At 40.1% G+C, this 114,019-nt stretch overlaps 1 protein-coding gene across 2 annotated transcripts; it reads right to left on the bottom strand.

Annotated features, from left to right (window-relative positions):
• Positions 1-36,972: 36,972 nt before the first annotated feature.
• KDM3A (lysine demethylase 3A) lies at positions 36,973-104,010 on the bottom strand. 2 transcript variants are annotated; one of them, XM_058279048.2, is made up of 26 exons: positions 103,885-104,010; positions 103,306-103,513; positions 99,261-99,416; positions 96,173-96,283; positions 86,743-86,845; positions 85,887-86,011; positions 85,614-85,686; positions 85,429-85,517; positions 73,265-73,428; positions 71,046-71,566; positions 67,349-67,553; positions 63,034-63,248; positions 60,004-60,156; positions 59,788-59,883; positions 59,325-59,452; positions 57,477-57,669; positions 55,994-56,166; positions 55,412-55,648; positions 53,926-54,097; positions 47,084-47,171; positions 46,265-46,395; positions 40,438-40,557; positions 40,221-40,360; positions 38,542-38,718; positions 38,316-38,450; positions 36,973-37,657 (listed from the first exon to the last, which is right to left on the bottom strand). In XM_058279048.2, the coding sequence occupies exons 2-26, from the start codon at positions 103,480-103,482 to the stop codon at positions 37,577-37,579; spliced, it is 3,963 nt and encodes a 1,320-aa protein (XP_058135031.1). In that variant the 5' UTR covers positions 103,483-103,513; positions 103,885-104,010; the 3' UTR covers positions 36,973-37,576. The 2 variants fall into 2 exon arrangements, with proteins under 2 accessions (XP_058135031.1, XP_058135032.1); XM_058279049.1 differs by having other exon boundaries at positions 103,908-103,993.
• Between the last annotated feature and the right edge of the window lie 10,009 nt (positions 104,011-114,019).

The raw sequence follows: 114,019 nt of genomic DNA, 5'->3' as shown, positions 1-114,019 counted from the left end.
TTAACAACTTCAATACCGTAAATAAACCATACTCCTCTGTCCCTCTACCCACCTCCTTACATAGTTTGAGACAAAGTATGTATTTATACATTACGGGACAAATTATGTGTTTATCTGGCTTTTTATGCATTTGCCTTTTCGACCCAGGAGGAATAAAAAGTGGAGTTACAAATCAAAAATCCAACAGTGCTGGCATTTCTCTTTACCCACGTCATTACCCTGAGCAGAGACCGTTATTTCTTCGTGTGGCTTCAACCGTTGTGTCACGTCCTTTCCCCTCCACTTGCAGAGCTGCCTTTAACGTTTCTTCTCGGGCCTGGTGGTGGCAGAGCACCTCAGCTTTGCTTCTCCAGGAAGATCCTAGTCCTTGAAAGACAGTTTTGCTAGATACCGAATTCTTGGTTGGCAGTTTTTGGCCGTGAGCACCTGACATCTGTCTTCCCACTGGCGCCTGGCCTCGGTGGTTTCCAGGGAGCATTGGGCACTCCATCTTGAGGCCCCTTGCCTGCGACACATGGCTTCCCTCTGGCGGCTGCAGGAGTCTCTCCCTCCGGCGCTGGGCACTGGATTATAACCAGGGGGAGTGTGGGTCTGTTCGTGGGTGTATCCTGTTGGGAGTTCGTTGAGCGTCTTGGATGTGTATAATAAGCATGTTTTTCATTAAGTTCATTATTTCTCTGAATATCCTCTCTGCCCCTTTCTCTCCTCCTCCTGGAACCCCAGTGTGTTTGTGCATGGGTACGCTTGTTCCTCAGGCCTTGTTCACTTTTCTTCTTTCTGCTCTTCAGACTGGACGTTTTTTAGTCTTATTCCTCTGTGACTGTGATTTTATCACTGTACCTTGTGTTTTGTTGGCTTTGCTTAGCTAGGCTATGTTAGGAATGCACATATTTATGATTATTAATTTCTTGTCCCATGTTTTGCTCTTCAGTGGCTCTCTGTATCACCATGATAACATTCATCTTAATTTTGTTTGCTGTAAAATTTCTACTACCAGTTTCCTTCGTTGGTATTTTTCCCCTTTATTAATTAATTAATTAGCATGAATTTGAAGGTGGTTTTCTTTTTTTTTTTTTTCCTCATCCAATCTGACTTTCTCAGTCATTTATTAGGTGAATTTAGCCCAAGTGTGATTATCATTCTTTTTCTCCTGTCCACCTTTTCACCTTCTGTTAGGATGATAATTTCTTTCTCCACCGCCCCCACTTTGTTCTGTTTGGTTGTATTGGTTTGGATGTTGTATATTCTATTTCTGTTACTTTAGTGGTTAATTTTGAGGGGGGCTAAAAGCAATTTGTTGTTTAAAAGTGCTTTTGAAAAAGAGCAACATATGATCATATTATAAGAGGCATGTGTTCCAAGCAAGTAATTTCTTGTGTAAAATGGGTGAAATTTGCAAAGCAAATTATCTAAAAATGAAAGAAATATTAGTTTTACATTTAATATAGATTTTTTGAGAAATGAAAGTGATTATAAATCTGCAATGTCTTTGCGCCCACAATATCCTAAACTGCTCATTTTCTTCCAGGAACTGAATGGGCTCAGGGTGTGACCAGGTCATGAGAGCCCAGCTTAATGCAGGTGAAGGAAACCCACCTTTTTCTAGAGATCACTGTAACATTTACAGAACAGGTACATTTTCGTAAAATTGGAGGGTAGGAAATGGCCTACAAAGTTCATCAAATTTCTGCTAATGATGTTAGAATGACAGTGAAAACTCTCCAGGGTTACCTTAATAAGAGTCAAAATACCCTTATTTTTAACATAAAATATAATTTTATGTTTTCTTAACAAGGAATTTGAATTCTAAATATTTCTTTCTTCCAAAAAAGACAAGAGCTTTAGCATACTTAACTCCTTTTCAATTCCTTGGAATTACACATTATTGTAATCTACAATTCTTGCTCCACCTTGCTTTTTTAATGAAGTTTTCCCCTTCTTTCTCCTTTTTAAAAGTGGTTTTATTGAGATACAGTTCACATACGTTCGCCCATTTACCTTGTACAATTCATAGAGCTGAGCAACCATCACCACAATCAATTTTAGAACTTTTTCATCACCCCAAAAAGAAACCCCATGAGCAGTCACTCCCTGTATGTCCCCCAGCCCGAGGCAACGAATCCACTTTCTGTCTCTCTGGATTTGCCGCCTCCGGGCATTTCATATAATGGAGTCCTGTGCTATGTAGTCTTCTGTGGTTGGCTTCTTTTGCTTGGTGTAATGTTTGTTATACGTATAAAAGAATAGATGACTCATTGTAATAAAAACAAACACCCATGAGCCCAACAATAGAGGAAATAGACTAGTACGTCCAAGATCCCCCTGTAACACCACCGCCTCTACCACCTCTTTGCTTTCCCCTATAACCCATACGAATAAAATTCTTTAGTGCAGTTTTTACTTAGTTACATGGACTAAAATGTTTAATGCTTTCTTTACTCATAAGTGCTTCTTGCTTCTCTTTCTGGGTGAGGATTTTTAAGAATTTATCCTCTCTGGCCTGTGATGTACTTCTTAAAACTGAACTCAACCCAGAGATTGCTCTTAGCTGCAAGGCTCTGTGTATTGCTGCATTATTCTTTCTAGAATTCATATTAGAAAGATGCTGAAGCATGACATCCTCACTAAGCATTTAATTTTTTGCCTCCTGTATTATTTTTTTCTCCCCCCCCCCCCCCGACCCTGCTGGGGTTTTTTTGCTCTCTGTGTCCATTTGCTGTGTGATCTTCTGTATCTATTTCCCTTTTGTCTTCTCTCTTTTGTCTTGTATTTTTTGTCTCTCTTTTTGTTTTCTCTTCCTGTCTTTCTCTAGGATTCACTGGGATTCGATCCTGGGGACCTCTTACGTGGAGAGAGGTTCCCTGTCACCTGCGCCGCCTCAGTTCCTGGCCTCTGCTGCGCTTCACCTTGTCTCTCCCCTTCGTCTCTCTTTTGTTGCATCATCGTCTTGCATCATCTGCGAGACTCTCTTGCACGGGCACTGGCTCACCACGCGGGCACTCAGCTCACTGCACAGGCACTGGCTCACCACGCGGGCACTCACGTGGGCACTCAGCTCACCACGTGGGCACTCAGCTCACCACGCGGGCACTCAGCTCACCACGTGGGCACTCAGCTCACTGCACAGGCACTGGCTCACCACGCGGGCACTCACGTGGGCACTCAGCTCACCACGTGGGCACTCAGCTCACCACGTGGGCACTCAGCTCACCACGCGGGCACTCACGTGGGCACTCAGCTCACCACATGGGCACTGGCTCACCACGCGGGCACTCATGTGGGCACTCAGCTCACCATGCGGGCACTCAGCTCACTGCACGGGCACTGGCTCACCACTTGGGCACTCATGTGGGCACTCAGCTCACCACGTGGGCACTCAGCTCACTGCACGGGCACTGGCTCACCACTTGGGCACTCATGTGGGCACTCAGCTCACCACGTGGGCACTGGCTCACCACGCGGGCACTGGCTCACCACGCGGCCACTCATGTGGGCACTCAGCTCACCACGCGGGCACTCAGCTCACCACGCGGGCACTCAGCTCACTGCACAGGCACTGGCTCACCACGCGGGCACTCACGTGGGCACTCAGCTCACCACGTGGGCACTCAGCTCACCACGTGGGCACTCAGCTCACCACGCGGGCACTCACGTGGGCACTCAGCTCACCACATGGGCACTGGCTCACCACGCGGGCACTCATGTGGGCACTCAGCTCACCATGCGGGCACTCAGCTCACTGCACGGGCACTGGCTCACCACTTGGGCACTCATGTGGGCACTCAGCTCACCACGTGGGCACTCAGCTCACTGCACGGGCACTGGCTCACCACTTGGGCACTCATGTGGGCACTCAGCTCACCACGTGGGCACTGGCTCACCACGCGGGCACTGGCTCACCACGCGGGCACTCATGTGGGCACTCAGCTCACCACGCGGGCACTCACGTGGGCACTCACATGGGCACTCATGTGGGCACTCAGCTCACCACATGGGCACTGGCTCACCACGTGGGCACTCATGTGGGCACTCAGCTCACCACGTGGGCACTCAGCTCACTGCACGGGCACTGGCTCACCACGCGGGCACTCATGCGGGCGCTCAGCTCTCTGTGCGGGCACTGGCTCACCTCTCAGGCACGCTTTCTCTTCTTTTTCACCAGGAGGTCCCAGGGATTGAACCCGGGTCCTCCCATATGGTAGGCGGAGCCCTTATCACTTAAGCTGCATCTGCTTCCCTAATATCTTATTTTTTTTAATTCATTTTTTAAATCTTACATTAAAAAAAATATGAGGTCCCCATATACCCCCCCACCCCCCTCATCCCCATCCTCCCCCCAGAGCAACATTCTCCTCCATCATCATGACGCACTCATTGCACTTGGTGAGTACATCTCTGGGCACCGCTGCACCTCATGGTCAATGGTCCACACCATAGCCCACACTCTACCACGTTCCAGCCAGTGGGCCACGGGAGGACATACAATGTCCGGTCATTGTCCACATCTCATCTCTTCCATTCCCCGCACCCAGCAGCCACCATGGCCACTTTCTTCACACCAATGCCACATTTTCTTCGATTACTAATCACCTAATATCTTTTTAGTTGTATGAAGTTTCATTATTATTTAGGAATTTAAAAATTTTTACTTTTAAGTAAAATTAATATTCCGTTTCTTTTTTAAAATGTGTGCATTTTATATTAATAGCCACAGTTTTGTTTCCATGGTTCTTTGGCCTTGATTTTTTTTTTTTAAGGAGTTACTGGAATTGAACCTGGACCTTATACATGGGAAGCAGGTGCTCAAACCACTGAGCTACACCCGCTCCCTGCCCTTGACTTTTGACTGTTGTTCTCCTCTTTAAAATGCTTAAAATCCTGAAAACAGTTAATGGACTAATGTGGAGAGGACCTTTTTCCTATTTCCTCTGGTGTGAGTTCTATAGTTTGTTAGGGCTGTTATTTTTCATGACTCTGGATTGCAGTGGGGTTCATAATTCCAGTTGACAGCTTACCTGGGGTGGGAGTTGTGTTTTCCTTTTCCCGTACCACGTCCCCTTCATCTGCTGGTTTCATGGAACTGCAGGGCGAGCGTGGAGAGAAGTCCCCATTACCGGGCCTGGCCGGGCCCACGGGACGCTTCACTGTTACTGTGGCGTTTTCTCTCCCACTCTATCTTTTACGTTTTACATTTACATTGCTACCACAAAGCCCGCTGGGATATTGCCTGGATGGTGCTGAGTCTCTGCTGAGCTTGAGACTTTATTTGTAAGCTAAGTCGTCAGCCTGCTGGTTCCAGGGCTGCTGATGGATGATTCGAGCCTCCTGGGCAGGGGCAGAGACGGTTGGTTTTTCTCTGCAGTAGCATTAGCCAGAGGCTCAGCATTCCCCCCAAGCCCCCGCTCCCGCAGGAGACGTGAAGACGGCGTGACGCCCCCTGTGACGGGGCTGTGTTACAGCAGGGGAAACGGCTGTCATGTGCCTGCCGTTTGCTCTGGAGGGAACCGCTCGGTCCTCCAGGCTGTGCACTGCCAAACATCCGGGAAAAGAGAGCCCAGAACAGAGCAAGTCAGTGCGCGACCCCAGCACATGCAGAAACGGGAAAGACCCCTGGAGAGTTGCCTCCTAGCACCCGCCGACCCACCCGGGAGAGGGGACACCCGAACAGTAGGGAGTGCCCCAGCCCTGGAGTGTGGGAAAGTGCCCCATCTGTTTCCACCTGTCGTTTCTCCCCATCTGTTTTCACCTGTCTGGTGATTCTCAAAGCAGCCGTCTTGCCTGTCTGCTGTTAAATTTCTTCTCAGGAATTTTATGGGTTTTTGCTGCTATGGTAAATGGTCTTTTTTTGTGTCTGTTTTCAAATTTTTGTTCTATTTTTTCTTGCCAAATTAATTTATTCTAATAGGTTGTAGATTCTTTTGGACTTCCTGCATTTATAATCATGCCATCTGTAAATAAAGGCAGTTTTACATATTACTTTCAAATCTTGCTTTTACTTATTTTCTTTCTCTCATCATACTGGCTGGGACTCCAGTACAATACCCTACTTGATTTTCAAACCAATCTTGCATAGCTGGAATAAACTCCACATGGTCATGTCATATTATCCTGTGATTTGATTTGTTAATATTTTGTTGAAGATTTTAGCATCTTTTTTTTATCACAATTTTTTTATAATTATTTTTAAAGAAGTTTTAGATTACATGAACATTACATTGAAAATATACCTCATTCCCTCCCGCCTCCCCCACTTTTCCCCATTAACAACATCTTTCACTAGTTTGGTACTTTTTTTTTTGTCTTTATTTTTTTAATGTTACATTAAAAAAATATGAGGTCCCCATATAGCCCCCATCCCCCTCCCCCCACTCCTCCCCCCATAACAACCTCCTCCATCATCATGAGACATTCACTGCATTTGGTGAATACATCTCTGAGCACCGCTGCGCCTCATGGTCAATGGTCCACACCATAGCCCACACTCTCCCACAGTCCACCCTGTGGGCCATGGGAGGACATACAATGTCCGGTAACTGTCCCTGCAGCACCACCCAGGACAACTCCAAGTCCTGAAAATGTCCCATCACATCTCATCTCTTCCTCCCACTCTCTACCCCCAGCAGCCACCATGGCCACTTTCTCCACACCAATGCCACATTTTCTTCGATTACTAATCACAGTAGTTCATGAACAGAATATCAGTAAGTCCACTCTATTCCTCCATCCCGTGGACCTTGGAATGGTTGTGTCCACTTAGTTTGGTACATTTGTTACAATTGATGAACACATATTGAAGCATTGCTGCTAACCATGGACTATAATTTACATTATAGTTTACATTTCTGCCCTGCATGATTTTATAGGTTTTGACAAAATGTGTAATGGCCTGTATCCATCATTGCGATGTCATGCAAGACAATTCCAATGTCCCAAAAACGCCCCGTGTTCCACCTGTTCTTCCCTCTCCCTCTCTCAGGACCGCTGGTGGCCACTGCCTTTATGTGAGTGTTGCAAGTTCGTCCACTACTAGAATAATAACGCCTACTTTAGCCCATAGTTGCATTCCTCCCTGTGTTTGTTCATGCCTCTATCTTGAGGATTCAGGGGAGGCGATGCCCGCTCTCCTTCTGATTGGGAGGGGGTTTCCATAGTTTTTAATGAAGGATATTGGTCTATAATTTTTTTTGCAATGTCCTTGTAATGTCAGGTTTTGATATCAGGATTATTTGATCTCCTAAAATAAGTTAAGGAGTATTCCCCTTTCATCTATTCTCTGAGAGAGAAAAAAAGTGTAATAATGGTAATATTTCTTTCTTAAATGTTTGGTAGTAAAGTACTTCATTGAAAACTTGTGGTTCAGGAAGATTTTAAATTATGGATCCAATTTCTTAGCAGATCTAGGACTATTCACATTTTCTATTTCTCCTTATAGTAGCTTCAGAAAGTTGTATTCTTAAAGGAATTTGCCCATATTTCTAATTTATTGTTGTTCTGCTAAATAAAATGCTTTGCTAATGCTTTGCTATATGTGTATGTAGAAAGATTGATATGATCACTTAACTCAAGCATAAGAAAGCAATACACAGACATTTATTGTATTAAGCTTCTGTTGGTAATTGGGAGAATATAAAATAAGCAAAGGCTTGTCTACACACAAGGGTCCAGCTGCTGCACCATAATCCCTTACGATGTATGTACCCCCCAATATAATAAGCTCACCAAACCTGGGGACACACCCACATACCTGGCCCACCTCTGGCCAGAGTCCCGACTGGAGGCAATAAAAATATAGATATGCATATCTAGTTTAATAAGTCTATGCTGACAATTGGAGTGAGAAACAGGAATAACAATCAAAAGATTAAATCAATGTTGGTCAGAGTCACAAGATAACAGAGGGATAGAACAGTCCTACGTACAAACTCACCAACATCTAGCTCAGGGCTGGGAAGCCCCAAATCAGCACCCGATACCAGAGCCTTGATTGAAAGCAACACCTGCGCAGAGGCCCCTGTCCCGGGGTGGGACTTCGACTGGCCTGACCAGGGACTGTCCCTTTTATTGAGCTCATAATGAATGAACTCGGAACTGTAGGTGCCAACTCGCAAGCCCTGCGTCATTTCCCAAGGACGTGGCCAGCCTCCCCAGGGAGGACACGGCACTCCCCGGAATGCACCCTGTCTGTTCTTGTTTGTTACAAAACATGCCCAGTGCGCCCCCTGTGCTAGCTCTCCTCTCTCCTCCTGAAACATGAGAAGTGCTGGCCAGCGAGGCCTTGGCGAGCTGATTAACACAGCCTCCTGCATCATGTTGCACCGGTAGGCTTGAACAACACTCATTACATTTTTTCCAATGCAATTGTCCATGTTATCATATTTATTGGCAAAAGATTGTTCACAATATTTCCATACAAATTGGAGTTGTATAATTTTTTTCTTTTTTCTTACCTCACCCTTACTAGGAATTAAACAATTTTAAGCTTTTCAAAGAAGCAACTTTTGGCCTTCTGATTTTTATATATTTTGTTTTCTATATATTTGATTTCTGTTCTTTCTTTTTACCCCTTCCTTCTGTTATTGTTGAGTTTGCTTTTCTCCCTAGCTTTTTTTCTCCATTAAAAAAATGAAAATATACCTTCATACATGAGGATATATATAAACAATAAAATATAGTAAAAATATAGTAAAAGTTGTAAATTTAGTAAAAGTTGTAAGTTTACAAAACAAACATGCATAACATCCTACAGGACCCCCATACACCACCCCACAAATACCTTGCATCGTTGTGAAACATTTGTAACAAATTATGAAAGAACATCTTCAAAGTATTACCACTAACAATAGTCCATACCTTACATTTGGTGTATTTTTCCCCAAACCCACCCTATTTGTGTGTGTGTCCATAAGCCATACAGTTTATCTAAAGTGTCTAATCCATGGCATTCGGCATGATCACAGAGTTATGCATTCAGCACTTCAACTTCAATCAATGCTAGAGAGCATTTTCATTACTCCAAAAAATAAACAAACCGCTCTCATTTCCACGTTAGTGCCACTAATTACAAATCCCGTGATGTGCTTTCTTCATTTCTACTCATTTCCAAACATTTCCAAACAACTTTTACCAAATCACAGATTAAACCTCAGCTTTCCATTCTCTAACCACATTATATTCTCTGGGAATTTATATTGTAGCCATTAACTCCATGATGTTGCTCGTTCTGTTCAGTAAGAGCGAAGTCATACAGTGCTTGTCCTTTTGTGTCTGGCTTGCTTCACTCAGTGTCCTCCAGGTTCATCCATGCTGTCATATGCTTCACAAACTCATTTCTTCTTAGAGCTGAGTGATATTCTAACGTGTGTATGTGCCACAGTTTGTCAATCCATTCATCTGTTGATGCACACTGGGTTGTTTCCATCTTTTGGCCATTTGTGAATAATGTCACTATGAACGTGAGTGTGCAGATGTCTGTTCGTGTCTCTGCTCACTTCTTTTGGGTATATACCCAGTAGTGATATTGCTGGGTCACATGGTAGATCTATATCTAACTTCCTTAGGAACCGCCAAAGAGTCCTCCACTGTGGCTGTACCCTTCTGCATCCCACCAACAGTGAATAAGCATTCCTATCTCTCCACACCCCTCCAACACTTGTAGTTGTTTTTTTTAATAGTGGTCATTCTAGTAGGTGAGAAAAAAGATCTCATATAGCCTTGATTTGCATTCCCTTAATAGCCAGTGATGTTGGACATTTTTTAATGTGCTTTTTTTGCCATCTCTATTTTTTCTTTAGAAAAGTGTCTATTCAGGTCTTTTGCCTATTTTTTTTAACAAATCAACTTTATTGATACTTATTAATAAAGCATAAAGCCACTCAAAGTGGATCAATGGTATTCAGTATAATCACATACATGTGCATTGATCACTTCAATCACTTTTAGAGCATTTTCATTATTACAATAATAACAAAACTCATTTTTTAATTGTGTCATTTTTTTGTGTGTGTAATTGTAGGATCTGTTTATATATCATATTTATTAGCCCTTTGTCAGATGTGTGATTTCCAAATATATTGTCCCATTGCATAGACTGCCTTTTTACCTTCTTCAAAAAGTTGTTTGAGGGGGATGTGGTTGTGGCTCAACTGATAGAGCATCCGCCTACCATACTGAGGGTCCAGGGTTCGATACCCAGGGCCTCCTGACCCATGTGGTGAGCTGGCCCACACGCAGTGCTGCCGCGTGCAAGAGTGCCGTACCATGCAGGGATGTCCCCTGCGTAGGGGAGCCCCACACACAAGGAGTGTGCCCCATAAGGAGAGCCACCCCATGTGAAAAAAGCACAGCCTGCCCAGGAGTGATGCCGCACACACAGAGAGCTGATGCAGCAAGGTGATGCAACAACAAAAGTGATACAGTTTCCCGGTGCCGCATGACAAGAATGCAAGTAGATGCAGAAGAACACACAGCTAATGGCCCCAGAGAGCAGACAACAGGGGGGAAGGGGAAAGAAATAAATAAAATAAAAAAATAAAAATTTATTTGAGGGAAGTGGATGTGGCTCAAGTAATTGAGTGCCTACTTCCCCATTGGAGGTCCCAGGTTCAGTTCCTGGTGCCTCCTGAAAAACAAGCAAAACAAATGAAAAAACCAATCCAGGGAAGAGTGATGTGGCTCAGTGGTTGAGTGCTGTTTTCCCACATATGAGGTTCCTGGTACCCCTGGTATCTCAAAAAAAAAAAAGTCCTTTGAGGTGCAGAAGTGTTTAATTTCAAGGAGGTCTCATTTATCTGTTTTTTTCTTTTGTTGTTCATGCTTTGGGTGTAAGATTTAAGAGACCCGCACATACTACAAGATCTTGAAGATGTTTCCCTACATTATCTTCTAGAAGTTTTATGTCCTCGTTTTTATTTTTAGGTTTTTGATCCATTTTGAGTTGATTTTCTTATAGGGAGTGAGATAGGGGTCCTTTTTCATTCTTTTGGTTATGGATATCCAGTTCTCCAAAGACCATTTGTTGAAGAGATGGTGCTAACCCAGAAAATTGGACTTGGTAGTCTTATCGAAAATCAGATGAGGGGAGCAGATGTGGCCCAAGCAGTTGAGCACCCACTTCCCACATGGGAGGTCCCAGGTTCAGTTCCCGGTGCCTCCTAAAGAAGACAAACAAGCGAATAACAAGCAAACAACAACAAGCAAACATCAAGCAGACAATGAGCAAACTGATCAGACAACAATGAGCAAAAACAGTGAGCAAACAATGAGCAAAACACACAAACTACAACAAGCGAATGAGCACCAATGAGCAAAAATGAGCAGATAACAAGCAAACAGCAATGGGCAAACAATGAACAAACAGGCCAACTCAGGGGAGCCAACTCAGGGGAGCCAACTCAGGGGAGCCAACTCAGGGGAGCCAACTCAGGGGAGCCAGTGTGGCTCAGTGGTTGAGCACTGGCCTCCTGCATATGAGGTCCTGGGTTCAATCTCTGGTCATGGTATCTCCAAAAAAAAAATCAGTTGACCATAGAGGTGAGTGTTTATTTCTGAACATTCAATTCAATTCCATTGATCAATGTGTCTATCTTTATGCCAATACTGTGCTTTTAAAAAAAGATTTATTTATTTCTCCCTCCCCTCCCCCCACCATTGTCTGCTCTCTGTGTCCATTCACTGTGTGCTCCTCTGTGTCCACCTGCACTCTCATCAGGTGGCACAAGGGATCTGTGTCTCCTCTTGCTGTGTCAGCACCACTCCTAGGCTGGCTGAGGTTTCACGCAGGGCAGCTCTCCTTGTGCAGGAGCATTCCTGTGCGGGCTGGCACTCCTTGCACGCAGCAGCACCCTGTGTGGGCCAGCCCATCACCTGAGCCAGGAGGCCCTGGGTATCGAACCCTTGGAGCTCCTATATGATAGGCGGACGCCCTATCTGTTGAGCCACATCCTCTTCTCACCATGCTTTTTGATCACTATAACTTTATTTTTTTTAAGATTTATTTTATTTATTTCTCTCCCCTTCCACCCCCCACCCCAGTTTTCTGTTCTCTGTGTCTATTTGCTGCGTCTTCTTTGTCCACTTCTGTTGTTGTCAGCGGCACGGGAATCTGTGTTTTCTTTTTGCTGGGTCATCTTGTTGTGTCAGCTCTCTGTGTGGGTGGCGCCATTCCTGGGCAGGCTGCACTTTGTTTCACGCTGGGCGGCTCTCCTTACGGGGCGCACTCCTTGCGCGTGGGGCTCCCCTATGCGGGGGACACCCCTGCGTGGCATGCTCCTTGCGCGCATCAGCACTGCACGTGGGCCAGCTCCACACAGGTCAGGGAGGCCCGGGGTTTGAACTGCAGACCTCCCATGTGGTAGACGGACACCCTAACCACTGGGCCAAGTCCGCTGCCACTATAACTTTATAATTTCAAGGTCAGGAAGCATGAGTCCTCCAGCTTTGCTCCAACTGTTTTAGGATGTTTTTGGCTATTTGGGACCCCTCTCCTTTCCAAATAAATTTGGTAATTAACTTTTCTATTTCTGTAAAGTAGACTGTTGAAATTTTGATTGGAATTGCATTGAATCTATAATATAAACCAGTTTGGGTAGAATTGACATCTTCACATGTTTAGTCTTCCAAATGCATGGACACAGAATGTTCTTCCAGTTCTTTAGGTCTTCTTTGATTTCTTTTAGCAGAGTTTTATAGTTTTCTGAATACGGATGCTTTGCATTCCTGGTTAAATTAATTCCTAGATATTTGTCTTTTTGTTGCTATTGTAAATGGAATTTTTTTCTTAATTTCCTCCTCAGCTTGCTCATTACTGGTGTATAGAAATGCTACTGATTTTTGCATGTTGATCTTGTACCCTGCCACTTTGCTGAACTAATTTATTAGCTTTAATAGCTTTGTTGTAGCTATTTCAGGATTTTCTATATATAGGATCTTGTCATCTGTGAATAGTGAGAGTTTTATATTCTTTTTTCCAATTTGGATACATTTTGTTTCTTTTTCTTACCTAATTGTTCTAGCTAGAACTTGTAGCACAATGTTGAATAACAGTGGTATCAATGGGCATCCATCATTTTCTTGTTTCTGATCTTAGAGGGAAAGCTTTCCATCTCTCTCCTTTAAGTATAATGTTGGCTATGGGATTTTCATATATGCCTTTTATTATGTTGAGGAATTTTCCTTGAATTCCTATCTTTTGCAGTGTTTTTATCAAGAAAGGATGCTGGTTTGTCATATGCCTTTTCTGCATCAATGGAGATGATCGTGTGGTTTTATTTCCTTTGATTTGGTAATGTGATGTATTATGTTAATTGATTTTCTTATGTTGAACCTATCTTGCATACCAGGAATAAAACCCATTTGATCATGGTGTATAAGTCTTTTGATACACTGTTGGAATCAATTTGCAAGTATTTTTTGGAGAATTTTTACATCTATGTTCATTGGAGAGATTAGTCTGTAATTTTACTTTAAGTATTTTTATCTGGCTTTGGTCTTAGAGTGATGTGGTTTCATAAAATGTGTTGGGTAATTTTCCCACCTTTTCAGTTTTTTGGGAGACTTTAAAGAGGATTTGTATTAATTCTCAAAATGTTTGGTAGAATTCACCTGTGAAGCCATCTGGTCCTGGACTGTTCTTTGTTGGAAGATTTTTGGTCTGATTCAATCTCTTTACTTATGATTGGTTTGTTGAGTTCTTGTATTTTTGGTAGAGTCAATGTAGTTTGTACATTTCAAGGAATTTGTCCATTTCGTCTAAGTTGTCTAATTTGTTGGCATACAGTTTCTCATAATATCCTCTTGTGGTCTTTTTTATTTCTTTAGGGCCAGTCATAATGTCCCCTTTCCCATTTTTTATTTTATTTATTTGCATTTTCTCTTTTTTTCTTTGTTAGTCTAGCTAAGGTTTTGTTGATTTTATTGATCTTTTCAAAGAACCAAGTTTTGATTTTGTTAATTTTCTCTATTGATTTTTGTCGTTGTTGTTCTCAATTTCATTTATTTCTTCTCTAATCTTTGTTATTTCTTTCTTTCTGCTCGCTTTGGGATTGGTTTGTTCTTTTTCTAGTTCCTCTGGGGTTCAGTAGGTCTTTGATTTTAGCTTTTTCTTCTTTAATATAGGTATTTACAGCTATAAATGTCTCTCTCAGCACTGCCGTCACTGTATACTATAAGTCATATTCTCATTATCATTTATCTCTCAGTCTCTTTAATTTCTCTTGCAATTTCTGCTTTGACCCACAGATTGCTTAGAAAGGTGTTGTTTATCCTCCATATATTTCAGAATTTCCCCTTTCCCACCTGCTATTGATTTCCAGCTTTATTCCATTATAATCAGAGAAGGTGCTTTTATAATTTCAATCTGCTTAAATTTATTGAGCTGTTTTGTGGCCCAACATGTGTTCTATCCTGGAGAAAGATCCATGAGCACTTGAGAAGAATGTATAAACTACTGATTTGGGGTTCAATGTTCTGTATATGTCTATAAGTTCTAGCTCATTTATCATATTCTTCAAGTTTTGTTTCCTTGCTGATATTCTGTCAAGTTGTTCTACTGATGTGAATTGTTGTTCAAGTCTCCAACTATTATTGTAAAGACATCTATTTCTCCTTTCAGTTTTGCCAGAGTTTGCCTCATGCTCCTCGTTAGATGCATAAATATTTATGACTGTTACTCCTTCTTGGTGGATTGTCCCTTTTATTAATATATAATGGCCATATGCATCTCTTAACACTTTTTGCATTTAAGTCTGTTTTGTCCAACACCAATATAGCTACTCCTGCTCTCTTTTGGTTACTATTTGCATGTAGTATCTTTTTCCAGCCTTTCACTTTCAGTCTATTTGTATCCTTGAGTCTAAGGTGAGTACCGTACAGACAGCATATGGAATCCTCATGTTTTCTTATCCATTCCACAAGCCCATGTCTTTTGATTGGGGAGTTTAAGCTATTAACGTTCAATGTTATTACTATAAAGGCATTACCTCAACCATTTTTATCATTTGGCTTTCATATGTCATATCTTATTTTTGTCTGTCTTTTTACCCTTTTGGTTACCAAAAGTCTTCACTTCTACATGCTCCTCCAAGCCTCTTTCTCTTGTCTTTTCTTTTCTGGTTGCAGAACTCTCTTTAGTGTTTCCTGCAGAGCTGAATTCTTGCTTACAAATGCCCTTAGTCTCTGTTTATCTGTGAATATTTAAAACTCACCGTCATATCTGAAGGACAGTTTTGCCAGATAAAGAATTATTAGCTGGCAGTTTTTTGTTCTTTTTTTTTTTTTTTAAAGGCTGGCAGTTTTTGTCTTCAGTACCTTAATTATATACCACTGCCTTCTCACCCACCTGATTTCTGAAGAGAAATCTAACCTGTCTTACTGGAATGTTCCCTGTATGTGATGCTTCCCTCCTTTCTTGCTGCTTGCAAAATTTTCTCTTTATCTTTGGAATTATGAATATTGTGTGTCTTGAGATAAGTCTATTTGGCTTTATTCTAATTGGAGTATGCTGTGCTTCATGAGAATTCAGAAATTTTCAGCAATTATTTCCTCAAATAGTTTTTCTACCCTGTTTCCTTTCTTTCCTCCTTCTGGAATTCCCATAACATGTATGTTGGTGTGCTTCAACTCTCTGAGCTCCTGCTCAAGTTTTTCTGTTCTTTTCTCTCTGTTCTCTTTACAATTTTAACTGTTCTGTCCTCTATGTCATAGATTTTCTTCCGTGATTTCAAATCTGCTGTTGTGTCCTTGTATTGTATATTTAATCTCACTTATTGTGTCTCTCATTCCTACAAGCTATTATTTTCTATTCAATACATTTTTCTTTGTGTTCACCCAGTTTCTTCTTAATGTATTTTATTTCTTTAGTCATGTTTTCCTTCAACCCCATGATTTGATTTAGGAGATTGGTATGAATATTAGTGGTTAGTTGTTTCAAGTCCTGTGTTTCATGTGGAGCTTTGATTTGTTCCTTTGCCTGAGTCATATCTTCCTTTACTTAGTAGGGTTTGCAATTTTTTTTTAAAGATTTATTTCTTTCCCCCATCCCCATCTTTTGCACTCACTGTCTGCTCTCTGTGTCTGTTCATTATGTGTTATCTGTGTCTGCTTGTCTTCTTTCAGGAGGCGCCAGTAACCAAACCCAGGACCTCCTATATGGGAGTGAGGCACCCGATCATTTGAGCCACATCTGTTCCCTGCTTGTTGTGTCTCTCATTGTGTCTCCTCATTGTGTCAGGTCATTGCGTCAGCTCACTGCACCAGCCTGTTGCATCAGCTCGCTGTCTTGCTTGTCTTCTTTAGGAGGCACCAGAATCCAAATCCGGGACCTCCCATGTGGGAGGCAGGCATCCAACTGCTTGAGCCACATCTGCTTCCTGGCTCGTAATTTTTTGCTGATATCTAGGCATCTGATTATAATGCTGAGTTTACTCTAATGGTTACTTTCTTCTTCCTAGGAATTTATGAAGTAGCTGTGTGCTACCACTGTTCTTTCTTAGTTCAACTTCTTCTAGATGTTTAGAATTGCCCATTGAACTGCTGAAACCAGGGCTAAGGACCTAATGATAGTGTCCAAGCCAGTTTCCAAGGGCCTTGGAGAGGGGGGCATTAACAGCACCAGATTGCCTCTTTTATTTATTTCTTAGTATTTTTCCCTTCTTTGCATGCACTTTCCTGGTCTGCTAGCAGACGGCACTCTTCAGCAGACATCTCAGCTCCCTGCTGGCTCTAGGGGCAAACAGTGTCACAGCCCACCTGGCCTGGAAGTGTGCGACCCCTCCAAGGCAGCAGACCAAGGCGCTGGCCCAAATCTGAATTTGCCATAGGCTGTGGTCCTTCCTCTCCCCTTTCTTGGTGAAGACCCTTGCAGCCCCCTCAGATATTTGCACACCAATGTTCATGGTGGTACCGTTCACAGTTGCTAAACAATGGAAACAACCCAAGTGTTCATCAGCCAATGAGTGGATAGACAAAATGTATACACACACACAATGGAATGCTATTCAGCTATCAGAAGGAATCAAGTCCTGACACATGTGACAACACAGATGAACCTTAAGGACATTATGTTGGGTGAGATAAGCCAACACAAAAGGACAAATACTGTGTGATCTGAACTAATGATAATGAGCAAACCTATGGAGTTAAAACCTAGAATACAGGTTACCGGGAGCCAGGGGCTAGAATGACAGTAGAGAATGGGGAGCTAATGCTTAATTTGTGCAGAATTTTTAATAAGGTTGATTGGAAATGTTTGGAAATGGAGCGAGGTGATATTTGCAATTATCATGAGTGTAATTAACAGCAATGAATCGTGGATGTGATTGGTTAAAGGGGGACTTTTTGGGTAGTGTCTATTACTAGAAGGAAAGCTAGAGGTGGAAATATGTATAACACAGTGAGCCCAGCTGTGGAGGATGAATGTGGTTAATAGTACAAATATCAGAAGTTTCTTTCATGAACTAGAACAAACAGATGTCACTATTACAAATGTTAATAATAAGATGGTAAATATGAAAAATATTCCTAACGCAAACTATGGGTTATATCTAACACTGATATTTTAATATTCTTTCATCAGTTGTAACAAAGGTACCACACTAATGCTAAGTAGCAACAATAGGGGGATAATAAGGGGCATAGGGCTTTTCTTCTTGAACAATGAAAATATTCTAAAATTGATTGTAGTGAAGAACGTACAGCTCTGTGATTATACTAAGAGCCATTGATTATACACTTTTGTGTATGAATAAAATTTCTTTTGAAAAATAAAAATCATTTGGCCTGTGGGGAAACTTGCAGGGATGATCAGAGGATAGATAAATGAAATAGAAAACAAACAAATGACAACAAAAAACAACAGAATCAACAAAACCAAAAATTGTTTTTTTAAAAGATCAACAAAATCAGCAAGTCTTTAGCTAGAATGACAGAGAAAAAGAAGACACAAATAACAAAAATCAGAAATGAAAAGGACATTTCTACCAGCCCCAATGCAAAAAAAAAAGAATAAATGAGTACTATGAAGAACTGTATGTAATAAATGAGATAACTTGGATGAAATGGGCAAATTCTTAGAAACACATATACCACCTACATTGACTCAAGGAGAAATAGAAGATCTCAACAAACCAATTACTAGTGAAGAGATTGAATTAGTCATGAAAAACTTCTCAACAAAGAAAAGCCCAGGACCAGATGATGTCAGAGAAGAATTATAAAAACATTCCAAGAAGACTTAACTCCAATTCTGCTCAACTCTTTCAAAAAATTGAAGAGGAAGGAACACCCCATGACATTCTATGAAGCCAACATAATCCTCACACCAAAGCTGGATAAAGATACCACAAGAAAAGAAAACTGTAGACCAGTATCTCTTATGAATGTAGATGCAAAAATCCTCAACAAAATAGTAGCAAACTAAATCCAACAGCATATTAAAAATGTATGCACTATGATCAAGTTGGATTTATCCCTGGTATGCAAGGTTTGTTCAACAAAAGAAAATTAATGTAATATACCACATTAACAGAATGAAGGGGGAAAAAAACACATGATCACCTCAATTGATGAAGAAAAGGCAAGTGACAAAATATAGCACCTTCTTGACAAAGACACTTAGAACATTAGAAATAGAAGGAAACTTCCTCAGTATGATAAAAAAGCATGTATTAAAAGCCCCCAGCTAGCATCGTACTTAATGCTGAAAGAGTGAAAGTATTCTCTCTGAGAACAGGAGCAAGAAAAAGATTCCCACCATCACCTCTGTTATTCAATATTGTATTTGAAGTTCTTGCCAGAGCAATTAGGCTAAATAAATAAATAAATAAATAAATAAATAAAAGTCATCCGTGTTGGAAGGGAAGAAGTAAAACTTTCCTACTTGGAGAAGATGTGATCCTCTAAAATCCTGGAAAATACATAACAAAGCTCCTAGAGCTGATAAATGAATTCAGCAAAGTGGTGGGCTCAAGATCAACGCTCGAGAATCGGTAGTGTTTCTATACACAAGCAATAAACAATTGGAAGAGGAAATCAAGAAAAAAAAATCCATTCACAATGCAAATAAAATAATTCATATATCTAGGAATAAATCTAAGGAAATAAAGGACTTGTACAAAGAAGACTACAAAATACTGCTAAAAGAAATCAAAGAAGACCTAAATATGATTCCATGTTCATGGACTGGAAGACTAACTATTGTTAAGATGTCAAATATTACCCAGTGCAATTTATAGTTTCAGTGCAATCCCAATAAAAATTCCAACAATCTTCTTTGCAGAAATGGAAATGCCCATCCTCAAATTCATATAGAAGGGTAAGGAGCCCAAATTAGCTAATGGCATCTGGAAAAAGAAGAATGAAGCTAGCAGACTCACACTTCCTGACTTATTACAGAGCCACAGTGATTAAATGTGATTAAAGCAGCATGGTACTGGCAGAGGAACAGTCATATAGATCAGTGGAATTGAACTGAGAGCTCAGAAATCATCCTTCACATTTATGGCCACCTTTTAAAAAATTTAACATATAGTTTTTATATTAGAGAAATTGTGAGCTTACAAAACAATCAGGCAAGCCCTACAGGAGTCCCATACATCACCCCTCCAACACCTTACGTTGTTGTGGAACATTTGTTACAGATTATGAAAGAGTATCATCAAACTCTTGCCACTAACTGTGGCCCATACTTTACATTGGTATATTTTTCCATATACCCTCTATTTTTAACGCCGTGTACTAGTATTGTACATTTGTTACAGTTCATGAGGAGAACACTCTCGTGTTTGTACTGTTACTCACAGTCCATTGTCCACCACATGACTCACTGTTATACAGTTCCAAGACTTGTACGATCCATCCAACTTGTGTACACAGTGGCTCTCACTTTTATCACAAAATTGTGCAGTCAAAGCCTCAGTAAATAAATTTTTGAATGCTTTCCTTAGTCCAAAAGAAAAATATCCCATACCTCTCTAGTATTGACCTTCAGTGTTGATATAGGACCTTCTTTGACATTGGTGCAAGAATAATACAGTACTGCTTTTGACTGTAATCCATAAATTACATTAATTGTATTTTCCCCATGCATCGCCACCTTGTAATAGTGTCATACATTTGCTCTAGTTCAAAGAAGAGCGTTTTTGTGTTTGTACTGTAACCACGATCCTCACCCACCTCCAGGTTCGCTGGGCTATTCAGTCCCTAGATTATTCTCTAGCTTTCTTACAATTGACATTTACATCCTAAACTTCCACTTTCAGTCACAATCCCGTTTATAAACCAGCTGTGTTAGTTTTTCTCACTATAATGTATTACCATCAGCTCTATCCATTTCCGCACTTTTTTAGTCAAGCTAATTAAAAATTCTACATACATTAAGCATTAGTACCCCTTCTCAACCCTCCTTCTAGTTCTTACTAACCTATACTCTAGGTTTTAACTCCATGTGTTTGTTCTTCATATTTATTTGTTATTGGTGAGACCATACAGTATTTGTCCCTTTGTGTCTGGCTTATTTCACTCAGCATAACGTCCTCGGGGTTCACCCATGTTATCACATGTGCCCCAAATTCATTTCTTCTTACAAGTGGCATCGTATTTCATTGTATGTATATACCACAGTTTGTTTATCCATTCATTGGGTGATGGACACTTGGGTTGTTTCCATGTTTTGGCAATTGTGAATATTGCCACTATGAACATTAGTGTGCAAAATGCCTGTTCGTGTCACTGTTTTCAGTTCTTCTGGATATATTCCTTGTAGCAGGATTGCCGGATCATCTGGCAGTTCTGTATTTAGCTTCCTGAAGAACTGTCAAACTGTCTTCCACAGAGGCTGTACCGTTCTACATTCCCAACAACAGTGAAAGAATTTTCCTATTTCTACACAACCTCTCTAGCACTTTTTCTGTTTGTTTTTTTAAAAATAATGGCTATTCTATGAGGTGTGAAATGATCCCTCATTGTTATTTTGATCTGCATGTCCATAAAAGCTAGTGATATTGAAACATTTTTTCATGTGCTTTTTGGCCATTTTTCCTCTTTGGAGAAATATCTATTTAAATATTTGCCTGCTTTTTATTTTTTAAACATTTATTTTATTTATTTCCCCCCCCCCCAGCTCCCCCCACCCCTCCCTTTGTCTGCTCTCTGTGTCATCTCACTGTATGTTCTTCTGTGCCTGCTTGCACCCTCGGTGGCACCAGGAAACTGCGTCTCTTTTTTGTTATGTCATCTTTCTGCATCATCTCTCCGTGTGTGTGGTGCCACTCCTGGGCAGGCTCTACTTTTTACTTGTGGGGCGGCTCTCCTTGCAGGGCGCACTCCTTGTGTGTGGGGTACCCCCACGTGGGGACACCCCTGCATGGCATGGCACTCCTTGCACGCGGCAGCTCTGCGCATAGGCCAGCTCCACACAGGTCAGTTCAGGAGGGCCTGGGGATTGAACCCTGGACCCTCCCATATGGTAGGCGGACGCGCTATCAGCTGAGCCACATCCACGTCCCTTGCCTGTGTTTCAATTGGACTGCTTGCTCTTTCATTGTTGAGTTGTATTATCTCTTTATATGCATGGAAATCAAATTTTTATCGGATATGTGGTTTCCAAATATTTTCTCCTATTAAGTGGTCTGCCCTTTTAGTCTTGACAAAGTCCTTTGAAGGACAAAAGTGTTTAAGTTTGAAGAGGTCCCATTTATCCATTTTTTCTTTTGTTGCTCATGCTTTTTTGGTGTAAGGTTTAAGAAACTATTAACTACCATAAGGTCTTTTCTTTCTTTCTTTCAATAATAACTTTATCATTGTTGCACTTTGTAAAAGCTTTCTCAATAAAGTAAACAGCACTTGCTTGCCTCTCTCAGGCTTCTATTAGGTAATGTCTTAGCTTTACTTCATATTGTTTTTTCTTTTTTATTACTTTATATTACAGTACATGTTTATAGCCACAAATTGAATAGCATAATTTTTTTTCCTGAAACAAAAATGTGCTTTTTATTCAAAGAGGTAATAATTCTAGACAAAACTCACTCCTTTTATGGGAAAAAGTCCTACAGAAAACCCTGTTCCCACATTAACGTCCCTCTTTTGATCTAGAACTTGGGGGGGAGGGTTGTTGGTGGAATCCATTTGAAAAGTAACTAAACAGCTCTTTGTTGGGATTAGTCAAACCTACATTTGCTTTGCTTCACATTTTACATAAAACACTTCCTCAAAGTTTTTATATTATTCACAGCCGTGCACCCCAGCGTGGGTTCCATGGAGGCATGGCCCCTCCCGAGCGTCTGCCTTAGCTTTCACCCGCGCTCGGGTGGATGGGTGCTTCTCCGGGCTCAGGCCGTGCACTGTGGAGCTGCTGTTTTCACCTCCTGCCCGTCATGGGAGACAGGTGCAACCCTACTGGAGGTGGGAAGTGGGGCGGGGGAGTCGCTTTAATCCCACCTCATGTACCGCCTGGTCTTGAAGATGTTTTCCTACATTTTCTTGCAGGAGTTTTATAGTTCTAATATATTTAGGTCTTTGATCCATTTTGAGTTAATTTTTGCATAAGGTGTGAGAGGAGGTCCTCTACTTTTGGACATGGATATCCACTTCTCCCAGAACCATTTGTTGAATAGACTGTTCTGCCCCAGCTGGGTGGGCTTGACAGCTTTCTCAAAAAGCACCTGACCTTAGATGCGAGGGTCCATTTCTGAACCATCAATATGATTCCGTTGATCTACGTGTCTATCTTTATGCCAATACCAGGCTGTTTAAAATGACTTACATTCTAAAAGTGAGAGTCCTCCAACTTTGTTCTTCCTTTTTAAGATGATTCTGGCTCTTTGGGGCCCCTTACCCTTCCAAATAAATTTGATAATTGGGTTTTCCATTTCTTTTTTTAAAAAAGGCTATTAGAAATTTTATTGAGATTGCATTGAATCTCTATATCAATTTGGGTAGAACTGACATCGTAACGATATTTAGCCTTCTAATCCATGAACGAACACGGAATGTTCTTCCATTTATTTAGGTCATCCTTGACTTCTTTCAGCAATGCATTGTAGTTTTCTGAATATGAGTGCTTTGTGTCCTTGGTTAGGTTTACTCCTAAATATTTGATTCTTTCAGTCACTACTGTAAATAGAAAAGTTTTCAACTTCCTCCTCATATTGCTCATTACCACACTAGTGTTTTTTTTTTAGGAGGTACTGGGGATTGAACCCAGAACTTTGTACATGGGAAGAAGGTGTTCAACCACTGAGTTACATCTGCTCCCCACACTACACATTTTTGCGTATTAATCTTGTATCCTAAACTCTGCTGAACTCTTGAAGATTTTGGGGGGCTTTCTAGGTATGGGATCATATCATCTGTGAATAGCAAAAAATTTACTACTTCCTTTCCAATTTGCACACATTTTATTTCTTTTTCATGCCTGATTGCTCTAGCTAGAACCTCTAGCACTTTACTGAGCAACTGTTATGACAGTGGGCATCCTTGTCTTTTTCCCAATCCCAAAGGGAAGGTTTTCAATCTTTCACCATTGAGTACAATGTTAGCTGTGGGTTTTACATATATGCCCCTTATCATGTTGAGAAAGTTTCCTTCAAGTTCTGTCTTTTGGAGTATTTCTATAAAGAAAGAATGCTGAATTTGTCAGATGTCTTTTCTGCATCAATCAATAGGATCATATGATTTTTCTTCTTTGATTTATAAATGTGGTATATTATGCTGACTGTTTTTCTTGTGTTGAACCACCCTTGTATGCCTGGTATATAACCCACTTGGTCATGATGAATTTAATATATTGATGGCCAACTGATTTTTAAAATTTTTTTTAAAAGATTTATTTATTTATTTAACTCCCCCTCCTCCCCTCTCCCGGGAGTCTGTTTTCTGTGTCTTTTTGCTGCGTCTTGTTTCTTTGTCCGCTTCTGTTGTCGTTCAGCGGCACGGGAAGTATGGGCGGCGCCGGAAGTATGGGCGGCGCCATTCCTGGGCAGGCTGCACTTTATTTTGCGCTGGGCGGCTCTCCTTACGGGGTGCACTCCTTGCGCGTGGGGCTCCCCTACGTGGGGGACACCTGCGTGGCAGGGCCCTCCTTGCCCGCATCAGCACTGCACGTGGGCCAGCTCCACACGGGTCAAGGAGGCCCAGGGTTTGAACCGCGGACCTCCCATGTGGTAGACGGACGCCCTAACCACTGGGCCAAAGTCCGTTTCCCCCCAGCTGATTTTTGACAAGGTGGCAAGGACCACTCAACTGGGGAAAAATAGTCAACAAATAGTGCTGTGAAAATTGGATCTACATTTGAAAAAAAGTGGGGGAGGGATGACCTCTACCTCACACTATACAAAAATCAAATCAAAATTGACCAAAGACCTAAAGATAAGAACTATAACAACTCCTCAAAGAAAATGTAGAGGCATCTTTTTTTAGCAATGTTTTGTAGTTTTCTGTGTACAAGTTCTGTTTATCCTTGGTTAAGTTTATACTTAGATATATGATTCTTTTACTTGCTAGTGTAAGTGGGACTTTTTCCTAGATTTCCTCCTCAGATTGCTCATTAATAGTGTATATAAACACTATTGTTTTTGTGTGTTGATTTTGTACCTTGTGACTTTGCTGAATTCATTTATTAGCTCTAGGAGCTTTGCTGTTGATTTTTCAGGATTTTCTATATATAGGATCATATCTGCAAATAGGGAAAGTTTTACTTCTTCTCTTCCAACATGGATGACTTTTCTTTTTCTTGCCTAATTGCTTTGGCAAGAATTTCCAGTACAATGCTGAATAACACTAGTGGCAGTGGGCATCTTTGACTTGTTCCAGATTTTAGAAGGAAAGCTTTCAGTCTTTCACTATTGAGAATGATGTTAGCTATGGACTTTTTGTATATTTCCTTTATCATGTTGAGGGAGTTTCCTTCTATTCCTAGTGCTCTAAGTGTTTTTTATCAAGAAAGGATGCTGAATTTTGTCAAGTACTTTTCTGCATCAATTAAGACGATCATCCCCCCCCCCCTTTTTTTATAATATGGGAATTTATTGATTTTCTTACATTGAACCATCTTGTATATCTAGGATAAAACCCACTTGATTATGGTGTATAATTCTTTCTTTCAATGTGCTGTTGGATTCAATTGGCAAGTATTTTATTGAGGATTTTTGCACCTACATTTATAGGAGAAAGTGGTAATTTTCTTTTCTTGTAGTATCTTTTTTCTGGCTTTGTTATTAGGATTATTTGCATTGCAGAATGAGTTAGGGAGTTTTTCCCCTTCTTAAATTTTTTTTGGAGGAGTATGAACAGGCTTGATATTAATTTTTCTTGGTGTGATTGGTAGGATTCCCCTGGGTAGTAATCTGGTTCTGGGCTTTTCTTTGTGGGGAAGGTTTGTTTTTTTTGTTTTTTTTTTAATGACTGATACAATTTGTTTACTTGCATATCATCTGTTGTGATCTTCTATTTCTTCTAGAGTTAGTGTAGGTTGTACCTTTGTTTCTAGGAATTTGTCCATTTCATCCAGGTTGTCTAAATTGTTGGCATGCAGTTATTCATAGTATCCTCATATAGTCCCTTTTATTTTTGTGGGGTCCCCCTCTCACTTTTTATTTTATTTACATTTTCTCTTTGTCAGTCTAGCTGAAGGTTTACCAATTTTATTCCTTTTTTCCCCAAAGAACCAACTTTGGTTAATTCTTTTTTTTTTTTTTTTTTAATTCTTAATTTCATTTATTTCTGCTCTAATCTTTGTTATTTCTTTCCTTCTGTTTGTTTCTGTTTGCTGTTCATTTCCTAGTTCCTCCAGGGATGCAGTTAGGTCTTTGAGTTTAACTTTTTTTTTTTTTTAATACAGGCATTTAAGGTTATAAATTTGATTCTCAGCATAGCCTTTGCTGTATCTCATAAGTTTTGATATGTTGTGGTCTCATTTTTGTTTGTTTCAAGATATTTACTGATTTCCCTTGCAATTTCTTCTTTGACCCCCTGATTAAGAAGAGTGTTATTTAACTTCCATATATTTGTGGATTTTCCAGTTCCCTACATGCCATTGATTTCCAGCATCATCCCATTATGGTCTGAGAAAATGCTCAGTATAATTTCAATTTCTCTACATTTATTGAGACTTCTTTTATAATCCAACATGTTAGTCTGTCCTGGAGAATGACCCATGTGTACTGGAGAACAATGTATATCTGTTGTTTTGGGGGTGCAGTGTTTTGTATATACCTGTTAAGTCTAGTTCATTTATCATATTATCCAAATTCTGTTTCCTTATTGATCCTCCGACTAGATGTTCCATCTATTGATGAGAATGGTATATTGAAGTCTCTATTATTGTACAGGTGTCTATTTCTCCTTTCAGTTTTGCCAGTGTCTGCCTCATGTATTTTGGGACCCCATTGCTAGATGCATAAATATTTATGATTATTTCTTCTTAGTGGATTACCCCTTTGTAGCAGTTTGATATGGCTATGAATTCCAAAAATAAGATATTGGATTGTTTGTAGTCTGGTCTGTACCTGGGCATGTTTAAATTATGGTTAGGGCTTTCATTGGGCCATGTCATTAGGGTGTTGGCACAGCAAAGGACAGAGTTGGAGGTTTTTTTTTAAAACTTTTCTGTTTTTTATTCCCCCCCGCCCCCATTGTCTGCTCTCTGTGTCCATTCACTGTGTGTTCTGTGTCCGCATGTTTTCTCATCAGGTGGCACTGGGGATCTGTGTCCCTTTTGTTGTGTCATTTTGCTGCATCAGCTCTCCCTGTGTGTGGCACCACTCCTGGGCGGGCTGCAGTTTTACATGGGGTGGCTCTCCTTGTGCAGGGACCACTCCTTGTTTTGGGGGGAAACCCTTACGCAGGGGCATCCCTGCATGGGCCAGCACTCCTTGTGTGCATGGGCACTGTGCATGGGCCAGCTCACCACACGAGCCAGGAGGCCCTGGGTATCGAACCCTTGGACCTCCTATATGGTAGGTGGATGCTCTATCTGTTGAGTCACATCTGCTTCCCACTGATGTCGGAGTTTTGATGTTGGAATTTGATGCCAAAGTCTTAAGCTGGAGCCCTGGGAAGTAAGCTCACAGAGGAAAGAGAAACAGGAAGCCTGAAGCCTGAAAGATGCCGGCAGCCGTCTTGCTCCAACACATGAAAACAGACTTTGGTGAGGGAAGTAACTCAGGCTTTATGGCCTGGTATCTGTAAGCTCCTACCCCAAATAAATACCCTTCAAAAAAATCAGCCAATTTCTGGTATTTTGCATCAGCACCCCTTCGGCTGACTAATGCACCCTTTTATTAATATTTATTGTCTTTCTTTGTCTCTTATAACAGCTTTTACCTTTTTTTTTTTAAAGATTTTTTACTTCTCTCCCCTCCCCCGCCCCCTTACAGGGTGCACTCCTTGCGCATGGGGGTCCCTTATGCGGCGGACACCCCTGCATGGCAGGGCACTCCTTGCGCGCATCAACACTGCATGTGGGCCAGTTCCACGTGGGTCAAGGAGGCCCGGGGTTTGAACCGCGGACCTTCCATGTGGTAGGCGGATGCCCTATCCATTGCAGTTTTTGATGTAAAGTCTATTTTGTCCTATATTAGTATAGCTCCCACAGCTCTTTTTTGGTTACTATTTGCATGGAATATCTTCTTCCATCCTTTCAGTTGCAGTGTATTTTTGACTTTGGGTTTAAGATGAGTCTCTTGTAAACAACATATAGTTGGATCATCATGCTTTTCTTAATCCATTCTTTCAATCTGTGTCTTTTGATTGGGATGTCTAATACATTAACATTCAGTATTATTACTGTAAAGGCAGGATTTACTTCAGCCATTTGTTCTTTGATTGTTCTTTTGTTTTTTTGCTTTGTGGGTTTTAAAAATTTTTTTTCTTTTGTTCTTTGGTTTTCATATATCTTTTTTTTTGCCTCTTTTTCTTTATTGCAGCTCCTTTTCTGTATAATCTTTAATGATATAACCGATCCATTTCTCATTTATTTTTCTGTTCATAAATACTTTCTTTTGGGGTTATCCTGTGGTTTTATATTACATAACCTACAAAAGTGTGAGGCTTTTATGGACCACAGAAAATATCATGTCTAATAGCTAGTCCATTCCTGTAGGCATGAACCTATTGACGGTGTGAACTTTTGATTAGATTACTTCATTATCTCATGACTCAGGGTGGGTTACTCCCCTTACTAGAGTCTCTTATAAATGAGAGGGATATGGAGCCAAAGAAACAGAAAAAAGCCACAGGAGCAGAGAGAAGCAAGAAGTTAACATCAATGGAACCTAGGAGACAGGAAGCCCATCGAAGGTAAAAGCTGAAGGCAACTAGGCCCAGAGGGGCAAGACCAGCAGATGGTGCCACGTACCTTGCCGTTCCAGAGAGGGATCCAGGACCACCAGCACCCAGTTTTCAGAGAAAAATCACTGCATGATTAAGCATTGATTTGGACTTTTTTGTGAGCTCAGAATTGTAAGCTTTTAAGTTAAAAAATACCCATTGTGAAAGCCAATCCATTTCTGGTTTATTGTTTCTGACAGTTTTTAGCAGACTAAAACACCTACTAATTTGAAAAGATACAACTCAACTTCAATAGCAAACATGTTCTGTGCACTTATATCTGCTTCCTTTCTTCATGTTATTTTTGTGCCACTTTACCACTTTCTATTTTGCATGTTCATTATCAGGAAATATGCCTTTTTATTGTTCAGTTGTATTCTGATTCTTACAGAACAGGAATTAAAGAGTAGAATTGTATATTGAGGATACATTGTTATTGGGTTTTGCAATTACCATTTTAGGTAGCCTCACTATCTTATTCTTTACATGACTATGAGCCAGTCTCCCCGGTCCTTTCCTTTCAACCTGCAGAACCCCTTTAGTAATTCTTGTAGGGCAGGTCTTTTGCTGATGAACTCTATTTATCTGTGAATATTGTAAAGCCTCCCTCATTTCTGAAAAACCTCATTTTGACAGTTTTTCTGGATGAAGAATTTTTGGCTGGCAGTTTCAGTACCTTAATTACACAATGGCCTTCTCGCCTCCATGGTTTCTGATGAGAAATCAGCGCTTAGTCTTACTGAGGATCCTTGTATGTGATGAACTGCTTTTCTTTTTTGCATTCAGAATTCTCTTTCTTTGGTATTTGACATTCTGACTAGTATATATCTCAGAGTAGATATATTTATTTTGCTTTGAGTATGTTGTGTTCCTTGGATGAGTATATTTATGTCTTTTTAAGAGTTGGAAACTTGTCAGCCATCATTTCTTCACATATTCTTTGTGCCCTTTTCCCCTTCTCCTCTTCTGGGACACCCATGATGCATGTCTGTGTGCTTTGTTCTGTCACTCAAATTCTTAAGACACTACTCAATTTTTTCTATTCTTTTCTCTATCCATTCTTCTGAAGTGTGATTTCGATTGTCCTTTTAGTTCACTGATTTTTTCTTCTGTATGTTCACATCTGTTGTTGTAGGCCTCTAGTATATTTTCACTCTTTACTATTGTGGTTTTCATCCCCATAAATTCTTATGTTCCTTTTTATACTTTCAAATTCTTCTTTATGCTCATACATTGTCTTAATGTCATTTAGCTCTGTATGCATATTTTCCTTCATCTCCTTGAATTGATTTCAGATTTGTTTGGACATCTTTGATTAGTTGTTCCAACCGAGTCTTCGCTGAAGTTTTAATTTGTTCCCCTGACTGAGCCATAACTTCTTGTTTCTTAGTATGGTTTGTAATTTTTTGCTGATGTCTAGGCATCTCATTATCTTTGAAGGTCCATTTCTTTTCCTCATCTAGTGTTTTATAGTTGATTGGCTTTGTATTAATATTCTTCTTTGATGCTTGGTTCAACTTATACTAGGCCTTTCGAATAGTCTGTTTTACTGTTCAGATTTTCTTAGCTCCTCTTCATCTGATTCTTGGCCTGGATATGCAGTACACTTTTTAAGACTGTAGTTTTTGGGTAACTGTTTCACCTCCAGGGGGAAGGTTCCCTCTATTCCTTCTCCAGGAATCTTCATCTGTTCTGTTTGTTTTGTGCAGAACTTTCTCCCCAGCTCATAGAATTTAAATTCTCTCCCTCACTCATTGCTGTTTTCTTACACTTTTCTGTTCTGGGACCAATTCTGGAACTACCTTACAGCAGTTTGGTTTAATCCCACCTCCACCCCCCTTTTTTTTTCCCTGAGATTTTTCTGCTTCCAGTTTCATCCCAGTAGGTTATCTCACCCTAGGATTTCATCCCAGTAGGTTATCTCACCCTAGGACGCCAGGTGGGGTCAATCCAGAAAGGTGGGTGTTTTCACTTGCCTGAGGTCTGCCAATTCAATGTACCAGAAATGGGTTGACTTTTATAATGGGGACTTACTTAGGGGAAAACTGTATAGTTCTGAAGCTGCAAAATGTCCAAATCATAGCACCATGAGAGATGCTTCCTCACCAACGTCAGCTACTGGTGGTCCTGGTGTCCTGCCCGCATGGGGACAACGGCGGCCAATCCCTGCCAAGGTCCCCGCCTTCCCCTCCAGAATCGACCATCTCCCAGAGCTCAGCTGTGGGAGACCAGGCACGGGGCTTGTCTTCCTGGGCCTCCTTTCTCAGGCTCAGCAGTTCCACTTCCTTCCCGAGTTCAGCTGTTGGCTGGAAGGCATATGTACGGCGCATCTCTTCAGCCTTAGGCTGCTCCATGGATCCAGCCTCCTGGGGGCTTCCAGCTTCAGCTTCCACAGCTGGTGATCCTTCAGTCCTCTCTCTCACAGAGCTGGGTCAAGATGGCAGCTCCCTTTCTCTGTGCCCCTATGTACATAGAGCTCAGCAAGAGGGCGGAGACCCAACCTGAGAGCCTCCCATAGAAGGCCTCACACCCACAGGGATGGGGTAGTTCAAGATCATCATCTTTCACTTTTGGGAATTCATAAAAGAACTTGTAGGTGACTCCAGAAAAGTCTGTTTTCTGATGAAGTGGTCCAACAGAAACTAGATTGTGTGAGGGCTCTCTTCTTTAAAATGTTTTCCACCCTGGGGGCTATTTTTTTTTAAATGCTTAATTTTTATTCTTTTTTTAAAAAAGATACATAGATCACACAAAATGTTACATTAAAAACTAAAGAGGTTCCCATATACCCTCCTCTCCACATCCCCACTCCTCCCACACCGACCACCTCTTTCATTAGCATGGTACACTCATTGCATTTGACTAGTACATTTTGGAGCATTGTTACACAGCATGGATTATAGTTTATGTTGTAGTTTATACTCTCTCCAAGTCGATTCAGTGGGTTATGGCGGGATATATAATGTCCTGCATCTGTCCCTGCAATATCATTGAGGACAACTCCAACTCCTGAAAATGCCCGAACATCACACCTATTTTTCCCTCTACTTGCCTTCACAGCAACTCCTGTGGCCAATGATACAATTTCTTCCATTGCTAGAGTCACAATAATTCTATAGAATACAAGTCTACTGTGATCCATATTCCATTCCTCCATCCTGAGGACCCTGGGATGGTGACGTCCACTCCACCTCTAAATTGAGAGGGGGCTTAGACCCCGTATGGCTAATGGAGGGGACCCAGGGCCCTTTCGTATGCAGCATTCCTTCGCTGCTGATGTTCTGGTCTAGGTCTCTGCAGACTTGGGTCCTCAGGCCTGGATATGCCGGGCTCTGACTCATTGCTGCGTGTTGACAGCCTGCCCATGGTGGGGACCTGGGCCACTGCCTGAGTGACTCCCAAGCTGTGCAGGACCAAGTGAGGGGGAGGGTTATCAGAACGAACTGGTGGGTATGGGCTAGGACTTTCCTGATGCTTTTTTCTTCAGTTCAGCATTTGTGGAGTTGTGGGCATGTGGAGCTCTGGGGAGGCTCTTCCAGGGGATGTCCTACAGAGCCGTTGATGGCATCACTCCTCTCAGGTTCTATGACCGCCCGAACTGTATTTTTTGTCTGCTTGTATCAATTTCCGATTGAGTTAACAATCTGAGATTCTAAATAAGTCTGACTTCAATTGTCATATTTTTGTCCACGTATTTTTAAACTCTTTGCCACTAGATGCATAGCTATTTAGGAATTGTCTTCCTGAAGAACTGATCTGTTTAGGACTGAATATCTTTCTCTCTGGTAATACTCTCTGGACTTGAAATCAACTTTGATATTGCTGTTACCATACTTGCTTTAGAAAGATTACTGTGCATGGTATCTCTCTCTCCACACTTTTATCCTACAAACTAAGATCAAACCATCTCTCTTGTAAACAGCACAGTTGAGTTTTATTTAAAGCAGCCCATCTTTTTTTTTTTTTTTTTTAAGATTTATTAATTTCTCTCCCCTTCCCCCCATAGTCTGCTTTCTGTGTCCATTTGCTGTGTGTTCTTCTGCGTCTGCTTGCATTATCCGCACTGGGAAACTGGGTCTCTTCTGTTGCATCATATTGCTGAGTCAGCTCTCCGTGTGTGCGACACCACTCCAGGGCAGGTTGCTCTTTTTTTCACACGGGGTGGCTCTCCTTGCATGTGGGGCACCCCTACATGGCACAGCACTCATGTGCGGCAGCACTGCGCTTGGGCCACCTCACACACCAGTCAAGAGGCAGTGGGGATTGAATTCTGGACTGTCCATATGGTAGACAGATGTTCTATCAGTTGAGTCATGTCTGCTTTCCACCAACTTTACCTTGCAATTGGGTTATTTAGAAAAGCAGTTTCATCTGTTTTTTCCTTTTTAATCAATTACTTTTCAGTATTACATTTGGTCTCTATTGGGCTTTTATCTGTATGTACTTTGTATGTACACAACTTTACAAGTTGTCTCTCTTTTGGACTTCTCTCTATATTAAATATTTTAAAGTCGCTAGAGATTACAGTATGCATCCTTCTATCACAAACTACCTTTAATAAACATTATACTACTTTACTAATGGTGTAAGAACTTTACAACAGTATAATTCGCTAACTCCTTCCTGGTCTTTGACTTTCTATTATCATATAGTTTTCTTCTCCATGTTATAAACCCAATGTGTTTTATTCATTTTTTAAAAAAGATTATTTCTCTCCCCTTCCCCCCCCACCCCAGTTGTCTGTTCTCTGTGTCCATTTGCTGTGTGTTCTTTTTGTCCCCTTCTGTTGTCAGTGGCACGGGAATCTATGTTTCTTTATGTTGCATCATCTTGCTGCGTCAGCTCTGTGTGTGCGGTGCCATTCTTGGGCAGGCTGTACTTTCTTTCTCACTGGGCGGCTCTCCTTACGGGACATACTCTTTGTGGGGCGCACTCCTTGCACATGGGGCTCCCCTACGCGGGGGACACCCCTGCGTGGCACAGCACTCCTTGCGCACATCAGCACTGCACATGGGCCAGCTCCACACAGGTCAAGGAGGCCCGGGTTTGAACCATGGACCTCCCACGTGGTAGACGGACACCCTAACCACTGGGCCAAGTCCGCTTCCCTGTTTTATTCTTTTTTTCTCTCTTTATTTTTTTAATACTACGTTCAAAAAATGAGGTCCCACATACTCCCACCCCCCTCGCTCCACTCCTCCCCCCATAACAACCTCCTCCATTATCATGGGATGACATTCACTGCACTTGGTGAATACATCGCTGAGCACCGATGCACCTCATGGTCAATGGTCCACATCATAGACCACACTCTCCCACAGTCCACCCAGAGGGCCACAGGAGGACATACAATGTCTGGTAACTGTCCCTGTTTTATTCATTTTTAAGTCAATAGTCTCTAAAGAGTTTTTAAAGGATCTTATTCCACTTTCTTGCTTCCACTGTTTCTAAGACAGCTTTCAGTATTTTTTTTGTTCCCCTTACTTTATTGTTTACCCCCCACTGTGGCTGCTTCAGTTTCCAGCATTTTCACTTTGATATGCCTAAGTCTACTTTCCTATTTATCCTGCTGGGGTTTGACCAGTTTCCAGGATCCCCTGGGTAGTATCTTAAATCAATTTTGGAAACTATTTCTGCTCTCCCTTCTAGAAATCCAGTTACACATTAGATTGTTTGATATTGTCCACAAGTCTCTAATGCCACGTTCCATTTGTTGTTTTCTGTTTTCATTTGAATTAATTCTTGTTGGCCTGACTTTGCGCTCTGTGAGTCTTTCTTCTCATTGCCTCTCTGCTAAGTCCATCCAGTGAACACCTTCAATGTTTTCCAGTTTAGAATTTCCATTTAGTTGTTTCCATTTCTTGGCTGAAATGTTCCATTATTTTCTCCATTATAACCATCTTTCTTTCTTTAACATATTTCTAATAGTTGCTTTAAAGTCCTTGTCTGTGTTCTCCCATTTAAGTCTTGTTCTTCTATTGCTTCTTTCTCCCCCCTTGATTATGAGTCACATTTTCTTGCTTCTTCACACCTTCCCCCCACCCACCTCCCCCGTATGGTAACTTTATGTATAAAAGAACAATAGTGAAAAGATAATCCTCTCTCATTCAAAAACATCTTGAAGGTGGGATTAGGCTCCTTTCTCCATCAGGGGTCCTAACACTGAAAGATTTCAAGGTTGCTTTCTTTGCTTTCTAGCCCATCATTGATCCAGATTTGCATCTTCAGCTCCTCAATGTCTTGAATTAAAAGTATTATTTTAAAAATTATCCAGTTAAAAAAATTTTTTATTATAGTGGGTCTTCCACAACCTTTTACATCCATAAGCTGTCCACATTTTAATTAGCTAAACTAGCTTCCTAGTTTCAGATAGCTTGGTGAGAGTCTGTTGTACAGAACACCCCTCTGGAACACAGGGCTTTTCTTGCACTGGCCCTGGAGGACCCACGTCTGTTACTAGGAGCACTGCCCACAAGGCCTGACTTTCCGTCTTCACACCCAGCACACTGACACTTCTTGGTCTGCCTCTCCGTTTTCTTTGCCTCACTTCAGTGCTTATACCATGTCATGTCAACTATAAATATGATCCTAACGGCCTCATCTTCTCCACTCTTTTATTTTACTAATCTAGCAAACCTTCACCTATACATATACATAGTATTAAATCACTTGAAAAGGCTAGGGCCCACACACCTCAAAATTGAAACTTAGTAATGTGTATCATTTTAAAAACATTCTAATATTCAGCCAGTATTTGGAACCATGTCCTAAATTATTCCCAATGTCTATAAACAAAGGAAAATAATTTTGTAGCATTTAAATTTTTGTTTCACATTATCTGGCATCTACTTTCTTCTGATTGTTGCTGTTGAGAAGTCAACTGTCAGTTTGTCACTTCTTTGAAGGTTATCTTTTTTCAATGGCTGCTTTTAAGAACCTGTTTGTTCTTGGAGTTTTTCAAATTCATTGCTATGTACTGCATAGCTGTGGATTTCTTTACCCTGCTTAGTTTATTGGGCTTCCTCAATCTGAAGGTTGGCATATATAACCAGTACTGGAAAGTTCTCAATCCTGTAGGAGTAGATCCCTTCTCCTCCCCGTCCCACCGTTGGCTTAGCTTTCTGTCACTGAGGAAACCAGTCTCCTCACTCTTTCCTCCTTGGGTGTTATCTCTTCATAGCTTTCTTGCTGTTTTTCAATGCTAGATTTATGTGTAATTTTCCAGACCTTTCTTCCAGCACACATTTTTCCAACTATTTCTGCTATTTAACTCAGTTGCTAAATTTCTAATTTCAATCATGTGCTTCATTTTTGTAAGTTTATCCTTTTACCAAATCTGATTATTTCTGATAATTTCTCTGTCCTATTTCCAATACTCTCATTTTTAAGACATACGAAAGAAACATTTTGGAATTTATATCAGATCATTCCAGAATTTGAAAACCTTACAGGTCTAATACAGCAATATGAAGGTTCTTGCTGACTCCTGCTTCTGGTGTTTTTTTTTTTGTTACAATTTTGATTGTGAGTAATATCCATGAGACTTCTTCGAGGCCTGGCTTGAAGGTAGCTTACTCTAGAGAAGAGTAAGCTCAGGAGATTTCTGAGACAATGGTACAAATTTTAGACCCAAACTTGCAAAAAGGAGCCTGAGATAAGCCATTCCCAGAGAAGACTTCTCCCCACTGAGATAGATATTTCTACTTTTTCTTTCCAGGAATTTTTGTCTTTGAGGGTTTATCCATTGAATGTTTTGGCTTTAAGGGGGCTGTAAGTAGGCAGGGATCTTTGACTTTCTATTCTGACCCCACAGGTTAAAACTCAGGCTCTAAGCCTTATCTATACTACTTGCTTTCAATTTTAGTTTAATTCCTTTTTTTTTTTTTTAAGATTTTATTTTTTATTTATTTAATTCCCCTCCCCTCCCCCGGTTGTCTGTTTTCTGTGTCTTTTTGCTGCGTCTTGTTTCTTTGTCCGCTTCTGTTGTCGTCAGCGGCACAGGAAGTGTGGGCGGCGCCATTCCTCGGCAGGCTGCTCCCTCCTTCGCGCTGGGCGGCTCTCCTTATGGGTGCACTCCTTGCGCGGGGGGCTCCCCTACGCGGGGACACCCCTGCGTGGCAGGGCACTCCTTGCGCGCATCAGCACTGCGCATGGGCCAGCTCCACACGGGTCAAGGAGACCTGGGGCTTGAACAGCGGGCCTCCCATGTGGTAGACGGACGCCCTAACCACTGGGCCAAAGTCCGTTTCCCTAGTTTAATTCCTTGTAGGACACCTTTAACAGCCTAGGAGAATCAGTGGGCTACGAAAATTTTAGGTGCTATTTTTATAAAACTTTTAATCATTTAATTTTCCTTTGTTAATTCTTATATATGAAGAGCCAGAAAAGAGAAAAAGTATTTCAATCTTCAGTATTTTTGGACCATTTAACCAGTCACTGTTTTGGTTAATTCCCATTTTTAAATTTAATTGATGGTGTGTATATGTAAAAGTGTGACAGTATTTCCATTTGGCTAGGGAGAAAGTTATTTCCATATTGTGTTGTAATAAGCACTAAGATATCACTTTGCCTCTAATTCTTTTGCTTCTACAAGAGTTCCCTAAGCAAGCTCTTCCTCCTCCACATCAAGGCTGATGCCAATAAACAGAGCCAAAATATTATATGAATATTTTAATGTAAAATGCTTAACACTTAAAATTAGCAAAGCTTCATTTAAATTAAAACTCCATTTAACTAAAGATGGTTAGCCCCAAGAATTGTACAGTAGTTGATTTCTGCTATATAATGCCAGTTCTATGCAATATAGTAAGAACTGCACCATAGCTGTCATTTCCTCCATTGCTCTTTTGAACCCTAAGGGGAGGACGGCACTGAGACCCAAAACAACTGTGCAGAGTGATTCCTAATAGTTACAAATCCATTCTGACTAAGCTGTCCAACCAAACAGGGGGAGTAACTGGAGGTATTGTTCCAGAGCTAAGAGGTTTTGTTTTTACAGCTTGGTGAAAGTTCTGCACTAGGTGAGAAGTCACAGTTTAAAGATGAATGTTCTGTAAATAATTACTACATATACACATTTAGTGTCTGCAAACACTAGAAATATACATTAGACAGAGTACCTTACAAGTCAGGTACAGTTTAAAAAAGGTGATGAGGTAACATGAATCTCAAAGTCCACAGGAATCCTGCCTGAAGAGTTTGAACAGCTGCCAATAATTCACTTTCATTGTGCAGAGGGATTAAGGCGTCTCTGGGACCCTTAGAGTTTGCCAAAGCTGGATTCACTGGCTTTCAGCATAGCAACCGCATCTTTCACTGCATGGTAGATAACATTCTTCACCTAACATTAATGGAAGAAAATAGGGTCATTTTACCTTTAAATCTAAAATCTATCAGCAAGGATAAACTTCTCCCATACCCATTTTATTGCCAATTCTCTCCATTAGAATTTAAAAGTTAATATTCCATATGGAATTGTCAATCCTGGAAAGGCCCCTGAACTCCTTCAAGCTGGTGTTTCACACACACACTTCCCTTGAAGGATTCAGAAGCTCACTTCCCCTCTCCACAGGCTTAGATGCCAGACACCTTACCCCTGCTGAGTGCAGGGAGGAGCAAAGCTTTGCAGTACGGCTTCAACGTTTTTCCAGTTATATATTTCACTAATTTTCCAAACACATAATTATTATATAATTTACTACTGAAAGCATTTTCAAAATACTACCCTTCAGATTGCTGCCAATCCCCGAGCTTCTCTTCTGCTTCCCCTAAGGCTGATAAGAACACTGAAGCACAAAGGTCAAGCACTTTGTTCGAGATCCCCGACTGGTGGGTGAGATCTGTTCATTTTCAATCCTAAAGCCTTTCTATTCAGGCGTAGTCCCTCACAGTCTAAACAGTATCAAATCAAGGTGAGATTTTATCAAGCTGTGTTCTTCCTTTACGTAAGAAGACAGTGGAAGTAGACAGAGAATGCCAGCAATCTGCGCTACTTTTACCTGCAATTTATCTTCATGATTTGTATGAGTCTGTGACAGATAACGGAATTCCTGAGTAAGCCAGAAGCAGTGTTTGACATGCTCTGGAGAAACAAAATCTTCAGCCACTTTGATACAACTATATAAATTATGAACCTGGAAAACACCAACACACATCAGTAACACATCAGTAACACATTCAAAATTCATAGTACAAAGAGAATAAAGAATAAAGGACGGTTCTTGCCTGATGTGGCGCTCCTGCCGGGATAAACACCACATCCCCGAGAAACTGTACAATAGCCCAGCCTTGAACTCCATACTCCTGATGCAGACGCTTTCTCAGGGATCGGTCCAAATACCAGCTCTGATCATGAATAGGGTCGTGGTCGGCGGGGTTCTCCTGGCCTTGCTCTTCTGATACCTAGAATCCAGTCAAAATACCATGCACCTGAGCAACAGGATACGGCCAAACATTTCTTCCCCCTGAGCAGTGCTGGTTGTCAGCGAATGTTAGGCATCTTCAACTTAAGTGACCCCGTTGGCAGGAAAAGACAAAAACATTTACTGAAAAAGCCAACAGAAGGAAGACTGGAAGAATACGTGGCCTCCCACAAACTGGGTGGCAGTCCACATGTATTTTTAGAAATACTGTATTTGGAGAATGTTTTAGACTAGACTTTTGAACATAAGTAGACTCAAGTTTCTTAGAATTTGTTGTTTTGTAGTTTTTTAAAGCTCATATTTACTTACCAATCTAAACTACAGAACAGTCTCCAAAATAATTGTAGAATGATTTCAAAGAAGAGCCTATTATTCTGGCAAAGGATAAACTCAGGGTGACACTATCAAAGGAACAATATAGTGACCTGCAGGTTTTCTGAAAGAGTCAAGTAGAGTCAAATAAGTCTTACCCAGAAGCACCTTGATTCCAAAAAACACTCATTAAGGACCTATGTGGTACCAGGGAAAGGAATGTACAGACCCATTCCTCATCAATGAATGAAGAGCAGCAGACACCTACTACACTGCAGCCTGGACTGCAGACTTGGTGGTGAAGAAGTTAAAAAGTGAGCATGCCCCATCGCTCCTGCTGACTGGGGCCTCCATGCAGTATCCTTGCTGAACGACCTGCCTGCTGCCGGGGAAGATAAACTCCCTGATGATTCCCAAGCTGAGGGCCACAGAAGGGCCTGGAGTTTTCCACTGACCTACCATTAAGTGAGAAGGGTCTAAATCAACAGGGACCTTGGTCACTCCCTCAGAGGACAGCCACCTAGAGCCAAGGATATGCAAACTTCTGATGTTTGGATTTTCAAGGCAACAAAAGCAAACTGATGCTATAAGATGATCAGAGGAACTAACTGGAAGGCAGAGCACAAAAACCTTCTAGTACATATGTGCAGCACAGACATAAAAGGCAGGCCCCTGCTATGAGCCTAGTCATTTAGAAACCTTGCTCCTTAGCAGCCACCTTCAGCCTGTACAAACTGATGTGTAGGGAGGCTCTAACAATTCCCAGCAACCCAGTCAGTTCATGTATTCTCTAAACTATTCTTTCAAAACATTAGTGGCATCCAAATCTACATATCCATCATGAATATTGGGAATATACAGAACTTTCTCCTTTAAAACTAACTCTTTAAAGGAACAGCAAAACTGTCCAAACAGGAATGGAAAAGGAAATGGCAATGATGTTACTGCATGTGACAATGTTTTCACTTGTGGTTCTTCACTGGTAGCTCTAGGATGCAAGCTTTTATACAGACTGTTGTTACTAGCAGAGGAAGTGGTTTTTCATGCAAGTAAAGCAAACAAACAACGCCAGGTTGCAATACAAAGTCATTCAGCAGGGTTTTAAAAACATACAAGCAGACCCCCAAATCAGAGGCCTCTCCTCACATGCTCTAAGGATAAGGAACATACCTTTTTAAGGAATTCTCGAATCTTTTCTGTGTCTTTAGCAGCATATATGTGCCAGAGGGCCCCTGGCTTCTCCTTTCCTTCAATAAATCGCTTTATTGTGAGTTCATCAGAATCTCCATCTTGGATAGTTTTAAGGACTTCTAAGCAAGAGAAAGTAAACATCAGACTGTGGGCCCTTGCTCAGATATAAGTCCCAGTTTCACTTCAGCCACCCTACCTTCTTCCTCATCACACTGTCCTTTGGGAATTCCCACATAAACCATGACATTAGCTGCATCAGATACATCTAAGTGAAGATTTGTTGTTCCATATTTCCGATCATCTGGAGTAATTAATCCTGCAAAAAGAAAATGCCTCAAGTTATACAAGACAACAAGGGCTGCTCATTAGGAGGTACTTGGTTGCAAAATTTAAAAACTACTTCTAATCATGTAAAAGAAAAGAATATTTAATATTTTAATTCTTTTATCCTTTTAATGCTACAGAAAATAATCTCATCAAATATTTAATTATGAAAACAAAAGACAAAAACAGTAGAAAATTTTAGGACTTCCCTTTCTGGTGATATGGCAGAATAGGTACCTGAAAGACCCTGATAGAACTAAAAATTCTGGATAAAATTACTGAGAATTATTTTTGTAATGAATCAAAGTGTGGGCACAAAAAGAAAGAATAGTCAGAAGCCAAAAACAGAGAGCAAGAGAGGTACTGCCGACTACTAAAGCTGGACTTGCTCAGCCAGGCGATGGACACTTTGGTACCACAGCCTGGGAGGGATTCGGAGTGAGGCAAAGCCCAGCATCCGCTCAAGACGGGGAGTCGGGGCCTGACCAAGATGGCAGAGCAGACATCTTCTGGGCTCTGTCTCCCCATAGAAGCTTTCAACAATCAGAAGACCTGGCAGAAACATCTTTCTCAAACTCCAGAAAACAGCTAAAGCACTGCAGTAACAGAGTGAGCGCTGAATTGAGAAACAGCTACTTAAAAGCGGTAGACTTTGTGGCTCCTTCCCCAACCCACCCAGTGTAGATCTCTGGTCTCAGTTCCGGAGGGAGCAGAATAACACTTGTACATATAAATGGAAGCATGCTCAACCTTTCTGCTGGTGGCATAAGAGACTCATTGTCCTCGAACTGCACATAGAAGGCAGCTCAAGGAGCTCTCCTACAGAACGCCATGGGAGAGCAGTCAAATTGTGCTGCCTGGGGCAAGGGACTGCTGGCTGTAGGGCATACACTGCAGTGCCCAGGACCACGAGAAAATTGTTTCCTAAGGAAGAGGTGACGTTCAAAACTGTGTAAACATGTTAATTCCTAGGGCGACACATGCATGTCCCAGACAAGATACACGTGCAGAAAGGACCAGGGAGGCCCCTATGCTTTGCTCTGGAGTTATTCTCTAACCTCACTGTTTGGATAAGCTCTGAATGAGCACTCCTACAGATCAATCTGCAAAGACCAGAAAAGACATTTTCTTTTTTCATTAGCTTCTGGCATTTAAGGAAAGCTCTATCATAATACTAGCTGTTACGAGCTTAAGTAACAGACAACTGAGTACACACTAAAATATAAAAATACCCAGGTTTCAATAGGAGATTATAAAACATACAGAAAAACAGGAAGCAATGGACGAGGCAAAGAAGATTACAGCATTAGAAACCATCAATGAGCAGGATCAGAATTGGGACATTCCAGAAAGGCTTTTACAAAATAATCCTAAATATGCTGAAAGAGCTAAAGGAAAACATGGACAAAGAACTAAAGGAAACCAGGAAAATGATACATGAAAACAAAGAGGATACCCATAGAGAGATGGAAATTATGAAAAGGATCCAAATAGCTGAAGACCACAGTAACCAAAATGAAAAATTCCCTGGAGGGGTTCAACAGCAGACTGGAGCTGGAAGAAGAAATAATCAGTGAACTTCAAGATAAGGCAATTGAAATAATCCAGTCTTTCTGAGGACCAGAAAGAAGAATGAAGAAAAATGAATGGAGCCTGAGGAATCCGTGGGATACCATTAGGCATGCCAGTATCTGCATTGTGGGAATCCCAGAAGTAGAAAAACAAGAGAAAGGGACAGAGAAGAGAAATAACAGCTGGAAACGTCCCAAATTTAATCAAAGACATGAATACACACATCCAAGATGCTCAATGAACTCCAAACAGGATGAATCCAAATAGACTCATTTTGTGTCATGTTGTAAGTCAAACTGCTGAATGCCCAACATATACACAGAATACTGAAAGCCATAAAAGAGATACAATATATCACATATAAGGGAGCCTCAATTAGATTAAGTGATTTCTCATTGGAAACTATAGGAGGCAAGAGGCTAGTGGGAAGACACATTTAAAGTATTGGAAGCAAAAAATCGCCAACCATGAATTCTGTATCTGGCAAAACTGTCTTTCAAAAATAACGGAAAGATTAAGACATTCCCAGAAAAACAAACGCTGAAGGAGGTCATCACCACTAGACTGGTCCTACAAAAATGCTAAAGGGAGCTCTGCAGGTTGAAAGGAAAGGACATTAAATAATAGGTCAAGGCTGCATGAAGAAATAAAGATCTCTGGTAAGGGTAATGACATAGTAAATATAAAACCCAGTACACTAGGGTGTTTTTTGGTTTTAAGTCCACTTTTTACTCCCTAGAAGATCTAAAGGTACACACACAAAATGGAATGATAAATAAGTGGTTTTGGACTCAATGTATAAACATGTAATTTGTGACAGCACTACATAAAAGTGGAAGGGCAGAAAAACTGTGTGTGTTCTATTGAAGGTAAACTGGTATGAAATAAATGTAGGGTTTCTGTCTGAGGTGAAGGGAAAGTTCTAGTAATGGAGAGGGTACTTCAACATTGTAAATGTGATTAATTCCACTGAATGCATTATGCTTGGGAGGGTCTGGGATGGGAAGGTTTGTGTTGTATATATGCTTCCACAATTAAAAACTAAATGAAGGAGAAACTAAAGAGACAATGACAATAAATGTATTATGTGATCCTGGACAGAATCAACAATGGAGGACACAAGACTCAAAAGGGCATTACTGGGACACAAGATGAAGAGTCTAGGTGAACAGATGTAGCTGAGTGGTTCCCATATATGAAGGTCCCGGGTTCAATCTCTGGTACCTCCCTAAAAAAAGTCTAATAGAAACCAAGAAATCACTCATGCACACAGCCACAGAGTTGGGACCTAACATGGCTGTACCTCAGTGTAAAGAAAGCACTGTCCACTTCGGTCCTTGGTTCCTTCAACTGTAAAGAAAAGCCTCTGTTCTTTACAGACAGAACACAAGGTTCCCCTCTGGTGTTCGTGGTCTGTGACCTTCATCTCTTGTCCACAGGAGAAGCTGGGTTTCACCAAGCTCCCTGGTCCCCTTGGATGGCCCATCCCAGACACCTCAGGGTGCAGCCTTACACAAGACTCTAGTGGAGCAAGGTGTTTTCCATACCAGGTAAGAAGCAACTCTCAGGTCATAATACAAAGCCATTCAGCAGGATTAATCCTCCAAATCAAAGACCTCTCTAAATTCTCATATTTGCTTCTCGAATGAGCAGTAGAGGAAAGCATGGCTTGTAATGTGCAAACTCTGAAACTTCCCTGACATTTGGAGGAGGTTGAGGGAGTATGTCTGGCTTACTGAACCTGCAGGTTTAGGAGGGGGGAACCCATAATTCCAACCTAGGACCAAGGCCCTGGAGTCCTGTTGTGCTTTCTTTCCTCTCCAACTTGCTGAAATGTCCACACAAAGAAGTAGATAAAGGATTAGGTATTAGCAGCTGGGTGGTAACTATACAGGGAGTCACTGTAATACACTCTCCAGCTTTAAGTGTGTTTGGAAAGTATTTCCATAAGTAAAAAAGTAAAACTTAAGAAGAAAAAGGTGTGAACACAAACTTGAGGATGGCAGTTAATACAGAAGGTAGGAGGAGGAAACAGATCCAGGAAGAAGAGCTATGAATGGAGAAGAGGTCTCATGGTCTCACCAGCAGCTGCTAATGCCAAAGGAAGGAAATGGCACCTACCCTGCCATCAGCCCAAAGTCCATCCAATCCCAGCCACAGATTACTCCATTTTTTATGAAACCAGTCTCTGAACTGAATGAGCTTGAACTCAGATGGAACCAAGATTATAAAAACCTATTGATCACAAGGAAAAGGATCCCAAGAAAAGAGAATATCCTGAAACAAAACACCATGGAGTTACATGATAAGAACATAAGCTCAAATAGCAAGAGTTGCTGGGTGATGGGTTGTTGGGGTAGGAGGAGGATAGGGGCATGGGCTCTAGGTTAGAAATCATGAACTGTAAGTTCTAGTCCCAGACCTGTCACTAGCTGTCCCTTGGAGGTCCTGAGCAGGCCAATGTCCCTTCTACTCTTCCAAAGTCCTGGTTCCCCTCTGTAAAACAGGGTGGTGATGAAGCTGGAGAAAAGATGGACTAAATGATCTCTCTCTTATAGAGCCTGTTTACCCTCTACTTTGAGAAGTAGCTCTAACAACCAATCTTTGAAGAAACGCAGCTCTTTACCAACGTTTATGATAAGGTAGAAAGCATTGAAAATGAAAATATTTTATTTTCAACTCCTAAATGCTTATTTCTGAATATGAACAATTTTGTCATAGAAAAAGCTTTCACAGAGTAACACCGCCATCTATTAGTGCCTAGGGAGGAAAGACAAGCTGCTAAGTGATTTAAAACAAGCAGGCAATTTATTCTGGTAGCTTCTCAGCTATCCATTTCCCTCTAAAATTCATGAGTTCTGTAAAGTATGGATAATCATTATGCAATATTATACCATTTTACCTTCATGCAAAAATGCCTTCACTTATATAATTTCATTGTGAATATCCTCTGTAAAGAGACTTTGCCCTGAGATCAAACCTGCTCTGAACAAGCTTTGAATGGCTCAAGGGCAGGGAACTTGAGCCAGAACTGTAGCAGGACCTGTGGCACAGGCAGGGTTCTCTCAACTGAGATCTGAGAAGCAAAGGGAATAAGGAAGGGGACTTCTCCCACTGTATCTTCAACCTTATGGGCCATTTCTTACTACACCCTAGCAGAACCATTGAGAGCACACATCTCTCAGAACGTTCCCCAGCCCCACTCCCTGGGCTGATACTGCAAGAGAACTGTGGCACTGTGGGCCAAGTCTTTGCACTATCCCTCCCCCAGCTGTGTGGGGAACACTGCAAACACACCAACAAACTTCTTCCTTCATAGGGTTGCCACCCTCAGGTCTAAAGACAATGGAACTAGAGAAATAATAGGGGAAACTGAGTTTGGGAAAGGGGAGAGGGATAAAATGGGAAATCTGTATTATTTTCACAATTTTTTGTAAACCTATAACTGTCCTAAAAATACATTTTACTAAAATACATTGTAAGAGCCAAACAACTGGAAACTTCATCCAACATTAAAATGGTAAATAATTACTTTTTATGGCATTTTAATGGCTAACCTTAAACCAGACCCTATATAAAACTGGTCAAGGTCATAGTAGTAAGAATGAAAAAGTCTCCTGATAAATGAAAAAACCAATCCCTATCCTGAGCAATCCTCCTTGTTGGACAATTGATTAGGTCATGTCCAAACAATAAATTCTAATTGAAAGTGTTTTTTAAAAGACTAACTTAAGTAACTTAACTTCTACCCACCGACTAGAACATTGCATTTAAGCTGTAGCAGATGTTAAAACAATGCAAGCAGATTGTTCTGAACATCCATCTATACTGAAATGATTAAAATTACACACATTCAATGTTACATGATACAACCATAAGAATTTTTACTAAAGACTATTCAGCAACATGTATAGATTTCATGATAAATGTAGAAAATATAAAATTGCACATGCCCTACAACTATAAAAAGGAAATATATATACATGTGGCCAAGAAAGGAAACAGGCAACAATGAAAATTGTTGCTGTGCTGTTAGGTTTATGGATGTCTTCTATCTTCCCCTCCCCAAAATTTATGACTTATTTTATTTCCATTATAACTTTTTAAATTAGCTATATTCTCCTTACCATAAGCATTATACATCTTGGGACCCAGATCTGGCCGAACAAAGTAGTTTGGCAGCCTTGAGGCTAAGTTCAGTTTTCCATCTCGCCTTGTGTACTCAGGCAGAGGAATGTTGGCCATCAGGTCATCAAACCTAGGATGAGAGACACAGGAATTTCAAAATCAGCTTGCCTTTCTAATTCATCAAGCGATTTTTGTTCCTTCTATACCAAAGGGAACAAATAAATCATGAAGATGGAAAAAGCGATCATTAACAGTATTTAACAATGAAATGACAGTAATTAGGAACACCTTTCTTTCCTACACCATAACCGTGCTGAAACGATCTGGAATATTTCACACAAAAGATCTGAGCAATAACATTCTGAGCATCAGAACTGACACACAAGGGTAAATTATTAATTGGTCTTAATGCTCCTTCTCAAGGTTTTAAGTTCAAATAAGGAAAACAGACCTATCAATCTAAAAGTTTCATTGTTAAACTCATTAGCCTACGTTAACCTAAACCCTGACAAATCTGATCCAACTTCTGCCTCCAAGTCAAATCAGTGCTTGTCAGTCTGCCTCTTCTCTGGCAGAAAACTATAGCAGAAAACACATGTGGAGATTTCATTATTCAGCCAAACCCAAAGGTCAATAACCTACTGACCTCATTTAAAAATATACATGTCTCCAAATATTATAGACTAGAAATGAAAAATAAGCACCAGTAAAACTATGGGAACTCTCATATTTCCCCTGAAAACTATTTCTTCCCCACCTCAAGAAAGAATTTATCCTCCCAAGAACAGAATCACCTTTTCCCACCTCCATCATCGTACCTAGAAGGCATCATGTCTCTAAAATCTTCTCCTGGTGGCCAGTCCTTAAGTTTTAACACCATTGGTTCTTTTTCATTTTTCAAGCGATCTGAAACACAACCAGAATAACTGAATCATTACTATTATTAATACAGACATACGTCAACATAAACAATAAAATGGCATTTTATGCTTCAACAATGCAAATAAAATATATTCATCTCTACAAAATGTTCATAACCTGAAACGTTTAGCATATAAATATTATTTTTCTTTAATAACCCCCAACTGCCAACCATTTTATTTCCACAGTGCCAAAAATTCCATTTGCACTCAGGAGGCAGCAAAATAAAGATTACCAACTCATTTGTATTAGGGCCCTGCCTTTTCTATAAACATTTATTTAATGGCTTCTTATCCTTTGAGATTACAGCCACTCCTCCTTTTTGCTTATCACAAGCAAGTGATGTTTCAACAATTGTCCCTCTCAGATCCAGTGTGTTCTTCTTAGCTGCCAGCAGTTCCTGACAGAGCAACGGCAAGCCCCCCCCCCCCCGCCCCGATGCTAAAGGAACAACCAGTCTTCCAAAGCCAGCATGAAAGAGAGATGACTCCTTACGTGCAGAGACTGAGGGGAGTTGGTATTTTATTCAGGGACAGCGAAGGCCAACAGGGTCCACTCTTTTTCCCCTGCTATCTTCTAGATGACACGAAAAGGTTTAGTTAAAACTATTTTCTGAGTTCCTGTTTGTGGGTAATGACAAGAAACCAAGAACCCAGAAGAAGCTCACATTGGAAAGGTGATGCTGATAACTATTATTTAGCAGCCACAACACTCATTCCTTGCTGTGTTCCAGTCTCTGCTTAGGGTTTTAAGCCTTCAAGTCTCACAACTAAACCAAAATCCCAATGAGATTAGATACTATTTAGTATTCCCATTTTTGGATAAGGAAATTGATACTCTATAGATGCCCGAGGCCTTCTCACTGTTAAGTGACAGGCTCTGAATTGGAGTCCAGATTTGACTTTACAGTTTGTGCTCTCAAGGACTAACATGTTTGTAAGTTTTTACAGTCAATCAAGCATTGCCCCATAACCTCGTTTAAATAGGTACATACTCCTGGAGGGATCAAAGGCAGAAAAACACAGGCTTTCACATATATTCAGAACACCAGGGGATTTCAGGGGAGGATGGCATGCTATGTGTGTGGCAGCATTATCATAATTCTGGAAAAGGCCAACTGCAGATGATATTGGGCTGCTTTAAATCTATAGGGCAAGAGGAAGTTTGAGTCCTAGAGGAGTTAAATTTCCAAGTGCACATACTCATTCAGAACTACCAGGAGTCAGGATTTGAACTGGACAGCAGTGCGGTACAAATGGAGATATGCCACCCAACTTCCCTTCAAGGAAGGACCTGCTGCCCCGTAAGGAGAGCTGCCCAGCCTGAAATAAAGTGCAGCCTGCCCAGGAATAGCACTGCACACACGGAGAGCTGACAAAACAAGATGACACAAAGAAAAGCAGCACAGATTCCCGTGCCGCTGACGACAACAGAAGAGGACAAAGAAGATGCAGCAAGTAAGACACAGAAAACAGACAACTGGGGTGGGGGGGAGGGGAGAGAAACAAACAAACAAATCTTTGGGGGGGAAGAAAAAAAAGAAGGACCTGCTGCCCAGCCACAACTTTAGGGTCTGTCTCAGCTGCGAGAGCTGCCTTGCCAGGTCATGCCCTTCCGGGGTGACTGTATCCAAGGCCTGAGGGGGCTGGGGTAAGAAAGGCCCTGATGCTTCCCACTTCAGCCCCGTACAAGACAATGAGGGGCAACACTTGCCCCCGAACTCCCTGCCAGGCTGGCGGAGGCTTTGTTGGCTCTGCACTGCAGCTGATTTCTGCCCATTCCTGTTGCCTCCCCATTCATTTCAAAGATGTTCACATCATCTGTGAGATGATGCTGAGCCCTACTAACCATCCTGTACTCCAAATTCCACCTCAGCATCTACTTCTGGAAAATCCAATTGTGCCTTATGGAAGAATTAACTATAATTTTGTTACAAAAATCAAAAAGGCTATAAATGTGGGTAAAAGGGATTAAGAGAGCAAGAGAAAGGTGAAGAAGTAGGTTATAAAGAAGAGTAAGACTGACTGATGAATGAGTAAACTTTATTACCAAGAGTCTACACTATTCACTGGCCAGACCTTCTGGCTGGGATGGGGCACAGTAGCCTGTGTGACTCAGGAGGGCCCGACCTGGACGGGATGTTCTTGGAGACAGTCAGTGGCTGGGCTATCACTAGAAAGGACTGAGCCTTGGCATCCAGATGCAAGGCCTTCTCCACTGTCCTGCCTGGTACTCTGCCCCCACCTAGAAGTAGGAGTGACCACTGTGTTAACTCAGTTCACATTCTGTGCCACCCTCAGCCCTATTAACCATGCCAAGCAATAATTTTTAAAGAAAAAAGACATCTGGAGGCGAGACACAGCACTGCTTTGTGCGCCCCTCCCTTTGTGGGCCACAGGTGGAAGCACAGCCTTCCTATGATAGAACAGACATGAGCCATGTGAACGTGGCTAGAATTTGAAGCTTCTACTTCCTAAAAACAGCGGAGGAGGAGACTGGTGGGCACCAACTTCAGCTGATTAGTAAATTCGGCGGGCTAAAGTATAAATTCTAAGAATAGCTAAAGTTTGAACCTCTCCAAGCCAGACAGAGGCTGGTAGCCGCCATCCTAGCACTGTCCCTGGCATAAGGGGAAGCAGGGAGGACTGAAAATCAGTGCTGGTAGGGAACCACTTCTTTCCATCCAGATCAGACTGTAGCTCTAGAATAAGCGCTCTCTGGGAAATTACAGGTCATGCCATGGAGGCCAGTGATCATCCTACTTTGGGGTCACAAGCCGCCTTAGGAGCTATTCTGTGGCTGCAATTGGAAGCTCCGTTTCCCAAAAACAGGAGGATGAGGAAGTTGACCACCGATTTCAGCTACTGATTAGTAAATTCAGCTGGCTAAAGTATAACCCTAAGAAAAGCTAAAGTTTAAACTTGTCCAAGTTGGAAAAAGGCCAGAAGCTGCTATTTCGACTCCACCCCCAGCACAAGGGGAAGCTGGACTGACTGAAGATCACAGTGACTATAGAGACGAGTTTCGTTCTCCCAGATTGGCCTGCAGCCCTAGCCTGGTCTTCAGCCCCACCTTTAGCAGGGAGGAAGCTGGCGGACCCCCGCCAGCCTCTCCGGGTGCCTGAGGGTACATTCAGCTGTCACAAACTGAATAGCTGGAAGTCTACCGGGACCACTGCAGTGATTTTGGACCTGCACAGCAGCATTGGCTGCAGCTCCATCCCCGCCCCAGGTAGGAGAAGGGGCATGAAGCTTTGTCACTCTCTCTGAACAACTACCGTCTAGGCCTGCACAACTTGGATTATTCATACAGCTGTGACTCTGTCCTACCCCTGGAAAGGGAGAAAGTTGGGAGAAGCTTCAATGGTCCCTGGTACAATGAGGGCAGCTTGAGCCTCCACAGCTGAGAGTACCAACTACATCCTTGGCCCCTACTACACAACCAGCAAGGGAGAAAGGAAAAGAAAGCCCTAACTTGCAGTTGTCCTGCGTGGTGCTTCAGGGCAATTACCGGACATTATAGATCCTCCCAGGGCCCGCTGGATGGAACGTGGGAGAGTATGGGCTATGATGTGGATCACTGACCATGAGGTGCAGCGATGCCCAGAGATATACTTACCAAATGCAATGGATGTGTCATGATGATGGGAAGAGTGTTGCTGTGGGGGGAGTGGTGGGGTGGGGGCGGTGGGGTTGAATGGGACCTCATATTTTTTGAATGTAATATTTTTAAAAAATGAATTAAAAAAAAAAAAGAAAGCCCTAAATGAAAAACTGAACAAGGTCTCAGGGATCTAAACGACAGCAATAGACGTGCAAACATACATGTGAAGAGAAGAGAAAAGAGGCAGAAGGAATATTTGAAGCAATAATTGTAGAAAATTTCTCAACCCTATTGAAGAACACAGATATCCATCTCTACAATGTACTCCCACCCATCCGAAAAAATCCGAATAAACCAACTCCAAGACATGTGCTTATCAGAATATCAAATACCAAAGATAAGAGAAGACTCTGAGAGCAGCAGGAGAAAAACAATGCATCACATATAAGGGATACCCAATAAGCTTAAATGCCAATTTCTCATCAGAAACCATGGAGGCAAGGAGACAGTGGTATGATATATTTAAGATACTGCAAGAGGAAAACTTCTAGCCAAGAATCTTATATCTGAAGACTGTCTTTTAAAAATGAGGGCAAGTTTAGAATATTCACAGATAAACAGAAACAGAATTTGTGCCAAAAGACCCACTTTGCAGGAAATACTAAAGAGTGTGTTAGAGCCTGAAAAGACAAGACAGGAGAGGAAGGCCTGGAAGAGTCTAGAAATAAAGATTATATCAATAGAAGTAACTAAAGTGTCGAAAGAGAGTGGTGAAAATAAAATAACAAATAAAATCCAAATATTCAGGAATAAACCTTAACCAATGATGTAAAGCACTTGTATTCAGAAAACAACAACTTGCTGTTAAAAGAAATTATAAAAAGACCTAAATAATTGGAAGAACATTCCAAGCTCACAGACTGGAAAACTAAATATCCTTAAGATGTCAATTCTACTCAAATTGATACACAGATTCAATGCAATCCCGATAAAAATTCCACCAGAATTTTTTAAATAAATGGAAAACAAGATTATCAAATTTATTTGGAAGGGTAAGGGGTACTGAATAGCAAAAAATATCTTAAAAAGAAAAGCACAGTTGGAGGACTCTCAATTCTAGACTTTAAATCATATTACCGGGAAGTGGACTTGGCCCAAATGGATTGGGCATCTGCCTAACACATGGGAGGTCCGCGGTTCAAACCCTGGGCCTCCTTGACCGGTGTGGAGCTGCCCATGCGCAGTGCTGATGTGCGTAAGGAGTGCACTGTCACGAAGGGGTGCCCCCCATGTAGGGGAGCCCCATGCGCAAGGAGTGTGCCCTGTAGGGAGAGCCACCCAGCACAAAAGAAAGTGCAGCCTGCCCAGGAGTGGCACTGCACACACGGAGAGCTGACACAACAAGATGATGCAACAAAAAGAAACAGATTCCCAGTGCCACTAATAAGGATGGAAGTGGTCACAGAGGAACATACAGCAAATGGACACAGAGAGCAGACAAGTAGCGGGGGGGTGGAGGGGAGAGGAATCCATAAAAAAATAAATCTTGAAGAAAAAATATTACCTAGCTACTACAGTGGTAAAAAGAGCATGGTACTGACATAAAGACAGACACAATCAGAAAGACCCTCACATCTATGATCAAGTTATTTTTGACTAGGCTATCAAACCCACCCAGCTTGGGCAGAACAGTCCATTCAACAAATGGTGCTGAAAGAACTGGATATCCATAGCCAAAAGAAGGATAGAGGACCCATCTTTCATACCTTATACAAAAAGTAACTCAAAATGGATCAAAAATCTAAATATAAAACAAGAACCATAAAGCTTCTAGAAGAAAATGTGGGAAAATATCTTTAAGACTTGGTGGTAGCTGGTGGATTCTTAAAGAAAATAAGAGGAGGACTGAGATGGACTACTGATGTTTAACATATGTAGAAGTTTTAATTAACTTTAATGTAAAAGTGTGGAAATGTACAGACTTGATGGTAACACATTATAGTGAGTAACAGCCGGTTTATAAATGGGAATGTGGCTGAAAATGGTAGTCTAGGGATGTAAATGCCAATTGACAGAAAGCTAGAGAATAATCTAGGGACTGAATAGCACAGTAAACCCAGAAATGGATGAAAATTATGGTTGATGGTAAAGATGCAAGAGTGTCTTCTGTGAGACAGAGCAGATGTTATGTCACTACTGCACATTGGTGGAAATGTGGAGAAGTATGGGAAAAACACAACTGGAGTGACCTATGGACTGTGGTTAATAGTAATAATGTAATATTCATGCATCTATGCCAAAGATGAATTGTGTTGATAATCGGGGAGTATGGAAAAAGTGTGCCAAATACACACTATGGACCTGGTAATAATCTGATGACATTATCTCATAACCTCTAACAAATGTTACACCTCGGTGTGATGTGTTGATAGATGGGTGTTGTATGGGAATTCTGCACATGTGCATGATTGTTTTGTAAATTCACAACTTCTGTAATAAAAATATATTGGAAAAAAAAAATAGAGTGAGTTGGGGGAAAAAATACACCAAATACAAGGTATACTTAATAGTACGATTTTGACAATATTCTCTCATAATTTGTAAAAATGTTATCACAACAATTCAAGTGTTGGTGTGAGGTTGCTGTATGGGATCCCTGTATGACGTCACACACGCTTGCTTTTCAAGTTCACAACTTTACCATACCCTTAGTGTTTACCTATGTTTATGTATAAATGATACAGAAAATAAGAATAGGGTGGGTTTGGGGGAAAATACTTTGGCTAGTAGTAATGTTTTGAGGATGCTCTTTAATCATTACGTAAAGTGTTCCACAACAATGCAAGGTATGGATGGTAGGGTGAGGTATGAGAGCCCTGTATGATGTTATGTAGGTTTGTTTTAAGTTCGCAACTACTACTATACACTTATTATTCATGTATGTTTATATATGAATGATACACCTCAATAAATTAAAAAGAACAAAAAACACCAAGGAGAGGAAGAGACAAGGCACAAGTTTAAAATACAAAATCATCAAGAAAGCTGCTATTGTTATTCAAGAGCTGCACATTCCTGTTCTTCCCGGGCCCACACCGTCCCCACCTCAGCTCTCTTAAAGGCCTTCCTTACATACTCGGAACATCTTCAAACCCGTCCCAGAAGTCTCCGACTGTGGCTCCTGTGATGATTTCATTGGTCCTACAATTAACAAGGTCGACTTCCTGATCACCAAACTCCTTCCGGAAAGATTCAGGTTTCCAAAGTTCTGTGTTCAATTTATGATGCACTCCAGACACCATCACTGGCTAAAACAACAGAATGAAAGACTTTAGCTTAAACCCCTCCACGTCTCTCCCCCATGCCCCCAGTCAGCCTTCACACAGCTGCCAGTTCATCTCTGAGGGGCTGGACTCCATCTAATATGCTGACATGATGGCTTAGTCATCTAAATGCCCACAGCATCTCATCTTTCCCCCTCATCTGCTCCCCACACACCTCGCTCTCACACTGGAGTCATGAGCATGTGCAATCAAGGAATGCACCTTCCAACGCAGACCCCATTCCTCAAGAAATACCAACTAGGCAAGGGATGTGAAAGGGAGACATAAGCCTGGTGGGAGTATCCTGCACAAAGAAGGAGTTACCACTGGTCCTCTAGCCTGTTGTTGCCAGGCAGGAATATAGACCTGAGGTTGCAAAGTCTTTTGGTTGTCCAAGTCAAGGCAGAAATCCTGATCTTCATGTGAAACAGCCTGAATTTTAAAATACTGGCAACAAGGTCAGTATTTTTAAACATTATGTACTCCAAACAAAACGTGCTAATGGACCGTATTCAGTCTGTTGTTCTGCTTTCTCTGTATATATGATTAAATGAGCAAATTCCATTAGTGAGTATATAGCCTGTGCTTGGTTAAATATATTTTTCTACTTGGCAATTTCTCAAGTCCTGGCCTTTTCCAAAAGCAAAGTGTTCCTTTAGAGAGGACCCCATCTGGCCAAGAAGAGAAGGCAAAGATGCAGAAAACAGAAACCAAAATGAGAAAGCACAGAAACTGGCTTTCTGTTACAAAGCCATGCATCTCCTGAACATATCAACCATAACATTGATTGAGTAATGCTGTCCTTTGAAAGGCGGCACCTTGTGAAAACCACACATTGATCCCAAGATGACAGACACCAAATGGTTCTGGCCCATCTAGAGTTGCCTTCAGCACACGGGCTTAATTCACGAAGAGGAATGCATGATTTTTACCATGTTTTATTTAATCCCCCAAACTCCATCAGCCTCTTAATCATACTCCCAACTTCCCCTGTTGAGGTTTACCATGGAAGAATCACTAAGCCTGGAATACTCTCATCAAAATCCAATGATTTGTCAGAAGCAATAAAACTTGATTGGACAAAAAAAGCTCAAATGTCTACTATGAAAAATAAGACTTACAGCCATACTCCACTCTAATTATAGTCACCCTAAACAATAAAGTACAAAAACAGGAGGTAAAGGAAATACCATTTATAATGGAGGGGGGAGGCTGAGGGTGAGATTACCAGGGAAGTCTGCCAAAGGAATTGAGAAGGCGGATCTGAATTGGGATGGCGAAGTAAGAGGCCCACATTACCTGCCCTTGTTTCCAGCATTCCCTGAACACATTCCAGTTGCTTTTGTTGTTGGGATCTTGCAAGCACAGCAATCGATTATCACATAGCCAATAGTGAGGAGTGTCAAAGCCTAGAATACTGGGCTTTATCGTTAGTCCTTGAGGCCTCTTAGATACATCAGAGGAAGCCTTATTTTGTACCAAAGAAGCAAAGATGTCATCAAGGATTTTTGGTGTATTCTTGAGTCCATTTTCTGTCTGAATTTGAGAAGGAAGACAAATTTTAAATATGCTGCTCTCTACTATCAAAAAAAACCCATTCCTGTAACTACAGGATGAGTACATTTTACACAAAAGGGTCTAAGGTAGGACCCCAGGCAAAGAGGCAAATCTGCTTTCCTCATTAACTCTACTCACAGAAGTGGCTACAAGAAAAAGTCTCACAGAATATGCAGGACACTAGTACAGTCCTGTGAAGCCCACCCCAAGGGCAAGTAGGCAATTCATATCCTACTTTGTTTCAATTCTGTCTAGTCTATTCCTGTTTTGTTTCCTCTCTTCAACTTTACAAGAGGGAGTACCAAAAATAAAAAGAATGCATACCTTTCCTGTAGAGGAATTCAAGAGATTTCGGAGGAAACCAGAATTGTTGTTGCTTACAGGTGTCAAAATCGTGCTGTTAAAGGTATGCAGAACTGTACTGGATTTACTCAAAGGGGGAAGGGGTGGAAGGCATTTGATTTCATTCTTTAAAACCGGCATTGTTGGTTGTTTTTCTAAAAAAAAAAAAAAAAAAACCAAAAACATCCAAATGGAAAACAGATTCTCAAAGGCAAATCCCTTATTAGTCTTCTATTAAAATTACTTTGGAACTTGGTTTTCATTTACTGGAAACAAAAATGAGAAAAAAATATATACTACTACTGATTTAGACAAGGATTACCAACTGGCATCAAAACGATAAACATCCACTATCCAAGGAGATAACACGGTAAATGGTATTTTTAAAATGTTCACTTTCTATTTGTTGTTCCTAGTATACAGAAATACAAGTGAATTTCGAAAACTAACTTAGAAACTAGTAACCTTGGTGGTTCTGTTAAATGTAAACTCTTTTTGGATTGTTCACATGTGTAATCAGATTTTTTACAAATATCAACAGCTTTCCTGTTCTCTTCTTGTTTCTTCTTCCCTCCCTTCCACCTTACTGCACGCACTGGCTAGGGCTCTCACTAGTGCTCAAGAGCAGTAGCGATAGGAGAAGTCTTATCTTGTTCCTGAATGCAGAGGGAAGCGTTCCAAAGTATTCGACCACTACTTATGATGTTTGGTGTCCGTTTTCTCTAGAAACTGTTTAGATTTATGAAGTTCCCTTCTATTCCTAATTTGCTGGGAGTTTTAAAAAATTTTTTATCATGAATAGGTGTTTGATCTTACTAAATGCTTTTCTGCATCTCTTCAAATGATCCCATTTTTCTCCTAAATCTGCCATGTTAACCTGTACCTGCATTCCTGGAAAAACCCCTCCTGGTCATGCTGTGTAATTCCTTTATTTATAGTGTTAAATTCAATTCACTAAAATTTTGCTTATCATCTTTGTATGAGAAATTGGCTTACAATTTTTTCTTTCTTGTAATACAGCCAGAAAGCAGAACCACCTAAATTCTCATCTACCACTACCCGATTCCAAAGCCCATGCTCTTTATGTTATTACCCAGTATCCTGAGATGCCAGCACAGATGAGAAAAATCAAACTTGAAGCCAGCATATTCCAATTTAGACAGAATAGGAACTATATTCAGGGTAACGGTAGGAAGGCAAAAAAATCATAGATGAGAACAAATAAGTCTCACCCACACTCCATTCTCAACCTTACAGTGAGGACGAGTTCTATCATCAGTGAAAGTTCTCTCTGGTGTTGCATTTGGAAAACCCTCTCACTCATGTCAGGTTCCAGGATGACCACAGAAATCTGTTCCCATTCTACCTGACTTCTAACTACCTGACCTCACAGCAACTAAGGTTACCAAGTCCCTCCATGAATGGATTAAAACACTAAGGATCACAAGGAAGGAGGAACACTCACCTTTGTTTTCCTTGTTGACGTTCCCACTGGTGAGGTCTGCCAGCCAGTTTAAAGGAGATGTGCTGGCTGAACAGGCAGGCTTCATGCTGCTAGCAGGCTTGGTGGCTGCATCCACAGCTACAGCTACAGCTACTGGTTCCAACACTGAGGGATTCTGTTGGAGCATGGCGCCAAGGGCAGATTTTTCTCCAGTCTGTAAAGTATCAAAGGAGAATTTTACATTAATTGAAGAATAACATTTTCTTTTTATCTTCCCCCATAACAACCCACCAATAAGAAATAAACATCCAAAACAAAACTACCTAATAAATAGTACTGGGTATCATCACAGTTGCAGTATTCCTGCAATAACATAGCAGAATTACAAAAGTAGGAGAGATTTAAATTTTTAGTTTCTAAATAGTACTTGTCAAAGTAAAAGACATGTTAAGAATTTAGGAAGTGGATGAGGCTCAAGAAAGCTGGCCTGCACAGCAAGATGGCGCAACAAAAGAGAGACAGAGGAGAGACAGTGAGAGACACAACAAAGGAACTAAGGTGGCTCAAGCGACTGAGTGCCTCTCTCCCACATTGGAAGGTCCTGGGATGGGTTCCCTGTGCCTCTTAAAAGAGAAGAGAAGACAAGCTGACACAGAAGAACACACAGTGAATGAACAGAGAGCAGACAGCAAACACAAGCGGCAGGGGTGGGGTGTGGGAAATAATAAATCTTAAAAAAAAAAAAAAAAGAATTTAAATACAGCAAAACATTCCTCTCCAGCCTAATGTTACCCATCTCATACTTGTATACAGCCTGATCACTCCAAGTACCATTTGCTTTAAAATGACCAGTTTATACCTGACACCGCAAGTGAACTTGCTCCAGTATTCTGAACAGGCACCAAAAACATCATTTGCTGAATGAATGACTAAATCAGGCAGGGTAAGTTAGGTAAAGCTGTGATTTCAGAAGGACACAGGATATAGAAAAAGGGAAAGCACTCTCCTGACTTAGCACAGCATAGAAGACCTAAAAATGTGATGAACAGCTCTTAACAGAACTCAAACATAATTTGGGAAAAAAAAAAAATCTGGAAAGAGCACAAGACTTATTCTTTTGTGCCTTGGCAACTCAGATGGTAAGTCCATGAGGAGAAGGAACAGGACAGGCAGACTCCTGCTGTGGCCCATGCCCCGCCTTTAAACGTGATGCCCAATTATCAGTATTATCCTGGATTACTGATATGGAAGCTGAAAAACATGTACATCAGGTGATACGAGCCAAAATTATGCCACTAGAAAGTGATAGAAAAGGAATTAAAATCCATTTCGGACTCCAAAGATTTCTGACTACTAAACAAAATGCAGGGTACTGATCACAGGGGAAAGGGGAAGGATGGGGAATGGGTTCGGCAGAGGTGATGGTGGGGAGGTGAGGGATGTCACCAGAGAGAGGCACACGGGACCAAGGAAACGGTCATTTTTAACACTGAGTGGTGGACACATAAAGGTAGATTTCATCATTATTCTGTCAATTCTTCACAAATACTATAAGCATACTATATTATATAATTTAATGCTGTTGCTTTTTAAAATGCTGAACAAATCTGACAGTAACTTATTAGGTAAAATATAATAAAATGGGTTTGTTTTTTAATTTTCTAAGGGATGAAATCTTAAAGCCTACTAAAAAAGAGCACAGATAAAGACCACAAAAGTGAAGTAAAATTGAGTCTGGGTCTATGAATAATCATAAGAAACATATAAATTGTCTCTTTCTACTGACAACTGTTCCCATGTTCCAATTCTCGGGTTATTGAAAACAGACGAGAATCACAAGAATGGTGACTCTAGCACCAGCTGCCATACCTGTTTTATGTCTTCCTTTGAGGATGGCTTTGAAAAGAGTTTGAACTGCCTGTTTGAACAGGGACAATTTGCCTTTATTCCCCATTTTGCTCTTACAGAATGAACAATGTCTCCAACATCATATAGTGCTAAAAAAAAAAAAAAAAGTAGAGGCAAAAACCTGAACAAGGTTGTTAGGTACTTTTAACCTTAACATTACAAAGCAGAAACAGATGTTTCCAATAGGATCACTTTTCTCAGAAGTATGGTGTTTTCATTCTGCTAAACATGCCTATCCCAAATGCACCATTTTCTTCCTTTTTACAAAACTACTTATAAGACCTTAATCAAGAAGTTTTGGAGGCATTATTATAATACACTTCTGGACAATTTATGGTACTTACTATAATAAAGTTACTAATTACACTATACAAGTAAAACAAACCAAAACAAGAGGGAAAAATCATTAAACCACACGAAGTACCTTTTCCAGGAATGATCTGTGTAGGCATCAAGTTCTCTGGTTCATGTACCTGACTCTTCACACACCTGAGCCAAGAGAAAGTCTTGTAGGCAGCACCTGCAAATAACTGGTTTGTAGTATCGGTTCTTCATGGACACTTGCCCAACTACTTCAGAAACCCATGATAGGCTTAATTTAAGTATAAAAGGGATGCAGGAGAACCATGCCAGTTCTCACCCTGTTGGCAATTTTTCCTCTTCATCCGGTAGCAATCCACACACACTCCAAACCCACATCGAGGGCACACCCAATGCAAGTTAAAGATGGTGGTGTCGCACACGTCACACATTTCTCGAACACCTTTGACAGCTCGTTTCCAAGCAACCTGTCCTGCAGAAATAAATAAATCATTTAGCCTTGGAAGGACATGAAAGGACAAGAAGGGGAAGGGAGCTGATGCCATTCCCCACTCTGTTCAGCCTTCAGAGCCCACCTCAAATGCTGCCTCTCCTGTGATGCTCTCTTGGATTCTCTCAGCACTGCCATAAAATTGTTATTTGTACTTCAGACTCATGCGTCTTCACACTGTATGATGGCTGGGTGCAATTTTACCCCCACTAGGAGACTAAGCTCTGTAAAAGGAGAATCTGTTTGGGTTGGTGCCTCTTCCACAAGGAGTGCTGCACACCACTGGTGCTAAGTAAACATCAATTAATAGATCAGTGAAAAGAGCAGCAGTGGGTACACAAATTGGAGCTCTGACACACATCACACAGCAGGGGTTCTTAACCTTCTGGGTCATGAACCCTTTTGAGAATCTTAAGGCAGCAGGCTCCAAAACATGCTCAAAGAAAAAACATGTAGTTATATGCAGCAACCCAACCAGCCAGTATACAGCACCAGGCTCTTCACAGATGCCCTGAATCTACTCACAGACTGTCAACTGGAAACTCGAGGTGTTAGGGGGCTTGGATGGAGCAGCACATTAACTTAGTGTTAGCCCAACAGACCAAGGTCATTCGTCAGTGCCAAGAGTGATTCAGGCACTCAGGATGGACCCATGCTAACCAAATATCCAAAAGATTGGGGCACAATCCAGGATTCTACAAAGCAGCATTTTCCATTCCAGTGGTCAAGATCTGATACCTGAGGGAGATGCCTTCCAGAACTGGGCAGGACACTGTGCCCCCACCCCAGCATGGAGAATACACAAATAGGTGACCAAACTAGTTATCAGAAAACTTCAAGGAATCTAAGTGGGGTGGTGGTGGGCATTTTCTTCTAGGTCACAGAAAAGCCCAGTGTCTGTTGACCAAGTGACTCCTTTCAGCCAGCCTGTCTGTTTCTCTCTCCCCTTAATACTGGACCAGACTGCCCCATTCTTGTTCTTTTTCCTAATCCAGTCTATTAATTGAGTCTTCCTTCAGACTGCAAATAACTCAAATGACCCAGCCTCTGTTTCCACCAAAGTATTTCAATTGTTGAGTTGACACCTACCATTTCATTATAATTTAACAGATAGCTTGGTGCACAATACATAGAGCTTCATACATTTTACAGATGATGAGATTTTATAAACTCTAACTTGGTCATACAAAATAGATTGTTTTACTAGGGAGTATCCTTAGTCCTCTTAGCCACATATTTAATGATTACTTGTCATTGAAAAGTCAGAATAAAAAAGTAATGATTAAGGTCTATTAATCTCAGAGAGAAACCGGCAGGAAACGTCTTATGGTGGCATCTTTCAGTACTGCTCAAATGAGTTCCCCTCTTTAATCCAACCAGCTTGCCACGGAGGAAAGAGGAACAGGACAATCAAAAAGGCAAGGACAAGGGAAGGTTAATCGCATTTATATCTTCAAGGTGAGTTTCCTATTTATGGTAAGACAACTGCCAGTGCCTTTTTCTGTATGAAAATATACATCTTTCAGATGACTCATCTTTAACAAAACATTCTTTGCTTTAAAAACTTCTGCAGGTTCTAGAGTAAAGCTACTGACATTCCAAAAAAGTGTTTCTACATTCTAGCCATTTTTATGTACTACCTCTACACCAATTACTAAAGAATTTTCCTTTAAAGCCACTATTTTTACTTCAAAATGTATTTAATAAGGAAACTTTGTGTTTCTACTGAAAATGAAAAACCAGTATCACCTTGTTCTAAATAGAAAATTACAGGAGGAAAAAAAAAGGTTTAATAAGATTCTTGACTTATGTCTTTACTATCCTACTAGAGCAGTGTGTTTCTAAAGGTGCCCTTCAATATGCCTCTGGTTGTGCCAGGAGCACACAGCCACCATTCCTCCACTTAGCTCTGAATTCCTGCTGCCAGGAATGCCTTGGTTCTTGTTCCTTGGACTCCTGAGATAAAACAGTATCTATTCCTACCGTTTTGTGCCTGAGCTAGCTTCAGTTAGTTTCTAGTACCTACAACCAAAATTCTACATTAAGATTGGTACATGTGGATGTCTGTATTCGAACGTATTTGATGAGGGAAAGTCTAAAAAGATATTCACCAGAAGTATGGAAGGCTTCAACTGTTACTTTAAACCATTTGGAAAAGATAAAATGATGGAGAGAGAAAAGATGAGACTTAAAGACAGATGCCCCTGGGTGTTTCTGGCTAGACAGCTCCTCTCTACAGAGGAACATGGATAGAGAAAGGTGTGCAGTCCCCCGGACACCACACTTGAGATGTCATGAGGATATCTGGCTCTGCTGTTCTGCCCACACTGGTCTTTGTGGACTACTTAGCTGCCTGCTAGAAACTCCAATATTCCCTTAAAACTCTAACACTATCATTTCCATCTAAGCTCATTCCCATTCTCATGCTTGAGACCCAACCCTATAGACTCCAGTTTGTTGGGTCTATGGTAGAGCCTGTCTATTCTTATTTTCTTTGAAATGTATTCCTGATTAAGAACTTCTCTAAAATTAACCAATTTGAGGCATCATCCCCTTCTGGGGAGCCTGCTCGACTGGAAAATCTGTGCAAATTACACCACCACCTCAACTTTACCTTTGCTAACAAAAATGGAGTTCCACTTCCTTTGATAAATGCCCCCAATAAGACCTAACATAAAAGCAGCCAATTCATGAAACCAAGAGAATAACCTGTTACAAAGGGGAAATGCAACCTTATTATACCTAAGACATCTAACCTTCTGGATGCAAATGAAACCCATGCAATTAGGATTTGGGTGTCATTTAGGAACAGAAATCAATTTGGACTAAAAAATCCTACCCCCTAAGAGATGTTCTTACTGTGTGGCTCAATAGTTGACATAGCTTCTTTTTCAGAAATCACCATTTGACAGAAGTGGTCTCCAATGTTGGCCAGGATATACTTGGCTGTGTCCAAATCAGTCCCCACCACGTTTCTGGTTAAGGGCAACCATAAGCCAATTGCTTCATTGTCATACTTGTTTGGTGTTAAGAAGCCTTCAACCCGCAACACACCATGTTTGTTGAATTGTAACCTGGAGGGAAGTGGAAAAAACAAGTATCTATGTACATGCTTACACACACCTACTTCCCATTCCCACAAATTGATGTGCACCTTGTAATTACTGTTTAAATCAACAAAGTCCTTCCCAGCCTTCTGTAATTTCCTTGGCTAATGATAACCAATTGTTATTTGGCAACATCAGTAGAAAGATAAACTTCAAATATTTCCCTCAAAAGACAAGCAAGCCAGAGAGTGAGAAGTAGGTATGTTCCACATTGAAATCAAGAAGATATTATTGCTTCCAGTGACAGCTGATCAAACCCCTGGAATTGAGACAACCAAAAGTCACAAGTCACCAAAGAAGTAGATAATAGAAGAGAGAATGATAAACTGATCGGATGTGAATACAACTACTGCTCCTGGACAGTCACTGAAACCACAATTGCACTGGAGCACTTAACACCCATGTAAATCCTATCCGCAATTTACTGTGCAAGTCCCTGGAATGAGTGAAGTGTTAAGATGGGACTCGGCACCAAAAAAGGGACAGTGAAAAGCAGGGTACGTCTCCAATATTCTATTTCAACACTCTGAGACAGGAAACTTTATGAACTACATATTGCTTTGAAATTAAACAACAAAACAAAAAAACAACAACACAGCATTATGTTTTAATCTAGCTGGAGAAATAGCAAGTAGATGTAAAACATAGAGAAAAAGAATATCAGAGAGTCAATGCATGACAGTCATTATGTCTGACAGGAACTCTTGGGTTTTGCTGGGGTGATTTGAAGAAGGCTTTGTGGTAGAGATAGCAATTAAACTTGGCCTTGTGAGAAAAGGTAGCCAGGTAGGAGAAGGCATGTCAAGGAGAGAGTATTTCATTCAAAAGCAAGAAAATGCAGGTGAGCTGGGTGATAAGAAATTGACTAATTAGTTAAACTGAGAAAAAGGGTTAAATAGTAAAAATCAGAAAAAAGTTGGAGAGGTAAGTTTGTATCAATTGCTGAAAGCCTTTAACGTTTTGCTGGGGAACTTGATTTCTTCACTAGGCACTGGGCAGCTATGACCCTTGGGCCTGTGAGACGCATGCAAAGTTGTGTTTTAAAACATTTGTCCAGAAGAGTTGAAGGATGAACTGGAGGGTTGAAGACACTGGGAGTTGCATGACAGATGAAAATTTATTTCAAGTCCAAAGGAGAAATACAAGTTTTAAATTAAGAGTCAAATTAGAAAGTCTTAATACTGGAAAATAGATTTCAAAAAACTTTAAATGGGGAAGGACATGGCAACAGGACCTGGCAACCAAGCTTTACCATTAAGACTACCCCCACTCATATTTTATCTGCAGGAGAGTTTAAGAAGAAACAAACTTGATGAGGAGAGGCTTATGACAGCCTCAGTCCTAACTCTAAACTTAAGAAAAACAGTTCTGTTTTTAAAATTATGCTATTTTATCACCAAAAAGTAAGTTTGTTAGTTTCTGCTCGGCTGATTTATACCATGCAACATTAAGCAAAGGTACTCTTCCTTTCAAAGAAGTTCAAAGTAGAAAAAGAACTAATCATAAAATCCATAATTTCTAGGTGGTTACAAAAGAAGAGTGGTTTTTTTTTTAAAAAAAAAGCTCTGACACTATTCAAAAGAAAGAATTACCCTCTCCCTAAAATACCTCGACAATTTAAACCAATTTCTCCTTCAGTCCAGCCACACCTTTCCAGCAGAGGAGCTAAGACATGAAAACACATCATAACAGGAATACCTAGATCTGTACAAAAGTATAACCATTTCGCTCATTCTCCAAAGTATATTTAAGTTAAGTATGTACAAACACATATACATCTTAATGCTTACCTGTGTAATAAAGAATTCTCCCAAGAGGAACAGAATAGAGAGCTAGCCTTTGTTGAGATCTTAATTGGGGCCAGACATTATTCAGAACACATATTAATACATGTATATATCAACATATATTAACAGTTACCACAGTTTTAAATGTTGCACACACTTCATCATGGTACTTTTGCAATTTACATGGGAATGAAAAGGACAATCTGGTATTTAAAAAACTCACCTTCACTAAATAATACTGACTCTAGTAGTTACCAGCACAGACATAGTTAGTGGTCTGAAATATCTGTGCATTTAATTCAGTTTACAAACAACCTTGGTTTATTAAACCAAAAGGGAGAATAGGAAGAAATTAAACTCAACACTTCTTATTTCTGATTAGAACTAGTTGAACTTGAAAGTTTCTAGTTTTCTGAGAAAGCGAATCATATCAGAAGTTCATCTATACCCAGAACAACACTGCTCATTTAAACAGAAGATATATAAGCAAGGCTGCCTTTTCTGTACTCAAGAGGGAGATTTTTAAAGAAAATGAATTTGACTTAAAAAACAAAAAATAAAAAAACATAAGTGAAATTTTTTTGCCTATAAAATTGGAAAAGATTAAAAAAAAAAAGATATGCCTCTCATTGCTGGCAAAACTACAGAGACAGGCATGCTCAAACCCTGCTGGTGGCTGTGCACCAGGTATGGCCTTCCAGGAAGGCAGCCTGGCAGAACGTATGTACCAAAGCCTGAAAACCATGCACACTCCTGACTTAGTAAAGTCACTTCCAGTACATAATCAGAGATATGGGCAAAGAGACAATCATTTCTACATCATTTCTAATAGCAAAAAATAAGTAATAGCCAATTATGAAATTGGTTAAATTATCAAATACTATTATGATGAGCTCTTACACAATAATTCAAAAGTATGTACAGAAAAAGGTTAAGATTAGTCGTCCTTTGTACTAAGAAAGTAAGGTTCAAAACTGTATATGTAAGACAACAAAATTAGATAGGCCTGAAGACATTGTATGACTATAAAAACACTTAATGTACTAAAAAGTTAACAGTGGGTATTTATAGGGTTTTCTCCCCAAATATTTTGCATTTTTCTAGTGTTTGTGTATTTTTTTTAATGCTTCTTTGCTTTAAAATAAGAGTTGCAAAGGCAGATGAGAAGGAAACAATATATAATAAGATCTAGATTCCCAAACCCATAAATTAAAATGTAACGGTGCAAACAAACAAACAAAAAAGAATGGTGGGAAGTGGATGTGGCTTAATCTGCTAGGCACCTGCCTACCACATGGGAGGTCCTGGGCTCAGGTCCCGATGCTTCATAAAGCAGATGAGCAGAAGCTATACCTGTTGCAATGAGCTAGACGTTGCACCTGCTGCAACAAGTTAGCTACCACACTGCCATGAGGGCAGATGCTTAAACGAGAACATGCCACAAGCCAGCAGATGCCACAGCTTGCAGGGAGTGGATGTAGCTCAGGCCGTTCGGCACTTGCCTCCCATGAGGGAGGTCCCAGGTTTGGTTCCTGGTGCTTCCTGGAGAAGGTAAGCAAACTATGAGCACAGATGAGAGAACCTTTGTCTGGAAAATGGGGAGGATAAGTTTTTTAAAAAGTAAGAGCTTTGGATGATTTATGCTTTTTTAATATGTATCAATAAAACTGATTTACTTATGTCAATTTATAAAGATGAAATGAGATTAGTGGTTGTACAGGGCTGAGGAAAGAATGCTAAGGGGTGTGGAGCCTTTCTTTTTGGAGAAATGAAATTATCCTAAAATTTTTGAGATGATGAATATACAACCTTGTGATTATACTAAAGGCCACTGATTATATACTTTGGATAGATCATATGGTATGCGAATACATCTCAATAAAACTGTTGAATAAACAAATAAATAATTGTGCAAGAACAGCCAGAAATAGCACTATGTGCAGCAGGGTAAACAGAAAGGGAGGCGAGGAATTTCCTTGTTTGTTGTTCTTTTTTGTTTATTATTACTGATATGATGAAAATGCTCTAATGACGACTGAAGTGATAAACAAAACAACTACGTACATGAGTATACCAAATACCATTAATTGTACATTTTAGATGAACTGGATGTTTATTAATATATATCAATAAAATTGATATACTTTTAAAAAATTGTGTTTAAAAAAAAAAAAGTAAAGGCAACCTGATTTTCAGTTCCAGGTTTACTGTTTACAGACCAGAAGGAAAATAAGTGTGCTGTTATACTGCCCAGATTATCTGAATTCCAAAATGCCTCACCTTCTGAAGTGAAAGAAGCGACAAAACACAGGGGAGTCTTTCTGTTGCTCCTTATCCTTGCGGAGACTGTCCAGGCGACACTCCCGGCACTTGGGGAGCTGGGCAACGATGTTCACACAGGAGTCATCCTGAACAAAAGCATCGCCAGTCTGCTGTAGCTTCTTGAGTTTGGCTGGGTCTGTCAAAACCGACTTTCGGGATGGGGCTAGGAAAATTAAAAAATTAAGGAAACAGGACCTCAAACTTTTGAAACTCTTTGCATCACTTCAATATGTGACTGAATTCTATTCGAAAGGCCCATTTTCACAAACGGAGACTTCCCCTTCTCAATTCTTGGTACAACTATAATTTCTAAAAATGGCTTAACAGAAGACAACTATCAGAACAACTGGAAAAATTTTGCTTATTTTATGAGATACAACTGTCATTTGGTGAATCCATGTGGTAACTTAAAACCCCTAATTCAAAAGTCAATCCCACAACTCCAAGTTACTATACATTTCTATTCACAACTCCAAATAAATGTTTTAGTGACACTTTCCAAACCAACCACTTTATTCAACCTCCCTGCAACACTAGCAATGCACAGACGGCAGTTCACTTCAACTGTGGAACTTGGTTCTGTCACTTTCCAAACCCTGCAAAGACTGGTTTAAACTGTGTACTCTGCAAAATCTAACCATTATAAATACCGTAAAAACTAAATACCTTTCCTGCATAGGCCCCTTAGTCTATACAATATATGCCCCCAAGAGACGTCACTTGGCCCATGACATTTCTTAATTTCCTCCACACACAGGTTCCCTTCAAAATTAAGAGCATTGGCTAACGACAGGAAAATCATTCTAAGTATGCTTTAAGTTTTAACCTGCAATAGTCAGGAGAATTTAGGATGACACATTAACATTTCTGAAGAAAAAGAGAACAGAAGGGATGCAACAGAAAAGAACAGTCACTGCATCAGCCCAAGTACCACGGAGAGGAATCCATTTATAAATCAAGAGTCACAAGGATTATTAAAAAAAAAAAAGGCAAGACAAAAAAAAGACCTTTCCTTAGTGTCCAAGGGCAGTGGAAAAGAGGTAAGTAGGGTCTTAAGACAAATCCAACAACAAACTTCTGGGCTGAAAGAGAGAGGTGGGAAAGACTAGTCTTTAAGGTAACTGGAAGAATGATTCCAAACCAAACGAAGCTTTAAATAAACAACTTCAATAATTACCTAACAGATCGTTATCTAATCTTACCTCTCTCTTAATGCAGGACTAGTACATACTGTAAAATGCTAAATGCTGCTGCGAGGACTTGATCTCTTGAAACATTCTTATTCAATTAGAAAGAAAGAGTAAAGTAAGAAAGAGGAGAAAATAAAGAGATTTTTGGTTCAAAGTTGGATTTTAATTACTCAGATACTGAAAAGAGTTGTACCAGGTTTCCACAAAATCTTGGGCAGAGTCCAAAGATTATTTTACCTCTTCTGCCATGGCTTAAAAGAGAAAAAATGTAGAAATAAGCCATCTGAATTACCTAAAACTTGCTTTGTAGTAAGGAGACCAAGCACTAGTGGATTACGTTACTGATTTTCTCAATTCAGAGAGTCAAGGGAAAAGTGTAATACCCTGCTTCTGGGGAGTCACACATCTATCTGAACAGATGCCAAAAGAGCAGCTGCTGGATTCCAGTTGGCTTTTGTTTTCTAACCCCCCAGTGAAGCGAGGGAGCAAGCGAGAAGAAACGGTTTTCCAGGCAAGTCTTCCTGTACCCTCTAAGCAGGACTAGTGGTAACAGTGCACAGATTCTGGTAGGCTTTTGATCATACTCTCCTACTCCTCTGGCAAAAGTCTCAGTAGAAAGCTCAGATAAGATGAGGTCTATAATTTCCCTTAAAATTATCTTAGATGGAGAACAGTTAGTCAACACATTGAGGAGACAGAGCTAATCCCAAATATAGGCTCACTTATATGCCTATAATGTGCTTACCGATCTAGAACTTTTAACATTTCTTTGTATAACACAAACCTAGGATGGCTTCAAACAATTAGGTGAGTGTGAGGGCTGATGACTCAAAAAGAATTAAGGTATAGAACAGGAGTATAGCTATGAATATTCACTTTCTTCTGGGAGTTACATAACTTCTAAAGAATACTATAATTTCATGCAATTGCTTTCATGTAAATTAACTGCTATTATCAAATTGGCCTCAAGAATGAAGAGCTTGGTTAGAAGTATAACTAGGGAAAAAAAAAACTTCCTTTCCTATTCCTCCAAACCTGTATCAAAAAAAAAAAAAAAAACCTGCAGTCAAAGGCCCTCTAGTTTTAGAGGCCTGCAGTAAAAGGTAGAGTAATGACATATTTTTTTACTTATCTAAATGGATAATAATTTTTAAAAAGTTGTCAATACCCACATTAATTTTCCAACATAGCTGACAATATCAAATGCTATTTTTAAATTGTAACAACTCTGAATCTTTTGACATGCTGGAGCCATTTATTTCTTCTAATTCCAGTAATGGAGCTTCTGATAACTAGTATCATTGAAATGTGCCCTCAAACTTAACATAAAAAGTATGAAATACAGTGAGCCATTTTCCCTATAAGAATGAGTTTGAAACTGTGAATGCAGCAGGACCTCTCCATAAGCCAGCAAACCATCCAATGTTTCAGTATGTCCTTAACATTTTTAACCAAAAGTCCCTTTTCCAGAGGTGGTGATGTAACTTTAACTTTTTTAAAAATATCAGATCTGAACTACCTTGGTAAGCATGAAGTGTCACCTCTTCCACTTCAACTGGGAAGTTACAGAAAGGTCAGAGATATAGGCTGAAAATAAACTGGCAGATCACTTTAGATTTTATTTCAAAACTATTTTCTTGCAACCAAAAATTAGGAATCACTCATTACCCAAGTAACATGACAAGTCAAGTCACATGGTAAATGCACAGAAAAGAATCCTTTGAAATATGGATAGGAGGGCGGCGGACTTGGCCCAGTGGTTAGGGCCTCCGTCTACCATATGAGAGGTCCACAGTTCAAACCCCGGGCCCTTGACACGTGTGGAGCTGGCCCATGATGCGCGCAAGGAGTGCCCTGCCATGCAGGGGTGTCCCCCGCGTAGGGAGCCCCACGCCCAAGGAGTGCGCCCTGTAGGGAGAGCCGCCCAGCGTGAAAGAAAGTGTAGCCTGCCCAGGAATGGCGCCACACACAGGGAGAGCTGACAAAACAAGATGACGAAACCAAAAGAAACACAGATTCCTGTGCCCCTGACGGCAACAGAAACAAAGAAGATGCAGCAAATAGGCACAGAGAACAGACAGCCAGCGGGGCGGGGCGGGGCGGGGGTGATAAATAAATCTTAAAAAAAAAAAAAAAAAAAAGTACTAGAGAGGAAATTGAGAATGCTAAAAAAAAAAAAAAGGAAATATGGATATGAGACCTACTTTAATTCAAAGGGTACAATTGTTGAGCATGAACCCATTTCTGTAATACTTATCTGCATTTCTATATAGAGAAATGTCTGAAAAAGCTCACCAAAATATGAACAGTAATACTTTCCGGGAGGAATTTGGGATTTCACTTTCTTCTTTAAATTTTATATGAATTTTTCTAGAGTCATTTTCATATATTTTCTCATAAGAAACAAATATACGCACACACTATCATTTCTTACCTTTTCCTGATAAAATATGGGTAACACTCACCATTCTGGATTTTATTGTTGCTTCTTGTACAACAGCTTTCATTATCTTTTACTGATGATTCCTTTAAATTCCGTGACCGGCAACCTGCAGTTGAAGGTTCTACCTTCTTTCCGGCCCAGCTATTAGGGCTGTCACTATTGACGCCTGCTTTCACTTCTGGTTTCTTTGAAAGGGCGACATAGATGTCGGCTGTAGGAGGTGTATGTTCCAGATGCCTCTGTAGTTCAGGAGTACTGGCAACTCCCAATTCTGCCTTAGAAGCCTTTGGAGGTAAACACTCCTTCAGAAGGCCAGTGGATGGCTGAGGAGCAGATTCCAATCTGCCTTCCTGATCAGTGCTTGTCTTCAGCTGGGCACAGCTACCTTTTGGCTCATTCAGGGTTTTCAAGTCTCCAGTTCCAATCTGAGAGGATTCTGAAGACAGCAACCCCGCTTTGCAGACATCTGCTTTTGTTCTCAGTATTTCAGGATTTGTATTTAGACAAGAAGAAACTTCTTCTGGTAAACTCTGTTTATGACATCTGAAAAAGATAACAGAACATTAGCATTTCTTTCTCTCTCCCCTAAAAAAACCAATCATATGATTCTGTAAAGCAAGCAATTTGGAAGATAAAGGAAAATTGCTTATATTAAAGATTTCAGAATAGGTTTCTCTGAGCTGGAGTTAAAGTAACCTATCATTGGCTCTGCAAAAACATCTTATCCAGTCTTAGAAAAACATAATCACAAATGTTCTCATAAATCCTTAACTACTTTCAAATTAGTTCTACTTCTTACAGCACAATGAACCATAGCTTTCCTCCCAAACAGAGTATCTATGAAACCAAAAAATATATCCAGTAGATAAGAATAATAATAAAAGTCTACAACAGGGCCAGTTCTGAAAATTTGTTTTATTAATTTCAGAGGAACCTCAGCTGAACTCTCCCTTTTTATTTAATAAAGATTATGTTTGAAATTTGAAAGGTTAAACTAGCATTCTTGTTGATTGCCAAGACTTGGAAATACAATCTCACATCAGATCAATGTGCCAAGATAAAATTAAAACAAACCAGCCACAGTAGTACAAAAAATCCTGTCCTGCTATGAACAACATATAACCAACCCTAACAGTGGGTAATTTTATTCTTGTTTGGATTGGTCAGTGATCAAGACCCAAAGCAAAGAGAGTAGACCATAGATTACCTGCTCAGTCCCAGAAGAATGATTAGGTCCTATTCCCCTATCCACCTTCCCCCAACAACCCAAACACAAATATCTTACTAGGGACTATTTTTAAAAAAAACTCTGCTTCTCTGAAATTCATCCTAAAAGTCCTTTTTGCTTGTTATACTTTTTTTGGTATTTTTTTTTCCCTGCCTCTTACCAAAGATTTTATACCTGAGAAGACTTTCCATTCAAGCATCCAAATTAGAAATCTTTGCCTGCATATCTCTGAACTTCTTAATGTTTCCTTTTTCTATTTCTCCTCTGATGGCTGTGTCGCCATCCCTCACTCCAAATCTACCCTCTCTGCCACTCTCCCACCTTTCTGCAGTGGTGTCCCAACTTACTTTTCCACACTATAGTTTCTCTGCCCCATATGTTAAGTCTTTATCGAATGCCTATACGGGCCACCACTCCCTTTCCTTAAAACCCCTGTCAGGGGAGTGGATGTGGCTCAATCTATTGGGCTTCCATCTACTATATGGGAGCATGGAGAGCTGGTGCAGCAAGATTACACAACAAAGGGAGATAAGCAGACATAGATGAACGTGCAGCGAATGGACACGGAGAGCAGATAGCAAGCAAGCGGCGGTGGGGATAAAAAAATAAATCTTAAAAAAAACAAACCCTGTCGACATTATACTCCCCAGTCCCATTAACTTTAGTCTTCAACATACAACCAATCTTTTCCCTTTGCCTATTCCATAACTGTTTGCACATTTCAACTGGCCATTTCTCTTGAACCAAGTCAAGAAAACTACTTTCTTACATCTTTTTCACATCTGCACCACTTTTAAGTAGGTCTGTATACCTACTGTACTTTTCACCCCTCAAGTCACCTGATCAATCTTTCCTTTGGGAAACACTAATGAAAAATCTCCCTGAACAACCTGAGACAGAATGAATGACAATTCATTATGCCAAATGTTGGTATATTAGTACTCTCTCCCTGAAACAACAAAGCATGACTAAAATAATTTATTATGGTTAGACATCTAGACAAAACTACTCACCCTTGAGGAATTTTTGCTCCAAGGTTAGGTGGAGAGTTGGCAGTTTGGGGAGTACTTTGCTGTCTGAGGTCTTTACTAGGCGGAGTTGCTGCAGTACAGCCAAGCAGAATCTCCTTAAACACTGTTGTGGGAACAGACTGTACAGGACACATATTGGGGGAGGCCTAAAAAACATCAAATCACAGATATTAAATGGAAATCCCCAGTTTGGAAATTAGGAAGTGCTAGCAAAATCCAAAATTATTTGCCTAGTTTAATACCAAACAAGTATAATACCATTACCAAAGAAAAAGAAAAGTGATAAATCACAAAATTAAGGACTCATATTCTACAGGTTGTAAATGAATCACTTTAGCTTTTCACAAAATTTTAAATCTATGAAAGAACACAAGCTGATTTTTTTCAGATCTTGGAATAATTATGCCAGGAAGATGCAGACATGTGGCAATTACTTTCATAACACAATTCATAAAAGTAAGCTCTAAACTGACAGTCTCAAATGGTGGTGCCACCACATGCATTCATTTTGCCATTAATTTGAGTGCCAACCACACGTTTACTGTGTAGAATGGCAGGAGACCACACCACATAGGACTATTTTAGAATGAAGTCCCTACTGGGTACAACAAATAAGCCTTTGCAATACAATTAATGCTGAGGATTTTCCAGGATTTTCTACATATAGGATCATGGGAAAGTTTTACCTCTACCTTTTGAATTGGATGCCTTTTCTTTCTTTTTCATACCTGATTTCTCTGGCTACAATTTCTAGTACAGTGTGGTAAAAGTGGGCATCCTTGTCTTGATCCTGATCTTATAGGGGGATGGCTTTCATATTTAACCACTGGGTATGATGTTAGCTGTGGGTTTTTCATATATACGCTTTATCATCATACTGGGGAAGGTTCTTTCTTATCCTAGTTTTCAGAGTGATTTTAACAAGAAACGTTGTTGAATTTAATCAAAACCCATTTATATGTCCAAGGAGAAGATCATGTGGTTTTGTCCCCTTAATTCTGTTAACACAATGTATTACATTGACTAATTTCCTTGTGTTGAAGCACATGTTCCTGGGATACATCCCACTTGAAATGCAGTTAAGATTCAGGTTGCTAGTATTTAGTTGAAGATTTTTGGAATAGAATCAAATTCCAAGTTCATAAAGAAGCCCTCCCATCTATGGCTAAATGACTTTTGACAAGGGTGCCAAGTTCACTCAAAGAGGAAAGAACAATCTCTTCTTGAAGTGCTAAGAAAGCTGGATATCCATATGCAAAAGAATAATGGTGGACCTCTACCTCACACCATACATAAAAATTAACTTGAAATGGATCAAAGACCTAAATATAAGAACCAAAACTAAAACTCCTAGAAGAAATGTAGGGAAGTATCCTCAGGACCATGGACCTAATGTTATGCAATTGGTTACTTAGATTTACACCAAAGCATGAACAACAAAAAAGAAAAAACAGGTACGTAGGACTTCATCCAAATTTAAAATGTTTGTGCATCAAAGGACTTCACTGAAGTTAAAAAAACCAAACCTTTAAAATAAGAAAAAATATTTGGAAACCCCATAATCAATAAGGGTTTAATATCCAGAATATATAAAGAAATTCTACACTCAACAACAAAAAAGACAACCCAATTAAAACACAGCGAAAGAACTTGAATAGACATTTCTCCAGAGATATATACAAGTGGCCAATAAACACATGAAAAATGTTCAATACCCTCTAAAAACGGCTACTAAGAAAAAATTTAAAAAGGAAAATTACAAGTGTCAGAGAGAATGTGAAAAACCGGGACACTCATTCATTGTTATAGGAATGGGAAACGGTGCAGCCACTGTGGAAAACAGTTTGGCGGCTCCTGAGAATGTTATGCATGGAATTATCATATGACCTGGCAATCCCACTGCTAAATATATAACAAAAAGAACTGGAAAAGGGAGTCAAAAATATTTACACACTAAATGTTCATAGATGAATTTTTCTCAACTGCCAAAGACTGAAGCAACCGAAACGTCTATCAACAGATTAATGGATAAACAAAATGTGTCATATACATAACAAATGGAATATTTTTCAGTCATAAAAAGGAATGACAATTAAAAGAATTAAACAAAAAAAATAATAAAAAAGGAATGAAGTTCCAATACATGCGACAATATGAATGAACCTTGAAGACATAGCGTTGAGTGAAATAACCCAGACACAAAAGGACAAATATTGTATGATCTCACTGATTAATGAAATAATTAAAATAAGCAAATTCATACAGTGATAAACTGTAAATCAGGGTATGAGGTGCCAGGGTGGGAGGTAGGGATTGGGGAGTTAATTCTTAATGGGTACAGTGTCTGGGGTAATAGAACAGTTCTTTAATAGCTGGTGATGGTAGCATAACATTGTGAATATAATTAAAACCACTGTATTATATATTGGAACATGATTAAAAGGAATAACTTTAGGCTATATACATATCACTAGAATAAAAACTTTAAAAAAAACCGCATAGGACTAAACATCACAGGAGCCCTAATATAAACCATGGACTATAGATAATAGTACAATTATAATAATGTTTCAACAATAGTAACAAAGGTTCTGCACTAATGCAAAATGTTAACAAAGGGGGAGGTATATGGGAACTCTGTATTTCCTGTATAATTTTTATGTAAACTTACAACTTCTCTAAAAAAAAGTAAAAAATGTTTACTGTTTTATTTCTGGAATTCTGGAATTCTACCTCTCTGATTTCTAGCTTTATTCCATTGTGCTGAATATCCTCTGTATGATTTCACACTTCTTAAACTTCTTGAGGCTTGTTTTGTGACCTAACTTGTTTTGTAACATATGGTCTCCCTAGAGAATGATTCAAATGTACTTGAGAAGAACACGTAGCATGCTGTAGATGGATTAGGTGTCGATGTCTTCTAGGTCTAGTATGTGTTCAAGTCCTCTATTTCCTTACTGATCTGTCTAGATCTAGATGTTGTATCCATTTTAAAAAGTGGTACATTGAAGTCTCCTATTATTAATGTAGAACTGTGTATGTCTTCCTTCAAATTTGTCAATATTTACTTCATGTGCTTTGAGGCTCTGCTGCTAGGTGCACGTATTAGTCAGCCAAAGGGGTGCTGATGTAAAATACCAGCAATTGGTTGGTTTTTATAAGGGTTTTTATTTGGGGTAGGAGCTTACAGCTACCAGGCCATAAGCATAAGTGACTTCCCTCACCAAAGTCTATTTTCACGTGTTGGAGCAAGATGGCTGCCAAAGTCTGTGAGGGTGCAGATCTCCTGGGTTCCTCCCTTCCTCAGGCTTCTGAGTTCATGGTTCCTCTCTTCCCAAGGTTTGCTTCTTCCTGGGCTCAGGGTTCCTCTCTTACTGGGGCTCCAGCTTAAGGCTTCAGCATCAAACTCCAACATCAAAAACCCTCAACTCTGTCCTCTGCCACGACTTTATGAGTCCCCAGGGGTGGGGGACTCAACACTCTAATGATGTGGCCCAATCAAAGCCCTAATCATAACTTCATCATGCCCAGGTACAGACCAGATTATAAACATAATCCAATATCTATTTTTGGAATTCATAACCATATCAAACTGCTACAGTCCATATATGTATATAATAATTTCTTCTTGATGAATTAGCCCTTTTATTAGCACATAATGCCCTTCTTTGTCCATTTTAAACTTTTGACTTAAAAGTCCATTTTGTCTGTAATTAGTATAACCACCCCTGCTTTCTTCTGATTGTTGTCTGCATGATTATTTTTTTCTAGCCTTTCACAATACTTGTGTCTTTTTATTTAAAGTGAGTCTCTCGTAAACAGCATTAAGAGTTGTGTCATACTTTATCCATTCTGTCCATGACTGCCTTTTGACTGAAAAGTTTAATGTATTTACATATAAAGTAACTACTGATAGGGCAGGACTTTCTTTTGGCAATTTAAGCTTTGGTTTAAGTCTTACACCTTTTAAATCTTTCAATTCTTCCATTATTGCCTACTTTTGTATCTAGTTGATTATTTTGTAGCAAACCCTTTAGAATCCCTTCTCATTTCCTCATGAGCATATTTTTCTATTTTTGTGGTTAGCATGTGGCTTAAATTTAAGGTTTAATTTTAACACCCCAATTCTATAATTTTATTTTATATCAAATTTACTTCCATAGCATCTGCAAACCATGTTCCTTTACTCCTCCTTCCCCCTACCTTTATGTAGTTCTTGTCATAAATTATATATACATTTTGAGTCCTAAACCATTAATTTATTACTTTGTATATATGTACCTTTTAGAATCTATAGGAAATAAAAAGTGGACTTACAAACCAAAAATGACATTTATGACCATGTCTTTTACCTTTACTAGAGTTCTTTATTTCTTTCATGTAGCTTTAACCTATTATCTACTGCCCTTTCCATTCAACCTGAAGAATTCCATTTGGCATCTCTTAAGGTTCATCTAGTGGTGACACACTCCCTCAGCTTTTGTTTATCTGGGAATGTCTTAATCCCTCCCCTCATTTCTGAAACTCAGTTCTGCCAAATAAGATTTTGGTTAGCAGTGTTTTGCTTTCAGTGCTTTTAAGTATGTCTTCTCTCTGCTTTCTTGCCTCCATGGTTTCCAATGAGAATGTGGCACATAATCTTATTGGTGCTCCCCTGTATGTGACATCCTGCTTCTCTCTTTTGGGTTTTAGAATTTTCTACCTTTGGCATTTGATAGTTTGATAATAACATAGCATGGCATGGATCTATTTGGATTTACCTTGTTTGGAGTTCATTGAGCATCTTGCATATGTATATTCATATTTTTTCATTAAATTTGGCAAGTTTTCAACTATTATTTCTTTGTTTCTTCTTCTGGGACTCTCGCAATGTATTTATTGGTATGCCTGATGGTGTTCCACAGAGTCCTCAGGCTCTGTTCACTTTTCTACCTTCTGCTCCTCAGAATGGATGACTTCAATAGTCTTATCTGGAAGTTCACTAATTCTTTTCTGCCAGCACCATTTTTTTCCCTAGGGTCTTCAGCTGTTTGGTTCCTTTCCATAATTTCCATCTCTCTATTGATATTCTCTTTGTGTTCATGCCTCATTTTCCTGATTTCCTTTAGTTTTGTATGTCTATGGTTTCCTTTAGCTCTTTGAGTATATTTAAGACCATTTTTAAAAAAATCTTTGGTTGTCCCAGGCCTGGTCCTCTTCACTGATGTTTTCTAATGATGTTTTCTTCTCCTTTGTATGGGCCAAAGTTTTCCATTTTTTTTGGATGTTTTTAAATTTTTTTGTTGCAACCTGGACATTATGATATTTTAATGTGTTACCTCTGGGATTTAGACTTAGGGCATTTCTTTCTGAAGCTTGTAATTCAGCTAGTGTTATGACAGAACTTTCCTTGAATACTAAGAGTTACTAAAAAAAAGGAAAAAAGAAAATACCTTCACCAGTGTTTGCAGACTGACCTGTGTAGGTGCACTCCTTCAGAGTTTAGCAGTCACCTAATAATGAGTTCAGAGAGCAGTCAGAGACAAAACGCGTAAGAGTTCTTCCAGTCTTTTTGGTTCATGAATCTTGTACTGGGCATGCATGGCCCTAGGAATTCCCCAGTATACATGGATACAAATACCTTCATTCCCCTAGGGAACAGTGCTTGCTCATGCCCTTGGGTGCTACACTTATGTCCCACAGCTGGCACTGCAATGCCCCCAGACAGCTACAATTTGACTGTTCTACAGTTTTCTGGAGAGCTCTGTGAACCGCCTCCAGGTGCAGGGAAAGGTCTGTGCTGGTGAGCATGCAATGCATTTCTTGGTTCAGTCCTTCGGGCTGACCACAGAGAGTCTGGCACAGACATACATGTACCCTAGTATGTGCTAAGGTTACAGGACCAAAGGCCCACACTGGGAGCATATGCTGGTTCTGCATCAAGCATGGTGAAGGAATGAGGTTTCCATAATGTTTTTATTTAGCCTTTTTAAAAATTTTGCTTTCACCATGTTACTGCAATACTTTTATTTTCCAGAGGTTTGGGAAAGATGTTTGTACCAGCTCTTGCTGGTTGTTCAAAACTTCTGTGGGAGTATAGAGCTCTGAATGTCTTACTCCATCACCTTGATCAGGGCAGGGCTTGTCCCATTTCCTTATCATGCAGTCCTTATCATGCAGTTTTATCTTCAGAAGAATATAAATTGAACCAGCTTCTTAGGAATTTACAATATCCACAAAGTAAATTTCTAACCATGGAAAGAGAAGGAAGAGCTAAATGCATCTCTAGACAACTATGTATTCTATAGGTAAACACGGTAACACCATTCACCATCATCACCAATTTCATCTTATGTGCTTTATGCCATGATGGTCTTTAGATTTACCCGACCACCAAATCTAAACTTGAAGAATCTTCAAAGTTCCTTCATGTTCTTGTTCTCAACTTTCTAAAATTTGATGTAGAATTTCCCTTTGTAAACTGTTAAAACCACACAATTCTGAAATTACATATAGTCTGCTCATGAATCTTTTTCTCAGACACTCTGGTAGCCTTGAAATGACGTCTAGTATTTGTTAAATAAAAATATCTGAGGTATAGCAAGAATTTACTTATGTAGTTGCTATCAAAGCAATTGTATAACCTTAAACTATTTTTAAATACTAAATTATCTGATCGTATTGTATATCATTTAAGACAGCTCAATTTTGGTTTAAGTATCAGCTTAGTGTTCCTCAGAAGTAGAGAGAAACCAGGTCTCAGAAGGATTCTGATGGGATTTGGCTATTTTAAGCATAGGTTTGGGATAGTAAACTTTTACACCTCTCTGTGTTTGGTTCCCTAATTCTTAAAATGAGGACATTAAATAAGTTTATTCCTAAAATCCCCATCAAGTCTAATACTTTACAATTCTCTGGTAATCACGTATTAGAAGATTAGCCTCCCAAAGTTTAATTGCTAAGTCATTTAAAAACATTTATTCAAAGACCACTTTTACCAAGCATCCTCCCTCATATCACACTTTCCTCACTCTGAGTATGTTTAAAGTTAATGTACTAATACAGTAGCTTTTCTTAAACTGAGAATAACATATTTAAGAAATTTAGATGGCAAACCTATGCATACATTTTTATTGTGTAAAACATCCACCTAGCTACATTAAGTGAAAACCTTCCATGTCTTTCATTTTTTATCCTATCTATGAACCAGCAAATCCTGCCTCTATTTCCAAAATATTAAATCTATCCATTTCTTTCCATGCTATCACAACCAGCATCCCTCCCCTTAACGACTATGTGCCCTACTTTGCCTGACCTTCCATTCTTGCCTATAGCTTTTGCCTCCTCCTGGAAATTTATTTTACCACAGAGCAATCTTGCTACAAAATATCAAATCAGATTATGGACTCCCTCTGCCTGTAAGAATCATATGTGGGGAGTGGATATAGTTCAGTGACTAAGCGCCCACTTTCTGTGTACAAGGGCCTGGAATCAATCCCCGGTACCTCCTGAAAAGTAAACAAACAAAAAACCAAACTCTCACTGGGGAGTGGATGTAACTCAGTGGTTGAGTGCCTGCTACCCAACTATGAGATCCTGGGTTCTATCCCTGGTACCTCCTAAAAAACAGCAACAAAAGAACTCTGTGTGTTCCAGTTTCCTCTAGGCCCCACACTCACCTAATTCCCCTTGCTCACCATGCAGCAGCCACACTGGCTTCCTTTCTGGTCTTCAAACATCCTAAGTTCGAAGTTTTCAGGTGGCTGGCTGGTTCCATCTTTTCACCCTCAAGTCTGCTCAACTATCACCTCCTCAGAGAGTCTCTAATCACTTGTTCCAAAATAGTGCTCCACAAGCCACCCCCTTACTCTTTATTATATTCCCATGTATACATTTTTCACTCCAAAATCACATTCTGAAAGTATCTTTATTTTACATTACTTTTTTATTGTCAGTCTTCCCACAATGGAAAATATACTTCTTATGGGCAGAAACCCTGTTCTTGTAGCTACTGTTGATCTCATAATGCCAAACATCTAGCAGAGGCTCAGTAAGACGGGTAGAATGAATGCATGCTAGCAGCACATGATAGTTTTAAATAGCAAGTAAACAGCTAGATCTGAAGGGCCAGGGAATAAGGCTCATAAATGCATATCCTGTGCCTAGAACATACGAGATGTTCCGTAAATATCTGTTAGAAGTAGGGCTAGGGAGAAGAAGGGGAAGAGGAAGGAGGTGATTCAGGACACTGAGAGATGCGGAGGTGCAGCAACAAGGGTGTAGGGGTTTGCAATAGTGGATACTGGCATTAGACCTTGGTTTGAATCTGGTCTCTGACACTTTCCAACACATTCTTTAACCTCTCTAAGTTTCAGTTTCTTTATCTGTAAAATGAGAAAAATGAGGCATACAAAACAGAGCTATGCTTTACCACAGTACCTGTTACATAGTAAAAGAAATTTTAGAGATAAACTATCTTGAAGCAGAAAAAAATTGTGGAAACATTGTGAAAATGTCCTCAGTTCTGTCAGCATGCATGAGAATGAGCATCATTTAGGGTGCTTTTCCTCTAAAAAACTGAAGTACATCACTATACAACTTTCCTAAGGTTTAGCTCAACATGGATATGTCTCCAATTCCCATATTCATCTTCATGTGCAAACCTATACACTTGTCTCTGACTCGACAAAGGGTCAAAGTTTCCTCTTACCTGAAGAGTTTTCCCTGAAGGTCTTCTATACCAGTCATGGCAATAGTTCCTCCCTGCCAGCAGATGAAGATAATATAATTGAGTGTACAATGGTGTTCTATGGTGTGCTAATGAGGACACTGCTGGCTCGCCCTCTTCAGCAAACGCTTTCCCAATTAACCAAGTAACAACATGACTCTGAGTGCTGTGCTAGGCAAGGAAGACCTTCAAAGAGTCAGATGACCCTTGCACACAGGCTTCTCTTAAGCAAATTATTTATCCAGTCAGTAAAGAGTCTTGCCTACCTAACCCCAAACCACTGCATTCTGAAGACCACCCTAAAAGTGAACTCTGTGCCAGTCCAACACATTTGGAAAATGTAATGCAAATACAGAGAGATGTATGCCGAATGTGTTACAGTACACTCACCTTTGGCTCACACATATTAAACTATTTCTTTCCCCACATCCTCCTTTACCTCCCAAGGCATCTCAAAATCTAGGCCAGGTCAGTGTTTCCAAAACTTGCCTATTAAAAGAATCACCCAGGATGAAGACTATTTTATTGACGTGAAAATATTCATAATATACTGTAAGTTAATCAAAGTAAGCTCTAGAAGAGTATAGCCTCCATGAATACATGAAAGGAAAAAAAGACAAGGGGAAAGTATTTCAAAATTTGTATAGTGAGGACCTCTGAAAAGTGTGATTTTAAGTGATGTTTCTTTTGTTTACTATGCTTTTCTGGGTTAACCAAAATTTCTAATACAGGAAGAACTAAACAAACAAACAAACTTCTAAGAACTGTAATGCCCGGGTAAAAATCTATCATCTCCACCTTCCTTTACTGCTAGACCTGCCACTATTTTGAAACATCAAATTTAGATTCTCACTTTAGATACAGAAGCTAAGATTCAAATGGGTAAAAAGGGGCTCATCTCAAGGCCAAAGTTAAGGCTTATTTTTAAATAGCTTCCACTGTCAAAAATCAGTTCAGTAGCACTTAAACATACTGAGTAGAAAGTGTGTGCTGGACAATACACTGAGAACGAGAAATAAGATACCCTGCCCTTGAAGAGCTTTAGTCAGGCAGATAAGATCAACTCACATATGCTCATACTACCACATTTTACAAGCACCTCCGTGAAGGTTAGCGATTCACTTCAAGTACTTCTGCCACCCCTGATAAACCTGGCACCTTTCCCCGTAAGAGGACCACAGCGACCCCAGTCCTGGGGACGTCCTGGGGACACCCTGGGTGATTCCTCCAATATCCATCATGATGCCATTCTTATTCCCTGACTCCCTCCCCAGCACGGCACCAAGGCATGTTTCTTTTTATCACACTCCTGACTTACGGTGATGTATTTTCCATGACAGGTAAAACCCAAACAACTTCCCAAATTGGCCTTTATTCCTTCTCCTGGATCACTACTGACTTCACCAATGTAAAAACCTGACAGGTGGTTATCCTACCGTTTCTCTCTAAACTTCTGATAACAATAGATTAATTGACAATATCCTCTTTGAGCTTATTCTAAAATGGAATACTAATTGCTTGTTCAACACACACACTTTACAGTCCTTACTACGTCATAAGGCTTACTATTCATTCCCTTCTAGAAAGGGACCCCTAATCCTCCTAACCCAGTCCCTTTCTATCCTGGAGCCTACATATAATATCACAAACGACAGTCTTACCATGTCGCTTCAGCTTCTGAGGCTAGAACTGTGATTTATGAAGTGGACACTACACTTGTTCTACCCACTTCATTAGGAACCTCTCCTCAGTCCTAACACATAGTTTTTCACCACTGATGCTATGTCCTAAATAGCTCTTCATCCCCTTAGCTACTGCCTCATTTCAGGCCCATTTATGGTGGACACCTAACCAGGGCCCTGGTTTCTATTCTCACCTCTTCTCATCCACCATCTACAAAGTTCGTGTCAATCTCCTGAACTTAAAAATCTTGAATATTCCAACCACCCTTGCCCCTCCATTGCCAACCCACCTACAGGACAAATTTCAAACTTTTTCCCCCCTATGACCCTGCCTCTTCCCTTGCCTCCTCTGTTCCAGCTGCAATGAAACACCTGCCCTCCTGTGAATGGGACATGTTCTCACTCTGACAGCATCTACCCAGGCTCCTTCCCTGAGACAACACAGCTCCTGCTCACAGCACTCCCCTGGAGCATTTAGGAGCCCTTTGGGGATCTGTCTCCCTCACTAAACTAAGGACTCCTGAAGACAGAAACTGCAGATATCTTCCTATCCCCAGGACTGAGTATCCATGACACAGTGAGTGCTCAATATTTCTGGTTTCTTGCTTGAAGATATTTGAAATTGCCTTGTAAAATGAAAGGTAGTAATATTAATTTTCACTATTATCTCTTCATTCTTTGCCTAACAACTTGAGCTTCCATCCAAGTGCTGAGGAATTGGATACCTTGGTTCTCAAAGCTCTCGAAGGTCAAGTATCAAATTTTCTGTTGCCAACATACAGGCATACAACTCACAAAAGCATTCAAGACTAGGTCCCCAGGCTACTTGCGTGAATTCTAGTCCATATTGTAAATCTAGTCTGCCCTTGATCCAGAATTCTAGGTTAATTACTTGACCTTCATCTGGCTCATTCTCTTGCAGTTTCTCCTTGCCTTATTATCCAGGCCTAGGCTCCACATCAAATGCTGCCAAAAATCTTAACAATAATATAACTTCGTCAATTCAAAAATTCTAAGCTCCAGCGTGGAGCAAAGTTTCGTAAAGTGTTTTTTGAAAATTGTGATACAGAAAACAACGCATGGAACACAAGTGCATTTAGGAACTTTAGCAATGATAAAGTTATTTGTAGTATAATAGGGCCTAAAGATTGAACTTAATTAACTAAAAGATAAATGGTCTAGAACCAAAGAGTTTCTTGATCCAAATTCTAACTATTTCAGAATGGAGTTTTAGATACGGTACTTGAATTCACAGTGCTATTCATAAGAGCCTATATACTTTTCTGGGAAGAAATTAGTAATGGAAGCCTAGCAACTTCTTTTGAAAAACCAGAACATGATTTCTCAACCATAACTAAACAAACTTCCTTATTATTGGAGGGGGTTCTACTTCAGCAATTAATACACTCAAAATTCTAAGGTTCCTTCCCTCTTCTCATGCCAGGAATTTTTACAATTTAACATACACAACTCAATTTACCCTCAAAAATAACTCCATATGGTCAAACTTTCAAATCTTTTAAGAACACTCAGCAAATACCAAAAAAAATAAGACATTTTTTACACATAGTAGTGAGCCAAAAACATATTATCTCCATCTGCCTGAGTGTAGAAATAATGACCAAGATAGTAAAAAAAGAGCAGGGAAGAAGTAGAGAAGAGAGAGAAGGCAGCTTTAATCACTGGCAAAACTGACTATGCACTGTTCAGAGCTTGAGGAAAGCTTTATACAAGTGACAAAAATAAATAAAGGTTACCTCAGAGCAAGATTTTGCTTGTTTGGAAATGAGGCTTCCATTATCCTCAGAAGACTTACGTTTTACAGCTCCAATTCTTGTAGAATTACCTAAAATAGTTAAAAATAGGTAAAATGGCTTCCCTGTTTCTTTAATGAGAGGAGAAAAGGAAAAAGAAAGATTTTTTTCTAACAGTGTTATCTTACCACATGTCACAAAGTTTTCATGTACAACTTCAACATGAATCAGTGATGGATCGACAATTTTCAGTGCTGGAATCTTAAAAAAACAAAACAAAACTATTAACATAACAAATATTTCTTAAAATATTTTTAAAACAATTTATGGCTATTTCCATTTCCACTCTAATATTTTAACTTAAAAAAAAAGGTGTTTAGCTCCTATAAGATATCATAAATTCTCTTTATAATTATCTTTTTCTCTCAAGTTAGCTTATATACAATTATCATCATCTTTACCTCCTCACAGTTAACCTGAAGTGTTTTTGATGCTGGGTTTCCATTTACAATGACTGCTGAAAACCACTGAGTAGATGGGTCCAAGCTATAAATTTTTACTTCTGAACCAACTAAGTTCTTGTCACCTTCAAAAAAAAAAAAGAAAAAGGATTTTTAGAGCAACTTCCATTATCTCCCAATAGCACCTTCATCCAGGACAATCTTTTCTTAAACATTTTTTAAAAAATGAAGCAAAGTGAACATTAATAAGATATGACTATATACATGAAAAGACACAGTTCAGCAAAACTAGGGAGGAAATTTTAAAAACTTTTTATTTTCAAGCTCCATTTTCCTATTGACTTTTCTTTGAATGCCACTACATAATTCTGGTATGTTGCATCAGGCCAAATAGTATTAGGCAACTCATCAAAACCTATTGCATAGTCCTGCATAATTTTAGTGGAACCAAATTCAGGAATCCCAATAGACTTGACAGGACTGATAAAACACTTGATTATGAAATTGAGTAATTCAATAAAAGTAAATGAGGTCATAATAACCAAATTAATGCCTTATCAATTTTATAAGATGGAAATTTCAAATACATCAAGTTCCATATCAAAAATAAAGCTGCACTTAAGCATCTACTTTACTTTTATATTTTCATATAATCCCTGAACTTTCCAAACTTTAGAGGCTTTAGGATATATTAATGAAGTCCTTCACTCACTTCGTTGCATAGGGAAAACAGCAAAGAAATTTCTTTAAAAATTAGAAATTTCAATTGGAGAATGAATAAGCGCTAAAACTCAGCTTCTTACAAGCTAATCACTGGTCAGCTTATGAAGAATCACCAGGAGATAATTCAACATACCTTGTAAAAGATGGCTTTCATCCAAATGTTTCATAACAAATGCCTGAAATTCTTTACTGACATTCTGATTATCCGTAAAGGAGAGTCGAAGGTTGTTTACATCCTTAAAAAAAAGCAAGATTATTAAATTTTAAAGTAAATTAATAGCACTGATTTAGTATCAAAACAACTTCTCAAATCAAAAAGGTTGTAAAATTATCACAAATTTTGCAAGAATTATCACCTACTAAATCTTAGATTAAAAGGAGCTACTTAAATTCCAGTAAAATCGTACCCGTCATCCATGTGGAATCTAAGCCCCCTCTTGATCTAGGGGTGGAGTGGACATCACCATCCCAGGGTCCACAGAATGGAGGAATAAAACCTGGATTAGAGTGGACTTACTATATTCTACTATGAAACTACTGTGACTAATAGAAGAAATTGTGGCACTGAGATGGAGAAAGTGGTCAGAGCAGTTGCTGGGGGCAGGGAAAGGCAAGAGGAGATGTAATGTGGGGTCATTTTTGGGACTCGGAGTTGTCCTAAATGATACTGTAGGGTCAGGTCAGATGCTGGACTTTATATATCCTGGCATAATCCATTGAATGTACTGGGGGGCAACTGTGAACTACAGGGTAAACTATTACCTATGTGGTGCAGCAGTGCTCCAGAATGTGTTCACTGAGTGTGGTGAGTGTGCCACAATGATGGGGGAGGTTGTTGGTGTGGGAGGAGTGGGGTGGGGAGGTGGGGGGTATATGGGAACCTCTTATTTTTTTAATGTAACATTTTTTGAGATGTATATATCTTCAAAAAAATACAATTTACAAAAATGATGGGGGGGTGGGGAGTGAGTTATATGGGAACCTCTTATGTTTTTTAATGTAACGCTGTGATCTATTAACTTTAATTTAAAAAATTTTTTAAAGAATAAAATAAATTCCAGTAAATATTTCAATCAGTTTAATTAAAGGGTTAAAATAATGTCAATTAGCCACTCAATAGCAGCAAACCAGTCCAATGTCACATGAACTGGACAGTCAAAAAGTAGGAACCATCAAATGATCCCAGTTATAAGGCAGATTGATGAGAAACTGCTCCAAGCTAAGAAAGAATAGTAGAATAGCTCAGAGCATAAGTTTAACCATGACATAACTATAGCTATGGGAAAAATAGTAAACAAATAAATTAGCTGGTCAACTCAAAACTAAAACACTGTATTCCAAACACTGGGGATTGGGGAAATCACAGCTCCAAACCCAAAGGACAGAAGAAACACAGATAAGACACAAATGAGAAAGATCCAAGCTGTCGATCTAGTGACATTGTTATGTTTACCAAACAAATCATTTCATCCAGATTCGTTTAACCTAAATAGTATTCCAAAAGCAATCTTCTATAGAAAGGAGGGGGGTGGGGAGGACTCAAAAGAAAATTTGAATAAATAGCCTAAGGCTTCAGAAGTCAGTTTTGGAACACTCATTTCTTAGCAGTAGCTTTACTCTTGGCACTAGTCCATAGTCTTCTGGCCTTGTGTACCCACCTAGTTATGATAAATGTATGCAGAAAACTATCAGTAGAAATAATCTGCCAAATCCAAACTCTAGCAGGGCAAAGAAAAAATGGCAAAAACCAGAGAAGCCTTTTCAATATCAGGCCTTCAGGTTTTTTTTTTTTTACCACTGTGAAATGGATATAAGGCAACCAAGACCAGAGCATCCATTTCTTCCACTGGGAGAGGATAACTAATCTTTTAGAAAGGGACTATGCTTAACATTAATCCTCAGAATGGCTAATAGGTAAGTTGTTCTGTTTTCTCCTGGGTATTTAATGCTTTTGTAATTTCAAAACATGTGTGTTTTCTAATTTCTACAATAAGAAGTCGCAGTACATTAATGGAGAGAGCCACAACAGGCTCTTCCATAGAGTACAATAATGAGCCCCGTAGTTTTAGGGCTCATTAAAAGTACCACACAGTTGACCTGTATACCTTGCTTTTTTTTTTTCATTAAGAAAAAATAATTGTTTTACCCTGTCACTCATACATGAAAATACCTATCAGTAAGTGTATAGTAAAAGTTAACATACAAAACAAATACGCATAACATACAGGGCTCCCATACCTCACCCCACCACCAATACCTTATATCATTGTGATACATTTTTAACAAATTATGATACAGCACTGTCAAAGTATTACTACTACTACTACTACTACTACTACTACTACTACTATGTATAGCCGATACCTTACCATTTGGTGTATTTATGCCCCAACCCATCCTACTTTTTTTTTTTGTCTATAAACCAAACAATTTATCTAAAGTGCACATTCAAGAACATGATATAATCAGAGAACTGTGCATTCACCACTTCGATCAATATTAGAACAGTTGCACTACTCAAAAAAAAAAAAAGGGAAAATACAACAAAAATCAAACCCTATCGTACCATTAGTGCTACAAATTAAAATTCCTATTATCTGCTTCCACCATTTTGATTCAGCCCCAAACATTTACAAACAACTATTTACCAATTCTGCACAGATGAAACCTCAGCTTTCTATTCTCTAACCACATCCTATACTCTGGTGACTTCTATTCTAGTTATTAATTCCATGAGTTTGCTCATTTAGTTCATAATAGTGCAATCATACAATATTTGCCCGTTTTGTGCTTGGTTTGCTTCACTCAACATAAAGTGCTCCAGGTTCATCCATGTTGTCATATGCTTTACAACTTCATTTCTTCTTACAGCTGCATATTTCATCATGTGTATACACCACAATTTATTTACCCATTCATCAGCTGATGGACACTTGGGTTGTTCCCAACTTTTGGCAATCATGAATAATGCCACTATGAACATCAGTGTGCAGATGTCTATTTGTGTCTCTGTTCTCAGTTCTTCTGGGTATTTAGCTAGTAGTGGTATTGCCAGGTCAATGGCAGATCTATATCCAATTTCCTTAGGAACTGCCAAACATTTCCACAGCGTCTGTGCCATTCTACATTTCCACCAACAGTGCATAAGCGTTCCTATCTCTCCACATCTTCTCCAACACTTGCTGTTTTCTATTTTGTTAACAGGCCATTCTAGTAGTTTTTTTTTTAATTTTAAAAAGATTTATTGACATACACCATTCATACACAATAAATGTACAGAAGTTATGAACTTACAAAGCAAACATAGCATACTCACTCCCCACTAATAACTTGCATTGTTGTGAAACATTTGTAACAAATTATGAAAGAGCATTGTCAAAGTATTACTAACTATATTCCATATCTTAAATTTCGTTATTTTCTCCCAACCCAGCTTATTTACTAAAGTGTACAATCAATGGCATTTAGTATAATCAGAGTTGTACATTCATCATATCAATATTAGAGCATTATTATTCAAAAAAAACAAACCACTATCATACCCATGTTAGTGATACCAATTAAAAATCCTATATGCTTCCACCATTTCTATTCATTAACAATTCTGCACAGAATAAACCTCAGTTTTCCAGTCTCTAACCACATTCTATTCTCTGATGACTTACAGTCTAGCTATAAATTCCACAAATTTACTCATTACATTTAGTTCATGATCATGAAATCATACAATATTTGCCCTTTTGTGACTGGCTTGCTTCACTCAATATAATGTCCTCTGGGTTCATCCATGCCATCATGCTTCATGACTTCATTGTCTTACTGCTGATATTCCACTGTATGAACACACCACAGTTTGTTTATCCATTTGTCAGCTCATGGGCAGCTGGGTTGATTCCATCTTTCAGCATATGTGAAAAATGCTGCTATGCACACGGGTGTCCAGGTGTCAGTCCATGTTACTGCTCTCAGTTCTTCTGAGTACAACCTCATAGGGGTGTTGCCAGGTCACATGGCAGATCTATATCCAACTTCCTTAGAAAATGCCAGACTTCTACACTGGCCGTACCATTCTACATTCCCACCAACAATGAATAAACATTCCTACCTCTCCACACCCTCTCAAAACTTGTAAATGTTTTTAAGAAGTGGCTACCCTAGTACAAGTGAAATGAATCTCTCCTAGCTTTGATTTGCATTTCCCTAAGAGCCAGTAATGCTGAACATTTTATCCTTGTTTTTCACCATCTGTATTTCTTCTTTAGATTAACATCTATTCAGGTCTTTTGCCCATTTTAAAATTGTATCGTTTGTCTTTTTACTGTTGAGTTGTGTGATCTCTTTATACACTAATAGACCCTTGTCAGTGTGTGATTTCTAAATATTTTCTCCCCTTGATTAGGCTGTCTGTTAACCCTCTTCACGGAGTCCTTTGAGGTGCAGAAGTGTTAATTTTGAGGAGGTCCCATTTGTCTATTTTTTGTTGTTGCTGCTCATGCCTTGGGAGTTAAGGGTTAAGAGACCCAGACCTACTACAAGGTCTTATATGCTTCTCTACATTATCTTCTAGGAGTCTTGTAGCCCTGTCTTTTATGTTTAGGTCTTTGATCCATTTTTAATGGATTCTTGTATAGGGAGTGATATAGGGGTTTCTTTCATTCTTTTCGTTATGGATATCCAGTTCTCCCAGTACCACTGGTTGAAAGGACTGTTCTACCCCAGAAAAGTGGACTTGGTAGACTTATCAAAACTCAGTTGACCACAGTGTTAAGTGTCTATTTCTGAACTTTCAATTCCATTGATCAATGTGTCTATCTTTATGCCAATACCATATTTTGACCATTGTAGCTTTATAATACACTTCAAGGCCAGGAAGCATCTGAGTGCTCTAACTTTGCTCTTATCTTTTAGGATGTTTTAGGCTATTTGGAATTCTTTTCCCATTCAAACAAATTTGGTAACTGACTTTTCTATTTCCATAGACTAGACTGTCAGAATTTTGATTGGGATTGTAGTAAATCTATAAATCATTTTGGGTGGAACTCACATCTTCAAGATGTTTATATAGTCTTCCAATCCATGAATATGGAATGCTCTTTGTTTAGGTCTTCCTTTATTTCTTTTAGCACTTATTTCATGGTTTTCTGAATACAGATCTCTTACATTCCTGGTTAAATTAATTTCTAGATATTTGAGTGTTTTTGTTGCTATTGTAAATGGAATTTTTCCCTTTGATTTCCTACTCAGGTTGCGTATATAGAAATGGTACTTTTGCATGTTGATCTTACATCCTGCCACTTTGCTGAGCTCGTTTATTAGCTCAAGTAGCCTTCTAGATATTTCAGAATTCTCTAAATACAGGGTCATGTCATCTGTGAACAGTGAGAGTTTTACTTCCTCTTTTCCTATCTGGATGTCCTTTATTGTTTTTTCTTGCCTAATTGCTCTAGCTAGAACTCATAGTAGCACAATGTTGAACAACAGTGCTGACTTGGGCTATGATGTGGACCATTGACTATGGGGTGCAGTGATGCTCAGAGATGAACTTATCAGGTGCAATGGATGTGTCATGATGATGGGAGAGAGTGTTGCTGTGGGGGGAGTGGGGGGCGGGGGCGGTGGGGTTGAATGGGACCTCATATTTTTCATAATGTAATTTTAAAAAATAAATAAATAATTTTTTTAAAAAAAGTGCTGACTGGGCATCCATCCTTGTCCTATTCCTGGTCTTAGATAAAAGCTTTTAACCTCTCCCCATTGAGTACAATATTAGCTGTGGATTTTCATATATGCCCTTTATTATGTTGAGGAACTTTCTTTCTATATGTCTTTCAAAATATTTTTATCAAGAAAGGATGCTGGGGAAACGGACTTTGGCCCAGTGGTTAGGGCGTCCGTCTACCACATGGGAGGTCTGCGGTTCAAACCCCGGGCCTCCTTGACCCGTGTGGAGCTGGCCCATGCGCAGTGCTGATGCGCGCAAGGAGTGCCATGCCACACAGGGGTGTCCCCCGCGTAGGGGAGCCCCACGCGCAAGGAGTGCACCCATAAGGAGAGCCGCCCAGCACGAAGGAGGGAGCAGCCTGCCGAGGAATGGCGCCGCCCACACTTCCCATGCTGCTGACGACAACAGAAGCAGACAAAGAAACAAGACGCAGCAAAAAGACACAGAAAAAACAGACAACCGGGGGAGGGGAGGGGGATTAAATAAATAAAAATAAATCTTTAAAAAAAAAAAAAGAAAGGATGCTGGATTTTGTCGCATGCCTTTTCTGCATCAATCAAGATATCATACGGTTTTCCCTCCGATTTCTTAACAAGCTATACTAATTTTCTTATGTTGAACCACCCTAGCATACCAGATATAAAACCCACTTGATTGTGGTAATAATTTTAATATGCTGTTGGATTCTATTTGCAAGTATCTTGTTGAGAATTTTTGCATCTATGTTCATGAGAGAGATTGGTCTGTAATTTTCTTCTCTTTTATTTGTCTGGCTTTGGAATTGAAGTGATGTTGGCTTCATAAAATGTGCTGGGTAATTTTCCCACCTTTTCAATTTTTCAGAAGACTTTAAACAGAATTGGTATTAATTCTTCTTGAAATGCTGTGGCAGAATTCACCTGTGAAGCCATCTGGTTCTGGACTTCCCCCCACCCCGTTGTAAGCTCTTCTGTCCATTTGCTGTGTTCTGTGTCCGCTTGCATTCTCGGCGGCACCAGGAATCTGTATCTCCTTTCGTTGTGTCATCTTGCTGCATCAGCTTGTCAGCTCTCCATGTGTGTGGCGGGTGGGCTGTACTTTTTTCATGTGGGGCGGCTCTCCTTGCAGGGCGCACTCCTTGCAAGTGGGGCTCCCCTACAGGAGGGACACCTACGTGGCTCAGCACTCCTTGTCCGCAGCAGCACTGCACATGGGCCAGCTCACCATATTGGGCAGGGGCCCTAGGTTTGAACCCTGGACCTGCTATACAGTAGGCAGACGCACTATCAGTTGAGCCACACCCACTTCCCTGTTGGAAGATTTTTGAAGACTGATTTTAATCTTGTTTAAGATTGGTTTGTTGAGTTCCTGTATACCTTATAGAGTCAAAGAAGGTTGCTTGTGCATTTCTAGAAATTTGTCCATTTCATCTAGGTTGTCTAATTTATTGGAATTCAGTTTCTCATAATATCCTCTTATGATCCTTTTATTTCCGTGGGGTCAGTTATAAAGCAACCCACCCCACCCCACCCCATTCCTAATTTTATTTGCATCTTCTCTTTTTTTCTTTGCTAGTCTGCTAAAGATTTGTCAATTTTATTGATCATTTCAAAGAACCAGCTTTTAGTTTTGTTGATTTTCTCTTGTTTTTTGTTCTCAATTTCATTGACTTCTGCTGTAATTTCCAGAATTTCTTTCTTTCCTTGCTCTTTTTTGTACCCACAGATAATAGCCCAATTCAACCCAAAAGGCAAATCTAAATATCAAGCCCAACTTTTGCACATGCCAAGTATTTTGAAATGCTCTATGCATTATTTAGAGTAATCATCCTACTGGGATAATCATATCCCCAACCTATACTTTCCACATAGTAGAAGCTATATCTAAAAGGAAGCCCCTGAAGCACTGGACTTTGACCACCATCATCATCAATGAAAGTCAAGAACAGACATCAGACTCCTCCCTCAATTAATATTACTATATTAATAACAATGTTTTACCACACTGACATCACTAGAATAACAGCAATTCTAAGACAGGAATGCATCTAGATTCACAGTTCTAGATTTTTCTTTGCCAATCTCTGTAAAGAAAATTAAAGAGTTCTTCTTTTACTGAAAAACTGTGGATACATGAAAGATGTAAATACAAAAGACAATGCTGAGGGAAGCAGATGTGGCTCAACTGATAAGAGTGTCCACCTACCATACAAGAAAGTGCAGGGTTCAAATCCAGGGCCTCCTGGCCCATGTGGTAAGCTGGCCCACACGCAGTGTGGCTGTGTGCAAGGAGTGCCATGCCACACAGGGGTGTCCCCCGCATAGGGGAGCCCCACGTGCAAGGAGTGCACTCCGCAAGGAGAGCTGCCCCAAGCGAAAAAGCACAGCCCGCACAGGAGTGGTGCCACACACATGGAGAGCTGATGCAGCAAGATGACGCAACAAAGAGAGACACAGATTTCCAGTGCCGCTGAGAATGCAAGGGGACACAGAAGAACACACAGCAAATGGACACAAGAGAGCAGACAACAGGGAGAAGGGGAAAAGAAATAATTAAAATAAATCTTAAAAAAAAAGACAATGCTGAGAAATATAAACAACGCTATTACTTAGTAAAGAAACATAGCCATATACCCTTGTATATTCCCAGGAAGTCCATTCTTCCTTTTAAGGTATGAAAAATATCAGGGTGCATACTTAACGTTAAGAGTAACTTGTGTCTGAAATTAACTTAAGAGACAGCATTCTCCTTTGTTTCATTTACTAAAAAGTTATAGGGAAGTGGACTTGGCCCAGTGGTTAGGGCTTCTGATTACCACATGGGAGATGCGCGGTTCAAATCCCGGGCCCCTTTGACCCGTGTGGAGCTGGCCCATGTGCAGTGCTGATGCACGCAAGGAGTGCCGTGCTACGCAGGGGTGTCCCCTGCATAGGGGAGCCCCACGCGCAAGGAATTCGCCCCATAAGGAGAGCCACCCAATGCAAAAGAAAGTGCAGCCTGCCCAGGAATGGTGCCGCACACACAGAGAGCTGATACCACAAGATGACGCAACAAAAAGAAACACAGATTCCTGTGCCGCTAACAACAACAGAAGCAGACAAGAAGATGCAGCAAATAGACACAGAGAACAGACAACCGGGGCAGGGGGAGGGGGAGGGAAGAGAAATAAATAAGTCTTTGAAAAAAATAAAACAAAACATTATAAAATAAGGCTCAGATTGAGTAACTTGTTTTCACTCATGTCCAGGATATGGAAGTAAAAGGAAGACTTTGGAGTAGATAATATAGGCCCAACATTGCCAATGACAATTGACCTAAGCTACCCCTTAACAATTAGTCAGGTTTAATTATTCTCCATTCCACAGAAACAGATCAGGTCAGTCTCTGAAGTCACAAAATACAAGCAGGTAAGGAGGATTATCAAGCTTCATAATGACATCTAAAAGATATTAAAAGATCAACATTTAGTCCCAGAATAGTGATCTATGGACATAAATCTGTGTGTGCTTCCTCTCCCTACTAATATTTTCCTAACAGAAAAAAAAAAATCACATATGAGCAAGAACCCAGGAAGCCTAAAGGTTGTGAAAAAGGTGAGTTTTACAAGCTAATTGGAAACAATACATACACACATACAAACCACACCCCATCAAGTGTAGTACCTTTGTCCTTCCAAACCCAAAAGGACAGCACAACCAAATGGCTAACATTTAGGAATAATCTCTAACAACTAACTGCTGATAGAATGGGCTGTTTTTGCTGTTAGACGTTCTGAATTAGAGCAATCAACATCAATATTTTAATTTTTATGTCAATGATTTTATATTTGTTTTTAGGGTTTAACATTGTTTCTTTGCTTTACCTGCACAGGCTTCAAAAGGTCTTTAGAAAGAAACACTCTCTGTTGGTCTCCTAGAAAGCGAACAGAAGTTATGGAGCCCAAACCAGCTTTGTCCAATAGGGACTTGTACATCTAAAAAAGAACAAAAGAAAATGTTTTGGGAATTTTAACTGATGTCAGCATAATTCTGAAAATAGAGACTGGCAATTTTTCACACAAACAGAAAAAGTTAAAGCCCTTCAACTTTTTATTTACTAAAAGTATCTCAACAAAAGTATGTGACCACAAAAACATTAAACAATTTATATCAAAACACAGTAATTTAAATAATAAAAGTGTAATATTGACAAATAGCTATTTGAAAATAATTCTTAAAATTTCTACCAGAGAAAAAAATCATGAATTCAGTTTTCAAAACGAAAGGACTTTAGGGCTTAATTACAGCCCCCTTATTTTACCAAAAAGAAATGTGAAATGCAGATTTTTCAAAGGATTTGTCCAAAGTTATATAGTAAATTAGATTGAGTTGCAAGCACACAACCATACAAATCACAATAATATGGCATATGGTCTTTAAGAAATGATATATATAAGGAAAATAAGAAATTAGGCAAATAAATAAGAAAAATAAAGAATAAACTCATATAAAAATTTAAGTGCTTATTTGCTACTATTATCTAGTCCAGGAGTGGCGACAAACTTCTATGAAAAGCTAGATGGTAAATATTTCAGGCTTTGCAGGCTACACAGTTTCTTTCACAACTACTCAACTCTGCTATTAGAGTGCACATTCTGTACACAGTAAATAAACAAATGGGCATAGCTGTGATCCAGTAAAACTTTATTTATGCTTCCGGTAGTCATGACCATGCCAACCTATGATCCAGAATACAGAATAAACCTTTAAAAGATTATGTCTAGCCTAACAACTTTTATTTTGAAGTGGAAGAGAATTCTAAAATAATAAGTACAGTTATCACCCAGAGAGTGGGAAAAAGTGGTTAGTTCTAACCCAAGAATCACCAATTAACAGAGTAGTTGTAGAAAGTAGTTGATTATGCCTGTACCTTTAGCTCTCCCTCAGGAAGCTACATTTAACACTTCTCCAGGCAAGTTGCCCAAATTCTTATCTCCGATTGCCTTCCTAAGCTCTCTCAAACTCAACAGTCTGGTCACTGAACATTTCCCCTGTGATGCACTATTTTCTATGACAAAGACATCATCTTTCCTATCCTATACTCCAACTAAAATGCCAAGAATTTCTCTCTGACTCTATCCTCTAACTGGTGCATCTCCCGAAATCTGAACTTGATTAAGTCATCTATTCATAGTTTCAACACATATTGGAGTGCTTCCTATTAGTCAAACACTGTACCAGAGGTAAAGAGATTACAACTCTTACCCTCAAGATCAGTCTAATAAGGGAAACAGACGAAATTATCATACCATGTAACAGGAAATGACAAGAAACACACTATTTTGAGTACACAGGCGAGAGGATGGGGAAGTAAATTCTCAACCATAGAAAAAAGAATGAAGAGGAAGACTATTAGAAGTAGGGAGGACCAAGGTACAAAGGAATAGAGTTGAAAAACTTTATGGTCTTTTCTGGACTCCATGCAATTTGTTATGACAACAGTTTAAAAACCACAAATGTTTGGTGAGAGATGAGGATGGAGAAGTAGGCAGTGCCAAATGATGGAAGAGAATCAACCTCCCAAATTAGTAGTTTAGCATTGTATTCTGTAAGCTACGGGAAGCCCTTTAATGAACAGTTTTAAGTTAATGTCATTTTGGCAGGTATATCGGAGCCAAGACCAAAGCAATGTAAGATTTATTTTAAGGTTTTTGGAGAACTATGACCAAGAGTTAAGAGCCTGAATAAGGCAGTAATAGGACTAAAGAAGCGGTATAGAAGAAAAATCAGTTAAGTCCTTGTGATAAACAGGCTAAAGACACTGACCAACAGGAAAACTGTCATATCATCAACTGAGAACAGAAGGAGAGATACAGGTGCAAGGATTCTGGGGGACAGAGTGGATGATAAGGCCAATTCTATGCATATTAAGTTTGAGATGACAGTGAGACATCCTGGGGAAGCTAGATATAAAATCTGAAGTAGAGGGCAGACACCAGAGCTACAGATATATACATTTGGAAGTCAGCAGCATTTAGAATTGAGAACACATATCCAATGCTTTCCAAAAAAAAAATGAATGCCCAAAAATTGCATGTATGTCCATTTTTCTGGGGAGACATGGTTCATGTTTTCAGCAAATTCCTATCCGCTGAAAAGAACAAAAAAAGCAAGATACAACTTTAACCATAACTCTGTCACTCAAAACACCAAGCAGTTCTTCTCATTCATAGATAAAATCTTAACTTTGCTAGCACAGCCTACAAAGACCCTTCACCAACTATTCAGTCCTTTGGCCTTTCCAACTATCCATTTTTGACCCTTCTTCCTTTAAGCCCCAGCTCAAGAGCAATAAAACTTGAAACACCCTCTAAATCATATCTTGACTTATAGCATCTTTAAAGCCAAAGAATATTATGAGGCAGAGGGAACCTTAGAGATCATGAGACCAAGACTAGAAACCCTTACGGGAGCTAGGCAGATAGCGAGAAGGCAACAGCTACTATTCAGCTCCAGCCTATTGCTACAAGGTCCCAGTGTTGCCAGATCTTGTAGATTTTTAAAGAGAAACTGGAAATACATATTTTTAGGTGTACTCTCTATATTTTCAGGAGGTGGTAACTAACTCCAATTTTCTCAAAACACTGAGGGTCAAACCAAACAGGTCTGCATGTTTGCATGTGACTGCTGATTTCTGACCTCAGACCAAGATACTCCCCACGTCACCTCCATCCCCATTTCACAGATGAGATGAGGCCAAAGGACTGGCCCAGAGTCACAGAGTTCGTGGGCAGAGTTGGGCAGGAGATCCCGGGTACCCTTCATACTCTACTGACTCTTCCACAGTCTGTTCTTTTATTTCCCACAGGGCCAGAGCTAGACATGATACATGTATTTCCCTGTTTCATTCATAATGGATGAAATGCCCTGTTCTCATTAGTTCAATTAAGCCTTAAGAGATGTTTTACTCACTATCGCAGGCCACTGAACAATTCTTTCTGAAATTTCAGGGGACTTTCTTTCAGCCAAAACCAAGTTATGCTCTACTAAAAATGCTCTCCTTAGAAGACTGTAGACTTCTATCCATCTTCTCTTCCTCCAAGATTCTCCATCGAACTCCACACATACCTGGACATATAAAAACAATTGAAAAAAGACAGGTGATTAACAAAAATAAACATTAAAAATGCCCAAGTTGGGGGAGTGGATGTAGTTCAATGGTTGAGTGCCTGCTTCTTGTTTAAGAGGTCTTGGGTGCAATCCCCGTACCTGCTATGAAAAAAAAGCCCAAGTTGAATTTCACTCTCATTCTATTGAAATATTTTATCGGAATGGGCTTTCCCTCTTCCAACTCTCTAATTTCCCTTCGCAACTCAAAATAAATATATAGCCTGGCATGTATCAAGCTTTGGCTCTCAAACCATTTTGAGATGCAGAAGGGCTTTGGGGGCTAGTTTCTGCCCCCAAAGTAAACTTTGGAAAGCCCATAAACTTAGAAGGACTTTACATATATTAATAAAAATGTCTTAACTTCCAGAGTTGGAAGATACAATTTGAAACACAAAAGTATTTATTGCACTGCATTATATTTCCATATATCCCAGTTCAGAGTCTAAGACTATTTTGCTGTTTACCAAAAAATAGAAACAACTGACAATTGACCCCACAGTCTGCCAAAACTACCTTTAGCTTCCTATATGAAAAAATACTGTTTTTTCCGGGTGATTGTAAAATTTTCAACTTTTGCCCTGCAAACACAATCCTGACAAGCTGGTACAAGTATTTTAAGACACAAAACACTTCAGTCCGAGAAGTACAAAAGTGAGTCTCTGGCAGCCACCCAGAAGTAGGAATTGTTCACAAAACCTTAAAAGGTCAGATAAGAGCACCAAAACACTACAGCTTTCTTAACATATTATGAATATGCTACCTTTCAATTTATTCTAAATCTTTTTTTTAACATTTTTAACATTTCAACTGGTAGACAATAAGCCCCCTCAATATTCCATGCAGAAACCTCTATTTTTATTTAATTTAAAATTCCTCCTCTTCCTACGTGAACAAAACCAGTTAGTAAACCACTTGCCCCACAGACTCAAGCAGAAAGAGTAAACTAAAAATAAGGTTAAAGAGGTTCTTATAAAACTTCCAAATTAAGAGAAGAGCGCTGTTCTACCAGTAGATATCTTCCAAGCTGTTTCTCCATCCAGAGGTAATAATCCTGTTTCCTTCATTTACTCAGTCAAATATTTGAGCACACACTACCTGACAAGCACTATTCTAGGTGCTGTGGATACAACAAAATAAAGGGCTCTTCTATCTGAACAGAAAAAGTCTAGTGTTTAAGGAGGTCTGGGAACATACTTGGAGGCAAATTTTCTTGAAGCCTCAATTTCTGACACTAAAACACTAAGTAACCATGTAGGACATATTATGAATTAAATGAAGTGCTGGCTATAATAAGCATTTAATAGTTATTATCTACTGTTAACTATGCCTTCCTGTTAACTTCTTTGTAACTAACTACTAGACACATTGTCTTTTTACCATCTAAGTGACTTTGCTACAAATTCTCTCTCAAAATGATACATTTAACAAGCCAAGGCCTCTTTATTGTCATCTTCAGCCAATAAGCAAGCCAGTCTAGACTTGTACTCCTACTAGAACAGTTGCACATTACTGCAATTTTGTTTTCAACTCAGTACCCTGCCTCACTCCCTAAAAACCTCAATGTTCATATGCCCAAGTATAAGCATGATCTTATTTCCTTAGTTCTTGCCTGAATCTCACCAAGCAAAACTGGATTTGTCTTTTAAAAGTACTATTATTTTGGTAGACAGCATGGCCCCTACGTAGAGAACAACTCATGATTGGAAAAAAGAAATGGAGTAGATTTGCACCTTACATGGGCACTGAGTTGTAGAATCTGCAGGTAAGGCAAAAAACCAAACACAGTTAAATTATCAATGAATTGAAATATCCACTATCTCTATGTTAAGCACCTTAGTGCAATAAAAAAGATGCACAGCCAAACCTGGATTCAAATCCTGCCTCTATCACTTAGCAGCTAACTATGCAATTCTGGACCCAATTTCTTTTCCTAAATCTATTTCCTCATTTTGAAAATGAAGATATCACCACTACCTCGAAGACTGGAGGACAGGAGCATGAAGATTAAAAAGAATACACATGAAGAACGTCCTAGGCTGCTGGCCTAACCTAACAGGCCCTCAATCATTGTCAGGAAAGGGAACACCAAGTCTTTCATCTGCCAAAGAACTAAAGACTAAAAAGTCTAAATCAAATGTTGCTTCTAGTCCAATCAGATAAAAAACAAATGCATTGAAGAAAATTGTACTTGGTAGGTGAAAGAAACCACAATAACTATGATTAAAATCCAATACACAAAGTTTTTGGTAGAAAGGTCATTAGCCTAATCAGTCACTGGCCATCCCTGCACCACACCACATACTCCCTAAAACATCAAAATCCAATTTACTAAAACATCAAAGTAGGAAGGAGAAAAACCAAAACTCACTATGTATTACAGGAGCCCTTTTGTGGCACAAACCTCAGTCATACAGCCTGAGAGTGAGGAGGCTGGCCCCTGGAGTCTAAACTTTCTGGGATGGAATATAGGCATGTGACAATGGGCAAGATAATCTCCGCCAGCCTCAGTACTTTCATCTGTCAAATGTAGGCACTGACATTCTCTACTCCCTGACATTCCCTACTCCCAAAGAACTGCTAGGATGAAATAAGATAGTAGCTGTAAGGTGCTCAGCCTGATGCCTGCCATGTGGTAAAGCGTTCGGTGGTTAATCCTCCTTTTAAACATGAGCACAAGGTGCACTGCACAAGTTCAAAATATAACCAAACATCCCTCCTCCCACAACACCTCGCTGAGTAATACTAGTTTGGTTATGCACCGTCACCCTTAAAGTGTTAAAATGAACTTATGTTTAAGAAATCAATACATATTGACTGCTAATGCTAAAACTTGCTTCCACTATTTGAGCATAGTTCCCCCCCCCCCAAAAAAAAACCACAACAAAACAAAGAAAAAGACCAAGTGAAGGTACACAAACCAAGACATCCATTACCCAGGTGGAAATACCTTCTGTTCCAACAAGCTTCCTTCAAGTTATCACCAATACGGAGTCTTTGTGAGGGTTTTTGTTTTTGTTGTTTTGTTATTTTTGTACAAAGGAGTCTTTGTTGGTACAATGGCTTCTTCTCTGGTTGTTCCCAGTCCTTGCACACCAATATATTAGGAAGTTAAAAACTGAATTCACTTCTCTTTGAAAAGATCTGAATATGGTTCAGTGTCATTCTGACTAAAACTTAACTGTTCGCACCAGTTCCCATTTTCCCCCAGTCCCCAAACACCCCAGTGGAATGTTTCCAGGCCCTTCCTCCGACACACCGTACATGTGGGGACTCCACCCAGCCCTCTATAAGAGGTCAGATCGCACACCCACCCACAGACTCGTCCTCTACAATCAGGCAACCACCACCTACGGGCACAGACCCACCCTACTTCGCCAAAGAGAACCAAGCTCCTCCCTCTACATCTACGCTTCATTTCTAACAAGCCTCCAAGTTTAAAAAGTTGAGAGAAGAAACTAAGAGGAACAAACAAACAATTGCAAACATTTCCAAGACACCAGTCACAATTCTTAACATGACCCCAAGCGTCACCCACCTGCCCAACGTTACTACTCCCAACCCAACGCCCCCTCCGGCAACCTAACGCAGACAGTCCCCGGCGGGCACGGCCCCGGCCAACAGCGAGGCGCCTGAGCCACCCCGAGCCCCTTACTTCTACCCGGGCAGCCGGGAGCGCTGGGACAAACACACCGCAGCGCTGCACGACCTTTCCAAAGGCTCGTGCTGGGACCCTCGCTCCAGGCCAACTTGCGGGTGGCGGTTTCCCGAGACGGGAGGGGGAGGCTGCGGGTGCGTTACCACGGTAACCGCGCGTCGCCCGCCCAGGCCCGGGGCCCCGCGGGCGTACCTTCAGGTCCTTCTTGGTCACGTCCGTGTGGGAGACGGCCCGGATGGTCCCCGAGAGCCAGGGCCACTCGGCGACGCGCTCCACGTCCCAGCTGTCGAGGCCGCCGTCGGGCGCGCACAGACTGAGGAACCTCTTGCCCACCAGCGCCGGCCAGCTCTCCCCGAGCGTGAGCACCATGGTCTCCACGCCCCGCAGGAAGGGCTCCTCCCTGCGACACGCGAGAGCGACATGAGCGGGGCCGACCCCGGGCGCCGGGGACGCGACCGCAGGCGGCGGCCTGACGCGCGGGGCCCGCCCCCGCCCCCGGCCCCGGCCCTCTCTCCCCCGCACACGCAGGCCCAGGCGCCGTGCGACCCGCGCTCGCCCAAGTTTCGCTTTTCCCAAACCGGGAACCCAAACGCCGAGGGAGTGAAAGGAGCACGGCGCGAGGCTCCGGAGGATTCCAAGCGCTCGCCCCTCACCCAGGGCGGCGGCCCCGCACCCGCCGCCGCCGCGCCCGGCCCCGGGCGCCCTCCACCGCGGCCTGCGCGGCCCGGCCGCCGCCGCCCTCCCTCCCTTCCTCGGCCGTGGCGCCCTCACCCGCCTCCCGCCGCCTGAGTCACCCGCGGCGCTGCCGCCCGCTGCCGCCCGCCGACTCCTGCCGACTTGGGGCCAGAGCCTCACAGGACGCGCACAGCCGCCCGCGCCCGCCCCCTCGGAGCCGCTGCCGCCGCCCATTGGCCGCGCGCGCGGAGCGGGGCGGAGCTCGCGGGGAGACGGCCCGCCGTCATTGGCCGGTCCGGCGAGGGCGGGGCGACGGGAAAAAAACAATTCCTCGGCTGCCCCGCCCTTCTCCCCTCCCCCTTCCGCCTCCTGGGCGACCCCCATTAGTTGAGGTGCGCAGAGCCCAGGCGAGAGATCCCTCCGCCACAGTCCCATTCTTCCCGTCTGTTGCTTCACGGGATGCAAAAAAGTCCCGAGAATCGGTTATCAACTTTGGGGCCTGGAGGAAATTGGCCGTGGCGCACGCATAAGACTGAGTGTCGAAACCTAGCACCGTAGGTCCCTATTGGATCGCTCTTCGAGTGCGTAGGCTGTCCACCAAAGATGGGCCTACCACTTGCGGAAGAATCTCACAGGAAAGGGGTGAGGGCGGTGCAGAGTCTGGGGGGGGGAGGGTAGGAAGGGGACGTGCGGTTTCAGGCGTACTCAACCAGGGGGCGGGGCGACGGCGCTCTGGAGCCTCCTGCGCAGGCGCGAGGCTGAAGGGGGCGCTGGGGCTGCTGGGCGAGATGGCCGCGGGAGGCGCAGGCGCACGTGGTGTTGATCATGGAACGTCTGAAGTCCGCCATTTTGAAGGAAAATGAAGAAAGGTGTGGATTTGCGGGGAAATGAGTTTCGTTAAATCTGGAGGAAAAGAGGTCGATCAGTACAATGTAGAATGGGATTTTCTTTAATGTAAAGGGAGGATGAAAAGAAATTGTGAGATTTACAAGGAAATTGAAAGACTAGATGAAGGCAATAATGATGCAAGAGATATGAAAGGTGAAAAGAAGGTGACTTTGAAGGACAAAGGAGGTAAGAGGTGATTTGTGCTTTGGATCTGAAGTGTGTTGGTGGAATAATGAAGAAGACATAGAATGAAGGAATTGGAAACCTCTTGTTTTATAGAGACGCAAAGTGGACCTTGACCTAGCATCTCATTTACTCCTCAAGATAAGTAGTCATGTTCCCAATTTAGGTGTGAAAACAGTATCAAAAAGACTTCAGAAAGGTGTTCAAGGGATCATAGGTGCAAATTAATTCCACCTATTGATTTTAAATATATGTATTCTGAATATGTAACATTAAATTTTTAGAGTTAAAAATGAACCCTGGAAGAATTAAATTAGATATATCATTTACACATCATTAAAGGGGGGAGGGAGGATAGAACAAAGAAACCTATCCCATCCAACAAGAAGGCAAGAATGGGATCAAGGGGAAGAAAAAAAACAAACTAGATGTGTGGTAAATAGAATGATGAGAGGAATAAATCCATCCATATTTACAATAAATATAAATGGATTAATTTTGCTCATAACTTTTTAAAGTTTGGATTAAAAATAAAATCAAGGTGTAAATTGACTGTAAGCAACATTCCTACAGCAACACAAGAATTTGGAAAATACTGAAATACAAGGAGTTTTACTAATTAAATTGTATTAAAATGAAATCAGTATAGCAATATTAATATAAGTAAAAGCAAGTAGCATTAAAAAATATATTTTATGTAAATGAAATATAAAGCCTGTGATGATACTATACCTGAACTATTACAACTTTTGACAGCATAGCTCAGCCTAAGCTAAGATGAAACTGTTAGAACTATGAGAAAATAATTGACAAATTTGTAATTAGTAGAAAATTAAAATATATCTGTCCCAAAAATAGAAACCTCAGGTAGATATAAAGAACTAGTGTGTGGAGGACTTAGATTACATAATTAACTATTCATCTGAAAGACAATTGCTAAGGGACATAAACTTGAAGGAACATATAATTTCTATGTTAAGTTCAGGGTTCCAGAACTTTGAAGAGATGGAAAGTTAGCCATTCATTTTATGAAATCATCAGAACTTACTACCAAATCCTGAACTGAGATAGTATAAGAAAGGAAAAACTATATTTCATTATACTTATGAACATAAAAGGAAAAATCTTATATAAAAATCAGCAAAGTAAATCCAGCAGTATGTTAAAAAATGATTTCAGTGACTAATAAATTAATTAGGATTAACTTACGAATACAAGGATATTTCAAGATAAAAAGTTACTATAATTCACTGCTTTACTAATTAAAAGAGTATTCATGTGTTCAGTTACTGGAGGCTAAGATTATGCACTTGCATTGAATACCTATTCATGATTTTAAAAGTATTTCTAAATTTCCTGGAAAACTAGAGATATTAAGAGTATACACATTTATCACCCATTCATAAATTTAAAAATATTTTTATACTTCATAGAAACTTAAGAATAAAAGATGGGAAGCGGACTTGGCCCAAGGGGTAGGGCATCCACCTACCACATGGGAGGTCCGCGGTTCAAACCCCAGGCCTCCTTGACTCATGTGGAGCTGGCCCACGTGCAGTGCTGATGCGTGCAAGGAGTGCCCTGCCATGCAGGGGTGTCCCTGTGTAGGGGAGCCCCTGCGCAAGGAGTGTGCCCCATAAGGAGAGCCACCCAGTGTGAGAGAAAGTGTAGCCGGCCCAAGAATGGCGCTGCACACACAGAGAGCTGACGCAATAAGATGACACAACAAAAAGAAACACAGATTCCTGGTGCCGCTGATAAGGGTAGAAGCAGTCACAGAAGAACACACAGCAAATGGACACAGAGAGGAGACAACTGGGGGGGAGGGGACAGAAATAAGTAATATATATATATAAAAGAATAAAAGGTAACTACAAAAACACCTGAACATATGAACTAGGAGGCATCTACAATATTGTTCATGTCAGCATTGTCTGTAGTTGTGAAAAATTATAAATCTATGTGTACTTCAACTAGGGAATGAGTAAATAAAATGAACAAATAGAATATGACATAATATTCAAGTGTTATAGAGCATTTGGAAAGGAATGAATTATATATCTGTTTATGATAATTAAAACTGAAGAATAAGAATAAATGTCAAAAGATGAACAAAATCCATGGGAAGAAAGCTGTGACTTTACTGTCACGCATGAAAGATTTGAAAAATTCCATCTTCTTACATGGAATGGCTTGATAAAGATGTCAATTCTCCCCAAATTAAATTATAATTTCAATGAATGAATGAAATGATTTAAAAAGAAATATATAATCAGTTAAGAGGCTACAGAAACAGGTCCATGTAGATATAAAAAATTAGTTTATAATTAATACAGCATTTCCAGTGAAACTGAAGAATAAACTTGGTCTATTGGTAATCTCTTCAGGAAAAAATAATAATAAAGTCAGATTCCAAATCAACATTCACAAAACTAAGTTCCAAATAGGTCAAAGAGCTAAATACTAAATATTTAGTGAAATAGAGTAGGATCATGTTTTACACAACAAATACATTCCAAGACACTTCGTGTAAGTTGAAAATTGTGCATAATATTGAACTCCATTACTTAATTACCATTTCTTATACAAACATACTTATCACCCATTTTTAAATAAAGGCAAATAAACACTTGTGATAATAAGTAAAATTAATAAAAATAATTTTTTTTTTATTCTGGGGACCAGATGTATTTCATCTGTTGAGTACCTGCTTCCTATGTATGAGGTCCTGGGTTCAATCTCTGTTACCTCCTAAATTTTTTTAAAATTTTCTCTCTACCTTTATTTTTTTCTAATGCCAGTCATGTATACCTGAATTTGCATGTGTTGAGTCTGCATAAATTGAGGTCCTACTGTACTTTATTTTCAAATTGCTCTCCCCTTTCTTCCTCTATTCTTTCCTTTGCTTTTCCCAAGCAATTCAGTTTTAAAGCCAATAGGAGGAACAGAGCTTGGAATGGGCAAACTCAGGAGAGTAAGGAGGAGTCATCTAGTTTGGGGAGTCAGAGTCCAAGTGGGATGAGAGAGTTGTCCACTCAGAGGACCACCCAGCATGGAGTGTCTGAAGTGCAGTTGTTGTGAGTGGGACATCGAGTTGGAGCATCCTTGCATGATATGTTGGAGCCCAAAAGGAATGAGGAAACCATTCATATGGGGGGAAAGCTTGGTAAAGGATATAGAGACTGAGAAGGGTGAGGAGGACTTTCCTGCAGGGACCAGCAAAGGACACTGAAAAAGACAAAGAGAGGTCTTGGAGATAAAAGAATAATCAGGAAGGAGGTACTGAAAACACCATTGCTGGAAACAAGGGAGGAGAGAATTTCAACTTGGAGGGACTTTCAGTGAGGTCACATGGTACACTGAGGTCAAAGCAAATGAAGACTAAGCAGCAGGATATCGGCACAACCAACAAATATATTTTAATCCACAGCTATTGCCAGAAATCACTTCTACTGATTAATAGAAAGTATTAGCTAAGCTGCCAGCATGAACATTCAGTCAAAATCCTGCTACTAAAGTTGAGTTGACTTTTACCAAGAGACAAAAAAGTTTCCAAAAGTCTTTAAGAAAGTTAGCAACTGGAAATTTGGAACTGCTTTGGACCTAGGTTCCTCAACTGCAAAACAAGTAGAGTACAATATTATCTGCCTAAATCTTCTTCCCTTAAATAACGCAAGAATAAATGGTGTTTTACTGTGAAATTTTAAGTCAAACTTTTTTTTTAATGCAGTGAACCTGCAACAATTAATGAAGCAAACGCCGAGCTCCTAGACTGTTTTTTTTTAAAGACTTTTTCAGTTAAGAAATAATTTACATATTGAAAAATGCACAGATCTTAAATGAACATAAATCCATGTAGCCCACACCTCTATCAAGATATAGAACAGAGGTCAGTAACTACAAAAAGCAGGCCAAATTGGTTCACCACCTTCTTTTGTACAGCTGTGGAGAATGGTTTTACATTTTGAAAAAACATAGAAGAAGAATACTATTTTGTGACCCATGAAAATTATATAAAATTCAAGTCTCAATGTCCATAAGTAAAATTTTTTTAGAACTCAACCAGACTCGTTTGTTTGCATTGTATCTATGGCTGCTTTCATTGCAACAGAAAATGTTTGATCCTCAAAGCCTTAATATTTACTATCTGGCCCTTTACAGAGAAGTCTGCCAAACCCTGATATGGAACATTTCCAACACCTCTGAATTTTCCCTAGTGCGTTTTTCTAGTCAATACCCGACCCCAACATAACCTTTATTCTGGTTACTATAAATTAGCTTTGCCTGTTCTTGAATTCATTCAAACGAAATAATACAATATGTACTCATTTGTGTCTAGCTTCTTTTACTAATCATGTTTTTGAAATTCATCTGTATTGTTACAGCTACAAGAAGTTTCTTCCTTTTCATTCTGTTGCCCCATTTGTATATCTCTGTGGATGGATACATGTGCTCTTTTCAGTTGTTGGCTATTTTGAATAATGTAATTATGAATACGTTTGGGTTTAAGTTCACTATTCTAGTATCTAATTTCTGTTGGTCTTATCTGCCTTGCCTTTATATTTTCCAAAATTTTTGCTTTTTCTGATATTCTGCATTCCTTCCTGCAAAATGAGATTTCTGTACAATATCATTTCTCTTCACCCTAATGAATTGTTTTGTAGATACTGTAGTGCAACTCTCCTGGAGATAAATTTTTTGAGCTTTTGTCTGTTTACAAAGTCTTAGTTTCACCTTCATTTAAAAAATCATAGACTTTTATAAAAAATAGTTTTAGGATTACAGAAAAATTGAGCAGAGAGTTCTCTTATTTCCCCTCCCACCATCTTGCATTAGTGTGATGCATCTGTTACAATTGATGAACTGATATGGATACATGATTATCAACTGAAGTCCCCGGTTTATTTTAGGGTTCATAGTTTAACTTAGAGCATGGATTATCTCTTCATTTATTTAGATGTTCTTTGATTTCTTTCTTGCAAGTTTTGTAGTTTCCCTCTTGTTGATCTTGTACACATTTTGATAGATTTATACCTATTTATTTTCATATTAATGTTAAGTGGTACTGTTTTTAATTTCAAATTCCAAGTGTTCATTGCTGACATATAGGAAAACAGTTGAATTTAGTATGTTAATTATTGTATCCTGAAATCTTGCTATAATTGCTTGTTAGTTTCAGGTGTTTTGGGTTTTAGATTCTTTGGGATTTTTGACAGACAATAATGTCATTTCTGATCAAAGAAAGTTTGATTTTCTCCTTCCCAATCTGTATACCTTTTATTTCCTTTTTTTGCATTATTGCATTAAATAGGATTTCTAGTAGGATGTTGAACAGAATAGGAAATGGTTGTTTTTCTTGATTTCCTTTTTGGGTTGCTCCTTGCTGGTGTGTAGAAACACTACTGATTTTTGCATGTTCATCTTGAACCCCACAACTTTGCTGAATTCATTTATTAGCTCTAGTAGCTATCTTGTTGGTTCTTTGGGATTTCCCCTATATAGTGTCATGTTATCAGTGACTAGAAATAGTTTTACTTCTTTCTTTCCAATTTGGATGACTTTTATTTCTTTAGTTTGCCTAATTGCTCAGGCTAGAACTTCCAGTAAGATTTTGTTTTACATTTTTAAATTTATTTTTGAAAGATACTTAGATTACATAAAATATTACATAAAAAAATAAGGGATTCCCATATGTCCCACTCCCCACACCTCCCACTTTTCCCCACGTTAACAACTTATTTCATTAGTGTGGTATGCTCATTACAATTGATGAACACATTTTGAAGTATTGCCACTAAGCATGGATTATAGTTTACAGTTTATACTCTCTCCCACTGAATTCTCTAAATTATGGCAGGATATATAATGGTCTTATATCTGTCATTGCAATGTCATTCAGGACAATTCCAAGTCCCAAAAATGCCCCACATATTACATCTTTTTTTCCCTCTCCCTGACATCAGAACTTCCAAGTGGCCACTGTCTCCGCATAAATGATATTTCTTCCATTACTAGAATCACAATAAGTCTATAGTAGAATACCAGTAAGTCCACCCTATCCATATTTTCTTCCCCGATCCTGAGGATTCTGAGATGGTGATGCCCGTGCCACCTCTTAATTGAGAGGGGGCTTCGATCCCACATGGCTGATGGATGGGACTCTCCTGCTTGCAGTTATAGACTCTTGGTTCCTTGGTGTGGTGGTTGTCCATCCTCACCTCCTTGTTAGCTATCCTGGGTGAGGCCAATGAACTGGAGAGTAGGATTTGCAACTCCTCTGAGGCTTAGGGCCCAGCTGGCACATGGACAGCCTAAAGATTCAAGTCTCTTGGACATACACCTACCAATTCCAGCACCAATTATAGGTTCAGATAGAAGGGATGGAAGAGGCATGTGTAGGAAAGTCACATCTGAGTCCAACCCTGTCTCACTTAGGAGCACAAACTCCAAAGTAGGGCCCACTGGCAAGGGACCAAACTCTGGAGCTATCTGCCATGACCATAGGACCCGAGTGTCTCCAGAGCTCTCAGGAGCCCCACTATTTGGAGTAGTACCTATTTTGGCAGTTTATGAGATCTGGCTGAGACGAGCATAAGTGTTACCTCTCTGATGATCTCCCAGCTCACTTTGAAATCTCTTAGCCATATAAACTCATTTGTTTTTGCCTTTTCTCCCTTTTTTTCAAGATCTTTTTCCAGTTGCATCACCAGCCAGTGCTTGGTAGTAATCCCTTGTGCCAGGGAGGCTTATCCCCAAGAGTTATGTCCCACACCTGGGGGAAGGTAATGCATTGATATGCTGAGTTTGACTTAGAGGACACATTCAGCAACATGAAAGCTCTCAGGAGGTAACTCTTAGGCACCCTACAACACTAGACTAAGTTGCAATTTTGAGGGCAAAGGCTCATAAGTATAGTCATCAATATCAAGAGCCCATCAGTGGACCATCCTTCTTCATTAGTCATTGCCCCTGTACTTGGGGGATTTTTTTGCTGTTCCAATAGAGAATGTGGCAGAGCTCCCCAGGATGGAAATTCAATATTCTTTCAGCTGATGTGTGAATCTCTATCCACCATGACAATGCCCCATGATCATTTGAACACATTCATGTACCTTAAATGCATGCCCAGGTGAACTTCCTCCCATGTATCCCACATCACTGACACCCCACACAAATGACTTCCCTGCTATAGTTGTAACCCTTCTGTGATCCAAAACTTCTTCAAAAATGAAGCCAAGAATATTGCCAAATACAATTAATAGGAAAATGAAATAATGATAGGTTTAAATAAAAGAAATAAAATACATAATAATTTAGAAAAACTAAAAATAAAGTAGAAAAACTGGGATATTAAAAAATAATGAAAAATATTAAAAAAATTTTTTTGACATTTTGCCTTTCATCACTGTAATATCTGTTGTCCTGTATGTACAGTGGTATTTTCTTCCATTTCTCCCCCCGTGTCTTATTTTTTTTTCATTTTGTTTTCAAAGAAGTTTTAGGTCACAGTGAAGTCATACAGAACATAGGGTACTCCCATATAACCAACATCCTCCCCTTTCTCCCCTTTCCTGTATTAATAACCTTTTTAATGGATCGTACATTTGTTACAACTGATGTACAAGTATTGAAGCATAGCTACTAACCATGAGTCAATGGTTTACATGATGATTTACATTTTATCCAGTATGATTTTGAGTAGCAGTGGTGAAAGCAGTTTTTCTTGGCTTTTTCCCATCTCAGAGGGAAAGCTTCCAGTCTGTCACCATTGACTATAACTATGGGTTTTTCATATATGGCTGTCTTAGTGTGCCAGGTCTGCTACAGCACAAAGCACACATTGGTTGACTTAACCACAGAAATTTATTATCACACAGTTTTGAAGGTTAGAAGTCTGAAATCAAGGTATCAGGAAGGTCATGCTTTCTCCTGGAGTCAGTAACATTCTGGTGATAGCAGTTCTCCATCTCTTAGTGATCTCCCTCTCTCCTCTCTGGCTTCTTCTGAATTCTGACTTCTTCTTGTGGTTTTCTCTTACTGACTGCATCTGAATTTCCATTCTTTTTAAGGTCTCCATTCCTATGGATTAAGACTTACTCTGATTCAATTTGTCTACACCATACCTAGTAATAACATATTGAAAGGGTCTGATTTACTAATGGGTTCACACCCACAGTAACACAGATTAAGATTTGAACATGTGTTTTGTGGAGTACAGGATTCAATCCCCAGCTCTCTACCTTCTGGATCCCAAAAGACATGTTCTACTTACTTGCAAACTACATTCATCCATCCCACCATTCCAAAAGCCTTAAGTCATTTCAGTAACAACTGAAGGTACAAAATCTCATCAAAATCAGTTAGGGACAGAGAAAGAACAAAATGACATTTTACCCTACCATGTGAGAGAGGACTCCAGGCTCGCAGCCACAGAAAGAGAAACCACAAGAGGCTGAGAGGCTGGAGGCTGGAATCAGTCGAGAAGCCAAAACTGAAGTAATGAAGCCCAGAGGAGAGAGGAGATACAATCCATAAGCCTGATCTCCCACAGCTGAGCTCAGGAAGAAAGTGAGCCTGGGAGAGAAAGCAAAAAATGGCTGCCACTTTGCCTTGCCACATGGCACAAGTCCAGGATTGTGAGCAACCCTTGGTGATATCTGTGAGAAGAGAGGTGGTAAAGGAAAGGAGTCTTGGTTGGTTGGAAAAATCCCATGAGTAAAGCTGCATTAGCAAATGCTGGTGCTTAACCCCCCACCTTTGGAGCAAACAGCCATGGGTCCTCTGGCTCCTGGCTGGTGGCTGTGGACTAAGGGGGGATGCAGGGTCCTCTTCCCTAAGAGATGGGGGAGAGAGGGACACAGCCTATAGCAAATTCAGATTTTGGTCAGCAAACTTGGTCTGCTGCATTGGAGGATTCTCATCTTTCCAGGCAGGGTGGGCCATGGCATAGTTTGCCCTGAGAGTCTGCATGGAGGGAACGATAACTTGCCATCTCAAACACCCTCCCTGGGCTTATTTCTGAGGACTCTTAGGGAGGGAGGGTGTGGCCAGCCAAGCGAGGAAAACAACATCTGAGAACGTTTGCAAGGTTTGCCTACCCTGAGGACATTGCTTCTATACCACCAGCCCAAGTGGGATTACACTGAGTGTATTCCCCCCT

The sequence above is a fragment of the Dasypus novemcinctus genome, chromosome 17 (genome assembly GCF_030445035.2).
Source record: "Dasypus novemcinctus isolate mDasNov1 chromosome 17, mDasNov1.1.hap2, whole genome shotgun sequence".
In the NCBI taxonomy this organism is placed as follows: domain Eukaryota; kingdom Metazoa; phylum Chordata; class Mammalia; order Cingulata; family Dasypodidae; genus Dasypus; species Dasypus novemcinctus.
This window is presented reverse-complemented; position numbering and strand designations above follow the sequence as displayed.

Excerpts from the sequence above, each read along its gene's own strand:
- KDM3A (XM_058279048.2), bottom strand. The coding sequence starts at position 103,482 with ATGGTGCTCACGCTCGGGGAGAGCTGGCCGGCGCTGGTGGGCAAGAGG. Across the intron at positions 85,687-85,886 it reads TTCAGGTTAACTGTGAGGAG|ATTCCAGCACTGAAAATTGT; the intron begins GTAAAGATGATG and ends TGTTTTTTTAAG. Across the intron at positions 67,554-71,045 it reads CAACAATAAAATCCAGAATG|CCCCATCCCGAAAGTCGGTT; the intron begins GTGAGTGTTACC and ends TAATTTTCCTAG.